The following is a 142,864-nucleotide window of genomic DNA, read 5'->3' on the forward strand; positions in this document are numbered from 1 at the left end:
TAAAATCATGTGGATACTGAACATCTGAAACAAAGTGAAAATTCTGGAATGACTCAACAGGTCAGGCAGGTCAGAGAGAAACAGAGTTCATGTTTCAGCTCTCTGACAATTGGCTTGCATTAAAACACGTACTGATGTCTGTGAATGGCAGCAGCCATTAATTCCCACATGAGGAATTAATGGTGTTGTGGTATTGTCACTGGACCATGATCCAGAGTAATGCAATGGGACCTGAATATCACCACAACAGAGTGACATTTGAGCTCAATAAACAACTGGAAATAAAGGTCTAATGATGGCCATGTCGTAAAAACTCACTGGATTCACTGACAGGATGCAAAGTTGGGCCGAGAGGTGGCGGATGGAGTTTAATGCGGAGAAGTGTGAGGTAATTCACTTTGGTAGGAATAACAGATGTGTTGAGTATAGGGCTAACGGGAGGACTTTGAATAGTGTGGAGGAGCAGAGGGATCTAGGTGTATGTGTGCATAGATCCCTGAAAGTTGGGAATCAAGTAGATAAGGTTGTTAAGAAGGCATATGGTGTCTTGGCGTTTATTGGTAGGGGGATTGAATTTAGGAGTCGTAGCGTTATGTTGCAACTGTACACAACTCTGGTGCGGCCGCACTTGGAGTACTGTGTGCAGTTCTGGTCCCCACATTACAGGAAGGATGTGGAGGCTTTGGAGAGGGTGCAGAGGAGGTTTACCAGGATGTTGCCTGGTATGGAGGGGAGATCCTATGAGGAGAGGCTGAGGGATTTGGGATTGTTTTCGCTGGAAAGGCGGTGGCTAAGAGGGGATCTTATTGAAACATATAAGATGATTAGAGGTTTAGATAGGGTGGATAGTGATAGCCTTTTTCCTCTGATGGAGAAATCCAGCACGAGGGGGCATGGCTTTAAATTGAGGGGGGGTAGTTATAGAACCGATGTCAGGGGTAGGTTCTTTACCCAGAGGGTGGTGAGGGATTGGAATGCCCTGCCAGCATCAGTAGTAAATGCGCCTAGTTTGGGGGCGTTTAAGAGATCCGTAGATAGGTTCATGGACGAAAAGAAATTGGTTTAGGTTGGAGGGTCACAGTTTTTTTTTTAACTGGTCGGTGCAACATCGTGGGCCGAAGGGCCTGTTCTGCGCTGTAATGTTCTATGTTCTATGTTCTATGTCCCTTTCGGCAAGCAAATCTGCCCACATGACCTCTTCTGGCCTACATGTGACTCCAACCACACAGCAATGTGTTTGACTCTTAAATGCCCTCTGAAATGGCCTAACAAGCCACTCAGTTCAAAGGTAATTAGTGCAATGAATGCTGGCCAAGTCAGTGACGCACACATTACATGAATGAATAAAAATAATTATCTGCACCCAGAAAGCGCTCTATCCAACACACTGACTTGCCCAGGCACTGAGCGTGGGTATGCTCCCCAGGGGCAGCTGCAGGACAATCGGTGCTGGAACTTTCCTCACTGCCACTTGTCTCCCATTCCACCAAGCTGCCTGTGTCCTTTTGAAGTTTCCCACTTTCCTCCTCACAGTTGCCAATGCCTCCAAGTTTGGTGGCATGTGGAAATGTTGAGCTTGTGTCCTGTACACCAAGGTGTGTGTCATTAATATATTAAGAAGTTTTACAACACCAGGTTAAAGTCCAACAGGTTTATTTGGTAGCAAAAGCCACACAAGCATTCGAAGCTCTAAGCCCCTTCTTCAGGTGAGTGGGAATTCTGTTCACAAACAGAGTTTATAAAGACACAGACTCAATTTACATGAATAATGGTTGGAATGCGAATACTTACAACTAATCAAGTCTTTAAGAAACAAAACAATGGGAGTGGAGAGAGCATCAAGACAGGCTAAAAAGATGTGTATTGTCTCCAGACAAGACAGCCAGTGAAACTCTGCAGGTCCAGGCAACTGTGGGAGTTACAAATAGTGTGACATGAACCCAATATCCCGGTTGAGGCCGTCCGCGTGTGTGCGGAACTTGGCTATCAGTTTCTGCTCAGCGACTCTGCGCTGTCGTGTGTCGCGAAGGCCGCCTTGGAGAACGCTTACCCGAATATCAGAGGCCGAATGTCCGTGACCGCTGAAGTGCTCCCCAACAGGAAGAGAACAGTCTTGCCTGGTGATTGTCGAGCGGTGTTCATTCATCCGTTGTCGCAGCGTCTGCATAGTTTCCCCAATGTACCATGCCTTGGGACATGTCCCGAGGCATGGTACATTGGGGAAACTTTGCAGACGCTGCTATTACGTTTTGAGCAACAGCAAAAATAATTCCTCAGCGGCTCCTTCAAAATGATTTGACATTTCCGCCCAGGATGCTGTAATTTTCTTCCGCTTCTCGCTCCTAGTTAACATTTGAATGAGCAACAGATCGCTGAAATGCCATTTACTCACACACGGACACAAGCTGTAAATGTTGCAAAGATATACAAGCCAAGGTTTTTCCCTTTCAGCCCGTTTCTCCCAAACAGCTGACACAGGCGTGATGATCCGAATGATCTTGAATTATTCACCATCACTCTATGATTGTCCGAATAGAAAAAAAGCTATTTTCTTCAATGAAAACAATCTAGTGAAGTTTAGACATATTAGCTGCACTATTTCTGATCTACAGGGCGCCCTGCAGTAAGCCACCATGCTTATATGGGCAGCAGCGTCCTCCCTGTGACATGTACTATTGAGAAGGACAAGAATATCAGCACAGCGGACACAGCATCACGTTAAAAACAGAGTTAATCCTTATTTGGACAGAAATCACTATTTTTTTCTTAATTACTGGTTTAAAACATGAAATTCAGTTCCCAAAATCACCATAAACTGAGAAAGTGAAGTTTCCTTTCTTCAGGTTTGCACATTGCATACACATTGTATGAAATACTTTTTTCAGTCTCTCTGATTGTTCCCTTGATTCGCCTCTTCATAGCTGGACGGATTTTAACGTGTTCAGTTTACAACATATTTCACCCTTCTCGGCCTTACTTCAGGTCAAAACTGTGACCTGCGTGTGTCCTTTCTCCACGCACTGAATGTCTGCCTCTAACATATTGTGGTCACTCAGTGTTTGATGTTTATTTACTGTCAGATTATTAATTAATCCTGCTCCTGCCTCATTACTGAAATTCGTGGAACCTTTTGTCTTGTGCTTTCCAAAGCAAGGTGGAGGGCAGGAGTGATTAAGTAATAAAATAATTGGTGCTGCAAGGCTAAAGGGAGTGTGAAAGGAACAAGTAACAGCAAACAGAGATGTGTCTGAAGGAGGTGTGAATTGAAGAATGATGAACAACTGCCAGCTGAAAGCAAAATCAAGAGAAAATATAGATGAAAACCAAAAATCAAAATAAAATGGAATCAATTATGACGGTTACTATCATATTAGAAATACGGGCAGGAGTCAGGCCATTCAGCCCCTCAGTCCTGCACCATCATTCAAGAAGGGGAGGCGATGGTCTCGTGGTATCATCGCTAGACTATTAATCTGGAAACTCAGCTAATGTTCTGGGCACCCAGGTTCGAAACCCTCCACAGCAAATGGTAGAATTTGATTTCAATAAAAAGTAATTTGAAAATAAGAATCTAGTGATGGCGATGGAACCATTGTTGGAAAAATCCATCTAGTTCACTAATGTGCTTTAGGGCAGGAAATCTGATGAAATTACCTTGTGTGGCCTACATGTGACTTCAGAGCGACAGCAATGTGGTTGACTCGATACGTTGATGGGTAATAAATGCTGGCCAGTGATGCACACATCCTATGAATGGACCAAGGAAAAAGATCATAACTAAAATAATTGTGGCTGCAATTCGACTTTTCGAACTTTTGCAGCAACCATTCACTCCCTTGTATAATCTGTCTAATTTAGCCTAGAACATATTCAATGATCCAATCTCAACTGTTGTCTGGGGAAGGGAATTCCACTGACTAACTATCCTCTGAGATGAGATGAGAGTGACTGCCCTTGACATCAAAACAGGATTTGACCGAGTTCAGCATCAAGGATCCTCAGCGAAAGCAAAGTCGATGGGAATCATGGAAACCTCTCCACTGGTTAGAACTTCATCCAGCATAAAGCCAGATGGTTGTGGTGGTCAGTCATTTCATCGTCAGGAGACCATTTCCCGAGTTGGTCAAGTTACTGTCCCAGACCCTTCCACCATAAGGTCAGAATTGGAGATGCTCGCTGATGACTGTGCAATGTTTAGCACCATTCAGGACTCTTCAGTTACCAAAGCAGCCCATTCCCAAATGCAGCAAGAACTGGACAGTATCCAAGCTTGGGCTGAGATGTGGCAAATAACAATCACACCACACATGTACCAGACAAAGACCATTTCCAGCAAGAGAGAATCTAACCATTGTCCCTTGACCTTAAATGAAATTATATCAATATCTTTGTGATTACCTTCAATTGGACAAGCAATGTAATACAAGGGCTACAAGGCAGGTCAGAGACACAGAATCCCATGGTGAGTAACAAAGATCCTGACTGCCAAACACTGTTCACCATCTACCAGGCACAAATCAGGAGTATGATGGATTAATCTCCACTTGCCTGGGTTAATGCAGCACCAGCAACACTCAAGAGGTTTGACACCATCCCGGACAAAGCATCCCTCATGATTGACATCCCATCTGTAAACACACATGCCCTTGACCACTGACACACAGTGGCAGCAGTACTTACTACCTCCAAGATGAGCTACTGGAACTCACAAATGTTCCTTCCGTCGCATCTTTCAAACCAAAGAGCACTACCGTCTAGAGAAGGACAAGAACAGTTGACTCATGGAAACACCATTAAATGGACCTTCCCCTCCAAGTCACTTACCATTCTCACTTGGGAATATATCGCTGTTCCTTCATTGTGGCTGGATTCATTCTGTATCTGTCATTCTCTGGTGCAATATATCTGTACCATATGCCATATGTATCTTGCATTTTTTGCTGCAGGATGCATGTTGCATCATTATTTGAACCTGTGTTTGGAACAGTAGTTGAGCAAGGGATTTTGTGCATCAGTTACTTTCTGATACTCCAAGTGAATTTGGGACTCATTCTGAATCTCTTAAGAATAGCATGTGTGAACATTCAAAATCTGAGCAGGAATAGACCACTCGAGTCTGCTCCTCCATTCTATAACATCATGGCTGATCTGATTTGAACATCGACTCCACACTCCTGCCTAACCTTAATACCTTTTACCTCTTTGCTTATCAACAATCTATCTACCTTTGGCTTAAAGACTCCATTTCAGTTAGTGTGTGTGTGTTTGTGTGTGTGACCATCAGTCAGCGCTATTGTATATGAATTTAAACACAATTCTGAATAGGAATCTTTCTGGTACCACACGAGTGCAGTATTCAGTATTTTCTGAAATTGTATGAGTTTGGCAGGCATTCTGATCTGCCACAAAGATGGAATATTAGGGTAGGATTTATGTTTCTCTCTCTGGTACCATACGTGATTTGGGGTTCATTCAGCATCTGAGTATATCTGCTGCTGTTTCTAAAGGGTGCAAATCATGTGTATTGGTCAGACTGTCATAATGTGTGTGAGTGTGGGATCATTCTGAATCTGTCACTGGTACTCAGTGTCTGGGATACTGCTATGTAAGTGTGATAATCAGATGTAACTTTCAGTCCCTGGTGCTGTGTGTGCAGCATGAGATTCATTCATCTAACACTGAGCACATGTTTGAGAATTATCGTGTGTATGTCAGAGTCTATGACTCAATGTGAGCATGGGATTCATCATGTAATCTTCAATCTATTTATAAGTTTGGATTCATTCTATATAAATTTCCAGCAAAACAACAGGCCACTGATGTGGTAGGTTTGAAGCAAACAATGTATGTGAATTTCGGCCCAACATTAAATCTGTGTCACTCTGAACACAATTGTAAAAGATAATGTATCCTTCAATCTGATACTGGATTGCTATGCAAGCTTCACTCAGGTTGTTCACACTGATTTGATCTGTGACACTCAGCCTGATTCTGAGGAAGAATTTTGACATGAATGTAAAAGGAAACTCAGTCTGGAATTCATGTAGTATCGTCCATCTGGCTCAGTGTGAGTGGGGAGTTAGGATTAGTTAATAAGCTATAGTTCAATTCAAAGTAATCAAATTGATGTTGTAACTTTAAGTTTCATAATCTGGGTGAGTTTTCAACTGGAATCTGAATTTGTATCTCAGGTTATACGAGCTCTCAGAATATCTCAATCTGAGAATGTATTTGAGATTAGGCTTTGTATCGAATGTATTTGTGAGGATACAAACTATGGGCCACTTTTAAACCCCTGATGTGGGTGGTATTTAACTCGAATCTCAGTGTACATTATTAAGGTGCATTGTGTAACTTTTAACCGAAAACCATTTGTCAGTTTGATCAGATATTGAATTTGGAGCTGTGGCTGCTCTATTGTGGGATTGACACAGTGATGATCCAATATTAGGTGAGAATTTGGACTGGGATTTATGGATCCCCCTATCAATGGCACTGAGTTTGATTTGATGTATTGGTATACAGTGAAAGGTATTGCTTCTTGCGTAAAACGGACGAATCATACCGTTCATAGAGTAGAGGGGAGAAGGAAAGGAGAGGGTGCAGACTGTAGTGTTAAAAATTCATTTACCAGGAGTGGGGTTCGAACCCACGCAGACATATGGCCATTGGATCTTAAGCCTTAACCACTCGGCCATTCTGGTACGAGAACTGGCTGTCAAATAGGCACATCATCTGTCTCTCCTGCTGTTTGGGTCTGTGGAATTGATCAGCTGTCTGTGTCTCTGAGCTGTCAGTGACAATGTACGGACTGTGTGTGAGAAGGAGTTGGCGACAATTTCCCCTGTAACTTGTGTGGAGGAAATATCACGTTTGTTTTGGATCTGTCAAATATTTGTCTGGGAAACAAAGTACATTTAATATCTCAAATCCAGATTCCGTCAGTTTAATCTCTATGAATAATCATTGTGAGCGGTTTGTGAGGCTGCAGCCAGACTCTAGCTCTGATTGGTCACTCACATTTCAATCACATTCCTAACCAATCGGGGTGACAGGTCGAAGAAATGGGAGGGTTTGATTGGTTCACATTTTCAAACTGGAAAAACCCGCCAATTTCAGTGCAGAAAAAAATAAAAAATAACGGAACGCCTGAATGTTCAGGAAACTATTTCAATCTCACACTTTATAATCTGTTTATTGTATTTTCCCTCACAGAATCCTGGCGCTATTGTAGGAACAGTTTGAATTTCTCAATCTCTTATCTATAACCCGCGGTAATCAGACCCCGTTCAGCAATTTAAAACGGAGCAAATCTTAGCTCAGTGAAAAAAGCAGAACCAAAGAGATCACCAACCAACCCCTTCACACAGGCTTCACAGGGACAGAGGGAAACGGCTGATTTCTGATCCTATCCCCTGAAAGCGGCCGAGAATGTTACAATGGGAAGTGCGGAGAGAATCCCTGACTCTATCCCGCCGGTGGAACAAGGCAGCTTTGTCACCGGAGAAGGAGGAGGGCCTGGGGGAGACAGATCTGAAAAGCGCTGCAATGGACTCAGGTCCTGTGTGTGCAGAAATCTCAGTGATTCCGTCCTCTGGGAAAGCTGCGGAATAAACAGATCAGCCCGAGAATAACCTCTTCATTCCCGCCTTTACTCTGTTCCGGGAGCGGCTCCCAGATCGCCCGAGAAAAAAATAATAATTTAATTCAGAGTCGTGAAACTCTGAATATAGTTATAATCAAATTTAAATAATTACCTCCTGATATTTTTTCTGCCCATTGTCCGTGACGATCACCAGACTGGGATTTAAAATCTGCTCTCAGTTCAGTTTGATTGTCCCTTCAATGTGAAAGTGTGTGTGAGGGGTGGATATGAATTCCCATTCACAGCATTCCGGAAAGGGACAAATCTCTACCCTCCAGAAAGACATTTCTCATTCACTCAATAAGGGAAAAGATGGCGCAGCTTTTTCACAGAGATTGTGGGTGGCTCTTAAAAGAGCCGTTGTGTTTGGGGTGTTTTTCAGTCCATGGGGGAGTTTTACTTGGAGCTGGTGTACTTGGTCACCGCCTTTGTCCCTTCCGACACGGCGTGCTTAGCCAGTTCTCCGGGCAGCAGCAGGCGCACGGCGGTCTGGATCTCCCGGGAGCTGATGGTGCTGCGCTTGTTGTAATGGGCCAGGCGGGAAGCCTCACCCGCGATGCGCTCGAAAATATCGTTCACGAACGAGTTCATGATGCTCATGGCTTTGGAGGAGATGCCGGTGTCGGGGTGAACCTGCTTCATCACTTTGTAGATGTAGATGGAGTAACTCTCCTTCCTCGACTTTCGTCGCTTCTTGCCGCCCTTTGTTCCCGGTTTCTTAATCACTTTCTTCGCTCCCTTCTTGGGAGCTGGTTTCGATGTTGGTTTCTTCTCATCAGCCATCTTCAATTTCACGCAGAAATAAAGCAAACCCCTTCCGAGCGCTGATTAAATAGACAGTCCCACAGAACTATGCTAATGAGGAATTGGGAAAGCAATGATTGTGATTGGACATTTTGAAAGTTATTACAGTCACTTATCAGGGATTCATTTGAGTGAATATGAAAACAGACCAATCTGATTGAGGTGGTTCCCCCAATCACAAGCCTCCTTACTAAATCAGGAAATACATTTTACAAAGAATCTCCAGCGCCAGTTTGTCAGTGTGTAAAGATCCACCGGGAAATGTCCCCTGACTGTGGGTGTGAGGGACCGTTCTCCACAGAGGGACTGTGCGGGAGTGTGGGATTCCTTCAGGAACTGTGAATCTCTGGTAAAGTGTGTGAGTGTGGGATTTACTCACTCTCTAACACAGTGTGTGTGTGGAATTTACTCACTCTCTGATACAGTGTGTGTGTGGGGGATTTACTCACTCTCTAACACTGTGTGTGTGTGGGATTTACTCACTCTCTGATACAGTGTGTGTGTGGGGGATTTACTCACTCTCTAACACTGTGTGTGTGGGATTTACTCACTCTCTGATACAGTGTGAGTGTGGGATTTACTCACTCTCTGATGCAGTGTGTGAATGTGGGATTTACTCACTCTCGGATACAGCGTGAGTGTGGGATTTACTCACTCTCTGATACAGTGTGAGTGTGGGATTTACTCACTCTCGGATACAGTGTGAGTGTGGGATTTACTCACTCTCTGACACAGTGTGAGAGTGTGGGATTTACTCACTCTGATACAGTGTGTGAGTGTGGGATCTACTCACTCTCTGATACAGTGTGTGTGTGGGGGATTTACTCACTCTCTGATACAGTGTGTGTGTGTGTGTGGGATTTACTCACTCTCTGACACAGTGTGAGAGTGTGGGATTTACTCACTCTGATACAGTGTGTGAGTGTGGGATCTACTCACTCTCTGATACAGTGTGTGTGTGGGGGATTTACTCACTCTCTGATACAGTGTGTGTGTGTGTGTGGGATTTACTCACTCTCTGATACAGTGTGTGTGTGGGGGATTTACTCACTCTCTGATACAGTGTGTGTGTGTGTGGGATTTACTCACTCTGATACAGCGTGTGAGACCATAAGTTATCAGAGCAGAATTAGGCCACTCGAACCATCGAGTCTGGTCCGCCAATCATGACTGATATTTTTCTCTTTCCCATTCTCCTGCCTTTTCCCCATAATCCCTGGTCCCCTTATTAATCAAGTCTATCTATCTCTGTCTTAAAAACACTCAATGACTTGGCCTCCACAGCCTTCTGCGACAAAGAGTTCCACAGATTCACCAGTCTCTGGCTGAAGAAATTACTCCACATCTCTGTTTTAAAGGATCATCCCTTTAGCCTGAGATTGTGCCCTCTGGTTCTAGTTTTTCCTGATTTTGGAAATAACCTCTCCATGTCCACTCTATCCAGGCCTCACAGTATCCTATAAGTTTCAACAAGGTCCCCCCTCATCCTTGTGAACTCAAATGAGTGCAGACCCAGAGTCCTCATATGACAAGCTTTTCATTCCAGGGATCATTCTTGTGAACCTCCTCTGGGCCCTTTCCAAGGCCAGCACATCCTTCCTTAGATACGGGGCCCAAAGCTGCTCACAATACTGCAAATGGGGTGTGACTGGAGCCTTGTACAGCCTCAGAAGTACATCACTGCTCTTGTATTGTATCCCTCTCGCAATGAATGCTAACATTGCATTTGCCTTCCGAACTGCCAACTGACCCTGCCAGTTAACCTTAAGAGAATCTTGAACAATGACTCCCAAGTCCCTTTGCGCTTCTGATTTCGTCAGCATTTCCCCATTTAGAAAATAGTCTATGCCTCCATTCCTCCCTCCAAAGTGCATAACCTCACACTTTTCCACATTGTATTCCATCTGCCACTTCTTTGCCCACTCTCCTAGCCTGTCCAAGTCCTTCTGCAGCCTCCCTGCTTCCTCAATACTACCTGTCCCTCTCCATATCTTTGTATCATCTGCAAACCTAGCAACAGAGCTTTCACTTCCTGCTTCCAAATTGTTAATGTATATGGTGAAAAGTTGTGGTCCCAGCACTGATCCCTGAGGCACACCACTCAACATCGGCTGCCATCCTGAAACAGACCTCTTTATCCCCACTCTCTGCCTTCTGCCAGTCAGTCAATCCTCTATCCATGCCTGGATCTTACCCTTAACACCATGGACTCTTAACTTATTTAGCAGTCTCCGACTCAGCACCGTGTCAGAGGGCCTTCTGGAAATCTAAATAAATCACGTACACTGGTTCTCCTTTATCGAACTTCCTTTTACCCCCTCAAAGAACTTTAAAACTTAGTGTGGGATTTACTCACTGATAGAGCATGTGAGTGTGGGATTTGTATCTGTGAATGGATGAGAACATTTCTAAGTTTATGATTCATTCTGTATCTGGGTCTCATTGTGTGTCTGTCCAAAAGTGGTGCATGTGATTGCATGTAGTAATAATTCTCTTCTTGGTGGTATTAGTTTTATTTTTGTATGTATCCCTCTCCTCCACAATATCAGTGTGTTCATTTTATTCTGCATCTGTCAGTCTCTAGCTGTATTTAAGTGCATGTGCTGCAGAATGGCAGTGGAATCACATACTGACTCTGTTTGACTGTTCTTCCTTTGCGCTTGATAAGCAATTGCTAAAATACTCAATGTATAGCGTATTTTCTACCTATCCTCTTAAATTTAAAACATTTTTCCTTCTGACAGGCAAAGAGTTGAAACCAGCAGAATAAATGAAGAGATTCTTTCACACAAGGAGAATTACAGCCAGCTCCTCACATACAGTAAGTGTCACTCACACACAGCAGAGATGGCCAAGAGGTTCACTTGCTGGAGTTCTGATCCATTGTGCTCTGCAAGCACAGGCCCCAAGCACAATATTGTTGTTGGTTTATGGTTCAGTTGTCTGGTTGGTGAGGGTTTCAACTAAATTGGCAGCGGGTTCGACACCAGCATATAGAAGTAGCAGAAAGGAATAAGGGCAGAAAGGAGGGAGAGTGATGGATAATACTGGAGAAGGAGCAGTCTATGAAGCATTGAAGTTAGTCCTCTTCGAATTTAGAATGTCTACTTTAGATTGTTCCTTGCTAATGTCAAGCTTGTGATACAATGATCACTCGATAAAAACACAGACACTTGATTCATGTGGCCAACCGTGGCCCACCCCATTCCCCAGCACCAGATCCAGCAATGCTTTGTTCATAGTTTCTTGAGAATACTCTGGTCCAAGAAATTCTCTTGAACATATTTCAAAAATTCCCAGACAGATGAATGTATGAATTAGGAGCAGGCATAGGTCACTTGGCCCCTTGAGCCTGCTCCACCATTCAGTATGATCATGACTGGTCTGATTGTAACTTCAAACCCACATCCTTACCTATCCCCGATAATCTTTCACCTCCTTGCTTCCTCGAAGCACCAGGGAGCCGGGTTCAATTCCAACCTTGGGTGACTGTCTGGAATTTGCACATTCTCCCTGTGTCAACATTTGTTCCTCTGGGTGCTTTTTCTGAGTGGCAGTCAGTGACTAGTGGGGTTCTGCAGGGATCAGTGCTAGGACCCCAACTGTTCACATTATATATTAATGATTTAGAAGAGGGAACTGAATGTATTATCTCCAAATTTGCAGATGATACAAAGTTGGGTGGGAGGGTAAGCTGTGAGGAGGATGCAGAGTTACTTCAGTGTGATTTGGACAAGCTGAGTGCATGGGCATCGCATGTCAGATGCAGTATAATGTGGATAAATGTGAGGTTATCCACTTTGGTAGAAGGAATCGGAAAAAAGATTATTATTCATGAATGGCTGTAAATTTAGAGAGGTGGATATTCAATGAGAGCTTGGAGTCCTCATGCATCAGTTCCTGAAAGTAAGAGCGCAGGTACAGCAGGCAGTAAAGAAGGCAAATAGCATGTTGGCCTTAATAGCAAGAGGATTTGAGTACAGAGATAGGGATGTTTTGCTGCAATTGTGTAGGGCGTTGGTGAGGCCACACCTGGAGTATTGTGTGCACTTTTGGTGTCCTTATCTGAGGAAGGATGTCCTTGCTGTAGAGAGAGTACAATGAAGGTTTACTTGGCTGATTCCTGGGCTGGCAGGTCTGTCATATGATGAGAGACTAACTCGCTTAGAATTCAGAGAGACTAAGTCGGTTAGAAAGAATGTTCCAAATGGTGGGGGAGTCCAGAACTAGGGGTCTTGGTTGAGGATAAGGGGTAAAGTTTTCAGAACTTAGGTGAGGAGAAATTTCTTCACCCAGAGGGTGGTGAATGTACGGAATTCACTACCACAGAATGTAGTTGAGGCCAAAACGTTGTCTGGTTTCAAGAAGAAATTAGATATAGCTCTTGGGTTCAAAGGGATCAAGGGATATGGGGGGAGGGGGGGGATCAGGATATTGAATTCAATGATCAGAATGAATTGTGGAGCAGGCTCGATGGGCCGGATGGCCTCCTCCTGCTTCTGGTTTCTATGTTTCTACGCTCCGGTTTCCTCTCACATTCCAAAGATGTGCAGGTTAGGTGGATTGACATGCCAATTTGCTTCTTTGTGTCCCAAGATGTGTAGGTTGGGGGGATTAGCAGGGTAAATGCATGGGGTTACAGGGATGTGGCAAGGAGTTGCCCTCAGAAAGATGCTCTGTTGGAAAATCAGTGCAAACCCGAGGGGCCAAATGGCCTCCATCTGCACTGTAGAGATTCTATGATTTTCTATCCACCTCTGCAATCAAAATATTGAAAGACTTTGCTTGCTTTGCCTTTTGAGGAAGGGAGTTCCATCGACGCACAACCCTCTGAGAGAAAATAATCTCGCCTCATCTGTGCCTTAAATGAATGACCCTTTATTTTGAAACAGTGACCCCTCATTCTAGATTCTCCCACAAGAGGAAATGTTCTCTCCACATCCATCCTGTCAAGACCACTCAGATCTGTAAAATTTCAATCAAGTCGATACTTACTCTTCTAAACTCTCATGCATGCAAACTTATCCCCTCCAACAATTCCTCATGAGAACCTGCTCCTTCCTGGTATTAATCCCGTAAACCTTCTCTGAACTCTGAACTTCTCTGTAGGGCGGCATGGTAGCACAGTTGTTAGCACTGCTGCTTCACAGCTCCAGGGACCTGGGTTCGATTCCTGGCTTGGGTCACTGTCTGTGTGGAGTTTGCACATTCTCCCTGTGTCTGCGTGGGTTTCCTCCGGGTGCTCCGGTTTCCTCCCACAGTCCAAAAATGTGCAGGTTAGGTTGATTGGCCATGCTAAAATTGCCCTTCGTGTCCTGACATGCGTAGGTTCGAGGGAATAGTGGGTAAATATATGGGAGTAGGGCCTGGGTGGGATTGTGGTCGGTGCAGACTCGATGGGCTGAATGGCCTCTTTCTGTGCTGTAGGGTTTCTATGATTTCTATGAATTGTGGGAGCTTGGAGTGGCCCAGGGTGCGGCCCCAAGTTTGGAGTAATGATGTTTCTTTATTAAACCCGTCCTTTGATTTATAAGATGGAGAAAGTTTTGTTGTATTTTCATGAGCTGCATTTTGAAGAGTTCCTTCTGAAGAAACACTCCTTCCTCAGGTGAGTGGAGAGTTGGATTCACAAACAGGGCATATATAGAAACATATAGAAACATGAGAAGCGCTCTGAAAGCTTGTGCTACCAAATAAACCTGTTCGACTTTAACCTGGTGTTGTGAGACTTCTTACTGTGCCCCCCCCCCCCCCCCCCGCCCCCCAGTCCAATGCCGGCATCACGACATCTGATTTGTTCTAGTATAAGGTGTAAATTTTACATTGAAGACACGTCAGGTGAAGACAGCTGAGTAGAATGTGCGGTTTGTCTCATGTGGGGAGTCTTGGATGCTGCCAGTGTCTTGAATGACCACATGTGCAGGAAGTGTTCCCAGCTGCAGAAACTGGAGCTCCAGGTTTCGGACCTTGAGGAGCAGCTGGAGAGACTGTGATGCATTTGAGAGGCTGAGAGTTATGTGGACAGCACATTTAGAGAGATGGTCACAGCACAGCTCAAGGGACTAGAGGAAAGAAGGAAATGGGTGACCACTGAGCAGTCCAAGAAGAACAGGCATGTAGAATCATAGAATAGAATCATAGAATCCCTACAGTGCAGAAGGGGGCCATTCAGCCCACCGAGCCTGCACCAACAACAATCCTGCCCAGCCCCTATCCCCATAACCCCAGGTATTTACCCTGCCAATCTCTCTAACCTACACATCTTGGGGCACTAAAGGGCAATTTAGCATGGTCAATCCACCTAACCTGCACATTTTTGGACTGTGGGGGGAAACCAGAGCACCCGGAGGAAACCCATGCATAAATGGGGAGAATGTGCAAACTCCACACAAACAGCCACCCAAGGCGGGAATTGAACCCGGGTCCCTCGTGCTGTGAGGCAGCAATGCGAACCACTTTGTCACCGTGCCACCCAAACAGGTACTGCAGGAGTCCCGTGGGGTCCTCGTCACTAACACATCTTCCATTTTGGATGCAGATGAGGGTGCGGTAGGCACCCCAGAGGAGTGCAGTCAGAGCCAAGATTCTGGCAAAACAAGCATCTTGCTTGTACAGGTGGGGAGGAAGAAGACAGGAAGAGCAATAGTGATAGGGGATTCATCAGTCAGTAGAGCAGACAGGCATTTCTGTGGCCAAGGATTTGACTTCAGGATGGTGTGTTATCTCCCTGGCCAGTGTCAGGGATGTCACTGAATCGCTGCAGGACATCCTGAAAGAGGAGGGTGATAGGATAGAGGTTGTGATACATATAAAAGTAGCAGAAAGGAAGAAGGGCAGAAAGGAGGGAGAGTGATGGATAATACAGGAGAAGGAAGTAATACCATGTTGGATAGAAGGAGACTAACAAGTACTGTGAAGAATGTCAAGACAGGTTTCCAATGTATGTAAACACACAGAGTGTGATAAATAAGGTTGATGAGCTTGAAGGACAAAGAGAAATGTGGGAATCTGGTGCAGAGGCAATGACAATAAGAGGGATTGACGAAGGATGTCGAAGGATTGCCGTGGATATCGTCTATATGGATTTCAGTAAGGCATTTGACAAAGTCCCTCATGGCAGGTTGGTTAAGGAGGTTAAGGCTCATGGGATACAAGGAGAGGTGGCTAGATGGATAGAAAACTGGCTTGGCCACAGGAGATAGAGGGTAGCAGTCGAAGGGTCTTTTTCCGGCTGGATGTCTGTGACCAGTGGTGTTCCGCAGGGCTTTGTACTGTGACCTCTGCTATTTGTGATATATATAAATGATTTGGAAGAAAGTGTAACTGGTGTTATCAGCAAGTTTGTGGATGACACGAAGATGGCTGGACTTGCGGATAGCGATGAACGTTGTCGGACAATACAGCAGGATATAGATAGGCTGGAAAATTTGTTCGGAGAAATGGCAGATGGAATTTAATCCAGATAAATATGAAGTGATGCATTTTGGAAGAACTAATGTAGGGGGGAGTTATACAATAAATGGCAGAGCCATCAAGAGTATAGACACACACAGAGGGACCGAGGTGTGCAAGTCCGCAAATCCTTGAAGGTGGCAGCACAGGTGGAGAAGGTGGTGAAGAAGGCATATGGTATGCTTGCCTTTATAGGACGGGGTATAGAGTATAAAAGCTGGAGTCTGATGTACAGAACGCTGGTTAGGCCACATTTGGAGTACTGCGTCCAGGTCTGGTCGCCGCACTATCAGAAGGACGTGGAGGCTTCAGAGAGAGTGCAGAGAAGGTTTCCCAGGATGTTGCCTGGTATGGAGGGTCTCAGCTATGAGGAGAGATTGGGTAGACTGGGCTTGTTCTCCCTGGAAAGACGGAGAATGAGGGGAGACCTAATAGAGGTGTACAAAATTATGAAGGGTATAGATAGGGTGAACAGTGGGAAGCTTTTTCCCAGGTTGGGGGTGACGATCACGAGGGGTCATGGGCTCAAGGTGAGAGGGGCGAGGTATAACTCAGATATCAGAGGGACGTTTTTTACACAGAGTGGTGGGGGCCTGGAATGCGCTGCCAAGTAGGGTGGTGGAGGCAGACATGCTGGCATCGTTTAAGACTTGCCTGGATAGTCACATGAGCAGTCTGGGATTGGAGGGATACAAATGAATGGTCTAGCTGGCCCAATGAGCGGCACAGGCTTGGAGGGCCGAATGGCCTGTTTCTTGTGCTGTACTGTTCTTTGTTCTTTGACAGAAATGTGCCTTAAAAAGAGTGAGGACTGGGTGCTGAATATTCAGGAATTGTGTTCAGAAAGAGATAGATAAGAGAAAAAGAGAGGTGGGATGACAATACTGACTAGGGAAGACATTGTAGTGTTGGAGAGTGGAGATGCCCTTGAGGTGACAAGGACACAATCCAGTTGTTTAAAATCTGTAATCAGTGTAAGGGGAACTATTGAGACAAATTGTGAGGGTTAAAATTAATCTCCATTTTCAGAGGCAAGGATTAATCAAGGATAGTCAGCATTGCTTTGTTAGGGAAAGATCATGTCTAACAAATTAGATTGAATGTTTTGGGGAGGTGTCGATCCTTGTAGATCAGGGCAGTGAGTTGATGTCATCCACATGGACTTCAGTAAGGTATTTGACAATGGGAGACTGGTCAAGAAGATATCAGCACATGGGATCCAGTATGATTTGGAAAATTGCATCAACAACTTTCGTAGTGACATAAAGCAGAGGGTGATGGTCACAGGTTGCATGTTCCTTTGTGTTCCAGCTTGTGTAGATTCAATGGTTTGTGGGTTATTTGGATAGTGTGGGAGGGGGTTGTGTGGGCAAATGTAAGATGCTGAGTCAGTGCAGACGAGATGGGATAAATATCCTCCTTCTCTACTATAGGGATGCAAAGAACAACACAGAACAGAAACTGACCCTTTAGCCCACCAAGTTTGTACAGACTCAGACGCCTCTCTGATCTTTGGAACAAGTTTGGTGAACCTTTGTTACTCTTTCTATAACAAAATTATTATCCTTCCTAAGGTAAGGGGACCAAAACTGCACACAGTTCTCCAGGTGCAGTCTAACTAAGCTGCCAGACAATTAAAGTAAGACTTCACTTCTGCTGCACTCAGAACCTTTTACAATAATGTCCAACATATCATTTGCCTTCATAATTGCCAACTGGACCTGCATGTTAACATCTAGAGTCCTTTTGTACATCTACATTTTCCTATCTTTTGTCTTGACAGGTATATATCACAGGAATAAAACAAATTCATTCACTCACAGATATAAAACACGGTGTCACCTTGATCACACATTAAGTAACAATTCTTCGCTCAGACAGACAAAAGATAATTGTACAATACTGAATAAATTACAATTAATTTCCTGATACTATATACAGGGATAAATATGTAAATGAATCCAAAAATGCTCAATCTGAGTAAGACAGAAAGAGGTAACAGCAATTCCTTTGCTACAAACTGCAGGAATTACTTACCAGGTTATGTATCCAACTGTTGCCATTCACAGAATTACAAATTGAATACTCACACACAGCTGCTGAATATAAACAGGGACAGTCAAATGTACTGGAAATCTACATGAAAAAATAAATTGAAAGATGAACAAATATCAATACATTATGTATTTAGCATGTAGTGTTTATCACAATGTCTGAGATACATGTAAAGTTAAAGTACAGAAGTATCCCACACTTCAACGCAAGAGATAAATGGATAAAGATTGATTCCTACACCCACATGGATAACCAGAGAATCACAGATGTAAAATTAATCCTACTTTCTCAAACTCTCTCGAGACAGATGGAAGAACAAGGAATTCCAAAACATACTAGAGAATGACAACTACAGAATATGATACCTACATTTGTTTTGAGAAACAGTGAAGCAAAATGATGTCCACTCTCACACAGTATCACAAGTAGCATCCATGGAATGAACCCTGCATTCACACACAGCACCACAGACAGACAGAAAAGCACACTCAGATGTACCAGAGACCGATGCATACAGTATGATTCAGACACTTATACAGTTACTCAATGACACATGCCTGCTGAACCGAAATCAAACTCACATTCACTTCAAGACACAGGTGTGAGCAGAATTTACCCCATATTAACATACACAGTGGAGACTGATATAGTGCATGAGTCTCAAAATTATGTTCAGCCAATCTCACACATGCAAGCTGGCAATCAACAGACAAATACACATTTTGTTTCACATACTGTACCCAATACTTACAGGCACATAATTAATCGCATTCTGTACATGAAATAGAGAGATGCCATTTCAGTCCCAAACTCAGCCTCACTGATTTAGAATAGAATCCCTCCAGTGCAGAAGGATGTCATTTGACCCATCAAGTCTACACTGACTCAGCATTTTACCCAGGCCCTATCCCCATAACCCCACAAATTTACCATGGCTACATCCTCTAACGACACATCTTGGGATACCAAGGGGCAATTAACATGGCCAAGCCGAATAACCTGCACAACTTTGAATTGTGGGAGGAAACCAGTGCACTTGGAGAAAACCCATGCAGATAAGAACATAGAACATAGAACAGTACAGCACAGAACAGGCCCTTCGGCCCACGATGTTGTGCCGAGCTTTATCTGAAACCAAGATCAAGCTATCCCGCTCCCTATCATCCTGGTGTGCTCCATGTGCCTATCCAATAACCGCTTAAATGTTCCTAAAGTGTCTGACTCCACTATCACTGCAGGCAGTCCATTCCACACCCCAACCACTCTCTGCGTAAAGAACCTACCTCTGATATCCTTCCTGTATCTCCCACCACGAACCCTATAGTTATGCCCCCTTGTAATAGCTCCATCCACCCGAGGAAATAGTCTTTGAACGTTCACTCTATCTATCCCCTTCATCATTTTATAAACCTCTATTAAGTCTCCCCTCAGCCTCCTCCGCTCCAGAGAGAACAGCCCTAGCTCCCTCAACCTTTCCTCATATGACCTACCCTCCAAACCAGGCAGCATCCTGGTAAATCTCCTCTGCACTCTTTCCAACGCTTCCACATCCTTCTTATAGTGAGGTGACCAGAACTGCACACAATATTCCAAATGTGGTCTCACCAAGGTCCTGTACAGTTGCAGCATAACCCCACGGCTCTTAAACTCCAACCCCCTGTTAATAAAAGCTAACACACTATAGGCCTTCTTCACAGCTCTATCCACTTGAGTGGCAACCTTTAGAGATCTGTGGATATGGACCCCAAGATCTCTCTGCTCCTCCACAGTCTTCAGAACCCTACCTTTGACCCTGTAATCCACATTTAAATTAGTCCTACCAAAATGAATCACCTCACATTTATCAGGGTTAAATTCCCTTTGCCATTTTCAGCCCAGCTTTGCATCCTATCTATGTCTCTTTGCAGCCTACAACAACCCCCCACCTCATCCACTACTCCACCAATCTTGGTGTCATCAGCAAATTCACTGATCCACCCTTCAGCCCCCTCCTCGAAGTCATTAATAAAAATCACAAAGAGCAGAGGACCAAGCACTGATCCCTGCGGCACTCCGCTAGCAACCTGCCTCCAATCCAAAAATTTTCCATCCACCACCACCCTCTGTCTTCGATCAGACAGCCAGTTACCTATCCAATCGGCCAACTTTCCCTCTATCCCACACCTCCTCACTTTCATCATAAGCCGACCATGGGGGACCTTATCAAACGCCTTACTAAAATCCATGTATATGACGTCAACTGCCCTACCTTCATCAACACGCTTAGTTACCTCCTCACAAAATTCTATCAAATTTGTGAGGCACGACTTGCCATTCACGAATCCGTGCTGACTATCCCGGATTAATCCGCATCTTTCTAAATGGTCGTAAATCCCATCCCTAAGGACCTTTTCCATCAATTTACCAACCACCGAAGGAAGACTAACCGGTCTATAATTACCAGGGTCATTTCTATTCCCTTTCTTAAACAGAGGAACAACATTCGCCATTCTCCAGTCCTCTGGCCCCATCCCCGTGGACAGCGAGGACCCAAAGATCAAAGCCAAAGGCTCTGCAATCTCATCCCTTGCCTCCCAAAGAATCCTAGGATACATTTAATCAGGCCCAGGGGACTTAACGACCTTCAGTTTATTCAAAACTGCCAGGACATCCTCCCTCCGAACATCTCAGGGGAGAATATGCAAACTCCACAAAGACAGGCGTCCGAGGCCGGAAACGAACCTGGGTCCATGGCATTGTGAGGCAGCTGTCTAACCATTGTGTTGCCTGTTCTTGCAGTGTACTTCACAAATGGTGCACACTGTGTGTGAATGGTTGAGGGAGTAAATGCTGAAGCTGATGAATGGTTTGCAAGTGAAACCACAAACTAGATTTGTTTCTGAGATTCTTTGGTGTTGTTGGAGGTGCACTGACCCGTGAGTGGAGAGTATTCCATCCCTTACCTAAATGTGGAATTCAATTGTGGAATGCCTTTTGGAAAATAGGAGGTCAGTCACTAGCTATGGACATGCTCTGTTCTATTTTTAAAGCCACAGTCATATTGTGACAGGGTACAAGAAATACCTTGTACCCATTTATCGTTAATGACAGTCACAGAATGATGACCATGCTAAAGCATAATTAGAAGATAAGAAATTGGAGCAAGAGTAGGCCATTCAGCTCTTCGAGTCCACATTGCCATACAGTGAGATCATGACTGATTTTCCACTTCAACACCATTTTCCTGAACTATCCCCGTAACCCTTGGTGTTTTTGACATGTCGAAATCTATCAATCTCACTCTTGAACATATTTAATGATTAAATCTCCTCATATCTCTGCGCATTGCATTCAATCTACAAAATTGTTGCCCATTCGCTCAGCCTCTTCAAATACACACAAAGAGTCTTTGCCTCCTTTTCACAACTCACACATCCACCTTGTTTGTGACAGCTACCAATTTGGAAATATTACCTTTAATCCCAAATCATTGATACATAGATTGGAAATAGCAGTGGCCCAAACACTGATCCTTGTGGTAGCCCACTTGTCATAGCCTGCTAACTTGAAAATGACCCATTTGTTCCTACTCTCAGTTCTCTGTCCATCAGCTCGTTCTCAGTCTATTCCAGGATATTCTCTCCCCCAGCCCCCTCCTCCCCAGCCCCCTCCAACCCCCCCCCCCCCCAGCCCCCTCCACCCCCCCAGCCCCCTCCTCCCCCAAGCCCCCAGCCACCCCCCCCCCCCCCCCCCCCCATTCCACGTGCTCTCATTTTCTTTATTTGCCTCTGGTGTGGAACCGTATCAAGGCTTGTAGCCAGTAATATCCAATTCTAATTCCACTTCTTCTTGCAGTCAGCTTTTTGTTTTAGCAACAATGTCAATGTGGCTGTTGCTCATCAAACTTATTCCCCTTCCACACGCCCAGATATTGTACACTGCCAGCTCCCGGTGATGGACGGAAGTAAAGCAGAGGAAGGGGAAATGTATGAACAGTATCAGCAGTCTGATAGAGTGATGTGGGATTAGCAGCAGAGAGAATGCGCTGGTGCGGCAGAGGGAGTGAGAGAGTCAGGGGGTTGGGTGGATCGGGGCGGACAAGGGGAAAGGACGGATTGACAACAGACTGGTTACTGCCCAAATCCACAAACTATGTGTTTGTGTCTCTGAACTAACCAATCAGAGAGAGAGCGTTACGAATTGACATCACTGTGAATGGGCCAATGGGGAACGGGGCTTTCAGCCATCCTTCATTAGCATAGGCCTCTGCTTTGGTCTATAAAAGAGGAGTTCCGAGCGCGACTTAGTGATTCTGTGTCTGAAATTAACTGTGAGGATGGTTGATGAGAAGAAAGCAGCTCCGAAGAAGGGGGCGAAGAAAGTGATTAAGAAACCGGTAGTAAAGGGCGGCAAGAAGCGGCGAAAGTCGAGGAAGGAGAGTTACTCCATCTACATCTACAAAGTGATGAAGCAGGTTCACCCCGACACCGGCATCTCCTCCAAGGCCATGAGCATCATGAACTCGTTCGTGAACGATATTTTCGAGCGCATCGCGGGTGAGGCTTCCCGCCTGGCCCATTACAACAAGCGCAGCACCATCAGCTCCCGGGAGATCCAGACCGCCGTGCGCCTGCTGCTGCCCGGGGAACTGGCCAAGCACGCCGTGTCGGAAGGGACAAAGGCGGTGACCAAGTACACCAGCTCCAAGTAAAACCCCCCATGGACTGAATAACATCCCAAACACAACGGCTCTTTTAAGAGCCACTCACAATCTCCCTGAAAAAGCTGTATCATCCATTTAGTTTCAATTAATCTTTCACTCTGACGCGTCTCGAACAATCTAATTGTTGTTTTTACTGTTGATCAATGATAGGTACTGAGTAATGCAAGTTGATCGCCCAGCGTCTGATTAATAATGTTTCATTAATTAATTAATTGGTTTCCGACCGCCTCTGCACTTAGATCTCAGAGGCCCGTTTCCCCGACTTTAGAGAGGGAGAGAGAGAGAGAGAGCTAATGGAGCAAATGTGTCAGCTTCCAATTCTGTTCCAGTTTGGTCTTAATAATCGATCAGTTTATTCCCTATCAGCCCCGGTTGTGCAGGAACCTCAGTCTCGGCACTGGTCAATTTACACCGAAAATGTTCACTCCCCTCTTGATTCTCACGAATATGGAGAACATCCCGTCCGTTTACAGAACGATGTCAATGAGACTTTCTGGCGGCGAGTTCGAGTTTTAAAAAGGGCCGAGATTAACGCCGAATGGATCCAGGATTCTAAAAGCAAATCTGCAACTTGGGATAAAATGTGAAATGGTGCAAACACAGACTGATGTTTTAAACACTTTGTTGTTCGACAGTTAATTATTGAGAGATTTTATTTGAAATGTATTTCTTGTTTTATAAATACATCTGCGAACTTTTCAAAAATGAATCGTGAAAATTTTGTTATTTTCGACTTATTTTCCGAAAAACCCAGGCTGAAAATCAGAAACTGCCAGATACAGGTTAACTATAGACTGGGGACGGAGAGAAAGGGAGATTCTTACATTACTCAAAATTAATTAACCATTACCTATTCGTATAATTTTCGAAACTCTTGTTCTTTCCGCTTTGGCGGCTTTTACAGTTTGAAATGAAATCGGTTGGAATCTGAGATTTTGGCGCCGTTATTTTCCGCCCTCACTCCGTGGGCTCTCCGGATTGGTGAGTTAAGCAGATTTCTGATTGGTCATATGAACAAGATGCTGAGAGGCAGCAACAAAGTGACCAATCAGCAATGTCCGCACCTCCATTCCTCCCGGAGCTATAAGAGAAGCGAAAAGGAGTGGATTTCAGCATTCTTTGTGAAAGTGTTTGTGAGATTGCGCAGATGTCTGGAAGAGGAAAGAGCGGCGGGAAAGCTCGGGCCAAGGCCAAGTCTCGCTCCTCCCGGGCTGGATTGCAGTTCCCCGTGGGCCGTGTTCACAGGCACCTGAGAAAGGGCAACTATGCTGAGCGTGTGGGTGCCGGAGCCCCGGTCTATCTGGCTGCTGTGCTCGAGTATCTGACCGCTGAAATCCTGGAGCTGGCCGGGAACGCGGCCCGGGACAACAAGAAGACCCGCATCATCCCCAGACACCTGCAGCTGGCCGTCCGCAACGACGAGGAGCTCAACAAGCTGCTGGGAGGAGTGACCATCGCTCAGGGCGGGGTGCTGCCCAATATCCAGGCCGTGCTGCTGCCCAAGAAAACTTCTGCGGCCTCGTCCAAGAGCAAGTGAAGCGACCATTCTTTAATCTGATGAACCCAAAGGCTCTTTTCAGAGCCACTCACTTTTTCTGGAAAAGGGCGATCTATTGTTTGCCCCTCAGATGCTGCGCTGCTATTCACAGTCCAGCTGTTTCCCGCTTTGTTTTATCAATCCGGAGTTCCCCCTGTGTACGATAGTAAATAGACCCCATCAGTCTCGCAGCAGATAGAGGAATTCATCAGGCGAATACACCATCCACATTACGATAGTATTGTCACAGGCAGTATTTTAATGCATGCAAGTTGCTGTTTTTTATTAGTAGTTGATATCTGGAACTCGGGTTCTGATTTCAGTTAATCAACAATTTCATCATTTGCGCCGTTTTTTGTGCAGCAAATAACCATCTGTGCAAACTAAGACTTTATTCCATTCTTACACAGATTGTTACAGGTACAGAGAGGATTTGAAGTCTATCTTCCTCCACTTAGTGCGTTAGACTCGATCTCTGTCCCTTTTCTCTCAAGCCCATTCAGATTTAACACATAAACTCACAGGTTCGGTGAAAGGGCTGCTTCCTGGCAGCAGGGAGTCAGAGATGGAGTTATTGTCACGGTGGATTGATCTGTTTCTGATGTGTTTACTGATGTTTTCAGTTCCCTCTCCATATTGAGCTCAAGTGAATAATTGAACGACATGGTGTCAGAATCAAGGTTTTTATGAATCCTTCAGTTTGCTTCATACCGAGTCTATCCCGGTGCATTATCGACAACAAGGAAGAATTTCGCAGTTGGAGAATGATATATTTTCCTCTGTCGGATGATCTGGGCGTCGCTCCCGGAACAGAGTAAAGGCGGGAATGAAGAGGTTATTCTCGGGCTGATCTGTTTCTTCCGCAGTTTTCCCAGAGGACGGAATCAGCGAGATTTCTGCACACACAGGACCTAAGTCCATTGCAGCGCTTTAAGATCTGCCTCCCCCCGGCCCTCCCTATTCTCCAGACACAAAGCTGCCTGTTCCACCGGCGGGATCGGGCCGGGGATTCTCTCCGCACTTCCCATTGTAACATTCCCGGCCGCTTTCAGGGGATAGGATCAGAAATCAGCCGTTTCCCTCTGTCCCTGTGAAGCCTGTGTGAAGGGGTTGGTTGGTGATCTCTCTGTTTCTGCTTTTCCACTGAGCTGAGATTTGCTCCGTTTTAAATTGCGGAACGGGGTCTGATTACCGCGGGTTCTCGATAAGAGATTGAGAAATTTAAACTGTTCCTAAAATAGCGCCAGGATTCTGTGGCGGAAAATACAATAAACAGATTATAAAGTGTGAGATTGAAATAGTTTCCTGAACATTAAGGCGTTCGGTTATTTTGTATTTTTCCTGCACTGAAATTGGCGGGCTTTTCCAATTTGAAAATGTGAACCAATCAAAACCTCCCATTTCTTCTCCCTGGCTCTCCGATTGGTTACGAATCTGATTGAAATGTGAGTGACCAATCAGAGCTCGAGTCTGGCTGCAGCCTCACAAACCGCTCACAATGATTATTAATAGAGATTAAACTGACGGAATCTGTATCTTCTCTCTCACCTGTACTTGAATTTTAAAATATACTTTGTTTCCACAGACAAATTATTGAAGGAACGTGAATAAATGTGATGTCTCCTCCACGCAAGTTACAGGGAAGTGAGTCGCCGGCTCCTTCTCACGTTGTCTCTGACGGAGCTCAGACAGTAAGAAGTCTCACAACACCAGGTTAAAGTCCAACAGGTTTATTTGGCAGCACAAGCTTTTGGAGTCTCAGGCTCCTTCAGGTGAGTGAGAAGCTGTGTTCACAAACAGGGCACATACAGGCACAAACTCAATTTACAAGATAATGGTAAGAATGCGAGTCTTTACAGGTAATCAAGTCTTAAAATTACAGACAGTGTAAGTGGAGAGAGGGCCAAGCATTGGTTAAAGAGGTGTGTATTGTCTCCAGCCAGGACAGTTATTCATATTTTGCCCAGGCAAGTTGTGGGGGTTACAGATAGTGTGACATGATCCCAAGGTCCCGGTTGAGGCCGTCCTCATGTGTGCGGAACTTGGCTATCAGTTTCTGCTCAGTGATTCTGCGTTGTCATGTGTCATGAAGGCCACCTTGGAGAACGCTTACTCGAAGATCAGAGGTTGAATGCCCATGACTGCTGAAGTGTACCCCGACAGGAAGGAAGCACTCCTGCCTGGCGATTGTTGAGCGGTGTTCATTCATCCGTTGTCATAGTGCCGGCATAGTCTCTCCAATGTGCCATGCCTTGGGACATCCTTTCCTGCAGCGTGTCAGGTAGACAACATTGGCCAACTCGCAAGAATATGTACCATGTACGTGGTGGATGGTGTTCTCATGTGAGATGATGGCATCAGTGTCAATGATCCGGCACATTTACCGAGGTTGCTGTGGCAGGGTTGTGTGGTGTCGTGGTCAATGTTCTCCTGAATGCTGGGTAATTTGCTGCAGACAATGGTCTGTTTGAGGTTATGCGATTGTTTGAAGGCGAGAAGTGAGGGTGTGGGGATGGCCTTGGCGAGACGTTCGTCTTCATACTTGACATGTTGAAGGCTCCGGAGAAGATGTCGTAGCTTCTCCGCTCTGGGGAAGGATTGGACAATGAAGGGTACTCTGTCTATCGTGTCCTGTGTTTGTCTTCTGTGGCACATCGGAACTGTCGATCAATGAGTCGAGCACCATATCCTGTTGTTATGAGGCATCTTTCAGCGTCTGTAGGTGTCTGTTGCAATACTCCTCATCTGAGCAGATCCTGTGTCTGCAGAGGGCTTGTCCACAGAGGACGGCTTCTTTAACATGTATAGGATGGAAGCTGGAGAAGTGGAGCATCATGAGGTTATCCATGTGCTTGCGGTACAGTGAAGTGCTGAGGTGACCGTCCTTGATGGAGATGCGTATGTCCAAGAATGCAACCAATTCCAGACACACAGACATCTTATTAGTTCAACGGTCTCAGAGAGCAGAAATAGTTGCAGACACATTTTCAATCCATCAATCAAACAGAGCAGGAGAGACAGACATTTTTGTCCATGTGACTCTAAATATCCTACCAGGATGGCCGAGTGGTTAAGCGGTTGGACTTAAGATCCAATGGACTTATGTCCATGTGCATTTGAACCGCACTCCAATTAAATGGACTTTTAACACTACATTCTGCACCCTCTCCTTTTCTTCTGCTCTATGTGCTGTATGAACTGTCTGCTTTGTCTGTATAGCACGCAAGTAAACAATACTTTTCACTGTAAACCAATACATGTGACAATAATAAATCAAATCAAACCCAGTACCATTGATAGTGGGATCCATAAATCCAAGTCCAAATTGACTCCTGCCATCAGATCATCACAGTGTCAATCCCACAATAGAGCAGCCTTAGCTCCAAATTAAATATATGATAAAACTGACACATGGAATCTAATTAAAAGTTACACAATGAACATTAATAATGTACTCTGAGATTCGACTTAAATACATCACGCAAATCAGGGGTTTTGAATTGACTGTACTAATGGCCACAGTGAATATTCGCAAATACATTTGATACAAATCCAAATCTGAAACACATTCTCAGATTGAGGTATGATTTGATTTATTATCGTCACATGTATTAGTAAATAGTGAAAAGTATTGTTTCTTGCGTGCTATACAGACAAAACATACCATTCACAGAGAAGGATAGGAGAGAGTGCAGAATGCAGTGTTACAGTCATAGCTAGGGTGCTGAGGCCATCTTCACCGCCCCATATGGAACAGTGTGAGTGAGAGGAAACAGAGAGTAGTGGTTAATGGTTGTGTTTCAGACTGGAGGAAGGTTTCTAGTGGAGTTCCCCAGGGCTCGGTTTTAGGAGCCCTGCTCTTCCTGATATATATTAATGACACACACCTTGGTGTACAGGACTCAAGCTCAACATTTCCATACGCCACCAATCTTGGAGGCATTGGCAACTGTGAGGAGGAAAGTGGGAAACTTCAATAAGACACGGGCAGCTTGGTTGAATGGGAGTGGTACAGTGGTTAGCACTGCTGCCTCACTGCGCCAGGGACCCGGGTTCGATTCCTGGCTTAGGTCACTGTCGATGCGAAGTCTACACAATCTCCCCATGTCTGCATAGGTTTCCTCTGGTCATTGGTCATGCTAAATGCTCTCTGTGTACCCAAACAGGCGCCAGAGTGCAGTGACTAGAGAGTTTTCAGAGTAACTTCATGCAGTGTTAATGTAAGCCCTACTTGTGACACAAATAAATAAACTTTACAAGTGGCACTGGGGAATGTTCCAGCACAGATTGCCCTGTGGCTGTGCCTGGGCAAGTCAGTGTCCTGGATAGAGCACTTTCCGGGGCACAGAGCATTGTTTTTATTAATTCATGTGATGTGGGCATCACTGGCTTGTTAGGCCATTTCAGAGGGCACTTAAGAGTCAACCACATTGCTGTGTGTCTGGAGTCGATAGAACCAATGCTCACTTTAACTCTTTTATTGTCTAAATACCTACGTCTGTAGTAGGGATTGTACTATTGTTTAAATACCTACAGAAACTCTGACTATCCACCTTCATGTTACTGGCTGCTTGTCATCTTCAGCTTGTTAATTTCCTGATAAACTCAGCATTAAAAATTGTTTGTGGACAATTCAACATTCCCACCATCCTCTATCAAGAAGCTTTTCCTGAAATTAAATAAGGGGATCAGGGATTATGGGGAAAAGGCAGAACAGTGGGGATGAGAAAAATATCAGCTATGCTTCATTGGCAGAGCAGACTCAAGTGGCCGAGTGGCCTAATTCTTATGTCTTATATTCTTATATCTTATGGTCTAAATTATCCCTGAAATATCTCACTCTCATTTTACGGTGAGGTTCCCCCATTCAGAGCGAACATAGAACATAGAACAGTGCAGCACAGAACAGGCCCTTCAGCCCACGATGTTGTGCCGAGCTTTATCTGAAACCAAGATCAAGCTATCCCACTCCCTATCATCCTGGTGTGCTCCATGTGCCTATCCAATAACCGCTTAAATGTTCCAAAAGTGTCTGACTCCACTATCACTGCAGGCAGTCCATTCCACACCCCAACCACTCTCTGCGTAAAGAACCTACCTCTGATATCCTTCCTGTATCTCCCACCACGAACCCTATAGTTATGCCCCCTTGTAATAGCTCCATCCACCCGAGGAAATAGTCTTTGAACGTTCACTCTATCTATCCCCTTCATCATTTTGTAAACCTCTATTAAGTCTCCCCTCAGCCTCCTCCGCTCCAGAGAGAACAGCCCTAGCTCCCACAACCTTTCCTCATAAGACCTACCCTCCAAACCAGGCAGCATCCTGGTAAATCTCCTCTGCATTCTTTCCAGCGCTTCCACATCCTTCCTAGAGTGAGGTGACCAGAACTGCACACAATACTCCAAATGTGGTCTCACCAAGGTCCTGTACAGTTGCAGCATAACCCCACGGCTCTTAAACTCCAACCCCCTGTTAATAAAAGCTAACACACGATAGGCCTTCTTCACAGCTCTATCCACTTGAGTGGCAACATTTAGAGATCTGTGGATATGAACCCCAAGATCTCTCTGTTCCTCCACAGTCTTCAGAACCCTACCTTTGACTCTGTAATCCACATTTAAATTAGTCCTACCAAAATGAATCACCTCACATTTATCAGTCCAAAGATGTGCGGGTTAGGTTGATTGGCCAGGTTAAAAATTGCCCCTTAGAGTCCTGGGATGCGTAGGTTAGAGAGATTAGCGGGTAAATATGTGGGGGTAGGGCCTGGGTGGGATTGTGGTCGGTGCAGTCTCGATGGGCCGAATGGCCTCCTTCTGCACTGTAGGGTTTCTATGGTTTCAACTCCATTTGCCATTTTTCAGCCCAGCTTTGCATCCTATCTATGTCTCTTTGCAGCCTACAACAGCCCTCCACCTCAACCACTACTCCACCAATCTTGGTGTCATCAGCAAATTTACTGATCCACCCTTCAGCCCCCTCCTCTAAGTCATTTGTAAAAATTTACAAAGAGCAGTGGACCAAGCACTGATCCCTGCGGCACTCCGCTAGCAACCTGCCTCCAGTCCGAAAATTTTCCATCGACCACCACCCTCTGTCTTCGATCAGACAGCCAGTTACCTATCCAATCGGCCAACTTTCCCTCTATCCCACACCTCCTCACTTTCATCATAAGCCGACCATGGGGGACCTTATCAAACGCCTTACTAAAATCCATGTATATGACATCAACTGCCCTACCTTCATCAACACACTTAGTTACCTCCTCAAAAAATTCTATCAAATTTGTGAGGCACGACTTGCCCTTCACGAATCCATGCTGACTATCCCGGATTAATCCGCATCTTTCTAAATGCTCATAAATCCCATCTCTAAGGACCTTTTCCATCAATTTACCAACCACCGAAGTAAGACTAACCGGTCTATAATTACCAGGGTCATTTCTATTCCCTTTCTTAAACAGAGGAACAACATTCGCCATTCTCCAGTCCTCTGGCCCCATCCCCGTGGACAGCGAGGACCCAAAGATCAAAGACAAAGGCTCTGCAATCTCATCCCTTGCCTCCCAAAGAATCCTCGGATACATTTCATCAGGCCCAGGGGACTTATCGACCTTCAGTTTATTCAAAACTGCCAGGACATCCTCCCATCAAACATCTATTTCCTCCAGCCTATTCGCCTGTAACACCTTCTCTTCCTCAAAAACATGGCCCCTCTCCTTGGTCAACACTGAAGAAAAGTATTCATTCATCACCTCGCCTATCTCTACTGACTCCATACACAAGTTCCTACTACTGTCCTTGACCGGCCCTAACCTCACCCTGGCCATTCTTTTATTCCTCACATCAGAGTAAAAAGCCTTGGGGTTTTCCTTGATCCGACCCGCCAAGGACTTCTTGTGTCCCCTCCTAGCTCTCCTCAGCCCCTTTTTCAGCTCATTCCTTGCTAACTTGTAACCCTTAATCGAGCCATCTGAACCTTGTTTCCTCATCCCTACATAAGCTTCCCTCTTCCTTTTCACAAGACATTCCACCTCTTTCGTGAACCATGGTTCCCTCACTCGGCCATTTCCTCCCTGCCTGACAGGGACATACCTATCAAGGACATCCAGTATTTGTTCCTTGAAAAAGTTCCACTTTTCATTAGTTCCTTTCCCTGACAGTTTCTGTTCCCATCTTATGCCCCCTAATTCTTGCCTAATCGCATCATAATTACCTCTCCCCCAATTGTAAACTTTGCCCTGCCGTACGGCCCTATCCCTCGCCATTGCAATAACAAAAGACACCGAATTGTGGTCACTATCTCCAAAGTGCTCTCCCACAACCAAATCTAACACTTTGCCCGGTTCATTTCCCAGTACCAAATCCAATGTGGCCTCACCTCTTGTCGGCCTATCCACATATTGTGTCAGGAAACCCTCCTGTACACACTGCACAAAAACTGCCCCATCCGAACTATTTGACCTACAAAGGTTCCAATCAATATTTGGAAAGTTAAAGTCCCCCATGACAACTACCCTGTGACCCCCACACATATCCATAATCTGCTTAGCAATTTCTTCCTCCACATCTCTATTACTATTTGGGGGCCTATAGTAAACTCCTAACAACGTGACCGCTCCTTTCCTATTTCTACCCTCAGCCCATATTACCTCAGTGAGCAGATCCCCCTCGAAGTGCCTTTCCGCAGCCGTTAAACTATCCTTGATTAACAATGCCACTCCTCCACCTCTTTTACCAGCTTCCCTACACTTAGTGAAACATCTATACCCCGGAACATCCAGCAACCATTCCTGTCCTTGTTCTACCCACGTCTCCATAATGGCCACAACATCGTAGTCCCAAGTACCAATCCACGCCCCAAGTTCATCTACCTTGTTCCGGATGCTCCTTGCATTGAAGTAGACACACTTCAACCCACCTTCCTGTCTACCGGTACCCACCCTTGACCCTGATACCTTCCCCAATACCTCACCACCCTCACTGACTTTTGGACTACAACTCCTTTTCCCACTCCCCTGACAAATTAGTTTAAACCCCCCTGAAGAGCCGTAACAAATTTCCCTCCCAGGACCTTGGTGCCCCTCTGGTTCAGGTGCACCCTGTCCTGTTTGTACAGGTCCCACCTTCCCCAGAATGTGTTCCAATTATCCACGTATCTGAAACCCTCCCTCCTACACCATCCCTGCAACCACATGTTTAACTGCACTCTCTCCCTGTTCCTCAACTCGCTATCACGTGGCAACGTACCAGAGATGACCACATGTTTTGTCTTGGTTCTCAGCTTCCAGCCCAGCTCCAGAAATTCCTGCTTTAAATCCCCGTCCCTTCTCTTACCTATGTCATTGGTACCAATGTGTACCACGACTTGTGACTGTTTCCCCTCCCCCTTCAGAATCCGGAAAACACGGTCTGAGACGTCACGGACCTTGGCATCCGGTAGGCAACATACCATCCGTGAGTCTCTTTTGCTGCCACAGAACCTCCTATCTATCCCTCTAACTAACGAGTCCCCAATTACTATTGCCCTCCCGCTCTGCCCCTTACCCTCCCGAGCCACAGAGACGGACACAGTGCTGGAGATCCTCTCACTGCGGCTCACCACTGGTATGTCATCCCCCTCAACCGTATCCAAAGCGGAATACTTGTTGCTAAGGGGAACGACCACCGGGGATCCCTGCACGGACTGCTTTCTCCCAGCCCCTCTCACCGTCACCCATCTGTCTTCATTCTAACAGTTTATCTCTCTGCACCCTATCAAATCATTCACTGTAAACATCTCACTCACATCACCACTTAATCTTCCATGTTCAGGTTATTACAGGACTAGTCTTTGCAATCTGTCCTCATCATTTGAGTCTGGCATCACTGGTGAAATTCTGCTGCTCCCACTCCAAGGCCAATCTAATCTTCCTGGGATGAACACAGTGATCTAAATGGGGTCTGAACAGAGTTTTCTGCAACTGTAACACAAATTCCAATCCTTCATAGACTATTAGCTTTATTACTTCACCTACCAGTTAATGATGTCTGGACACTGGGAGAGGTGATGGCCGAGTGGTATTATCACTGTGCTATTAATTCAGAAACTCAGCTCATGTTCTGGGGACCCGGGTTCGAATCCTGCCACGGCAGTTGATGGAATTTAAATTTGATCAAAAAATATCTGGAATTAAGAATCTACTGCTAACCGTGAAGCTATTGTCGATTGTCAGAAAATCCTATCTGGTTCACTTCCTTTCGGGAGAAAATCTGCCGTCCTTACCCGGTATGGCCGTCATGTGACTCCAGAGCCACAGCACTGTGGTTGACTCTCAACTGTCCTCTGAACAAGGGCAACTCAGGATGTGCATTAAATGCTGGCCAGTCAGCGATGCCCATGTCCCACAAATGAATTTTAAAAAAACACGGCCCTCTGTTCGTCTGCAGTTTCCTGCATCTCGCCACAAACATAACCACTCTGCTCTACGACATCACAAGGACGTTTCAAACTAAATGTGTTCCCAAGGATAATCTGTTTCTGTCACTATGAACTTTTCTCGTTGTTCTTTCAGCCGGTGTAAATCCAGAGAATGGAAGGGATGGAGGGAAAAATCTTTCCCGAATCCTATTTGATCATCATTCCAATAACATTTGGGTGAGGAAATCTAATCGTCAGTCTCTGTGAAAAGCTGTATCCGGCACCTTCCTATTCGATGGTTAGAATGTAAAATGGAATAACTTCGACTGCTGTTTGTGTCTCCTGTCCTGTAAACCAAACACTGACCCAGAATTCACTCACTGCCTTCGCTTTGTGCTGAAAACTGTTATTATTCTGTTATTTTCACAGCTCCTAAATGACCTCATTAGCGGCTATTTTTCGCGGTAACGGTCCCTTCCCTCAATTCCTGAAATGTTCATTGATTCATCATTTTATTCACAGTAATTCTCCGCAGGGTAACATTCCGGAGTGGGATTATTACAGAGCGGAATAAGGACAGTGTGCGGACTCGATCCGGCTCCCTGTTTTCTGTGAAGGAGAGTGGGTTCTGATTGAAGACGAAACGGAGTGTTTTCCTTCTGGGAATGCTGTGAACAGGGATTGATTCCCGCCCGGGACAGTTAGAAAGCGATAGGAGAATGAAGCACATTGAAAGAAAATGTTAAAGCCGCGCCTGCGATTGGTGACGGGAAGAGCTGAATAAAAGCAAATCAATAGAAGGGATTTGAAATCTCTGACTGAGGGCGACATTGATTTGAATTCGCTCCTTTCCCACAATGAAATTGGCGGGCTTTTGGAAATGGACAAATTCTCTGCTTCTGCCGGTTGTTGTGGGGAAATCCCGCCCTCTTCTGTTTCCAGTGAGCTGATTGGTGAAGAATATAGGCAAATGAGGTGAATAGAGCAGCGGCCAATCAGAGGAGCTGTCAGTTTATAAGAACAGTCAATGCTGGAGAAATTGCTGATTCTTTGTGAAAGTGTTTGTGAGATTGTGCAAATGTCTGGAAGAGGAAAGGGCGGCGGGAAAGCTCGGGCCAAGGCCAAATCTCGCTCCTCCCGGGCTGGACTGCAGTTCCCGGTGGGCCGTGTTCACAGGCTCCTGAGAAAGGGCAACTATGCTGAGCGTGTGGGTGCCGGAGCCCCGGTCTATCTGGCTGCTGTGCTCGAGTATCTGACCGCTGAAATCCTGGAGCTGGCTGGGAACGCGGCCCGGGACAACAAGAAGACTCGCATCATCCCCAGACACCTGCAGCTGGCCGTCCGCAACGACGAGGAGCTCAACAAGCTGCTGGGAGGAGTGACCATCGCTCAGGGCGGGGTGCTGCCTAATATCCAGGCCGTGCTGCTGCCCAAGAAAAGCAGCGCTGGGACCGCGAAGAGCAAGTGAAGCGACCATTCTTTAATCTGATAACCCAAAGGCTCTTTTCAGAGCCACTCACTTTATCTGAAAAAGGGCGACCTGGTGTCTATCGGTCAGTTTCTGCACTGCTATTCATAGCACAGCTGTTTCCCGCTTTGTTCTATCAATCCGTACTATTGACACATACAGTATTTTAATGCAAGTCGCTGCTGTTTATTGGGGAAACTATCCCAGTGAACATAAATGATCCTATTTCAAATATAATTGCTTTAAAATGTGATAATCTGCGAGGACATTCATCTGCAGCCCATCGGTTTTCAAAGTCAGTCACTATCTGGAAAAGTGTTAATGTCTATGCGAATGTGCAAGCGTTTCTGCAATGGCTATATCGGTGTGAGTGGGTTACTGTTTGAGATATGCTTCATATTCTGAACCTAATTGACGCAATTTTCAACACTCGCTGCGACTCGAAACATGTGCGAAGAAAGTGGATTTGCGGAATTATTGCTCGGAAACTGAAATGATCGCAGGTTTAATAAAACCACTTTAAAATTGAATTGCGGTAGAACTGTTAACGGCATCGCTTTTACTCTAACCATCAAAGGATTGGAGATATGAGTGACCTCAATGCAACGGAGAGTTAATTGTTAGCATGGAGAGGTTTCGGTACTGGAGTCCTGGGAATATTCTGTCCTGGGAATTCAAACACTAGAATCGTTAACAGGAGATCGCAGCTCTTTCATTTGCCGATTTGGTGGCTCTTAAAAGAGCCGTTGTTGGACTTGATGCTGAAGTCGGGGTTTAGGCGCGTTCCCCGCGGATGCGGCGGGCCAGCTGGATGTCTTTGGGCATGATGGTGACTCGCTTGGCGTGGATGGCGCACAGGTTGGTGTCCTCAAAGAGCCCCACCAGGTAAGCCTCGCTGGCCTCCTGCAGGGCCATGACGGCCGAGCTCTGGAAGCGCAGGTCTGTCTTGAAGTCCTGAGCGATCTCTCGCACCAGGCGCTGGAAGGGCAGTTTGCGGATCAGCAGCTCGGTGGATTTCTGGTAGCGGCGGATCTCCCTCAGAGCCACAGTGCCGGGTCTGTAACGATGAGGCTTCTTCACTCCGCCCGTGGCTGGAGCGCTCTTCCGGGCCGCTTTAGTAGCCAGCTGTTTGCGAGGAGCTTTCCCTCCGGTCGATTTGCGCGCTGTCTGCTTGGTCCTGGCCATTTTCTGAACGGATTCAGCACAATCTCTGAGACACAAACTATTAATACAGAGTCTGTCCTGCTGCCGCCTTTTTAAACTCTGTGAGGAACCGCCCCCAGCGGGAATTGGCCCAGGAAGTTTCAATCAAACTCTGACCGGGGAATTAATGTCTGTACCTCAGGTTCTGATTAGTTCAGTTGTTTTGTGAACCGCGCCTTTCAGAAATTGGGCCGTTTTCGATGCAGGAAATAGCCGTCTGTATAAAAGACTTTATCCCGTCCTTATTAAAACAAACATTACTCGAAATATTGAAGATTTGAAGTCTATCTCCCTGCACTTAGTGCTTTAGACCCTTTTCCCGCTCTCTGGGCTGTTCATTCCCAGAATCTCCCGCTGTTCCACTCGATCCCTGTCCCTTTCCTCACCAGCCCATTCAGATTTCCCCTCTCCTGCCGCTTGTAACATTCGCCGCCGTTTCCGGGGGACAGGATCAGAAATCCTTCTCTGTGTCTCCCTGACGCCGGTGTGAAAGGGGTTGAGTCTGTTGTTTGTTACAGAGAGTGACTTCATATTTGTCCCGTTTGACATTACTGAATAGAGCCGTTTGCCGCCCGTGGCGGACAAATGTTCAGAAATGAAACCTCTTTGTAAAATAATCTTACAGCAGAATATTAATTGAGAATCTATTTTTAATAAGTTAAGAATTTGTCTCAATTCCCTTTCCCGCGCTGAAATTGGCGGCATTTCCCCAATTCAAAATTTCTGCTGGTTGACAGTTGAAGCCAATGATTGGCTCAATGTTCACATTCGATGCTCTGCGATTGGTTCAGAGCTGCGAATGCGGAGAGGATGGCCAATCAGAAGCAGGCTGGGGTTGGAGCGGCTCAAACTGCGGGAATTGCGGTTTTGTGAATGACTGAGCGGAAACTGATCAGTTTCACAAAGCCTGTCAGTTTCAGTGCAGGAAACAACCGTCTGGGGTCAAATAGCATCACAACTGGGACTGGTCCCAGTGAACGATTCACCGGCTGCTGCTACTAAACTCCGCTATTCCAGAGAAAGCTTTTATAAACTCGATCCAAACACTGAGTGATTAAACAGGAGTGATGTGGCGTTTCACTGAGGGCACATGTCAACTGGGGACTGCTCAGACAATCCACTTAAAAATTTCAAAAACAATTCCCATCGCCGCTCCAAATGAAATGTTAAATTCGGTGATTCCCGCACTGTAACCTAAACAAAACAAACATGCATCTCAAACACTGAACAGCCTGTCCCAGCTGCCGTTCCCAGGTCACTGCTCTCTCTGTGAAGCGGTGAGTGGCTCTTAAAAGAGCCTTTGTTGTGTGTTCGGGAGGAAGGTTGCAGTTGTTCAGCCGCCGAATCCATAGAGAGTGCGGCCCTGGCGTTTCAGAGCGTACACCACATCCATGGCAGTGACCGTCTTGCGCTTGGCGTGTTCAGTGTAGGTGACCGCATCCCTGATCACATTCTCCAGGAAAACCTTCAGCACACCGCGAGTCTCCTCATAGATCAAACCCGAGATCCGCTTGACACCGCCACGGCGAGCCAGGCGGCGGATTGCTGGCTTGGTGATGCCCTGGATATTATCACGGAGCACTTTGCGGTGCCGCTTTGCGCCGCCTTTACCCAGTCCTTTGCCCCCTTTCCCTCTGCCAGACATGATGATTCTTCACTCAGATCACTGCACAATATGAGAGAGGAACTCTTTCAGGCTCCTTTCATACAGCCCGCACCGACCTGACTGAGAAAGGCGGAGTGAGAGCAGAGAGGGGAGGAGACAGAGTGAAGATTAAACACAGAGCGGGAGGGAGGAGAGAGCCGGACTGACACACACACACAGAACGGCCCCTGATCTTTCAGCTCCACCTCCAGTTTCTGCAACCGCCAATTTCAACCCGTTTAATAACAATGGAAGCGAAACACAGCTCCCCACACAAACCCTTCCAGAGCCGCCCTTCACAGTCAAGAGTTTCCACAAACCTGGAGCTTTGAAATATGGAATCAAAACAGAAAATGCTGCAAATAATCAGCAGCTCCCGCAGCTTTTGTGAAGAGGGAGTTAATGAGTCGGTTCGTGACTTTTTGCTTTTGTGTTTAAAACCTGGCCCCGTTATGATTCCCAGTCAGTAATATTCCGACTTAAACACAGCAAGAATCGAGGAAGAATCTCCCTCAGGAACATCCTCACCCACATCCGCTTCCAGCTGTTTACAAATACCTTATTGCAGCTGTTTGGGGAAATCTCCTGTGTTAAAATTGAAGTTGGAAAGCGGTATTTAGCCGCCAGTGTTACTGTCTCACACTGAATCTACCAGACATCTTTATTATGAGAGAAAGTGGCGATTGAACAAATGTGAAATTCAAATGAAATTCAGCCTCTGCTGTGTTTTGCTTTAGTCTGAATTTGAAATGATCTCTATTGAGAATGAGCCGAGCCGCGGGACAGGAATCATTTTCTTGCGGGATCAGCTCTTTCCTGAGAGATGTGGGTGGCTCTGAGAAGAGCCTTTGGGTTCAGAGGTTTACAATTTGCTCGGGTTGTTTCACTTCTTTCCTGGCGCTTTCTTCGCTTTTGCTGCTTTCACTTTGGGTTTGGCCTTGGATTTAGTCACTTTTTTGACAGACTTTCCGCCCGTCACCTTCTTCACAGGAGACTTTTTCTTCAGGGCTGCTTTCTTCACCGCCTTTTTTGGAGTTGCCGCCTTCTTGCTGCTTGTTTTCTTCACTGTTGATTTCTTCACTGGAGTTTTCTTTGCTGCGGGTTTCTTGGCTGCTGCCTTCTTTGTTGTCAGCTTCTTGGCCGCTGTTTTCTTTACTAAAGATTTCTTGGCTGTTGGTGTCTTCACCTTCTTTCCCATTTTCCCCGGGCTTTCCTTCTTAGCGAGTTTGAAGGAGCCGGAGGCGCCCTGTCCCTTTATCTGCACCAGAGACCCTGTCTCCACCTTCCTCTTGATCGTTAACCTGATCTGGGAGACGCGCTTCCCCACATCCACTCCGCTGCCAGCCAAAGCTTTCTTTATCGCGGCCAGGGACATCCCCTTGCGATCGCTGCATCCCGCCACAACATTGAGGATCTGCTCGCCTAACTTGGGACCGGCTGCCGCAGGTCGGGGAGCCGCCTTCTTCTTCCTGGGAGACTTCACTTGAGCGGGAGCGGCTGGAGGAGCCGTTTCGGCGGCTGCAGTTTCAGTCATATCCGAGAGTGTGTGGAAAATCTGTGTGAGAGTCAGAACTGGATCCGAAATGAACCCAGTGGTGGCGGCACAGAGCAACTTAAAGGCAGAGAGCGGACGGAGCAGAGACAAGCTGCTGTCAGCTCCCGGCTCCTCCAGCCTCTCTGTGTTTCTCTCTCCTCACAAACTCTCCCATTGCAATGAAATTCCGCCTCTCCAGAGATCCAGCTCACATCCTTCATGTCTCTGACACACGAATGTTTGCTGTTGAAAAGGTTTCACTCGAACTGAGGACTCCATTTTCCACTGAAACCCGTTTTACTGCTGCACTGATCGCGCTCTCACACGCGATAGCTGACATGTTCTCTACTTTTCCACTGAATTCTTCAATTTAGCGAAACAATTGCCTTGAAATCTAACTTTGGGGCTCAGCAGGGGGATTGGGGGGAATCTTTGATTGAAAATCGTTTTATTTTACACAAGAGAGACTCGGAGATCTCATGATCAGAACAGACACACAAACACAGTTGGATTAGTCTGACCCGCCCGCTCCTTTCATACACTCTCTCTTACACAATATTCACATCTACACATTCACAGGACAAAACTTTCACCAACTGTAAGGTCCCAGGACGGAATTTCTCCTCCTTCCGGCCTTTGCTCCGGATTCCAGGGGGTTAGTTATAGTTTTTCATCTCAGTAACTGTTAAACACTCTGAAGCCCGCTCCCTGCAGATTGCCTTTGAATTCATTCATGGAATGTGAGTGTCGCTGTCTGGGTCAGCATTTATTGCCCATCCCTAATTGCCCTTGGGAAGGTGGTGATGAGCTGCCTTCTGGAACCGCTGCAGTTCATGTGGTGTGGGACCACATCTGTTTACCAGATTCCGTGGCCAGAGCTAATAATATCTGGGGGGGGTTTCAGTTATTATAGTGATTGCAGACATCATTGTGTCTTTCGGGTGAAAATACAAATTATTTGCTCTCGGAGTCTCTAGATTTCCTGTTTTATTTGTTTCTTCTGCACTGACAGGTAACAGTAAATCACAACCTCAACAACCAGTGACAGCCAGTTAAATAATCATCCCCCACTCGCTGAAAGTGAAGTTTCTGATAGTGATGGACAGTTTCCGACCATCCTCCGATTGGGCCTGAGGAAACCAGATTCACTGTCAAAGCTGAACTTTGTTACAGAAGGGGTGGAAGTGCCAGGTGAGCGATGGTGGTGGAGTAGTGACTGTGCGAGCATTTGACCAAGAGTCAGTTCCTGACCATCACAGTGGTGATTTATTTAATTAACTATCGCAGGTCACAACAGCAGGTGGGCATTCCTAAAATAAAATTCACTAAAGATTCTCACCATCACTGTGGTTCTAATGGAAAATCCAGCTTCAATTTACTTTGTGGAAACTTTGTTAAAATGAAAGAACAGGCCTCAAAACTAATCAATGAGTTCTCAGTCAGAAACAATAGTAAAAAGGTGGCTGAAACTGTCCAGAAAAACGAGAAAAGCCAAGTTCAGTTTACAAACTGTGCCATGGACACACCAAATGTCTGATGAAATCAGCAGCGAAGGTAGTTCCTAATTATAACTATTGAAAAGAAGGGCTGTTTGAGCAGATTGAGTGATGGTGGTATAGTGGTGAGCACAGCTACCTTCCAAACAATTGACCCGAGTTCGATTCCCGGCTATCACATTGATAGTTTATGTAGAACCTTGTCCACGGTTTCTTGTGTTTTAAACCGAGTGGACAAAAACAGTACGAACGCAACATTTGACAGGAATGAAATAAAATAATAAAAAGTTTCATTTTTTTCTTCGGACGTAATTCGTTTCAAATGAAAAATTATTGAAATAGAAAACCAAATCTCTGACCTAATAAATGAGTTCTCCATCAGAGACAAAGATAAAATTACAGCTCACACACTGTGCTCTGCACAATCCTGGTACCTGATGAAGTTAATATGAACGTTATTGGGGTGGTTCAATCATTCTGACACATGTGCAGCTGCAATGACTGAGTGGTTAAGGCTTTGGACATCGGCAATGCTGTCCAGAGCACACATTCAAACTGTGGTAATTATACAATACATGGCAGCATTGTGAACAGTGAGGGGGTACTGCTGAAGCTCAAAGTTCCTGATACAGCTTGTGGATTGGTCAAACAAGACCAATTTAAAGCAGAGAAGTGTGAAATGATTTATTTCATTGGGAAGAAAAGGTTGAGACAATATAAAAGTAATGATACAATTGTAAAAGCATGCAGGAACAAGGGGCCTGCAGTTAAATGTGACACTAATAATTGCTGTTTGAGTGGCAGGTTGAGAGCATGGTTAATAAAGTATTTGGTTTTGTGAGCTTTATACGTAGGGACATAGAGTACAAGAGCAAGCAGGTTATGGGAAACCTGTATAAAACACTGGTTTGGCCTCAGTTGGAGTATTTGACTCTGATCTGGACAGCAGTCGTTGGAAAGGATGTGAAGGCATTGGAGAGGGTGCAATAAATCTCTGGGCATGGGTCCAGGGATGAGGAAGTTCAGTTACATCGGTAGATTGAGAATTTGGGTCTGTTCTCTTTGACGAAGAGAAGGTTGAGAGGAGATTTGATAGAAGTGTTCAGAATTGTGAAAGGAGTAAAACATTCTGTGCTGGGACCTTACAGTTGGTAAAAGTTTTGTCCTGTGAATGTGTAGGTGTGAATATTGTGGAAAAGAGAGTGTATGAAAGGAGCGGGCGGGTCAGACTAATCCAACTGTGTTTGTGTGTCTGTTCTGATCATGTGGAGGGAATTGGAAGGAGCTGATAGGGAGAAGCTGTCATGTCCCAATCTTCCTCTGTCAGGAAGTGTTCCCCAAACTGAATGGACAGGGCACTTTCCCGGTTACACTTCTCCGGCAATGCTAAATATTCTGAGTATTTGTTTTAATGTGAAACATTTAAGATAATTATACAAACACAATAAATTGTTGAGAGTAAAGAAGAAACATTTAAAATGAAAATTCATGTTGACGTCTCTCTGCTGAACTTTTAGTCTTTCCAGTCTGGGCCAGTGGTCTGATTAATCCGATGGTGCTTTTCCCAGTCGCCTGTGTAACGTGGCTTGAATCCCGGCCTTCCAGGTTTTGAACTGCATAGCGGAGCATTTGAGAAAGTATTGGGGCTGAATGGCCTCATCTAGCTCTAGTCTTCCTTCCGTCTGGTGAGCTAATCTGACATCCAACCCAGAGTGGAAATGCTGCATAGATTGTCTTAAAAATGGTCTCTAAGCTGAGGGAGTGACTGTAAATCTCGTCACCACTTCCATCCTGACTAATTTCCTCCACTTCAAACCGTCCATCAATGTCAGAAGGAGTCAGAACTGGAGTAGGAGACTCCACCAATGATTGAGGTCCCATCTTTGACCACTCGAGCATCCTGCCTTGCCTCACACCTTCTCTGTTCTCCAGCAGCGGTGATGTACCAGGGTCTTGGCTGCTCTGAATGGCCTGTTTGAGGGTCTCCTTGCTCCAAAGCAGATGACTTTTGATGTCTGCCAGCAAGTTGTTGAGATTTGGCTCCTCCTCATCTCCATCTCCAACTAGGACAGCACGGTAGCACAGTGGTTAGCACTGCTGCTTCACAGCTCCAGGGTCCCAGGTTCGATTCCCGGCTCGGGTCACTGTCTGTGTGGAGTTTGCACATTCTCTGCGTGGATTTTCTCCGGGTGCTCCGCTTTCCTCCCACAGTCCAAAGATGTGCAGGTTAGGTTGATTGGCCAGGTTAAAAATTGCCCCTTAGTGTCCTGAGATGCGTAGGTTAGAGGGATTAGCGGGTAAATATGTGGGGGTAGGGCCTGGGTGGGATTGTGGTCGGTGCAGACTCGATGGGCCGAATAGCCTCCTTCTGCACTGTAGGGTTTCTATGAACTTCAGACCAGTCGGGAACTTCCATCTTCCAAGCTTCTCGGGGCTGGTTGAACAGAAACAACAATAATTAAGGATTTTGCGGAGTTGTTACATTCGAGCAGATTTCCCCCTGGGGCATTTCATTAAACACCGGCTTTTTCACTTCATTATTAACTGCAGGAATGGCAATGGAATGTATTGGTCCATTTATCCTCACATAGGAGTTGGGACGTCATGTTGAAGTTGTACAAGACATTGGTAAGGCCCCGCTAGGAATACTGTGTACAGTTCTGGTCACACTGTTATAGAAAGGATATTATTAAATGAGAAAGACTGCAGAAAAGATTTACTATGATGCTACCGGGACTTGACGGTTTGAGTTATAAGGAGAGGATGAATAGTCTGGGACTTTTTGTCTGGAGCGTAGGAGTCTTAGGGATGATCTTATAGAGGTTATAAAATAATGAGGACCACAGATGAGGAAGATAGTCAACATCTTTTCCCAAAGTTAGGGGAGTCTAAAAGTGGGGGACACAGGTTTAAGGTGAGAGGGGAGAAACACAAAAGGGTCCAGAGGGGCAATTTTTTCACACAGAGGGTGGTGAGTGTCTGTAACGAGCTGCCAGAGGTAGTAGTAGAAGCGGTTACAATTTTGTCTTTTAAAAAGCATTTCGATAGTTGCATGGGTAAGATTGGTATAGAGGGATATGGGCCAAACGCAGGCAATTGGGAATAGCTTATTGGTAAAAACTGGACGACACGGATTAGTTGGGCTGAAGGGCCTGTTTCCAGCTGTGAATGTCTGTGACTGTACGACTATGACTCTAGCCCTAACTGGAAATGATGCAGATTGTCACTGTCATTGCTGTAAGTGGGATGGGGACAATGCTCACTCACAGCATCTGTATTCCATCTGAACAGCTGGCAGGTAGAACACAAAATCAATGGTAAACATTCTGTCAGCATCCAGTGAAACTGGGTAACTGTGGTAACGGGTCGGTACATTGACAACACAGGACTCTGTGACAATACCTTCATCCCCAACAGGGTGATGTCACCAGGATCCACAATTCCCCCAGTTTGGAGATTCCACTCAGGAAGCAAGGAGCAAAGTGTAAGACACCAGAGAAAAGACAAAAGATTTTCATTTCTATCGAACCAATCATCATCTCTGGAGTTCCCAAAGGACAGTCAATGAATGACTTCTTTAAGAAGTCATAGAGTCAGAGAATTTTACAGCACAGAAAGAGGCCATTCGGCCCCTCGTGTATGCACCGGCCATCAGCACCTATCTATTCTAATCCCATCCCGATCTGGATGAGGGAACCAAACGTAACATTTCCACGTTTGCTGACAACACAAAACTGGGCGGAATTGTGAGTTGTGAGGAGGATGTAAGGAGGCTTCAAGGTGATTTAGACAAGTTGAGTGAGTGAACAAGCACATGGTAGATGCAGCACAATGCGGCTAAATATGAAGTTATACACTTTGGTGTGAAAAACAGAAAGGACAGGATGAGAGGAGATCTGATTGAAAAATATACAATTCTAACAGGGCTGGACAGACTAGCTGCAGGAAGGATGTTTTCCTTGGTTGGGGAATGTAGAACAAGGGGACACAGTCTTAGGATATGGAGTACACCATTTAGAAATGAGATGAGGAGAGATTTCTTCACTTAGAGGGTGGTGAACCTGTGGAATTCTCTACCTCAGAAGCTGTGGCGACCAAGTCACTGCATATATTCAAGAAGGAGAGAGAGAAATTTTTAGATTTTAATGGCATCAAGGGGTATTGGGAAAAGCTGAGAATATGGAATTGCGATATAGGATCAGACATGATCACATTGAATGATGGAACAGGCTCAAAGGGCTGAATGGCCGACTCCTGTTCCGAGTTTCAATGTTTCCAAGTTCTGATGAAAGGTCACATACCTGAAAAACTAACTCTGTTTCTCTCTGTAGACAGATGCTGCACAATCTGCTGAGCTTTCTTTTCTGTTTCATTTCAGATTTCCAGCGTCTGAACTGAACCCAGCCAGAGTCAGCACCTTCAGGAGAGAGAGAGAGAGGAATCAGTGAGTGTAGAACTGAACACAGCCAGAGTCAGCACCTTCAGGAGAGAGAGAGAGGAACCAGTGAGTGTAGAACTGAACCCAGCCAGAGTCAGCACCTTCAATAGAAAGAGAGGAACCAGTGAGTGTGGAACTGAACACAGCCAGAGTCAGCACCTTCAGGAGAGAGAGAGCAACCAGTGAGTGTGGAACTGAACCCAGCCAGAGTCAGCACCTTCAGGGGATAGAGAGAGGAACCAGTGAGTGTGGAACTGAACACAGCCAGAGTCAGCACCTTCAATAGAGAGAGAGAGAGGAACCAGTGAGTGTAGAACTGAACCAGCTAGAGTCAGCACCTTCAATAGAGAGAGAGAGAGGAATCAGTGAGTGTAGAATTGAACCCAGCCAGAGTCAGCACCTTCAGGAGAAAGAGAGAGAGGAACCAGTGAGTGTAGAATTGAACCCAGCCAGAGTCAGCACCTTCAGGAGAGAGAGAGGAACCAGTGAGTGTAGAACTGAACCCAGCCAGAGTCAGCACCTTTAGGAGAGAGTGAGAGGAATCAGTGAGTGTAGAACTGAACCCAGCCAGAGTCAGCACCTTCAGGAGAGAGCGAGGAACGAGTGAGTGTAGAATTGAACCCAGCCAGAGTCAGCAGCTTCAGCGGAGAGAGAGGAACCAGTGAGTGTAGAACTGAACCCAGCCAGAGTCAGCACCTTCAGGGGATAGAGAGGTAATTAATTTAAGCCCTGTATTCAAAATCAGAAGAAGAGAGGATTTGATTTGATTTGATTTATTATTGTCACATGTATTAACATATTGTTTCTTGCGCGCTATCCAGACAAAACATACCGTTCATAGAGAAGGAAATGAGAGAGTTCAGAATGTAGTGTTACAGGAAAGAGGGAACCAATGACCAGTGAGCTGAACGTCGGTCGTAGGGCAGTTGCTGGAGTCCATTATCAAGCGTTTGAAAAGCAGTGTTCTAATCAGATAAAGTCAGCATGGATTTACAAAAGGGAAATCATGCTTGACAAAACTACTAGAATTCTTTGAGGATGTAACTAGTAGAGTTGACCAGGGAGAACCGGTGGATGTGATTTATTTCGACTTTCAGAAGGCTTTGGACAAGGTCTTACGTAACGGTTTTAAGTTATAAAGTTTAAAGTTTGTTTATTAGTGTCACAAGTAGGTTTACATTAACACTGCAATGAAGTTATTGTGAAAATCCCCCAGTCGCCATACTCTGCCGCCTGTTTGGGTAGATTGAGAGAATTTAGCATGGCCAATGCAACTAACCAGCATGCCTTTCAGACTGTGGGAGGAAACCAGAGCATCCAGAGGAAACGCACGCAGACACAGAGGGAACATGCAAACTCCACAAGTGACCCAAGCCAGGAATCGAACCCGGCTCCCTGGCGCTGTGAGACAGCAGTGCCAACCACTGTGCCGCCGTGCCACTCTGCTACTATGTAAAGTTAAAGTGGAGGCTTTGGAGAGAGTACAGAGGAGGTTTACCAGGATGTTGCCTGGTATGGAGGGGCTTGGTTATGAGGAGAGATTGGGGAAACTGGGGTTGTTCTCCTTGGAAAGATGGAGGATGAGGGGAGACTTAATAGCGGTGTATAAAATTATGAAAGGCATAGATAGGGTGAACGGTGGGAAGCTTTTCCCTGGGTCGGTGGTGACGTTCACGAGGGGTCATAGGTTCAAGGTGAAGGGGGGGAGGTTTAACACAGATATCAGAAGGACATATTTTACACAGAGGGTCGTGGGGGCCTGCAATGTGTTGCCGGGCAAGGTGGTGGAGGCGGACACACTGGGAACGTTTAAGACTTATCTAGACAGCTATATGAACGGAGTGGGAATGGAGGGATACAAAAGAGTGGTCTAGTTTGGACCAGGGAGCGGCGCGGGCTAATTGTTCTTTGTTTCTCGTTTCAAGTCTTCATTCTATGATCATCTTGCTGTTGCCAGTACAGAGCGAGACTGCGGATAGTTGGGAACCTGTCTCGGGGGCAGGGAATTCAGATGGTGTTCGTAAAGCAGAAGTGGAAATTAATAGGGTTGGGAAGCATTTTCTGATCAGGGCCAGTGTGATCTCCTGGACTTGTTTCGATCGCCTCAGGGGGTCGGAGAGGAAATTCCCAGATTTTTTTTTCCCCATATTGGCCCTGGGGTTTTTACTCTGGGTTTTCGCCTCTCCCTGGAGATCACATGGTCTGGAATGGGGGGGTGGGGGTGAGTTAATAGGTTGTGATGAACAAAGCATCGTAGCTGTGAGGGACAGCTCGGTGGATAGGATATTAGGATGTAGATAGGCTGGAAAATTGGGCGGGGATCCTGGATTCAGGATTCAATCCTGGACCGGGGAGCGGCGCGGGCTTGGAGGGCCGAAGGGCCTGTTCCTGTGCTGTATTGTTCTACATGGGATTGTGGGTAGCGTCTTGAGATGGATAGAAAGCTGGTTAGCAGACAGGAAGCAAAGAGATGGCATAAATGGGTCTTTTTCCAATTGGAAGGCAGTGATTAGTGGGGTACCGCAGGGATCTGTGCTTGGACCCCAACTGTTCATACTATATATTAATGATTTGGACACAGGAACTAAATGTATTATCTCCAAACATGTAGATGATACAATATTGGGTTGGAGGGTGAGCTGTGAGGAGCATGCAGAGATCCTCCAGCGTGATTTGGACAGGCTGAGTGTGTGGGCATCTGCATGGCAGATATGGTATAATGTGGATAAATATGCAGCGACCACTATGGGAATGTGGAAAATATGTAAGAAAATGTGGGTCCGTAACTCCCTTTCTTTAATATGGGGTGTGTCGTCTGGCACATTCATCAGTCTGTGTGGGTTTGTGATGATTTCTGGACTCTATTAGTACTACCATATCTGTGTGTCAGACTGATTAGTGTCATTCAGGATCAGGCTCAGGTGTTGTCAGTGAGTTCAGTAACAGTCTGTATCTGTCAGTGTCTGGTAATGGACATGTGCTGGAGAATGTTTCTGAATCTGTCAGTCACTGTTACTCTGACAGTGTGGGATTCATTACATAACCGAAGGCTCTGGGACAGTTTAACAGTCTGGATTCATTCCACATTGAAATTTCAGTGCAGAAACAGGCCATTGATGCTGTAGGTATTTTCAAAAAAAATTCTAATTTTTGCCTTGTATTAAATCACTTTGTGTGAGCACAATTGTGGAGGATCATGCATCTTTTCATCTAACACGCCATTGTTAAGTAAAGGTAAGTGTAATTCACATTTTAATAATCAAATTGATTCCTTTATCATTCACTGTGTTTGGGAGAACTTTATACTTGAATGTTGAGCTCAGTTTGACTGTGAGAATTATTACAATTTCTGCCCTACACGTCTGAGGCTTTAAGTCAGGTATGTGATCTGTATCTCAGTTTGTACCAATTTATATGTATCCTTATTACAATAATCAGTGTGTGTCTCAGATTATACAATCATTCAGTTCTATCTGGTATTTAATTGAATTGCAACTAATGCGACAATATTGCAGGCATGACACACTGACAATCTGATAGCGGGTGAGAATTTGGACTGGGATTTATGTATCTACCTGTCAGTGGTACTGACTTGGGATGACATGGAAACAATGTCTGTCTCTCCTGCTCTGATTGATTGTTGGATTGAAAATGTGTCTCTGCAACCGGTTCTGCTGCCTGAGACTGTGGAACTGATGCACTCTGAGAGAGAACAGACATACTGTGTGTGAGGAGCTCGCTGCACTGTTCACTGCAACTCAGGTGAGGAAACTTCAAACTCACATTGATTGGTTCAATGATTTGCCTGTCAGGAATAATTTACTCACTTACAGGTGAGGGAATAATACACAGCCCTTGTTCAATTTGATTTATTGTTGTCACATGTATTGGCAGACTGTGAAAAGTATTTTTTCTTGTGCGCTATACAAGCAAAGCATACCATTCATAGAGTACATGGGGAGAAAGAAATGACAGAGTGCAGAATGTAGTGTTACATTCAGAACTAGTCTGCAGCAAAAGATCAATATAAGATAGGTCCATTCAAAAGTCTGATGGCAGCAGGGAAGATGCGGTTCTTGAGTTGGTTGGTACATGATCTCAGATGTTTGTATCTTTTTCCTGTTGAAAGAAGATGGAAGAGAGAATGTCCGGGGTGCATGGGGGTCTTTGATTATGCTGGCTGCTTTTCTGACGTGATGGGAAGTGCAGACGGAGTCAATGGATGGGAGGCTGATTTGTGTGATGGACTGCGCTACTATAAGAACTGTTCGTAGTTTAAGGCGGTCTTGGTAAGAGCAGGAGCCATACCAAGCTGTGATACATCTGGAAAGGGTATTTTCTTTGGTGCATCTGAAAAACTTGGTGAGAGTCATAGCGGAAATCATAGAAATTATAGAAACCCGACAGTGCAGAAAGAGGCCATCTGGCCCATCGAGTCTGCACCGACCACAATCCCACCCAGGCCCTACCCATATCCCTACACATTTACCCACAATTCCCTCTAACCTACACATCTCAGGACACTAAGGGGCAATTTTAGCATGGCCAATCAACCTAACCCGCACATCTTTGGACTGTGGGAGGAAACCGGAGCACCCGGAGGAAACCCACGCAGACACGAGGAGAATGTGCAAACTCCACACAGGCAATGCTGAATTTCCTTAGCCTCCTGAGAAATTAGAGGTCTTACTTAACTATAGTGTCAGCGTGGTAGGACCAAGACAAGTTATTGATGATCTCGACACCCAGAAATCTGAAGCTCTCGACAATTTCCATTTCACCCCCATTGATGTAGACAGGGGCATGTCCTCCACGATGCTTCCTGAAGTTAATGACAATCCCCTTTGTTTGGTTGACATTGAGGGAGAGATTATTGTCGTTGCACTAATTTACCAGATTCTCTATCTCATTCCTATAGTCCGTCTCATCATTGTTTGAGATCCGACCCGCTATGGTGGTATCATCAGCAAACTTGAAAATAGATTTGAAGCGGAATTTGGCCACACGGTCATAAGTGTATAAGGAGCATCGTGAGGGGTTGAGGATACAGCCTTGTGGGGCACTGGTGTTGAGAATAATCATGGAGGAGGTGTCGTTGCTTATCTTTACTAATTGCGGTCTGTGGGTTAAGAAGTCGAGGATGCAGTCGCAGAGGGAGGAACCAAGCCCTAGCCATGGTGTTTGAAGATGGGTTTTGTAGGAATAATGGTGTTGAAGGCTGAGCTGTAATCAATAAATGGAAATCTGACATGTGTCTTTGTTATCCAGGTGTTCCAGGGTTGAGTGTACGGTCAGGGAGATGGCATCTACTGTGGACCTGTTGCAGCAGTAGGTAAACTGTCGTGGATCCAGGCAATCTGGGAGACTGGAGCTGATCCGTGCCATGACTAACCTTTCGAAGCAGTTCATAATGATGGATGTCAGAGCTACCAGGCAATAGTCATGAAGGCACGATGCCTGGCTTTTCTTTGGTACAGGGATGATGTCATCTTCTTGAAGCAGATAGGGACCTCAGATTGGTGAAAGGAGAGGTTAAAGATGTCAGCGAATACCCCTGCCAGCTGGTCCTCGCTGGATCTAAGTGCCTGTCCCCATACCCCATCCAGGCCAGTCGCTTTCCGCGGGTTAACTTTCAAGGCGGCTGATCTGAAGTCTGTGATGGTGACCTCGGATACAGGTTCGGCCAAGGCTTTCAGAGTGGAGGGCATCCTCTCTCTTCCTCAAAACAGACATAGAATGCATTGAGCCCATCAGGGAGAGGGGCATTGTCGCTGGCAATTCGACATGCCTTCATCTGGTAGCCTGTTATGCCTTTCAGACCTTACCATAAACGGTGGGAGTCCATGTGGCGAGCCTCGGACTCTAGCCTGGTCCGGTACTGGCACTTGGCATCTTTGATGGTTCCCTGTAGGTCACATCTGGATTTCTTTACAGTTCAGGGTCCCCTGACTGGAACCCCTCGGACCTGGACTTCAGGAAGCAGTGGATATCCCTGTTCATCCATGCTTTCCGGTTGGGAAAAACATGGATTTGCTTCTTTGGTCAGTCTTCTATGCAATGACTAAGGAAGTCAGTTACTGTAGTGACGTACTCATTCAGGGTGCTTATCTGAGGCCGCTGTACGGTCCATTCGGTGGATGGAGAAGCCCTGAGGTTGTAGGGCACTGTCCGGTGAAGCAGGTGTGGTCTGTGTCTCCGTGAAACAGAGCACACAGCAGTCTCTCAGTTCCCTTTGAAAAGTGAGTCTGGTTTTAAGTTCATCTAGATTGTGTTCCAGAGATGGAACATTTGCCAGGAGTAAGCTGGGGAGGGGGGCCTTGGAACCACATTGTTTCAGTCTCACCTGCAAGCCTGCGCGTTTCCCACGCTTCCTGGGGTGGCTGCTTCCTGTCGTGCCTGTGAGACGGTGTTTAGTCTGTGGGATCAAGGGTGTAGCTGTATCCTGTTTCCGCTTTGGTTGGTGTGTGGGTGGAGGATTTGTTGCCATGGTCACGGTTCCTGTGTCGGCAGTCGGGTCTGAGCGGTCGGGAGTTCCGGGTCGCTGTCGGGCTGCGGTTTGAGTTTGGAGGGTGTTCACACCACACTCCGGCATGGACGGGTTGAAGGCCGGTTAGTGGATGGGGTCACGGCTGGGTCCACGTGTTCGGGTTCTCCGGGTCACTGCCAGGTCGGGGTCTCCCTTCCGAGGTCAGAGGATCTCTTGTCTTGCAAATAAATTTAAAAGAGCAGTTTTAGTAATTTATAAATCTCAGTACATAATCATAATGAACATCCACAAAGGAACCCCAGTGATACAAACATTGTCAATGTGTGACTGCAGGCCTCAGTGTCTGTGTAAGAGATGCATGATCAGTGGCGGTAGGTGCTATGACAATTCAATGACATTCAGATAGAACTGAAACCCTGCACTGCTCCATGAATGGGATAACCGGATGGAGCAGGGACATTTGTAATGTTCATATTTCCATTCATTGCTCCCGTGTGATTAACCAGATCGTAATCAAAACCAAACAGTCTCTGTTTAAAATGTGTCCATCCTCGTTCTCACCTGGTGCCTGCAAGAGCTGCTCTTTGTCTAACTCCCCACATCCTGACTGTCTGCCTCTGCTTCCAATCTTCACTGTCCAATCACAGCAAACCAGGGGAGACTGGAATTAGAGTCATTACCGTATGGAAGGAGGCCATTCGCCACATCCAGTCCATGCTGGTTCTCCATGGAGCAATCCAGTCAGTCCCATTCTCCTGCTCTATCCCCATAGCCCGACAAGTTTATTTCCCTCAAATGTCCCTCCAAATTCCTCTTTGAAATAATTCATCATCTCGGCTTCCAACCTCAGAGACAGCAACTTCCAGGTTGTCACTCACTGCATGAGAAGTTCTTCCACACATCCCCCCAGTATGTCTTCCAAAACCTTCAACTTGTGCCCCCTCGTCCTTAAACTATCAGTGATTGGGATTAGCTTTTCTTTGTCTACCTGAACCACACCAGCCATAATCCTGTCCACCTCTATCAGATCTCTCTCTCAATCTGCTTTGCTCCAAAAAGATCAACCCCAGCTTCTGCAACCTAACTTTGTGGCTAAAACCCCTCATTGCTGAAACCATTCTGGTCAATCTCCTCTGCACCCGCTGAACCACCGTCACATGTTTCCTCAAGTGTGCTGAGCAGAACTGGACTCAATGCTTCAGCTGTGATCCAATCAGAGTTTTCTAAAGGCTCAGCATAACTTGCATGATTCTGTACTCAATGCCTGTGTCCTCATGGAGAGGGTCACTCATGTGGACGAGGAGGGTTTGAACTAAACTGGCAGGGGGATGGGCACCATTATATAGAAGTGGAAAAGAGGAATATCTAGAGGAAGAACAAAAATCACCGGCTCCAACGCACGCCTCCCTGATGAGCTCAATGCATTCTGTGCCCGCTCTGAGCAAGAGGTCAGCGAGAGCACGCGCTCCACCCTGGAAGCCTGAGATGAATCTGTATCTGAGGTCACCATTGCAAATGTCAGAGCAGCTTTCTCAGAGGTCAACCCAAGGAAAGTGACTGCCTCGGATGGGGTACCCGGACAAGCACTCAGATCCTGCATGGATCAGCTGGCGGGCGCATTCGCAGACATCTTCAACCTCTTGTTACAACAATCTGAGGTCCCTACCTGTTTCAAGACGACGACCATCATCCCAGTACCAAAGAAAAGCTAAGCAGCGTGCCTCAATGACCATTATCCAGTGGCTCAGACATCCATCATTAAGAAGTGCATTGAAAGATCATGGCACAAATCAATTCCAGCCTCCCAGACTATCTGGATGCACGACAGTTCGCCTACCAGCGCAACAGGACACAGCAGACGCCATCTCCCTGCCCCTGCACTCAGCCCTGGAACACCTCGATAACAAAGACACTTACAGCAGACTTCTATTTATTGACTACAGCTCAGCCTTCAACACCAATATTCCTACAAAACTCATCTCCAAACTCCGTGGCCTGGACCTCGGCTCCTCTCTCTGCGACTGGATACTGAACTTCCTAACCCACAGGCCACAATCAGAAAGGAGAAGCAACAACACCTCCTCCACGATCATCCCCAACACTGGTGCCCCACAAGGCTATGTTCTCAGCCCCCTACTATACTCCTGTGACTGTGTGGCCAAATTCCCCTCCAATTCGATTTTCAAGTTTGCTGACGACACCACCGCAGTGGGCCGGATCGCAAACAATGATGAGAGAGTTCAGGAACGAGATAGAGAATCTGGTGAACTGGTGCAGTGACAATAATCTGTCCCCCAATGTCAACAAAATGAAGGAGATTGTCATCTACTTCAGGAAGCATAAGAGAGAACATGCCCCTGTCTACATTAACGGGGACGAAGTAGAAATGGTCGATAGCTTCATGTTTTTAGGTGTCCAGATCACCAACAACCTGTCCTGGTCCGGCTCATGCCGACACTATAGTTAAGAAAGCACCACCAACGTCTATACTTTCTCAGCAGACTAAAGAAATTTAGCACATCAGCTACGACTCTCACCAACTGTTAGAGATGCACCATAGAAAGCATTATTTCTGGTTGTATCACAACTTGGTTTGGCTCCTGCTCTGCCCAAGACTGCAAGAAACTACAAAATGTTGTGAATGTAGCCCAATCCATCACGCAAACCAGCCTCCCATCCATTGACTCTGTATACACTTCCTGCTGCCAGCCAGCAGAATTCAGGACCCCACTCACCCCGGACATCATCTCTTCCACCTTCTTCCGTTGGGAAAAAGATAGAAAAGTCTGAGGTCACGTACCAACCGACTCAAGAACAGTTTCTTCCCTGCTGCTGCCAGACTTTTGAATGGACCTACCTTGCATTAAGTTGATCTTTCTCTACACCCTAGCTATGACTACATTCTGCACTCTCTCCTTTACTTCTCTATGAAAGGTATGCTTTGTCTATATAGCGCGCAAGAAACAGTAATTTTCACTGCATACTCATACACGTGAAAATAATAAATCAAATCATATAAGGTAGGAGTAGATGAAGAAGGAATCGCAGTGGAATACAAGGATAGGTTTGGAAAGCATGTGTGTAATCACACAAAGTGTCATCGAGTCAGAGGTTTACAGCATGGAAACAGGCCCTTTGGCCCAACTGGTCCATACCACCCCGTTTTTTAACCCCCTAATCTAGTCCCAATTGCCTGCATTTGGCCCATATCCCTCTGTACCTATCTTACCCATGTAACTGTCTCAACGCTTCTTAACAGACAAAATTGTACCCACCTCTACTACAACTGTGGCAGCTTGTTCCAGACACTTATCACCTTCTGGGTGAAAAAATTGCACCTCTGGACTCTTTTATATCTCTCCCCTCTCACCTTAAACCTATGCCCTCTCGTTTTAGACTCCCCTACCTTTGGGAAAAGATATCGACTATCTAGCTGCCCGATGCTCCTCATTATTTTATATTAATTAGGAACAAAATGTGGAATCATTATGGGTAGAGATGAGGAATAGTAGAGGGAGAAAGACACTAGTAGGTGTGGTATATAGGCCCCCAAATAATAATGTTGAGGTAGGGAGGGCTATAAACAAGCAGATAAGGGATGCGTGTAAAAACGGAACGGCAATAATCATGGGGGACTTCAACATGCACATTGACTGGCAGACTTAAGTCAGTAAGGGTGGAATGGAGGAAGAGTTCTTAGAATACTGTCGGGATAGTTTCCTTGAACAGCATGTTACGGAACCGACGAGGGAACGAGCTATTTTGGATCTGGTATTGTGTAACGAGGTAGGTAGAATTAAGGATCTTATTGTGAAGGACCCTCTTGGGTCTAGTGACCACAATATGGTCGAGGTCGAATTTCTGATTCAGATGGAAGAGGAGAAAGTTTGGTCCCAAACCAGTGTCCTCTGTTTGAACAGAGGGAAATATGATAGGAAGAGGGATGAATTGGCTAAGGTAGACTGGGAGAGCAGGCTGGCAGGTAGGATAGCTGAGGAACAGTGGAGGATTTTTAAGGAGATCCTTTTCAGTTCTCAGCAAAAATATATTCCAGCAAAAAACAAGGATTGTAAGAAAAGGGAGAACCAGCCGTGGATAACGAAGGAAATAAAGGAGAGTATTAAAATAAAAACAGCTGCGTACAGAGTGGCCAAAAAAAGTGGAGAAACAAGTGATTGGGAAAAATTTAAGAAACAACAAAGAGAGACTAAGAAAGCGATAAAGAAAGGAAGGATAGACTATGAAGCTAGGCTAGCAATTAATATAAAAAATGATAGTAAAAGTTTTTATAAATATATAAAAAGGAATAGAGTGGCTAGAGTGAATGTTGGACCCTTGGAGGACGAGAGGGGGGAGTTAATAGTGGGAAATGAGGATATGGCTGAGTCTTTAAATAAGTTTTTTGTGTCGGTCTTCACGGTGGAGGACACAAATAGTTTGCCAAACATTAACGATAGAGGGTTAGCAGCAGGAGAAATACTTAATACAATTAATGTTACCAGAGAGGCAGTGCTGGGTAGACTAATGGGACTGAAGGTGGACAAGTCCCCGGGTCCGGATGGAATGCATCCCAGGGTATTGAAAGAAATATCAGAGGTAATAGTGGATGCGTTAGTGATTATTTATCAAAACTCGTTGCATTCTGGGGTAGTGCCGGTTGATTGGAAAACGGCTAATGTTACGCCGCTGTTTAAAAAAGGAAGGAGACAAAAGGCGGGTAACTATAGGCCGGTCAGCTTAACGTCTGTAGTAGGGGAAATGCTGGAATCCATTATTAAAGAGGAGATAGCAGGGCATCTGGATAGAAATGGCTCGATCAATCAGACGCAGCATGGATTCATGAGGGGAAAGTCGTGCTTGACGAACATGTTGGATTTTTATGAAGATGTGACTAGGGCGGTTGATGGAGGAGAACCGGTGGATGTGGTGTTTTTGAATTTCCAAAAGGCGTTTGATAAGGTGCCCCATAAAAGGCTGCTGAAGAGGATTAGGGCACACGGAGTTGGGGGTAGCGTGTTAAAGTGGATTGGGGACTGGCTATCCGACAGGAAGCAAAGAGTCGGAATAAATGGGTGTTTTTCCGGTTGGAGGAAGGTAACTAGTGGCGTGCCGCAGGGATCGGTACTCGGGCCGCAACTGTTTACCATTTATATAGATGATCTGGAGGAGGGGACGGAGTGTAGGGTAACGAAGTTTGCAGACGACACAAAGATAAGTGGAAAAGTGAATCGTGTGGAGGACGGAGAAGATCTGCAGAGAGATTTGGACAGGCTGAGTGAGTGGGCGAGGATATGGCAAATGGAGTATAACGTTGATAAATGCGAGGTTATACACTTTGGAGGAAATAATAACAAATGGGATTACTATCTCAATGGAAACAAATTAAAACATGCTACCGTGCAAAGGGACCTGGGGGTCCTTGTGCATGAGACGCAAAAGCCCAGTCTGCAGGTACAACAGGTGATCAAGAAGGCAAATGGGATGTTGGCCTATATCGCGAGGGGGATAGAATATAAAAGCAGGGATGTCTTGATGCACCTGTACAAGGCATTGGTGAGGCCGCAGCTGGAATACTGTGTGCAGTATTGGTCCCCTTATATGAGGAAGGATATATTGGCATTGGAGGGAGTGCAGAGAAGGTTCACCAGGTTGATACCGGAGATGAGGGGTTTGGATTATGAGGAGAGGCTGAGGAGATTGGGTTTGTACTCGTTGGAGTTTAGAAGGATGAGGGGGGATCTTATGGAGACTTATAAGATAATGCGGGGGCTGGATAGGGTGGAGGCGGAGAGATTCTTTCCACTTAGTAAGGAAGTTAAAACTAGAGGACACAGCCTCAAAATAAAGGGGGGTCGGTTTAAGACAGAGTTGAGGAGGAACTTCTTCTCCCAGAGGGTGGTGAATCTCTGGAATTCTTTGCCCACTGAGGTGGTGGAGGCTACCTCGCTGAATATGTTTAAAGCACGGATGGATGGATTCCTGATCGGTAAGGGAATTAAGGGTTATGGGGATCAGGCGGGTAGGTGGTACTGATCCACGTCAGATCAGCCATGATCTTATTGAATGGCGGGGCAGGCTCGAGGGGCTAGATGGCCTACTCCTGCTCCTATTTCTTATGTTCTTATGTTCTTATAACACTCTATAACATCACCCCTCAGCCTTGTATGCTTCAGAGAAAAACGTCCCAGTCTATCCAGCCTCTCCTTATAATTCAAACCATCAAGTCTCGGTAGCATCCTATAAATCTTTTCTGCACTCTTTCTTATTTAATAATATCCTTTCTATAATGTGACCAGAACTGTACACAGTATTCCAAGTGTGGCCTGATCAATAGAACCATAGAAAATTACAGCTCAGAAACAGGCCTTTTGGCCCTTCTTGTCTGTGCCGAACCATTTTTTGCCTCGTCCCATTGACCTGCACTTGGACCATATCCCTACACACCCCTCTCATCCATGAACCCGTCCAAGTTTTTCTTAAATGTTAAAAGTGACCCCGCATTTACCACTTTATCCGGCAGCTCATTCCACACTCCCACCACTCTCTGCGTGAAGAATCCCCCCCTAATATTCCCTTTAAACTTTTCTCCTTTCACCCTTAACCCATGCCCTCTTGTACAACTTCGACAAGACGTCCCAATGTCTTGTACAATTTCAAATACCCAATGTCTTGTACAACTTCAACAAGACGTCCCAACTCCTGTATTCAATATTCTGTAAGAAGTTTAACAACACCAGGTTAAAGTCCAACAGGTTTATTTGGTAGCAAAAGCCACACAAGCTTTCGGAGCTCTTAGCCCCTTCTTCAGGTGAGTGGGAATTCTGTTCACAAACAGAGTTTATAAAGACACAGACTCAATTTACATGAATAATGGTTGGAATGCGAATACTTACAACTAATCAAGTCTTTAAGAAACAAAACAATGTGAGTGGAGAGAGCATCAAGACAGGCTAAAAAGATGTGTATTGTTTCCAGACAAGACAGCCAGTGAAACTCTGCAGGTCCACGCAACTGTGGGAGTTACAAATAGTGTGACATGAACCCAGTATCCCGGTTGAGGCCGTCCTCGTGTGTGCGGAACTTGGCTATCAGTTTCTGCTCAGCGACTCTGCGCTGTCGTGTGTCGCGAAGGCCGCCTTGGAGAACGCTTACCCGAATATCAGAGGCCGAAAGCCCGTGACCGCTGAAGTGCTCCCCAACAGGAAGAGAACAGTCTTGCCTGGTGATTGTCGAGCGGTGTTCATTCATCCGTTGTCGCAGCATCAACGGATGAATGAACACCGCTCGACAATCACCAGGCAAGACTGTTCTCTTCCTGTTGGGGAGCACTTCAGCGGTCACGGGCATTCGGCCTCTGATATTCGGGTAAGCGTCCTCCAAGGCGGCCTTCGCGACACACGACAGCGCAGTCGCTGAGCAGAAACTGATAGCCAAGTTCCGCACACACGCGGACGGCCTCAACCGGGATATTGGGTTCATGTCGCACTATTTGTAACTCCGACAGTTGCGTGGACCTGCAGAGTTTCACTGGTTGTCTTGTCTGGAGACAATACACATCTTTTTAGCCTGTCTTGATGCTCTCTCCACTCACATTGTTTCGTTTCTTAAAGACTTGATTAGTTGTAAGTATTCGCATTCCAACCATTATTCATGTAAATTGAGTCTGTGTCTTTATAAGCTCTGTTTGTGAACAGAATTCCCACTCACCTGAAGAAGGGGCTAAGAGCTCCGAAAGCTTGTGTGGCTTTTGCTACCAAATAAACCTGTTGGACTTTAACCTGGTGTTGTTAAACTTCTTACTGTGTTTACCCCAGTCCAACGCCGGCATCTCCACATCTTCAATATTCTGACCAGTGAAACGAAGCATGCTGAATGTCTTCTTCACCATTCTGTCCACCTGTGTCTTCACTTTCAAGGAGCTATGAACCTGTACCCCGAGATCTCTTTGTTCTATAACGCTCCCCAACTCCCTGCTATTAACTGACTAAGTCCTGCCCTGGTTCGATCTACCAAAATGCATCACCTTGCATTTGTCGAAATTAAACTACATCTGCCATTCGTCAGCCCACTGGCCCAATTGATCACAATACTGTTGCAATCCTAGATAACCTTCTTCACTGTCCACTATGCCAGCAATCTTGGTAACATAGTGGACAGTGTGGTGAATAAGGTTGGTGAGTTAGAAGCACAAATAGCCACATAGGAACACAAGAGAGTGTCAATGTTGAAAATGCGGTCTGGAAATGGAGAGAACCGGGCGATTACTATTCAATACAATGTGAACAGAAAAGAGAGAAGGGTAAAAGGTAGGTGTGGTGAGAAGGAAATAGAGCAGCAAATCTACAGGCAGATCATGCATTGTAGATACAGAATTAATTCCATTCTCACACAGACTGACAGGAAGGTTGACCACATGATCCAAGTGTCTGGAGGTGGTCACTTGAGTAACAGTGATCATTGTGTCACAAGCTTGATATTAGCGAGGAACAATCTAAAGTAGCACTTCTGAACGGGAAGAGGACTAACCTCAATGGGAGGAGCTGGAATTGAGCCAGAGTAAACTGGAGCCAAAATCTGACAGGAAAAGCTGTCACAGAACAATGGGTGATCTTTCAGGAGATGTTTCAGGTACAGACTCGGTACATTCTAATCAGGGTGAAAGGGAGGGGAACCAAAGCCAGGGCTCCTTGGAGGATGAAGAAGATAGAAAGTATAATGAAACAATGAAGAGGCCATTTGATTGAGTTTTTTGAAGGGGTAACCAAGAAGGTAGATGAGGGCAGTGCAGTTGATGTTGTCTACATGGACTTTAGCAAGGCCTTTGACAAGGTACCGCATGGTAGGTTGTTGCATAAGGTTAAATCTCACGGGATCCAGGGTGAGGTATCTAATTGGATACAAAATTGACTTCTTGACAGAAGCCAGATGGTGGTTGTAGAGAGTTGTTTTTCAAACTGGAGGCCTGTGACCAGGGATGTGCCTCAGGGATCTGTGCTAGGTCCACTGTTATTTGTCATTTATATTCATAATTTGATGAGAATATATGAGGAATGGTTAGTAAGTTTGCAGATGACACTACGATTGGTGGCAGAGTGGACAGTGAAGAAAGTGATCTCCAATTGCAAGGGGATCTTGATCAATTGGGCCAGTGGGCTGACGAATGGCAGATGGAGTTTAAATGCGAGGTGATGCATTTTGGTAGATTGAACCAGGGCAGGACTGACTCAGTTAATAGTAGGGCATTGGGGAAAGTTACAGAACAAAGAGATCTAGGGGTACATGTTCATAGCTCCTTGAAAGTGGAGTCACAGGTGGACAGAGTGGTGAAGAAGGCATTCGGCATGCTTGGTTTCATTGGTCAGAACACTGAATACAGGACTTGGAATGTCTTGTTGAAGTTGTACAAAACATTGGTAAAGCCACACTTGGAATACTGTGTGCAATTCTGGTCACCCTATTTTAGAAAGGATATTATTAAACTAGAAAGAGTGTAGAAAATATTTACTAGGATGCTACCGGGACTTGATGGATTGAGTTATAAGGAGATGCTGGATAAACTGGGACTTTTTCTTCTGGAGCGTAGGTGGTGATCTTATAGAGGTCTATAAAATAATGAGGTGCCCAGATCAGCTGGATAGTCTATATCTTTTCCCAAAGGTAGGGGAGTCCAAAACTAGAGGGGAGAGATACAAAAGTGTCCAGAGGGGCAATTTTTTCACAGAGGATGGTGAGTGTCTGGAACAAGCTGCCAGAGGTAGTAGTAGAGGCGGGTACAATTTTGTCTTTTAAAAAGCATTTGGATAGTTACATGGGTACAATGGGTATAGAGGGATATGGGCCAAATGCGGGCAATTGGGATTACCTTGACTTTGTTTTTTAAAAAAAGGGCGGCATGGACAAGTTTGGCCGAAGGGCCTGTTTCCATGTTGTAAACATCTATGACTCTATGCATATCAGAAGAATTCTTCAAGTGAGAACCATTAGAGTGTGGAATTCACACTCTATCTGTCCATCTCTGTTACTGTATGAGAATGTGGAGTTAACTCATTCCCGCTATCTGTCAATCTGTACATGAGAGCACGATTCACTCTGTCAGTCTCTGTTACTGTATCTCAGGGTGGAACGACAGTGAATTTCTTCCTGTCAGTTTATTTGAGGATGGATTAATTCTCTGATGTGTCAGCCTGTATTCGTGCAAGTGAGTGTGGAATTAAATTGATTCGCCAGTCTCAGTTCCTGTGTTTCAGTTTGCAATTACCTCTCTTGGGGCATCTTGACAAGTACATGAATGAGATGGGAATAGAGGGATATGGTCCCCAGAAGCGTTGGGGGTTTTAGTTAAATCAGGCAGCATGGTTGGTGCAGGCTTGGAGGGCCGAAGGGCCTGTTCCTGTGCTATAATTTTCTTTGTTCTCTGTCCTACCCTGGGGGTTGATTTGCTCAGTTGGCTGGACAGCGGGACCGTGATGCAGAGTAACCCCAACAGCGTGAGTTCATATTCCTGTACCAGCTGAGGATATTCATGAAAGGAGAGAGCAGCCTATGATCATCTGGGACTGTGCTGAATTTAGCCATTACCTTTCTGTCCATCTTTGTTAGCGTATGTGAATATAGAATTAATTCTGTATCTGTTATTCTGCATTACTGTATGTGAATGGGGCATTAACACTGTTCATCTCTGATTTGCACATGAAGCTGGAATTAACTCTTCTCTATTCTTTATCCTTTACTGCAGTGTGGCATTAACACTCTGTCAATCTCTATTACTGTGTGTAGATGTGGAATTGACTCAATCAATTGATAATAATGTCTGTGTCAGTGTCTGATAGTGTATGGAAGTGGGTCACTGTCAGCTTAGCAAACTGCAGCGAGTGGAGGCTGATTCCTGAGATGAAGGAGCTCTCTTATGAGGAAAAATTAAACAAGTCTGGCCAATTTTCAGTGGAGAAGAATGAGTGAGGATCGTACTAAAACATATAAGATTCTCAAGGGCTTGACAGTGTAGATGCTGACTGGGATGTTGCAATGTGTAGGGGGAAACTGGAACTAGAGGCACAGTTTAAAGATAAAGCATCTCCAATTTAAGATGGAGATTAGGAGGAATTACTTATTTTAAGGGAACCTTAATTTTTGTCATTGAATAGATTCAATCTTGAGTTAGACAGATTTTTGAGCTACAAGAGAATCAAGGGTTATGGGGACAGGTACTGAAGTGGGGTGGAGGCCACAATCAGATCAGCCATGATCTTACTGAATGGCAGAACAGGCCTGATGGGCTGAATGGCCTTCTCCTGCTCCTTTTTCTTATGTTCTGGTAGTGTGTGTGTGGGACTAACTCTTTTTCTCAGTCTCTGTTACAGTTTTCAGTGTGGAATTAACTCAGTCTGATACTGCATATCAATGTGGAATTGATTCTCTGTCCAACACTTATTGTATGTGAGTGTGCAATGTTTCTTTAACTGTACAAGACACAGTTAATGATCTTTGATCAGAAGTGTTTTGACCCTACTGCTCTCAAATTTACTCAGAATTAAACCCATCACTTTCTCCTGCTTCTACAGACCAAAGTCACCCAAAGAAAAACATACCTTCACAGAAACTGAGGGGTCAAATTCCAAAACCAACATCCAGCTTGATTCAAAATCGCTCTTAATTTGTCTATTTCAGGCCTCAGTTTTCTGAGCAACAGCTGCAATAATTCACAGGTGAAATCATGTGGACGCTGGACATCTGAAACAAGGTGAAAATTCTGGAATACACAACAGGTCAGGCAGCATCTGTGGAGAGAGAAACAGAGTTCATGTTTCAGCTCACTGACAATCAGCCTACATAAACTACTTGCTGATATCTGCTCATGGCGGCCGCAGTTCCCACATGAGGAGGTAATGGTGTAGTGGTATTGTCACTGGACTTGTGACCCAGAGGTCCAGTGCAATTCAATGGGACCTGATTATCACCTCAGCACAGTGTGCAATTTGAGCTCAATTAAAATCTGGAATTAAAGGTCTAATGATGGCCATGTTGTAAAAACCCATTTGGTTCACTGATACCCCTTTAGGAAAGGAAACCCACCCACATTACCTGTTCTGGCCGACCTGTGACTCCAGACCCACAGTATGTTTTTGACTCTTTAATGCCCTCTGAAATGGCCTAACAAGCCACTCAGTTCAAGGGAAATTAGTGCAATAAATGCTGGCCAAGCCAGTTATGAACACATCACATGAATGAAAACAATTATCTGCGCCCCAGAAAGCGCTCTATCCAACACACTGACTTGCCCAGGCACTGAGAATGGGCACGCTCCCCAGGGGCAGCTGCAGGACAATCGGTGCAGGAACTTTCCTCACTGCCACTTGTCTCCCATTCCACCAAGCTGCCTGTGTCCTTTTGAAGTTTCCCACTTTCCTCCTCACAGTTGCCAATGCCTCCAAGTTTGGTGGCGTGTGGAAATGTTGAGCTTGTGTCCTGTACACCAAGGTGTTTGTTTGTTTGTTTGTTCTTTGTGTGTGTCATTAATATATATCAGGAAGAGCAGGGCTCCTAACACCGAGCCCTGGGGAACTCCACTGGAAACCTTCCTCCAGTCTGAGAAACAACCATTAACCACTGCTCTCTGTTTCCTCTCACTCACACTGTTCCATATGGGGCGGTGAGGGTGGCCTCGCTGCACCATCCGCTTCATGGTGCCGCTCCCTCGCCGCACATCCGCCGGACCCGGGCGCCTCGGCTCCGACCTCTGACTCGGTATTACTGCCGCTGCGCGCGACCCCGCTGAACTTCCGGGAACAGCACCGCGCATGCTCCGCGCAGACATTCGGTTTCCGAGGACGCGGCCGAACGGCAGCTGCGCCGTGCGGACCATTCTGAATGAGATCGACCATATTCACCCGCGCGCTGCATCCTGGGTTAGTTATGGTGTTGAAATGCCGGCGTTGGACTGGGGTAAATACAGTAAGAGTTTTAGCAACACCAGGTTAAAGTCCAACAGGTTTATTTGGTAGCAAATGCCATTAGCTTTCGGAGCGCTGAAAGCTAATGGCATTTGCTGCCAAATAAACCTGTTGAACTCTAACCTGGTTTTAATTAAACTCTTCCTGGGTTAGTTACACAGGCCACCATTACATTGAATAAAACAGCACAAGGAATTAAATTTAAACCCATCAGCATTCCGAAAGAGATTTCCTCTCCCTTTAGTGTAATACTTCCTCTTATCTAAAGTACAGCCTCAAAATGTATTCCTATCCTTATTTGTCCAATGACATTTTGAATTTACTTTTCATTCTAATTGGCTTCGATTACAGGCATCATATTCAAGATCACAGCAATTTGCTGCCCAATAGAACGACAAATGTGTTCCCTGACGGTTTTCTTTGTTCTTTTATATCATTCACAACGAACCCGTGCCATTGTTTCACAGAAACATTTTCTTTCAATTTACTCCATTGAAACTGATCACGATTTTACTCACCTCTCTGAAAACTCCTCTCAACCTTAGTACTGACTTCAAACGGTATGAATGCAGGCAGTATGAATTTAGTTTCGAAGTTCTGTAATTACATAACAAGTGAGCTGCTGCAGAGACAAACAGTTAATAGCAAATATTTCAGATCAACATCTGCCCATCAGAACTGGTTGAAGTTAGAAATGTAATACATTACAGGCAAATGGAGAGGAGAGGGGCTCATGTGAAAAAGAACGAAATGGAATATCTGTGACATGCACACATGCATTAAATAATAAGAATTAGTTACACAATGAAAGGGATAATCACCAGATACATAAAGTAAGAAAAATCTGAATGGAGGAGAGGTGCTCTGAACACCAGGAAAGACCCAGGACAGAATGATCCACGTGAGAGTGAGATGCAGAATGAAAATGGCAGGTGACTAGAAACTGTTATCAGAAATTCAATCATCATTGTGAACTAATTGGAAATGTTCCAAGTGTGGGACATGGGAGCGACACACTTGAGAACCCTGCCAGCCACAGAGCAGTGAGAGGATTGGTTGAGGAAAGGGAAGAAATATCAGAAGTTCCCGAATGGAAGGCCGCATTACCTTTCCTCACAGTTCAGTGTCTATATGCAGGAGAATTAGCTTTTGCAACATTATATTTTTTCTAAAATTTCACTGCTAATGATGTGCTCTGCATTGGTAGATTGAATGACTGCTTTGTGGAACATCTCCCATCAGTCCAGAAGCATGACTCAGATCCAATCCTGAACGAGAATCCCAAACCTAAATAAAGTAAACTAGGAAGTTATGAGAGGTGAGTTTGCTAAAATAGATTACAGATCAATAGATTCATAAAATGGCATAACGGTCGATAGGCAATGGCTAATATTTAATGTTTAATATTTAAGGCATAGTTGTATGTAATGAAAGAGTTATACATTCCTTTCCGGCACGTAAACATAACTGGAAAGTGCCCCAATCATGGCTAACAAAATAAATTAAGTAGTATTGGATCCAAAGAAGAATATGAGATTATAAAAGCGTGGAGCATCAGTAGGCCATTTGTCAGCTCGAGCCTGCACCGCCATTCAATAAGATCATGGCTGATCTTTTCATGAACACTACACAAATGATCAGTCGGTCCATTCTCCTTTGCCTGTGCCTCCTGTCAGTCTCTTGCTGCTTTTATGTGTGTTCCATTCTTGGTGTATTAAACATGGAATTGTGCCGCCAGGCGGAGCTGCCTCATTTTCTGACATTAAACAGCAATGCAACAGTGACATTTTGTCCTACTACAGCTCAACAATAATAAGCAGGAAGCTGTTAGGTAATAGCAGAGTGGCGCAGCGGAAGCGTGCTGCGCCCATAACCCAGAGGTCGATGGATCAAAACCATTTTCTGCTATTCACCTTTTCAGGAGCAGTTTGAAAGAAAAACATTTTGCAGTTCCCCACAAGTGTCTCTTCTATTTCTTTGCAGGAAACAGTTATTTTCATCAATTCTCGCTTGCAATAAACAATTTGATCTGCAACAAGCTCACTGCTGTAAATGCTACAAACAGCTTTCCCACTTTCCTCAGGGCAGTTCTGACAGTCAAATGACCTTTAAATCACAGAATCCCTACAGTGCTGAAGGAGACTATTTGGCCCATTGAAACTGCACTGACTCTCCGACAGAGCATCCCATCCATGTCCTATTGCCAGAATCCCACGCACCCACCCCGCTAATCTACCTGACCTTCACTTTTTGCCACACAAAGGGCAATCTAGAATGACCAATCCACCCAACCTGCACATCTTTGGACTGTGGAAGGAAGCCGGAGTACCCGGTTTCCAGATGTAACTTGCCTGGGTGAATGCAGCTCCAACAACACTAGAAGTTTGACACTATCCAGTACAAAGCATCTGACTTAATTCGTTTCCCATCCACAAAGAGTCACTCCCTGCACCAAAAGTTAAAGTTAAAGTGTATTTATTAGTCACAATAAGGCTTATGTTACCATTGACAGACAGGGTCAGCAGTGCACACCATCTACAAGATGCATTGCCAGAATTCACAAAGGTTTATTTGACAGAACCTTCCAAACCCACCATGACTATAGCCGAGAAGGAAAAGGAAAAGCAGATGCATCAGAACAACATCACCTGGAAATCTCCCTCCAAGCCACTCATCATCAGGGCTTGGAAATATATCGCCGTTCCTTCAGTGTCAGTAGGTCAGAGTCCAGGAACTTCCCACTCCCCAACATCCCCCCCCCAAAAAAAAACGCACTATGGGTGTACCTCTATGGCATTGTCAGCAGCAGTTGAAGATTGCAGCTCAGCACCGCCTACCCCAGGGCAATTATGAGTGGCAATAAATCCTGGCCGAGCCAGTGATGCCCTCATCCCATGAATGGATAAAGTAAAAAAAAAACAACTGATCAAAAAGGTTCCTCCTCACCTCTGCCTTAAAGGGCAGGTCACATCTTTCAAAAAAAATTCTGCTCTTCTGGTCACATTTTCAGTGTAATTCTGAGCACAATCAGGATTATTTAGTATGTGTTGCCCCATTGCAGAATCACATTGTGCAGCAGCGACCAAAAGAGAAAATGCTGGAGAATCTCAGTAGGTCTGGCAGCATCTGTAAGGAGAGAAAAGAGCTGACGTTTCGAGTCCAGACGACCCTTTGTCGAAGACCTTTGTCATCTTACAGATGCTGCCAGACCTGCTGAGATTTTCCAGAATTTTCTCTTTTGATTGCAGATTCCAGCATCCACAGTAATTTGCTTTTATTTGTGCAATAGAGACCTGCCTGGTGATGTGTATGGTCGGAATTGTCATCATGATCCACCATATCCCCGTAGGTATGGGCTGCCCAAGACACACAATCAGTGTTGGAATCAATTCACATGTTTCAGTATCTGGTTCCATTCTGTATCTGAATTTGTCTGGTGTTATTTCTGAAGGTGCCAGTTATATATATCTGGCAGACACTTATAAAGTGTGTGAGTGTTGGATCATTCTAGACCTGTCAATGGCCTCTATATCTGTGAGCATTTTATATAAGTGTGGCAAACATCAGTAATTTTAAATCCCCTGCTGCTGCTTATGGAATATATGCTTTAATTCCCTGGTGCTGTTTGCAGAACATCAGCTTCATGCTGTTCCTGTCAGTGGAATTAATCATGTATGTAAATCTATGGTGCTGTTTAAAATTGTGTGTCTCATTTGGGATTTTTCACTCACGTCTCTCTCTGTCTAATCTTCCATTTGTTTCCGTTACTCTGTGTGAGCCTTTGGTTGTTTCCAAATCCCTCAGTGATACAATTGGTGTGTGTGTGATTTATTTCATATCACTCAGACTCAGCTCCTGTGAGTGAGTGCAGTAAACAGCCTGTACTTTTCAGCTGTTGATGCTGAACATGCGATTCAGAACTATTCTCGTATTTATCAGTCTTTGGTATTTTGTGTGAATATGGGATTAATTAAATAACCTTCAATCTCTGGGACAAGTTCTCTATTTGGATTAATTCCAAATAAATTTCCAACACAGAAATAGGCCACTGATGCAGTAGGTTTGAAGCAAATAATGTGTGAGTTTATGCCCAGCAATAAATCTGTTACTGTAAACACAATTGTGAAAGATAATGTATCCTTCAATCTGATACTAGATTGCTATGCAAGTTTCACTCAGGTTGTTCACATTGATTTGATCTGTGACAGTCTGATTCTGAGTAAGAATTTTGACATGTGTAAAATGGAGCTCAGTCTGGAATTGGTACAGTGTCTTCCATCTGGCTCAGTCTGAGTGAGGATTAGTTTATAATTTATGGTTCAGTTCATAGTCATCAAACTGATATTGTAACTTTTAGTTTCATAATCTGGGTGAGTTTTCAACTGGAACCTGAGTTTGTATCTCAGGTTATACTCGCTTTCAGAATATCTCAATCTGAGATTGTCTTTCAGATTTGTATCTAATGTATTTGTGAGAACTCGCCATGGCGATTAGTACTGCCAGTTCCAAACCCCTGATGTGGGTGATGTGACTGGTATTTAACTAGAATCTCAAAGTACATTATTAAGGTTAATTGTGTAACATTTAACCAAAAAAGCATTTTACGGTTTTATCAGATACTGAATTTGGAGCTAAGGCTGCTCTATTGTGGGATTGACACAGTGATGATCTGATAATGGTTTGGACTGGGATTTATGGATCACCCTGTCAGCGGTATTGAGATTGATTTGATTTCTTATTGTGACAAGAAATAATTACTATGCTGTGAAAACTCTGGTTTCTTGCGCATTTTACAGACCGAGCATACCGTTCGCAGAGTATATAGGGGAGAAGGAAAGGAGAGGGTGCAGAATGTAGTGTTAAAAATCCTTCTACCAGGAGTGGGGTTCGAACCCACGCGGACATATGTCCGTTGGATCTTAAGTCCAACGCCTTTAGCACTCGGCCATCCTGGTACGAAAACTAGACGTGATAGGGACACAGCGTCTGCCATTCCTGCTGTTTGATTGCTGGATTAAAAACGTGCCTCTGGAATCATTTCTGTTCTCGGAGACTGTGGAATTGTGAGAAGAAGCTGGGACATTCTTCCCTGTAACTCCTGTGGAGGAAATATCTGGTTTCTTCAAATATTTATCTGTGGAAACAAAGTACATCTAATATCTCAAATACAGATTCCGTCAGTTTAATCTCTATTAATAATCATTGTGAGCGGTTTGCGAGGCTGCAGCCAGACTCGAGCTCTGATTGGACACTCCCATGTCAATCCAATTCTTCACCAATCGGAGAGCAAGGGAGAAGAAATGGGAGGTTTTGTTTGGTTCACATTTTCAAATTGGAATAACCCGCCAATTTCAGTGCAGGAAAAATACAAAATAACGGAACGCCTGAATGTTCAGGAAACTATTTCAATCTCACGCTTTATAATTTGTTTATTGTATTTTCCCTCACAGAATCTTGGCGTTATTTTAGGAACAGTTTGAACTTTTCAATCTCTTATCTGTAACCGGCGGTAATCAGACCCCGTTCAGCAATTTAAAACGGAGCAAATCTCAGCTCAGTGGAAAAGCAGAAACATAGAGATCACCAACCAACCCCTTCACACAGGCTTCACAGGGACAGAGGGAAACGGCTGATTTCTGATCCTCTCCCCTGAAAGCTGTCGGGAATGTTCCAATGGAAGGTGTGGAGAGAATTCCTGACTCAATCCCGCCGGTGGAACAGGCAGCTTTGTGCCCGGAGAATAGGGAGCGCCGGGGGGAGGCAGATCTTAAAGCGCTGCAATGAACTCAGGTCCTGTGTGTGCACAGATCTCGCTGATTCCGTCCTCTGGGAAAACTGCGGAATAAACAGATCAGCCCGAGAATAACCTCTTCATTCCCGCCTTTATTCTGTTCCGGGAGCGGTGCCCAGATAACTCGAGTGAAAAAAAAACCTTATTCTGAAACTGAATATAGTTATCATTAAATGTAAATAATTACATCCTGATATTGTGCTGGGCCTCATTGTCCGTCACAAATCCCAGACTGGGGTTTAAAATCTGCTCTCAGTTCAGTTTGATTGTTCCTTCAATCTGAGTGTGCGTGTGAGGGGCGGATATGACGTCCCATTCACAGCATTCCGGAACGGGACAAATCTCTATCCTTCAGAAAGAGATTTCTCATTAACTCAATAAGGGAAAAGATGGCGCAGATTTTTCAGAGATTGTGGCTGGCTCTTAAAAGAGCCGTTGAGTTTGAGGTGTTTTTCAGCCATCAATCTTTGATGCTGTTTCTCACTCTGGGGCAATTGTGTACCTGTATTTAAATAATTACCTCAGACATGGTGCTGGAAATGATATTTCTAACATATGTAAAATGTTCTCCAATAAATAGCATAAATTTACATGCATTAAAACACCTGGGTCAATAATGTGGTAAGAAGTCTCACAACACCAGGTTAAAGTGAGACTTCTTACTGTGTTCACCCCAGTCCAACGCCGGCATCTCCACATCATCAATAATGTGCACAGGGCGAACTACGGATTGATAAAGCAAAGCGAGAAACAGCTCTACTGTGAATAGCAGTGCAGTGTCTCTGACGGTTAAACAGATCACCCTTTTACAGATAAAATGAGTGGCTCTGAAAAGAGCCTTTGGGTTATCAGATTAAAGAATGGCCGCTTCACTTGCTCTTGGACGAGGCCGCAGAAGTTTTCTTGGGCAGCAGCACGGCCTGGATATTAGGCAGCACCCCGCCCTGAGCGATGGTCACTCCTCCCAGCAGCTTGTTGAGCTCCTCGTCGTTGCGGACGGCCAGCTGCAGGTGTCTGGGGATGATGCGGGTCTTCTTGTTGTCCCGGGCCGCGTTCCCGGCCAGCTCCAGGATTTCAGCGGTCAGATACTCGAGCACAGCAGCCAGATAGACCGGGGCTCCGGCACCCACACGCTCAGCATAGTTGCCCTTTCTCAGGTGCCTGTGAACACGGCCCACCGGGAACTGCAGTCCAGCCCGGGAGGAGCGAGACTTGGCCTTGGCCCGAGCTTTGCCGCCGCTCTTTCCTCTTCCAGACATCTGCACAATCTCACAAACACTTTCACAAAGAATGCTGAAATCCACTCCCTTTCGCTTATCTTATAGCTCCGGGAGGAATGGAGGTGTGGACATTGCTGATTGGTCACTTTGTTGCTGCCTCTCAGCATCTTGTTCATATGACCAATCAGAAATCTGCTTAACTCACCAATCCGGAGAGCCCACGGAGTGAGGGCGGAAAATAACGGCGCCAAAATCTCAGATTCCAACCGATTTCATTTCAAACTGTAAAAGCCGCCAAAGCGGAAAGAACAAGAGTTTCGGAAATTATTCTAATCGGTAATGGTGAATTCATTTTGAGTAATGTAAGAATCTCCCTTTCTCTCTTCCCCAGTCTATAGTTAACCTGTATCTGGCAGTCTCTGATTTTCAGTCTGGGTTTATCTGAAAACAAGCCGAAAATAAATTATTCAAATTTGGAAACTTCGCAGATATATTTCTCAAACAAGAAATACGGTTAATAACAAATCCCATCAATAATTAACTATCTATCAACAACGTTTTTAAAACATCAGTCTATGTTTGCACAATTTCACGTTTTATCCCAAGTTGCAGATTTGCTTTTCGAATGCGGGATACATTCGGGGTTAATCTCTTTCTTTTTCAAACTCTCGAACCAGCCGCCAGAAAGTTTCATTGACATCGTTCTGCAAACGGACGGGCTGTTCTCCATCTTCGTCGAGACTGAGGGTTCCTGCACAACCGGGGCTTATCGGGAATAAACTGATCGGTCATTGAGACCAAACTGGAAACTGAGGAGTTTGCACTTTTTCCCCCCGATTCCGCGTGGTTTTCCTGCGGGCACTCCGCTTTCTTCCCACAGCCCAAAGGTATGCGGGTTGGGTGGATTGGCTATGCTAAATTGCCCCAGTATGAGGGGGATTAACAGGGTAAATATTTAGGGTTACGAGGATGGGTGAGGGATTGTTGTCGGTGCAAACTCGATGGGCCAAATGGCCCCCTGTACTGCAGGGATTCGATGATTCTGACACATTTGCTCCATTACCTCGCTCTCTCTCTAAAGCCTGGAAAAGGGACCGAATATCAACGCGTCTGAGATCTAAACCCAGAGAGGGTGAGGAACCAGTTAATTAATTTTAAATATTACTCAGACCCAATGATCCACGGGGCGATTGACTCCGTGTCTATCATTGATAACCAGAAAAACAACAATTATCATTGTTCGAGACGCTGCGTCGTAAAATAATAATTGAAACTAAATGGATGATACAGCCTTTTCCCAGGGATTGTGGGTGGCTCTTAAAACAGCCGTTGTGTTTGGGTGCTTTTCAGTCCATTGGGGAGTTTTACTTGGAGCTGGTGTACTTGGTCACCGCCTTTGTCCCTTCCGACACGGCGTGCTTGGCCAGTTCCCCGGGCAGCAGCAGGCGCACGGCGGTCTGGATCTCCCGGGAGCTGATGGTGCTGCGCTTGTTGTAATGGGCCAGGCGGGAAGCCTCACGCGCGATGCGCTCGAAAATATCGTTCACGAACGAGTTCATGATGCTCATGGCCTTGGAGGAGATGCCGGTGTCAGGGTGAACCTGCTTCATCACTTTGTAGACGTAGATGGAGTAACTCTCCTTCCTGGATCTTTTCCTCTTCTTGCCGCCCTTTGCTGGCAGCTTTTTCTGCGTTTTTTTAGCGCCCTTCTTGGCAACCGGCGCTTTCTTCTCATCCACCATTGTCACAGTTAATTTCAGACACAGAATCACTGAGTCGCGCTCGGAACTCCTCTTTTAAAGCCTGGAAAAGGGACCGAATATCAACGCTTCTGAGATCTAAACCCAGAGAGGGTGAGGAACCAGTTAATTAATTTTAAATATTACTCAGACCCAATGATCCACGGGGCGGCACGGTAGCACAGTGGTTAGCACTGCTGCTTCACAGCTCCAGGGTCCCGGGTTCGATTCCCGGCTCGGGTCACTGTCTGTGTGGAGTTTGCACATTCTCCTCGTGTCTGCGTGGGTTTCCTCCGGGTGCTCCGGTTTCCTCCCACAGTCCAAAGATGTGCGGGTTAGGTTGATTGGCCAGGTTAAAAATTGCCCCTTAGAGTCCTGGGATGCATAGGTTAGAGGGATTAGCGGGTAAATATGTGGGGGTAGGGCCTGGGTGGGATTGTGGTCGGTGCAGACTCGATGGGCCGAATGGCCTCCTTCTGCACTGTAGGGTTTCTATGTTTCTATAGACCAAAGCAGAGGCCTATGCTAATGAAGCATGGCTGAAAGCCCTGTTCCTCATTGGCTCATTCACAGTGATGTCAATTCGTGATGCTGTCTCTGATTGGTTAGTTTAGACACCCAAACACATTGGTTGCTGCACAAATCCACAAACTGTCTGTTGTCAATCCGTCCTTTCCCCTTGTCCGCCCCGATCCACCCAACCCCCTGACCCTCTCACTCCCTCTCCCGCACCAGCGCATTCTCTCTGCTGCTAATCCCACATCACTCTATCAGACTGCTGATACTGTTCATACATTTCCCCTTCCTCACCAGCACCAACTGCTCTGCTTTACTTCCGCCCATCACCGGGAGCTGGCAGTGCAGAATATCTGGGCTCAGACAGGGGTTAATGCGAGCTCTGCTGTGCGTGTTAAAAGGGAATATGTTTGATAAGCAGCAGCCACAAGTCCCACATGTGACACTAACATTGTGGCTAAAACAGAAAAGTGACTGAAAGAAGGACTGGAATGAGAGTTGGACATTACTGGCTGCAAGGTGTTCAGGGACGATTAGTCAAACAATCCCGGAGGGTGATTTACTGTTCAAAGCAACTATTCGGCCTTTTGGCTAAGATCAAGTGTAGTATGGTCGGCAGCCCATGGTCGGCCGCACTTGGTCGAGGTCATTAGGTTACACTGAAGCTTCATATGTTTCATATGAAGCAATTTTTAAAAGCGGCATCTCGGCCTTTTGGCTAAGATGCAAATGAGCTCAAGTCTTGGCGGAGGAACCTCCCCCTCCTCCAATCAGCTTGGCTCATGTAGATCAGGCCCAGGACAGGGTGGTTTGGTCGCTCGCCCTGTCTTGTCAGCCTGGATCTGAAATGTCTCAACTTGTTGAGACTCTGAATTGGATTTGATTTGATTGAATTGGAAAAGTATAAAAAAAACTATTAGAGTGCTGGGGGGATGACATTGAGGGATCAAACAGAATCTATTTGGTACCAGTTATGGAACAATGCGAGAGCGATTCCACAACAGGATACACACATTCTATTTCAAACTGCTTGTCTGTCAGCCATGTCTGAGTGGGTTTCATGCTGTGTCGATTTGTATCTGATATTTCTATGTTGCTTCGATCTCTGTCAGTGGTCGGTGATGTTAAGATTTAATTCAGAAAATGCAATCTCTGATATATGTCCGTGTGTTTTATTTTCTCTATAACATTCAGTATTTAAGAGAGTGTGGGCTTTACAGTATGTTGGATCTGGGATGTTATTCTCTATTTCATTTGGCACCTGTTGGTTTCTGAAATGGAAAATCTTGCGATTTTTTTCTAGCTGCGCTTCTCAGTTTTGGATTTGTTTGTGTTATTTCACTGCACACTTTAATTTCTGCCATGTGAGTAAGTTTTTAATCTATGCATAACAGTCTTTGGTATAAGTGTGTTGGTATTTTCCCAAACATGCTGTTCTATTATTTGGAGTGTGTCTCTACCACTAATTCTCAAGGTCGCAGTTATGTGTGATGTTACAGTTCCCATTGAGGTTGATATTGCCCAGTGACCATCTGAAAGGGTCACATGACAAAGGTTCACAACTTGTACTGTAACAAATTAAAGTCAACACTAACCAACGAATCAACATTTGCCCCTTAGCGTCATGGGATTGAAGGATAAATACATAGGGTTCCGGGGAAAGGGCCTGGGTGGGACTGTGGTCAGTGCAGGCTCGATGGGCCGAATGGCCTCCTTCTGTACTGTATGGATTCTATGAAACGTCACTTAGTCGCTAATGCACTAAATAGAGATGAGACACCATCCTGCCTACCGTGACTATTAACTTATGCATGTTCTTTATTCAACATCTAGTACACTCTGCTAGCGATGTGTGGATTGTTTATAAGTTCCTGAAACATAAATATGGATTTCAGTCTGTGCCAGTCATTTTCTGCTTTATTACAACGGGCTTTATTCTGTCCCTCTCTGTTTCTGGCCTGGAAGGATTTCAAGTAGGTCCTGCTGTCGGTGTGTGGTAGGTCTGCGTGTCTTTACGCAGAATCTGTTAATTGTTGCAATGTGAGTATTATTTTTCCTGTCAGTGTGAGGAAGATGTGGGTTGTACTCTGTAGCTGCTGTATTTTATGAGTAGCAGTGTTTTATGCTGTTCTTGTCAATTTGCTGATTGCAAATACAGTATTCTGTTTCCTACCTCTAGTTTCTTTGCTTCTATGTTAGGTGACAACAAATCCAGGAAACATGACCTGAGGTGAGGAGAAAGGGGAGGAGAAATTTCTTCACCCAGATCTTGGTCAATCTGTGGAGTAAATTTGAGATAGCTCTTTGGACTCAAGGGATCAAGGGATATGGGGGGAAGGCGGGAACAGGATATTGATCTTGATGATCAGCCACAATCAAAACGAATGTTGGAGCAGGCTCCAAGGGCCAAATGACCTATTCTTGCTTGTATCTTCTATGTTTCTATTTTTAACAGTTCCTGATGGTCTGATGAAAGTGAAATCAGGTTCAGCAAACCTGTTGGAGATCTGAGGATGCAACTAACTGAATAGATCAGGAGTAACCAGCTGTTGTGGTATATTTACATTTTCAGAAATCCTTTGATAAGTTTCCACACAAGAGGTTAATAAACACAATCAGAACACATGGTGAATACTGCCCTGGATTGAGAACTGGTTAAAGGACAGAAAACAGAGGATAGATATAAATAGGTCATATCAAGTTAGCAGACAATGACAAGTAGGGTACAACAAGGATCAGTGCTTGGGCCCCAACATTCACAATCTATATCAATCTTTGGAGAATGCACAAAATAAGCTGGAAGTGTGAGTTGTGAAGAGGAGGCAAAAACTCCTCAAGGGGATTTGAAGTGGCTAAGAGAGTGGGCAACAATTTTGCAGATGGAATGCAATGTGCAGAGTATTCCTGAAATGATGAGGGGCTTGAAAGTGTTGAAATTCAAAAGCACTTGACTGTTCCTGTTCATGAGTCACAGAAAACTAATCTGCAGCTAGAACAAGCAATTAAGAAGGAAAATGGAATGTAAGCCTTTATTGCAAGATGTTTTGAATACGGGGTAAAGATGTTTTACTGCACTAAGAACAAAGAACAAAGAAAATTACAGCACAGGAACAGGCCCTTCGGCCCTCCAAGCCTGCACCAGCCATGCTGCCCGACTTAACTAAAACCCCCTACGCTTCCGGGGACCATATCCCTCGATTCCCATCTCATTCATGTACTTGTCAAAACGCCCTTCAAAAGTCACTACCGTATCTGCTTCCACTATCTCCCCCGGCAACGAGTTCCAGGCACCCACCACTCTCTGTGTATAAAATATGCCTCGTATATCTCTTAAAACTTGCCCCTCGCACCATAAACCTATGCCCCCTAGTAATTGACTCTTCCACCCTTGGAAAAAGCTTCTGACTATCCACTCTGTCCATGCCTCTCATAATCTTGTAGACTTCTATCAGGTCTACCCTCAACCTTCGTCGCTCCAGTGAGAACAAACCAAGTTTCTCCAACCTCTCCTCATAGCTAATGCCCTCCATTCCGGGCAACATCCGGGTAAATCTTTTCTGTGCCCTCTCCAAAGCCTCCACATCCTTCTGGTAGTGTGGCGACCAGAATTGAACACTATATTCCAAGTGTGGCCTCACTAAGGTTCTATAAAGCGTCAGCATGACTTGTCAATTTTTAAACTCAATACCCCGGCCGATGAAGGCAGGCATGCCGTATGCCTTCTTGACTACTTTCTCCACCTACATTGCCACTTTCAGTGACCTGTTTACCTGTACACCCAGATCCCTTTGCCTATCAATACTCCTAAGGGTTCTGCCATTTACAGTATATTTCCTATCTGTATTAGACCTTCCAAAATGCATTACCTCACATTTGTCCGGATTAAACACCATCTGCCATCTCTCTGCCCAAGTCTCCATCTGATGGTCCTCATCGCTATCCGCAAATCCACCAACCTTTGTGGCATCCGCAAACTTACTAATCAATCCAGTTACATTTTCCTCCAACTCATTTATATATATTACAAGCAGCAAAGGTCCCAGCACTGATCCCTAAGGAACACCACTTGTCACAGCCCTCCATTCAGAAATGCAGAGTATTCCATAATTATATAGTCTTGCTGAGACAGCAGCTAGACTATTGTGTGCAGTATTGTTCTCCTTACCAAAAGAAAGATATGATTGCCATAAAGGGAGTGGAATGAAGGTTTACGAAATGAATTTCTTGGTTGGAGGGATTGTTGGATGAGTAAAAACGAGAAACACCAGGTGTTTATTTTCTGGCATTTAAAAGAATGAGAGTTGCTGACATTCAAGCATACAACAATCTTACAGGGCTCAATAGGGTAGAAGCAGGAAGTATGCTTTCCCTGGCTGGTGTGTTTGGAACCAAAGGATACAGCTCATTTAGGACTGAGATGTAGAAATCATAGAAACCCTACAGTGCAGAAGGAGGCCATTTGGCCCATCGAGTCTGCACCGACCACAATCCCACCCAGGCCCTACCCCCACATATTTACCCGCTAATCCCTCTAACCTATGCATCCCAAGACTCTAAGGGGCAATTTTTAACCTGGCCAATCAACCTAACCCGCACATCTTTGGACTGTGGGAGGAAACCGGAGCACCCGGAGGAAACCCACGCAGACACGAGGAGAATGTGCAAACTCCACACAGACAGTGACCCGAGCCGGGAATCGAACCCGGGACCCTGGAGCTGTGAAGCAGCAGTGCTAACCACTGTGCTACCGTGCCGCCCCTAATGTGGTGGAATTATTTCCCTGAGTGGGTGATTCTTTGGAATTATCAGTCCAATGGGCTGTGGAGTCTTACTTGTTGATTAAGTTCATGAGTGAGATGGATAAATTTCTACGTATTAGTAACATCAAGGGATATGGCGATACAGCAGGGAAATGGTGTTGAAGTGGAAAATCAGCCATGACCTCATTGTGTGACAATATGGGCTCAAAGAGCTGAATGGCCTACTCTTCCTCACAATTTACATCTTTAATTATGTTTCAGCATGGTCATCATTTTGTGACTGTAATTAATGAGAAATGACTCCAAGGTTCTTTTCGTATCCTGTCACAATGTGACTGTGGCTTTAAATATAGAGCTCGCAGCGCCAAATTTGCCGTGGTTCCCCGTGGACGGCAAGAAGAATTCATCAATCAGAATAGAGAGTCTGAGTCTTGATCTTCCAGGCAGCAAGGCTTTATTAGCTAGTACATTTCAATAAAGCCGGGATTCCCAGATGAAATCCAAAAAACCAGTGCTCTCACAGTCCTTTTTATCCACATTTAGCTTCATATTTCATCATTCTTATCTTACAGTCAAGGTTTTTTTGTTGCAGACCCCAAGGCCACTTTTCGTTAGCCACCATGATTTACTAGACCTACGTTATCTGCCTTCTTTCTGTTTTTTCACGAATGAATGTGCTATGATATCACTGTGGTTACATCCTGCCTTCTTATCTGAAGTTTATTGTCTAATCAGCCAAGGTTGTTGCTTGTTCAACCATTGTAGGGCATCCTGCTATGCCAAGTCTTTTTTCCCGTTGTCTGACTTTCTCACGTTTATTTAAGAAATTACTTTCAGCTTCTATGTTCATTTATGCGAGTATCCATGTGTATGCTTAATAAGATATGTGATATATATGAGAACTTCTTAAGTAGTGATTATCTCTTCTATGTTAATTATTATCTCCTACTTGTCCTAATAATTATTCCTTCCAATATATGTTGTCTTAATGATTATTCCTTACATATCCCCTCTTTGAGACATCATTGTCTCACTAAACTATTTCTTGATATATTTTCCCAATATATGTCTTAGTTATGTTTGGTTTCACGAAATGTGGAGGAGCTTAAGTGTAGGATCAATATCCCTTTTTGTTTATTAATAGCCTAATTGCGAACTGCTCCTCCAGATTTCCTTTACCTGATAGTTCATTAAAATACATTTTTGCATTAATACATTTCATACACTTTGTACTAACACATCTCTCCCTCCTTGATTTTGCTTGATCATTTAAGTATTTCCCTCTATGCGTATGGTATCTAGGGTCATATTATCTCCTCTTATTTTCAAACTATTGATAATGGTACATGCTGTCCATTGCCCTGTTAATTACACATCGACATAAGCATCCTGCTTACGCTATCTCTACTATTATAAGCAGCAGTAACATAAATGATTTAAAAATCCAATCAAACATCCCATTTCCCACCCATCCTAACCATCCAGGTGGGTTATAATCATGGAATTCGTGACCTATCTTTTGGAGTTGGTCTGCTTGTGCCTTGATATGCTTTGCAAGGTTAGTTATATTCTCAGATTTATCTGGTATGTAAGTACAGCATTCTTGTTAAATTATGGCACATGTTCCTCCCTGCGAGGCCAATAGATAGTCCAAAGCCAGTCTATTTTGCAGGGCTACTGTGCGGACTGCCATCAGTTCTGCTGATACTTCTGTCAAGGCTTGCCCTGTTTATCGAGCTTCAGCTGCAGTGATATTAGCCAGTTGTTCCAGGGCTGTGGCCATCAGAATTAACTCGTTTGCCGTTCTTCCTGTCCCATGTAATGGAAAGGCCATCATAAAGAACCAGTCAATCTTACTGATTGTTCGTTTTGCTCGCGAAGGGTAGCTTCGTAGGGAAGGCATGTGGTGCATATAGGGCACTACATATCCCAGATAACAGGAGCCTGTCCAGTTCGCAGGAAGCCAGGGATATGCCTTTGTACCGCATATAAAGTAAGTTCCATTGTAGGCCGTAAAGTTATCAGCCAACGTCATCTAAGGTTGTACAGCTTTTCCTTCCCACACGTTGCTTGATGTGATGTTGCATATTTCAGTCCAGTCTATTTTGAACATACCAGCTGTACTTAAATCTTTCACAGGTGGTTGCCATTCTACAGTTTGCTGACATTTACTTTCTCCAACTCTTGCTCCATCCACATTTTTCTTTAAACAGAAGGATCCTGGTCCATTTGATTTTAGGACCGTCGGTACAGGTGGGAACTGGGAATGGTTGTAAGTTGGTTGGTACCATGTAGCAAACCTGGTCATTCTATACCCAGCTGACTCCCACATTGTCATGTTTCCTCCTTCCCCTGTCTTATTTTGTCTCAATATCCATTCTATAGTTTCTGAAATCTGAAAGGGGAGAGACTGGAGTGGTAGGCCTTCTTGGGAATGGCTTGGGACATGAGTGCAGACCCAACATTTGCTTATGTTCAATCTTTCTGCATACATATATGACATATATAGGTAAGTATTTATATGCGATCTGTCTTCTTCCTGTTCATTTTTACTCTTGCCACCCCCCATACTAAGTACTAGTATTATCCCCATCCATCCTACCCCTACTTTTCCCATGCTATCACAAGGAGGGAGAGTACAATTTATCACAGTTTACACAATTCTTTTCCCGCGCTTAGTCGCCGCTACTACTATTTAGTTTATACAGTCTTTCAGCTTCAATTTCAGTGATTTCTCTTGTTTTGTCAGTTCAGTTGATAGCTCAGTTTCCTGGGTCGAATTCGATGAACCATGAACTTGAGCGGTAGAGTTTGTGTCAACAGTCCTTGTTCCTGAGGAAGGAACATACTGATCACTGGTATACAAATCAAATTTCCATCTTCTTTTAACGCATTGAAACAGATCTTCCCCTCTTTTGCAGTCTTTAGTGCTACATTGCAAAACAAGGAGCGTCAGTCTCAATCAAAGTTATCATGAGTCTATTCGGTGGGGGTAATTCAACTTGACCCCATTCCTGGACTTCTTGTTCGGGGATTTGTTCATTCTCCATTCGCACTACCATTTGTCGCATCATTAGTCTGGTAATAAAAGATCTCAAAGCAGGCAGTAAACAACAAAAGATTAGTCCAATTATGATTATTACTACTACCATTATAACCCCGCCTTTGCAAACCATGCTCCCCATTGTCCGAATACATTATCAAGCCAATTCCAAATATTATGGCCAATTCTTTTGGGCCCATCATAGCTTGTATTAAGGCTTTTATTTGACTTTCATGCTGTATTGGTCCCCCACTACTTTTCATAAAGCCTCTCTGTTTCCAGATTGATCCAAACAGATGACACACTCCATGTGCATAAGCCGAATCTGTATACACTTCTACTGCCTCCCCTTTTGCTAATTCACATGCTCTGGTTAGTGCCTTAAGTTCTGCTAGTTGGGCCGAACAGGGCTGTTCACATTTTTCTGCTTCTATAACTTCAAGTCCTCCTGGTCTTTGTTCAACTATGGCATAGCCTGCGTGGTTTCCCAAGTGATCCCTGTAGCATGAGCCATCTACATACAGTGTCCTCTTCTCTTCTGTCACTAGTCCCTCTGCTCTTAAGTCTTCTCTCAGTTTCATAAATGTTTTTGCTTCTCTTAAGCATTCATGTTCTTTTCCTTCATGAGGTAATGGCATGTAATCAGCTGGATTTACTCTGTTGCACTTTATTATCGTGATATCTGGGAATGTGGTTAGCATTCGATAATGATGGATCCTAGCAGGTGTCAGCACAAATTTTCCTTGCTCAATCAATTCAGCTACTTTGTGGTGTACATGTATGTTTATTAAATATCCCATTGTGATGGTAGCTGCTTTTTCGTAAGCCCACCAAGCAGCTGCCAAATCCTGATAACATGGAGGGTACCCCAGGGCCACATCATCTAACTTGGTGCTATAATAAGCTATTGCTTGTTTCTTTCTTCCTTTACAGCTGTCCTGCATTAACACAGCAGTTGCGAATCCTGTTTCCCTGTTGCTAACAAAAAGGTCAAAGGGTTTATCATACGAAGGCAGCATCAGTGCTGGTGCTTGCACCATCTCTTGTTTCACGTTATCAAATGCTTCTGAGGCCTCCCTGTCCCATATCAAGATCGCTTTTAACTCCTCACATCCGGCCTCTTTCATTATTTTCCTTAACGCTTGTGTTTTTTCTGCATAGTTTTCTATCCATTCTGAACTAAATCCTGTCATTCCTAAGAATGTCATCATCTGTCTCACTGTCTGTGGTTTTGGGATTTTCAATACTGCTTCTATCTGCTGGTGAGCTATTCTTTTTTGTCCAACAGTTATTTCCCTTCCAAGGTATTCTACTTTTCTTTGACAGAACTGTAATTTATTTCTTGACACTTTATGTCCTCCTTTCGCCAGCTTTCCCAGCAGTTTTAAACTTTCTTCCCGACACTGTTCCTTTGTTTCTGTACACAACAACAAGTCATCCACATATTGTATCAGTGTTCCTTCTAGTTGTATCCCTGCCAAATCTGCTCTCAACACTTGGTTGAATACATGTGGGGAGTGTTTGAATCCTTGTGGCATTCTATTGTACTTTCCCTTGTACTTGAAAGCAAATAAGTACTGACTCGCTTGTGCCAAGGGCACACTGAAAAATGCTGAGCATAAGTCTATTACTGTAAGCCATCTGCTTTCAGACGGTATGTTAGTCAATAAGGTGTAGGGGTTAGGGACTTCTACTGGCATATTTTCAACTACTTCATTAACTGCTCTCAGGTCGTGTACTAACCTCCACTTTTCCCCATCTGCCTTTTTAACTGGTAATAAGGGTGTGTTACATTTACTTCGGGTTTCTTTTAACACCCCTGCGTCTACTAATCCTCTGATTGTTTCTCTTATGCCTTTTACTGCTTCTGCCTTGATTGGATATTGTGGTTTATAAGGTCCTTGACATCCTGGCTTCAATTTTACTTCGACTGGGGTAGCTGTTTTAACTTTGCCTACATCTGTGTCGTTCATTGACCACAATTCCTCAGGGAGAGAATCTAAATCTTTTTCTAACTTTGCTCTCCATTCTTGCTCTACTTCTTTATCTTTTAACTCTATTTTTACCTCTTTTGGTCTTCCAGTCATCCTTGCATTAACAGATATTTTCATCATTTGTCCGTCAGTCGACATCCAAATATTCTCATTGTTTGCTTTAATAAATTCCAGTTCCTGTGCCCTAAACGTCATAAGTCCCAAATCCTTTGGTCTGTAATCAGGATTCACCTTTAGCGTAACATGTGGTTCTGTCTCAGGCACTGAGAACCATTTTCTGACCCATTCATTCTTTCTAATTGTGAAGGCTGTTCCCTCTGGTCCGATTAAAATGCTGTCTGAATTTATTTCCTGTTCTTGTCCTGCCTCTTTATTCCACTTCTCCTGTATCTCTGACTGTTGTATTTTATCAAAAATCATTGTGCTATGTAGTTCAGTTTTTGGCCATTCGGCGTCTGGAATCTGTGCCTCTACAAATGTCCCCCAAATTTCCCATACCTGCTTTTTAATTTGTTCTTCTATGTCCCCTAGCCAATATACATTGGCCCACTCTTCTCCCCTTACCCTAATTACGTACATGCCCGTCAGATTAATTCCTTGAGTTGTACACTCTAATTTTAACCCTAACCCTAAGATTGCATCTTAACAAATTCAGTGGTGTTTTATTGCATACTAACACAGGCACATGAGTGGTTTTGTTTCCAACGGTGATAGGCACCGGCATCGTCATTTGAGTCAATACTGCTTTCCACGAGAACCCCATAGTTTTTACAAACTGACCTGACAATGGTAGGTGTCCTGCATATTTTTCTTGTATGCACGTACAAGTAGCTCCTGTATCTATCATCATGGGGATCTCAACCCCCCCTATTCTAACATTGATTACAGGTTCTTGATTTGCTGTGTCCGTTATTTGTACATACTGGCCTACCATTTCGGGGTTCTCTGGGCCTCCCTATAGGAAACTCTGGTGATTTACTGGCCCCTGACTCATTGGGCAGTCACTGGTTGGCACTTGCATCATTTGCTGACTCATTTGTTGTTGACCTCCTTGTCTATAGCTGTTTTGGGGACAATTCCTTTTTATGTGTCCTGTTTCCCCACATCCCCAGCATACCCCTGGAGGGCCAGGTGGTCCTCCCTGCCTGGGGCCTTGATTATATCCTTGGTTTTGTCCCCTCTGGTTCTGATAGGGTGCTTTTCCCTGTCCCTGTCCTTTTCCTCCTGCACTTCCCTTGCTATATTTACATTTTTCATCCCATTCTTCCTTACCCTCCTCCTCTTCACACCTTGCCTGACTGTCCACTGCCTCCTCACCTTTCTTACTCTGTTCTTCCTCCATTTTTCTATTTGCCCATTTTAACACCCTTACCCGAACCAACTCTTCCTCTAACTCTTGCCTCATATGGCGTATGTTATCCAGTTCTCCTTCCACTTTAGCACCTTCTTCTTCCCTTTTTACCTTTCTTTCCACCTCCTGCTTTGCCCATTGTTCGCGGGTCATGTCCCTTTCTTCATATTCCCCCTCAAAATTCACTGTCCCCTTTATTACTGGATACAGCCCAGCAAAATCTTGGTTTTCCTTATAAGGGGGCGGGGCTATATGTGGGTCTTTCAATTTTTCCTTTTCCTGAATCTGAACTGGCATTTGCATTTTCCATATGCGCTTTTTCTCTTTTCCTTCCTTTTCAAATAATGTTAGTATCTCCAATTCTTTTTTTCTTTTCTGATTTCTCTTTTGTGATTTACCCCTTAATTTATAGTTCTTTACCAGTCCTTTCTGATCCTCACATCTTTCTGTACACCAGGTGCCTCCCTCTGGCCACTGTGTGTTTAATTTACTTGTTCTTTTGGTCCATTTTTGGGAGATATGGGCTATGTCTCCTTTCAGGGCTGGGTACTTTTCTCCCAGAATTTCCACCGGTGTCTTAGTTTGATATGGCATGTTCTGTTTCTTTGCACTGCCTTGCGGCTTAATATTTTCTGATATGTTGGTATTTGGCACTATTGTTATTTTTATGCGATATACTGTTTTCCCTTTTTCTGTCCTTGGACTATCTTCCCACTGCACTTCCCTGACTGACACCTGTATTTCCAACCGAGGTCTCAGTATTTGCTTCCCTGTTCTTCCCTCTCCTGGTGATAATCCTTTTTCTTCTGCTAGTGGATAATATGCCTCCACTTGCTCACTGATTTCCAACAGAGCCTTACTTGGTCTGATTTCTTCTATTAATTCTGTCAATGTTTCTTCTACTGCTTCACTCGTCCAATTTTTGTATATTATTTCGTCCCAATTTACGTATGGCCACTCCTTATTCACTTCCTCCAAATTAACTACTTCAGTTATTCTTCTTAGCAGGGCATTTCTCTCACCCTCATACCACTCCCTAAAACCTCCTCCAACTATTTTTACTAGATCTTCTCTAAAAAAATGTGTGTTAACACCACTACTTAAGAAATCTATTACTGCAATATTCCTACGTGATTCATCACTGTCGTGATCCTGCTTTGCACTCCACATTTACCAACAGCTGCTTACACCGCTATTCCAGATCAACCTTTTCAGGCTTCTCCTTGTAGCCCCTTTACTTTATTTCACTACCTATCCCCTCTCTTCTTCCGGCGATCAACGTAGGTCCTTAATTACTATGTCAGGTAGGAGAGCAATCTCTCCTAGATCTCTCCTTCCTCTCGGCTGACGTCACTCTCTCCGAGGTCCTGGGTAGGTTTGGACTGGCAGGCTTGCCTACACTTACTCTCCTTGGGCAAGTCGTAACCTGGAAGCCCGCTCCTAACCGCTCGACTAACCTAATTGCATCAATTAGCGTTCGGTTTTTGTAGCGTCTCACTTTTTACCCATTCGTGGACAATACAGTACATAAAACTAAAGCGTGCTTTTTACATGCAAAATTTGCCCTTCCGATCAGACTCAGTCTCTCAATATTTTACACAATTTTAACTTTACCAATGCAGGTTATCTTTTGGGCAGGTGAGATCCAGGACCAGTGGAGAACCGGGTGCGCCAGGCCTCGAAAACCCCTTTCTGACAACAAGGATTTACATGCATGCAAGTCTGCTTACCTTGTTGACAGAAGGCCGGCTGGGGACTTCTCGGTTCCGGTCGGACCACCGTCTCCCTCGATCCCTCCGGGGTTGAGTCACCGGACGACCTCAACTCTGCCCTGCTCGCAACCGCCAAATTTGCCGTGGTTCCCCGTGGACGGCAAGAAGAATTCATCAATCAGAATAGAGAGTCTGAGTCTTGATCTTCCAGGCAGCAAGGCTTTATTAGCTAGTACATTTCAATAAAGCCGGGATTCCCAGATGAAATCCAAAAAACCAGTGCTCTCACAGTCCTTTTTATCCACATTTAGCTTCATATTTCATCATTCTTATCTTACAGTCAAGGTTTTTTTGTTGCAGACCCCAAGGCCACTTTTTGTTAGCCACCATGATTTACTAGACCTACGTTATCTGCCTTCTTTCTGTTTTTTCACGAATGAATGTGCTATGATATCACTGTGGTTACATCCTGCCTTCTTATCTGAAGTTTATTGTCTAATCAGCCAAGGTTGTTGCTTGTTCAACCATTGTAGGGCATCCTGCTATGCCAAGTCTTTTTTCCCGTTGTCTGACTTTCTCACGTTTATTTAAGAAATTACTTTCAGCTTCTATGTTCATTTATGCGAGTATCCATGTGTATGCTTAATAAGATATGTGATATATATGAGAACTTCTTAAGTAGTGATTATCTCTTCTATGTTAATTATTATCTCCTACTTGTCCTAATAATTATTCCTTCCAATATATGTTGTCTTAATGATTATTCCTTACAAGAGCAGAGCATGTCCACAGCTAGTGACTGACCCTTTATTTCCCCAAAGACTTTCCACAATTGAAAAGTCGCATGTCAGGTCAGAGATGGAATACTCTCCACTCACTGGGTAAGTGCATCTCCAACAACATGAAAGAATCTCAAAAACAAAATAATATTTTGGGTTTCACTTGCACACCAGCTTCAGCATTTAATTCCTCAGCCACTGGTGCACAATGTGTACCATCCGTGAGATACACTGCAACAACTCAGTGAGGCTGAGTGTGGGACTCAATCTGCATCTCTCCATCTCTTATAAAGAATGAGATTAATTTTGTGCCTATAAGTATTGGACACTGTTGTCCGTCTGCATGTGTGAGATGAGATGAACATGATTTTGTGACTCTGGCACTATGTCAGTCTCCGCTGTTGTATGTTAATATGGGGTTAATTCTGTTCCTCAGTTTGCCATGAAGTCAACATGAGTTTGATTTCAGTTTTGCAGTCTTCAGATTTTGAGTAAGAACATGAGTGTGTGATTCATACTGTTTGTATCCATCCCTGGTACAGCAGCTCGAAGTTATTTTCCTTCTGTATCTCTGTTCCTGTGGTGCTGTGTACGACTACAGGATTCATTCTGTAAATGTTACTTTGCTGATACCGTGTGAGTGTGGAGTTCATTTTGTTTCACTTTTCCTCTGATGAACGTTTGGGTGTAAGAATCATTCTGTCGTTGTCATTCATGAGTATGTTATGGAATTCCTTGTTCTTCCATCTGTCTCTTGGGATTTTGTGAATGTAGGATTAAATTTACATCTGTGATTCTCTCGTTATCTTTGCAAGTGTAGGAATCAATCCTTCTACAGTTGTTCCTTGTGATGTATTGAAATGTGGGATACTTTTGCACTTTAACTTTACATGCATTTCAGGCACTGTGTTAGAAACTATTTATTTAAAACATAATGCATTGATATTTGTTTGTCATTTGATTCAATTTATCACATGGATTTGGGTACATTTTACAGTCATGGGTTATATTCAGTAGCTGTTTTTAAGTTGTGCAAATGGTATTCAATTTATAGCTCTGTGAATGGTAACATTTGGATACATCACCTGGTAATTAATTACTGCAGTTTGTAGTAACAGAATTGTCATTGCATCTTTCAGTTTGACTCATTGAGATTTTTGGATTGGTTTACAAAATGTATCAAAACCTATATTCTGAGGTCATTAATTGCAATTTTTTTTAGTATCACAACATCATTTTTTTGTCTATTCTGGCTATGAATTCTTATTCAATTTGTGACCAACATGACACAATGTTTTATATCTGTGAGTGGTGTGTTTTGTTAAAATCCTGTGATTGATGTATCTACCTGTCAGCCAAATATAATATTGAGGAGTTTGCACTTGATACAAAGCTCAACGCGAATGTGTGTTGGGAGAAAGATACAAAGCAGCTTCAGGAGGATTTGGACAGAAGTAATGAGAGGTTCAGAACATTGCAGATGGAATATCATGTGGAATGTGTGAGATTTTTCATTTTCGCAGAAGGAACAGATGTTCAGAGTATTTCTTCAATGCTAAGAGGTTAGAAAGTGTCGATGTACAAAGGGACATGTGTATCCTCATTAATAAGTCACTGGAGGTAACAAGGAAATGAAGCAGGTAATTTGGAAGGTTAATGGTGCGTTGGTCTTTATTGCAAGAGGATCTGAGTACAGGAGGAGTAGTGAAGCCTTGGTTTAATTGTATAGCAGTGTTATTAGATTGCATCTAGAATACTGTGTGCAGTTTCGGTCCCCTCACCTTACGAATAATATTATTGCCTCAGAGGGAGTGTAATGACTGTTCAGCAGATTTGTTCCAGGAATGGTGGGACTGTCTGATGAAGAAATCCTGGGGAAACAGGGCCTGTAGTTCACTGAAAACAACAAAGTATTTAAAAGGGTATACATGGTAGATGCAGGTGAGATGTTTCCCCTGGTTGGGAGTCTAGGCACAATTTTAAAATAAGGGCAAATCCTCTTTGGACCGAGATCTGCATTTTTCTTTACTCAGCGTTGTGCTCCTTTGGAATTCTGTAGCTCAGAGGGCTGTGGAAGTTCACACACAGAGTAAACATTCATGGACATTGACAGATTTCTAAATCTCAATGTCAAAAAGGGAAATTGGGGATAGAGAGGGGAAAGGGCATTGAAGGAGATGGTCAGCCATAATCAGATTGAATGGTGGTGCAGGCTCAATGGGCTGAATGGTCAACTCCTGATCCTATGTCCCACATTTGTGGGGAAGGAAATAAAAAAAGCCTCTTTTCCTGTTCAACTCTTGGATTGAAAAGTTGTCTCTTACCTTGCAAACAGTATGGGGCTGAATACTTCTCTTTGTGACAGTGAACCCAATGAGTTGGCAGTATCACTGTGCTCTGTGAATGATACTGGAACTGCTTTGTGTTGGAACTGGCTTGATGAAATTGTGCTTGTGCCAAGGAATCATCTGAGACCAACAAATATCTGCCTGTAAAAAGAAAAATAACTAACTTAACTGAGGAACAGATGAAATAAAAGGTACAAAAGTTTCGAGAGAACTTCACAAATAACAATTATTTAGGAACCTGGGTAAAAGGAAAACCATGAGCACAAACAATATTTGAGATCACTTCACTAATACACCAAACTGCTTTTGCTCACTGGGTGTTTGGGGCGAGTTTCAAACAGTTTTGTGACATTCAGAAACAGCCCAATCCATGCACTGCTGATTGAGTTGAGCTGTGCGAAGCAGCAGTAACTTTTGCACAGGTCAGATATCTATTTCCTGCTCCCACTTTAAACAAATATCGAAAAATAAACAAGCAGCCACTTTGTAAACCCTCTCCTTCCCACTCCAAACCTGCTGCCGACAGTAGAACTTGTTTGTACGGCTGCTCTCGTGGTTATTGTGCAGTTACATTTCCGCTGTTCATTGTACAATAATAATAACAAACATTGGGAGATGGGAACTAAATGAGGCACCTTCCGGTGGTTTGGGAGTGAAAACAGCAACAATGTTGAATAATGAGTTCTTGCCATTGTGTCCCCCTGGCCTTGTTCAGAACCTGTCTATGAATTGCCTCCCCCGTTAAGAACATGGCTTTGACATTGCCTCCCCCTTCTCTCCACCTCCCCCAATTCTCTCCACCCCCCACTTCTCTCCATTCCCCCACTTCCAATGGCTGGACTTGCAGATAGTGAGGAACATTGTCAGAGGCTACAGAAGGATATAGATAGGCTGGAAATTTGGGCAAAGAAATGGCAGATGGAGTTCAATCCAGATGAATGCGAAGTGTTGCATTTTGGTAGAACGAACGTAGGGGGGAGCTATACGATAAATGGCAGAACCATAAAGGGTGTAGATATGCAGAGGGACCTGGGTGTGCAAGTCCACAGATCCTTGAAGGTGACGTCACAGGTGGAGAAGGTAGTGAATAAGGCATATGGCATGCTTGCCTTTATAGGACGGGGCATAGAGTATAAAAGTTGGGGTCTGATGTTGCAGTTGTATAGAACGTTGGTTCTGGTCGCCACACTACCAGAAGGACATGGAGGCTTTAGAGAGAGTGCAGAGGAGGTTTACCAGGATGTTGCCTGGTATGGAAGGGCTTAGTTATGAGGAGAGATTGGGTAAACTGGGGTTGTTCTCTCTGGAAAGACAGAGGATGAAGGGTGACCTAATAGAGGTGTATAAAATTATGAAAGGCATAGATAGGGTGAATGGTGGGAAGCTTTTTCCCAGGTCGGTGATGACGTTCACGAGGGGTCATAGGTTCAAGGTGAGGCGGGGGTGGTGGGGAGGTTTAACACGGATATCAGAAGGACGTATTTTACACAGAGGGTGGTGGGGGCCTGGAATGCGCTGCCAGGCAAGGTGGTGGAGGCAGACACACTGGGAACGTTTAAGACTTATCTAGATAGCCACATGAACGGAGTGGGAATGGAGGGATACAAAAGAATGGTCTAGTTAGGACGAGGGAGCGGCGTGGGCTTGGAGGGCCGAAGGGCCTGTTCCTGTGCTGTATTGTTCTTTGTTCTTGCCCCCCGCGCCGCCCGCCCCCCCCCCCCCCCGCCCCTTCTCTCCGGGTCAAAGGTTTGACAAACGGTCATCTGGACTCGAAACATCAGTTCTTTTCTCTATTTACAGATGCTGCCAGACCTGCTGAGATTTTCCGCATATTTTCTTTTGGGACCAAAGACTGACAGATACAGAATGAACTCCACACACCCATTCAGCACCAGAGACTGACGGATACAGATTGAGATCCGTGCACCCTTACAGCAGCAGATGTTAACAGGTACAGAGTTAAACTCACATTCCCACACAGTACCAGGCACTGACAGTGGATGAGAAGTTCACACTCAGACAAAGAAACCCAGACTGAATCAATTTCACACTGACGTACAGTGTTAGAGAATGACAGTGACAGGGTGAATCTCTTTTACATACAGTTCCAGAAAGTGACAAGTACAGAATAAGTCCAGCATGGTGAATGTGACACATGCACAGTTAATTCAGCACTGCCTTTTATCCCCAGGGAGAGAATCAATACACTCACTCACATGCCTCACTATCGAACAGATACACAATGAATCCCCAGAAACAAATGAGTCCAATACTCAAATATAGAATAAATCCAACACTCAAACATGGTCAGAGCAAGTCAGATACATGATTTCCAAACTCACATAATGTACTCCATACTTACAAACAGTGAATTAATCCCACACAGACACACAGTGTATCAGAGAGTAACTCCCACACTCTCACACTGTGTCAGAGAGTGAGTAAATCCCACACTCACACACTGGATCAGAGAGAGTGAGTAAATCCCACACTCACACACATTACCAGAGATTCACAGTTCCGGAAGGAATCCCACACTCCCGCACAGTCCCTCTGTGGAGAAGGGTCCCTCACACCGACAGCCAGGCGACATTTCCCGGTGGATCTTTACACACTGAGAAACTGGCGCTGGAGATTCTTTGTGAAATGTATTTCCTGATTGTGGTAAGGGGGCTTGTGATTGGCGGAAACTCCTCAATCTGATTGGTCTGTTTTCATATCCACTCAAATGAATCCCTGATAAGTGACTGTAATAACTTTCAAAATGTCCAATCACAATCATTGCTTTTCCAATTCCTCATTAGCATAGTTCTGTGGGACTGTCTATTTAATCAGCGCTCGGAAGGGGTTTGCTTTATTTCTGCGTGGAATTGAAGATGGCTGATGAGAAGAAACAAACATCGAAACCAGCTCCCAAGAAGGGAGCGAAAAAAGTGATTAAGAAACCGGGAACAAAGGGCGGTAAGAAGCGGCGAAAGTCGAGGAAGGAGAGTTACTCCATCTACATCTACAAAGTGATGAAGCAGGTTCACCCCGACACCGGCATCTCCTCCAAAGCCATGAGCATCATGAACTCGTTCGTGAACGATATTTTCGAGCGCATCGCGCGTGAGGCTTCCCGCCTGGCCCATTACAACAAGCGCAGCACCATCAGCTCCCGGGAGATCCAGACCGCCGTGCGCCTGCTGCTGCCCGGAGAACTGGCCAAGCACGCCGTGTCGGAAGGGACAAAGGCGGTGACCAAGTACACCAGCTCCAAGTAAAACTCCCCCATGGACTGAAAAACACTCCAAACACAACGGCTCTTTTAAGAGCCACCCACAATCTCTGTGAAAAAGCTGCGCCATCTTTTCCCTTATTGAGTGAATGAGAAATGTCTTTCTGGAGGATAGAGATTTGTCCCGGTGCTGAATGCTGTGAATGGGACTTCATACCCGCCCCTTACACACACTTTCACATTGAAGGGACAATCAAGCTGAACTGAGAGCGGATGGTAAATTCTAGTCTGGGATTTATGATGGACAATGAGGAGAAACACCACATCGGAAGGTAGTTCTTTAGATTTAATGATAACTATATTCACAGTTTCGCAGCAGCAGAATTAAATTCATAATACGATTATTTATTCGTTATTTCGGGTGATCTGGGAGTCGCTCCCGCAACAGAGTACAGACGGAAATGAAAAGGTTATTTTCGGGCTGATCTGTTTATTCCGCAGCTTTCCCAGAGGACGGACTCAGCCAGATTTGTGCACACACAGGACCTGAGTTCATTGCAGCGCTTTAAGATCTGCCTCCCCCCGGCGCTCCCTATTCTCCGGACACAAAGCTGCCTGTTCCACCGGCGGGATCGGGCCGGGGATTCTCTCCGCACTTCCCATTGTAACATTCCCGGCCGATTTCAGGGGAGAGGATCAGAAATCAGCCGTTTCCCTCTGTCCCTGTGAAGCCTGTGTGAAGGGGTTGGTTGGTGATCTCTATGTTTCTGCTTTTCCACTGAGCTGAGATTTGCTCCGTTTTAAATTGCTGAACGGGGTCTGATTACCGCGGGTTATAGATAAGAGATTGAGAAATTCAAACTGTTCCTAAAATAGCGCCAGGATTCTGAGGGAAAATACAATAAACAGATTATAAAGTGTGAGATTGAAATAGTTCCGTTATTTTGTATTTTTCCTGCACTGAAATTGGCGGGCTTTTCCAGTTTCAAAATGTGAACCAATCAAAGCCTCCCATTTCTTCTCCCTGGCTCTCTGATTGGTTAAGAATGTGATTGAAATGTGAGTGACCAATCAGAGCTCGAGTCTGGCTGCAGCCTCACAAACCGCTCACAATGATTATTAATAGAGATTAAACTGACGGAATCTGTATTTGAGATATTAAATGTACTTTGTTTCCACAGACAAATATTTGAATGAACCATAATAAATGTGATATTTCCTCCGCACTAGTTACAGAGAAGAGACCTTCTCACACACAGTCCGCACATTGTCACTGACGGAGCTCAGTCTCAGGACAGCAGAAATAATTCCAGAGACGCCTTTTCAAGTCACTGCTCAAACAGCAGCAGAGACAGGTGTTGTGTCCATATCATGCCCAGCTCTCGTACCAGGATGGTCGAGTGGTTAAGGCGTTGGATTTATAGATCCAATGGGTTTGAACCCCACTCTTGGCAAATGGATTTTTAACACTACATTCTGCACCCTCTCCTTTCGTTCTCCCCTATCTACTCCATGAACGGTATGCTTTGTCTGTATAGCGCGCAAGAAACAAGATTTTCACTGCATACCAATTCATGAAACAAGAAGTAATCAAATCAAACTCTGTACCATCGAGTCATAGAGGTTTACAGCATGGAAATAGGCCCTTCGGCCCAACTTGTCCATGACACCCTTTTTTAACGGCTAAACTAGTCCCAATTGCCCGCACTTGGCTCATATCCCTCGATAGCCACTTACTCATGTAACTGTCTAAACGCTTTTTAAAAGACAAAATTTTATACTCCTCCATTACTACCTCTGGCAGCTCGTTCCAGACACTCACCACCCTCTGTGTGAAAAAATTGCCCCTCACTTCCCTTTTGTACCGCTGCCCTCTCACCTTAAACCTATGTCCTCTAGTTTTAGACTCCCCTACTTTTGGAAAAATATATTGACTGTCGAACTGACCTGTGCCCCTCATTATTTTATGGACCTCTAAGATCACCCCGAAGCCGACTATACTCCAGAGAAAGAAATCCCAGTCTATCCAGCCTCTCCTTATAACTCAAACCATCAAGTTCTGGTAGGATCCGAGTCAATCTTTTCTGTGCTTTCTATATTAGGGTGACCAGAACTATACACAGTATTCCAAATGTGGCCTTACCAATGTCTTATACAACTTCAAAAGACGTCCCAACTCCTGTATTCAATGTTCTGACCAATGAAACCAAGCATGCCAAATGCCTTCTTCACCATTCTGTCCACCTGTGACTCCACTTTCAATGAGCTGTGAACATGTACCCCGAGATCTCTTTGTTCTATACTCTCCCCAACGCCCTACCATTAACTTAGTCGGTCCTGCCCTGATTCGATCTATGAAAATGCATCACCTTGCATTTATCTAAATTAAACTCCACTGTACCACTGATAGGGGAATCCATAAAACCCAATCCAAATTGTCATCCACAATCAGATCATCACTGTGTCAATCCCACAATAGTGCAGCCTTAGCTCCAAATTAAATATCAGATAAAACTGACAGATGGTTTCGGTTAAAAATTAGACAATTAACCTTAATAATGCACTCTGAGATTCGAGTTCAATACCAGTCATATCACCCACATCAGGGGTTTGGAAGTTACTGTACTAATCCTCATAGTGAGTCCTCACAAATATATTCGATACAAATCCAAATCTGAAGTACAGATTCTCAGATTGGGATATTCTGAAAGCTCGTCTAACCTGGGATACAACTCAGATTCCATTGAAAACTCACCCAGATTATGAAACTAAAAGTTGCAAGATCAATTTGATGACTATGAACTGAAATATAAATTATGAACTCATCCTAAATCCTCACTCACGTTGGGCCAGATGGAAGACACTGTCCAATTCCAGGTTGGATTCCATTTTGTATTCATGTCAAAATTCTTATTTGGAATCCGACTGAGTGTCACAGATCAAATCAAGGTGAACAACCTGAGTGAAACTTGCATAGCAATCCAGTATCAGATTGAAGGATACATTATCTTTCACAATTGTATTCACACTGACAGAGATTTAATGCTGGACCGAAACTCACTCACATTGTCTGTTTAAAACCTACTGCATCAGTGGCCTGTTTCTGTGCTGGAAAGTTATTTGGAATTAATCCAAACTTATAAATAGTCCCAGGGACTGAATGTGATTTAATTCATCCCAAACTAACACGAAATAGCAAAGACTGATAGATAAGAGAATCGTTCTCAATCACGTGTTCAGTGTCAGGAGCTGAAATATACAGGCTGTTCACTGCACTCACTCACTGGAGCTGTCATGAGTGATACGAAAAACATTACACACAACAATTGTATCACTGAGAGATTTGGAAAGAATCCCAGTCTCACATTGAGTCATGAATACAAATGGACGATCAGAGAGAGAGAGAGACGTGACTGAAAAATCTCAACTGAAACCATCAGTTTAAACAGCAGTATAGACTTGCAAACATAATTAGTTCCGCTGATAGGTACAGCATTAAGCTGATGTTCTACAAACAGTACCAGGGAACATAAAGCATATGTTTCACAAACAGCACCAGGGGACTTAAAGGTATTGATGATTCCAACATTTATACAAAATTATCACAGACATAGAGAGGCATTGACAGATCTAGAATGATCCCACACTCACACACTTCATGAGTGTGAGACACCCTCAGAAACAACGCCAGACAAATTCAGATACAGAATGGTACCAGATACTGAAACATGTGAATTAATTCTAACACTGATTGTGTGACTTGGGCAGCCCATATCTACGGGGATGCAGTGAATCATAGGGACAAATCGTACCGTATACACCACCAGGCAGGTCACTACTGCACAATATGATTCTGCAATGGGACAACGTTGACTAAACAATCCCGATTGTGCTCAGAATTACACTGACAATGGGACCAGAAAAGCAGAGTTTGTTTTTTAAATGATCTCCCAGTTAAGACGGAGATGAGGAGGAACCTTTTTGATCAGTTGTTTTTATTTCATTTTGTGCATTCTTCAGACTCGGGCATTGCTGGTTTGGTCAGGATTTATTGCTCATCTGAACTGCATGCTTCGACTGCTGGCATCAATGTCATGCAGGTACACCCACGGTGCTGTTTGGGGGGAGGGGGTGGGGTGGGTGGAATGCAAACTCCCTGGATTCTTATCTGCTGACGCTGAAGGAATGACAATATATTTCCAAGTCCGGATAGTGAGTTGTATGGAGGGAGAATTCCAGGTGGTGTTGTTCTGATATGTCTGCTGCCCTTTTCCTTTCAGACCATAGTCAAGGTGGGTTTGGAAGGTGCTGTCAAATGAGCCTTTGTGAATTCCTGCAGTGCATCTTTTGGATAGTGCGCTCTTCTGTCCCTTTTTGTCGGTGTTGGAGGGATTGAATGTTTGTGGATGGAAGCAAATTAAGTCAGATATTTTGGACTGGATGGTGTCAAACGGCCAGTGTTGTTGAAGCTGCATTTACCCAGGCAAGCTATGTCTGGAAACCAGATATTCTAGTTTCTTTCCACAGTCCAAAGATGTGCAGGCTGGGTGGACTGGCCATGCTAGATTGTGCCTGGTGTCGTAAGAAGTGCAGGTTAAGTAGATTAGCGGGGTAGATGCGTGGGGCTGTGGGTAAAGAGCCTAGGTGGGATGCTCTGTCGGAGAGTTGGTGCAGTCTCGATGGGCCCCATGGCCTTCTTCAGCGCTTTAGGGATTCTATGATTTTTGGGTCATTTCTCTGTCATAAATGCCCTGAGATAAAAAGAGAAAACCTGTGTTTGTGGCATTTACAACAGTGAGCATGTTGCAAACTAAATTGTTGATTGCAAGCGAGAGCTGATGAAAATAACTGTAGCCTGTAAAGAAATAGCAGTGATATTTGCGGGGAGCAGCAATTTTTTTTAAACTGATCCTGAAAACGTAAATAGCAGAGAATGGTTTCGGTCCATCGACCTCTGGGTTATGGGCCCAGCACGCTTCCGCTGCGCCACTCTGCTATCTACCAACAAGGTTCTGTTTATTATTGTTGCGCTATAGCAAAGCAAAAAAAATCACTTTCGTATTGCTGTTTAATGACAGCAAATGTGCCCAGCAGCTCCGCCTAGCGGCACAATTCAACTGTCTAAACACCAAGAATGGAACAATAACAGAAATACACACAAAAACAGCGAGAGACTGTCAGCATACACAAGATCACACACAGGCAAAGGAGAATGCACCGACTGATCATTTGTGTGAAGTTTTCCTGAAAAGATCAGCCATGATCTTATTGAATGGCGGAGCAGGCTCGAGGGGACAAATGGACCACTCCTGCTCCAAGTTCTTAAGTTCTTCTTTGAATCCAAGACTATTTAATTTATTTTGCTCGCCATGGTTGGACCACTTCACCAGTTATGTTTTCGTGCCAGAAAGGAATAGTGCAAGGAAAGAAGCAATTATTTATTAGTAAAAAGTAGGCTTACATTAACACCACAATGAAGTTACCGTGAAAATCCCCCAGTCACCACGCTCCAGCGCCTGTTCAGGTCCTGAGGTAGATTTTAGCATGGTCATTGCAGCTGACCAGCACGTCTTTTGGACTGTGGGAGGAAATTGGTGTATTTGTAGGAAACCTGCACAAACACAGAAAGAACATGCAAACTCTGCACAGACAAGGACACAAGACCGGAATTGAACCCAGGTCACTGGAGTTGCGAGTCAGCAGGGTAATCAGTGTGCCACCGTGCCGCCCTTAAATGTGAGTAAATCTTGTCCCTCAGAATTTTTTTTCCAATAATTTCCTGTTATGTTTACGTTCATTGCATACAACTATGACTTAAATACTAGCCATTGCCTATCCACCGTCATGCCATTTGATTAATCTATTCATCCATAACCTATTTTAGCAAATTCACCCCTCATACCTTCCGAGGTTACTTTGTTTAGATTTAGGATTCCAGTTCAGGATTGGACCCTCAGAAGCACTTTCCCAGGGTAGAAGAGTCAATTCCCAGGGGGCATAGATTTAAGGTGCAAGGGGCAACGTTTAAGAGAGATGTACAATGCAAGTGTTTTTACACAGAGTGTGGTGGGTGCCTGGAACTCGCTGCTGGGGGAGGTAGTGGAAGCAGATAAGATAGTGACTTTTAAGGGGCGTCTTGACAAATATATGCAGAAGATGGGAATAGAGGATTATGGTCTCCGGAATGGGAGGGGTTTTTAGTTCAGACGGGCAGCATGGTCGGTGATGGCTTGAAGGGCCGATGGGCCTGTTCCAGTGCTGTCATTTTCTTTGTTCTTTGTTGATGTTTATGGACTGATGGGAGGTGTTCCACAAAACAGTCACTCAATCTACCCAACGTAGAGCACATTGCAGTCACTCAATCGACCCATCATTAGCATTGAAAAATTGGACAAAAAAATGTTGAAAAAGCTATTTCTCCTGCATTGTATGTATCGAAACACTTAACTGTGACGAGAGGTAATGCGACCTTCCATTCAAGAACTTCTGATATTTCTTCCCTTTCCTCAATCAATCCTCTCACCCCTCTGTGGCTGGCAGGGCTTGTCAAGTGTGTCATTCCCATGTCCCACAGTTGGAACATTGCAAACCAGTCCATAAGGATGATTCAATTTCTGATCAGAGTTTCTGCCAGCCTGTCATTTTCATTGTGCGTCTTACTCTCACATGATCAATCTGTCCTTGGTCTTTGCTGGTGTTCCAAGGAAGAAGTTTAACAACACCAAGTTAAAGTGCAACAGGTTTATTTGGTGGCAAAAGCCACACAAGCTTTCGGAGCCCCAAGCCCCTTCCAAGGAAGTTCAGAGCACCCCTGCTCTATACAGATTCTTCCATGTTGATGTGTCTGGTGATTATCCCATTTGATTGTGTCACTAACTCTCCTTATTTAAAACATGTTTGGTCCAAACGGTCACAGACCTTCCATTTTGTTCCTTTACACATGAGTCTCTCTCCTCTCCATTTGCCTGTAATGTTTTACATTTCTAACATCCACCAGTTCTGATGAAAATACATTGATCTGAAATATTCGCCATTAACTTTGTTTGTCTCCGCAGCACTGACGTGTTATGTAATTCCAGAACTTCGAAATTTAATTCATACTTCCTGCATTCATACTATGTGGCGTCAGTGCTGAGATTCCGAGGAGTTTTGAGAGAGGTTATTAAAATCATGATCAGTTTCAATAGAGTAATTGGGAATAAATTATTTATGTGAACCAACGGCACAGATTCCTGGTGAATGGTACAAAATAAGAAAACCGTCAGGGAACATATTTGACGTTACATTGGGCAGCGAGACTTATGATCCTGAATAAGTTGCCTGTAATCCAAGCGAATCAGAATGAACAGTAAATTTAAAATGTCATTGGACAAATAAGATAGAAATACATTTTGAGGTTGAATTTTTAGACAAGAGGAAGTATTGCTCCAAAGCGATACCAAATCTCAGGTGGAATGCGGATGATTTGAAATATAATTCCATGTGCTGTTTTATTCAATGCAATGGTGGCCTGTGTCACCCAGGATACAGTGTGGGGGTGAATTTCGTCTATCTCATTCAGAATGGTCCGCACAGCGCAGGCTCTATTAGGCCGCGCCCACGGTAACCGTGTGGCTGCGCGGAGCAGGCGCGGAGCGGCTCCCGGAAGGTCGGCGTGGCCGCGCGCAGCCGCAGTAATACCAGTCAGAGGCCGGAGCAGAGGCGCCCGGCGGCGAGAGCACGGCACCATGAAGCGGATGGTGCAGCGAGGCCATCCTCACCGCCCCATATGGAACAGTGTGAGTGAGAGGAAACAGAGAGCAGTGGTTAATGGTTGTGTTTCAGACTGGAGGAAGGTTTCCAGTGGAGTTCCCAGGGCTCGGTGTTAGGAGCCCTGCTCTTCCTGATATATATGAATGACACACACCTTGGTGTACAGGACACAAGTTCAACATTTCCACACGCCACCAAACTTGGAGGCATTGGCAACTGTGAGGAGGAAAGTGGGAAACTTCAGAAGGACACAGGCAGCTTGGTGGAATGGGAGACAAGTGGCAGTGGGAAAAGTTCCACCACCGATTGCCCCGCAGCTGCCCCTGGGGAGCATGCCCACTCTCAGTGCCTGGGCAAGTCAGTGTTGGATAGAGCGCTGTCTGGGTGCAGATAATTGTTTTATTCATTCATGTGATGTGTGCGTCACTGGCTTGGCCAGCATTCATTGCACTAATTACCTTTGAACTGAGTGGCATCTTCGGCCATTTCAGGGGGCATTAAAGCATCAAAAACATACTGGGGGTCTGGAGTCACATGTGGGCAGATATGCTTCCCTCAAGGGGTATCAGTGAACCAAGTGCGTTTTTTACAACATGCCCTTCATTAGACCTTTAATTCCAGCTTTTTATTGAGTTCAAATGTCACTCTCTGCTGTGGTGATATTCAGGTCCCAATGCATTACAATGGATCTCTCGATCACTAGTCCAGCGATAATACCAGTACACCATTACCTCCCCATGTGGGAACTGTGGCTGCCATTAGCCGGTATCAATAATTGTTTTATTGCAGGCTGATTGTCAGAGAGCTGAAACGTGAACTCTGTTTCTTTCTCCACAAATGCTGCCTGATTTCTGTATTTGCAGAATTTTCATCTTGTTTCAGATTCCCAGTGTCCACCAGTGAAATATTGCAGCTGTTGCTCAGAAAACCGAGGCTTGAAGGAGCCAAATGAAGAGCTCTTGAATCAGGCAGAATGTTGTTTGCGGAACTCAGTCCCTCAGTTTCTGTGAAGGTATGTTCTTGTTAAAAGAGTGACTTTGGTGTGCAAAAGCAGGAGAAAGTGGCGGGTTTAACCGTAACCTTAACATCTGAGAGCAATAGGGTCCAAACACTTCTGATCAAAGGTCATTAACTGTGTCTTGTACAGTTATAGAGACATTGCACTCTGACATACAATAAGTGTTGGGCAGATTCACATGGGCACATTCATATGCAGTATCAGACTGAGTTAATTCCACACTGAAATACTGTAACAGAGACTGACAGAAAAAGAGTAATATCAGAACGTAAGAAAAAGGAGCAGGAGAAGGCCATTCAGCCCATCAGGCCTGCTCTGCCATTCTGTAAGATCATGGTTGATCTGATTGTTGCCTCAACTGCAGTGTCTGTCCCCATAACTCTTGATTCTCTTGTCGATCAAAACTGTGTAACTCAGGATTGAATCTATTCAATGCCAAAAAGTAAAGATCCATTAAAAGAAGTAATTCCTCCTAATCGCCATCTTAATTTGGATATGTTTTATCTTTAAACTGTGCCTTCAATTTTAGTTTCCCCAACACATTGCAATATCCCCCTCAGCATCTATCGTGTCAAGCCACTCAGAATCTTGTATGTTTTAGTACAATCATCTCTCATTCTTCTCCAATGAGAATTGGTCAAACTTGTTTAAATTTTTCTCTTAAGATAACGCCTTCATTTCAGGAATCAGCCCAGTGAATCCTCACTGAACTGCCTCCGATGCAAGTATATCCCTCCGATAGTAAGAAGATGAAAACTTTACACAGTACTCTAGATGTTGTCTCACCAATGCCCTGTAGTTGTAACAAGACTTTCCTACTTTTATACTCCAGCCCCATTGGAATAAAGATCAACATTCCATTTGCCTTCCTAATACTTGCTGAACCTGTTCATTAACTTATGATTCGTGTACACGGACAGCCAAATCCATCTGCACTGCAACATTCTGCCGTCTCTCTCTATTTGAATATTTTATACTTTTCTATTCTTCCCACTAAACTGGAAAACCTCACATTTTCCCAAGATGTGGAGATGTCGGCGTTGGACTGGAATGGGCACAGTAAGAAGTCTCACAACACCAGGTTAAAGTCCAAATGGTTCATTTGGTAGCACAAGCTTTCGGCGCACTGCTCATTCATCAGATGAGATTCACCTGAAGAAGGAGCAGCTCTCCGAAAGCTCATGATACCAAATAAACCTGTTGGACTTTAACCTGGTGTTGTGAGACTCCTTATTGTGCTCACATTTTTTCAGATTGTATAAAACATCTGCCAAATTTGTGTCCACTCACTTAACCTATAGAGATCCCTTTGCAGACTCTGTGTCCTCCTCAAAACCTGCTTTCCCACCTATCTATTGTCTGAAAATTTGGTGACGGTCTGTCCCTTCACCTGAGTCATTAATATAGATTGTAAATAGCTGAGAACCCAGCACTGATCCCTGTGTCTCTCCACTCGCTTCAGTTTGCGAAGCTGACAGTGACCCACTTCCATACAGTAACAGGGACTGGCAGATAAATTGTTATGAATTGATTTAGAGTCAATTCCACTCCTACGTACAGTAACAGAGATTGACAGTGTTAATGCCTCACTGCAGTGAAGGATAAAGAATAGTTACTTCCAGCCTCACATGCAAATCAGAGATGAACAGAGCGTTAATGCCCCATTCACATACAGTAATAGAGAGTAACAGATACAGAATTAATTCTATATTCACACATGCTAACAAAGATGGACAGAAAGGTTAAAACTAAATTCAGCACAGTCCCAGATGACCATAGGCTGCTCTCCCCTTTCATGAATAACCTCAGCTGGTACGGGAATTGAACCCACGCTGTTGGGGTTGGTCCGCAGCACAGCCCCGCTGTCCGGCCAACTGAGCAAATCAATCCTCAGGATAAGACAGAGGTAATTGCACACTGAAACACAGGAACAGAGACAGACTGATCGAGTTAATTCCACACTGACTTGCACTAATAGAGGCTGACACATCAGAGAATTGATTCCATTCTCAAATAAACTGACAGGAAGAAATTCACTGTAATTCCACCCTGAAATACAGTAACAGAGACTGACAGAGAGTGAATTGTGCTCTCATGTATACATTGACAGATAGCGGGAATGAGTTAATTCCACATTCACATACAGTAACAGAGATGGACAGATAGAGAGTGAATTCCACACTCTCACTCTATAGACTCCAGGATGGCAGTTTGCCTCCCTGGTGCCAGGGTCCTGGATGTCTCTGAGTGGATACAAAGCATCCCAAAACAGGAGGGAAATCAGACAGATGTCACACATGACAAAGGTAGAAAGAGTAACAGCAATTTAGGCAGTTAGGTAGAAGATTAAAAACAGGACCTCTCTGAGAGTAATCTCAGGATTACTCCCTGTGCCACGTGCGAGTGGGGCTAAGAACAGGGAGATAGTGCACCTGAACACGTGGCGAAAGAGCTGGTGCAGGAAGGAGGGCTTCAGATTTTTGGATCATTGGGATGTCTTCCAGGGAAGGTGGGGCCTGGCCAAGAAGGACGGGTCACACCTGAGCTGAAGGGGCACCAACATCCTGGCTGGGAGGTTTGCTGCTATGGTTCAGGTCGGTTTCAACTAATGTGGCAGGGAGTGGAAATCAGAACAGTACGGATGACCATGGGACTATGGCCAGGCGAGCTAAAAGGAACAGCAGGCTGGGGGAGGTCGAACTCAATGGACCTGGAGGTCAGGAGTTGAACTGCTTCAATGTAAGGAGTATAACGGGTGAGACAGATGAACTTAAAGCCCTGATTCATGAGCAGAACTTGGATGTAGTTGCAGCAACGGAGACTTGGTTAAAAAAGGGACAGGACTGATTGCTAAATATTCCAGAATATAAAGTGTTTTAGGCGAGTCAGAGGGGAAGGTTAAAGAGGTGTGGGAGTTGCAATACTGGTGAGGGAACATGTTACAGCTGTACAGAGGGAGGACAACTTGGAAGAATCATGTAATGAGACGCTGTGGGTAGAGCTCAGAAACAGGAAGGGGGAAGTCGCTATGATCGGGGTGTACTACAGGCCTCACAACAGCCCATGGAAGTTGAACGGATATAGAAACAGATTCTGGACAGATGTAGAAATAAAAGGTTTGTTGTAGTGGGAGACTTCAATTTTCCTCATATTGACTGGAAATCCCTTAGTGCTTGGGGTCGGATGGTGAGGAATTTAAGAGTGTCGAAGGTTTTTTGGAACAATATGTGACTAGTCCGACTAGAAAAGGGGCTATACTGGACCTAGTACTCGGGAATTTGCCCAGCCAGGTCATCCAAGTTGCAGTGAGGAAACATGCAACGGACAGTGATCACAATTCCGGAACCTTTCAGATACTCATGGAAAAGGGCGAGTGTTGTCCTCGGGTGAAAGGTGCTAAATTGGGGGAAGGCTAACTACAACCAGATTAGGTCGGATTTGGAGGCTGTTGTTTGGGAGAGGCTCTTTGAGGGTAAATCCACATCTGGCATGTGGGAGTCTTTTAAGGAGCGGTTGATCAGAGTGCAGGACTGGAATGTGCCTGTGAAAAGGAAGGACAGGAAAGGCAGAATTCGGGAACAGTGGATGACCAGGGAAATTGTGAATCTAATCAAAAAGGAAAAGGATACATACATGAGGCCGAGGCAACTAAAAACAGATGAAGCACTTGAAGAATATCGGGAAAGTAGAAAAGAACTCAAACAGGGAGCTAGGAGGGCAAAAAGGGGTCAAGAAATATCCTTGGCAGACAGAATTAAGGAGAATCCCAAGGCATTTTGTACAGATATTAGGAACAAGAGGGTAGCTAGAGAAAGAGTTGGTCCACTTAAGGACGAAGGAGGGAAATAATGCGTAGAACCAAAGGAAATGGGTGAGATCCTTCATGAGTACTTTGCATCGGTATTCACAATGGAGAGGGACATGTTGATTGGTGGTGTCTCAGAGGGATATGTAAGCCTTTTGGGACAAATTATGAGGCAGGAAGTGTTAGGTGAATTAAAAAGCATTAAGGTGGACAAACTCCTAGGGCCAGATGGCATTTATTCCAGATTTCTGAAGGAGACAAAATTTGAAATTGTTGGGTCTCTAACAGAAATCTTTGTTTCCTCGTTGGCCACAGGTGAGGTCCTACAGGATTGGAGGATAGCTAATGTTTTCCCATTATTTAAGAAGGTAGCAAGGATAACCCGGTTAATTATAGGCTGGTGAGCTTGACGTCAATGATAGTGAAATTGTTGGGGAAGATTTTTAATGAGAGGATTTGGAACTGAATGGTCTTATTAGTGACAGACGGCATGGTTTTGTAGGAGGGACGTCATGTCTCATTCATTTAATTTAGTTTTTTGAGGAGGTGACAAAAATGATTGACGACGGAAGTGCTGTGGATGTTGTCTACCTTGACTTTAGTTAAGCATTTGAAAAGGTCCCTCATAGCAGGCTGGTACAAAAGATTAAATCACATGGGATCAGTGTGAACTAGCCAGATGGATTCAGAACTGCCTTGACCACAGAAGACAGAGGGTAGTGATGGAAGGGTGTTTTTCTGAATGGAGGTCTGTAACTAGTGGTGTTCCGCAGGTTTTCTGTTGTTTGTAATATATATAAATGACTTGGAAGAAAACGTAGCTGAACTGATGAACAAGTTGGCCGATACTGAGATTGGAGTTGGGGATAGTGATGAAGAGGTCAGAGAATACAGCAGGGTATTGCTGGGCTGGAAAATTGGGCAGAGAAATGGCAGGTGGAATTTAATCCGGACAAATGCGAGGTGATTCATATTGGTAGGTCCAGTTCAGATGGGAGCTATAAAATAAATGGCAGAAGCATCAGGAGCAAGACACACAGAGAGATCTGGGCATGCAAGTCCACAGATCCTTAAACATGGCAGCACATGTGGAAAAGATGGTGAAGAAAGCATATGACTTGCTTGCCTTCATTGGACGGGGCATCGGGTATAAAAGTTGGCAAATTATGTTACAGTTACATAAAATGTTGGTTTGGCCACATTTGGAATACTGTGTTCAATTCTGGTCACCACACTACCAGAGGAATGTGGAGGCTTTGGAAAGAGTGCAGAAAGGTTTGCCAGGATGTTGCCTGGGATGGAAGGTATTAGCTATAAGGAGAGATTAAATAAAATGGGATTGTTCTCCCTGGAAAGACAGAGGCTGAGGGGAGACCTGATAGAACTTTATAAAATTATGAGGGATATAGATAGGGTGAACAGTTGGAAGCTTTTTGACAATGACAATTACAAGGGGGCACAAGTACAAGCTAAGGAGGGAAAGGTTAAGTGGAGATGTGCGGGGAAGTTTTTTTACACAGAGGGTGGTGGAGGCCTGGAATGCACTGCCAAGTGAGTTGGTTGAGGCAGATATGTTCGTGACATTTAAGACTTATCTGTATAGACATATGAACAGGCAGGGAATAGAGGGGTACAGGTGGATGGTCTCGATAGTACAACGTGTTCGGCGTAGGCTTGTGGGCTGAAGGGCCTGTTCCTGTGCTGTACTGTTATTTATTTTCTTGTTCTCTTTGTATAGTGGTTCTCATTTGAAGAATTCTTCTGACATGCATCATGCGGCTTCTTCATTGTTTCGTTATATTTTCTATCTTCCTCATCATCCAGCTCTGGCTTTGGTTCCCCTCCCTTTCAACCTGATTGGAATGTACCGAGTCTGTACCTGAAACATCTCCTGAAAAATCACCCATTGTCCTGTTACAGTTTTTCCTGTCTGATTTTGGCTCCATTTTACTCTCGCTCAATCCCAGCTCCTCCCGTTGAAGTTAGTCCTCTTCCCATTCAGAAGTGCTACTTTAGATTGTTCCTTGCTAATATCAAGCTTGTGATACAATGATCACTGTTACCCAAGTGACGACCCACAGACACTTGGATCATGCAGTCAACCTTCCTGTCAGTCTGTGTGAGAATGGAATTAATTCTGTATCTGCAATGCCTGATCTGCCTCCAGATTTGCTGCTCTATTTCTTTGTCACCACACCTACCTTTTTCCCTTCTCTGTCTTTTCTCTTCACATTGTATTGAATAGCAATCGCCCGGTTCACTCCATTTCTAAGCCACATTGTCATCATTGCCAGTGTATTGTATTCCCAAATGGCTATTTGTGCTTCTAACTCACCAACCTGATACACCACACTGTGTGATTACACACATGCATTCTAAACCTGTCCTTGTATTCCTCTTAGATTCCTTCTTCATCTACTCTGATCTTATATGGCCCTACTTCTTCCTCTAGATATTCCTCCTTTCTACTTCTATACACTGATGTCTATCCCCCTGCCAGGTTAGTTCAGACCCTCCCCATTCACACGAGTGACCTCCCCATGAGGACACAGGCATTGAGTACAGAATCATGCAAGTTATGCTGAGCCTTTAGAAAGTTTTGATTGTACCACGGCTGCAGTATTGAGTCCAGTTCTGCTCAGCACCCTTGAGGAAACACGTGAGGATCATTCAGCGGGTGCAGAGGAGATTAACCAGAATGGTTTCAGCAATGAGGCTTTTAGCCACAAGGTTTGGCTGGAGAAGCTGGGATTGATCTTTTTGGAGCAAAGCAGATTGAGGGGGAGATCTGATAGAGGTGGACAGGATTATGCCAGGTGTAGATCAAGTAGACAAAGAAATGCTGATCCCATTCGCTGAGAATGCAAGGACTAGGGTGCACAAGTTGAAGGTTTTGGGATGAGACAGAGAGGGGATGTGTGTGGAAGAACTTCTCATGCAGCGAGTAACAACCTGGAAGTCGCTGCCTCTGAGGGTGGAAGCAGAGATGATGAAGAATTTGAAAGATGAATTGCGATGGACATTTGAGGAAAATAAACTGATAGGGCTCTGGGGATAGAGCAGGGGAGTGAGACTGACTGGATTGTTGCATGGAGAACCAGCATGGACTGGATGTGGTTCCAGAGATATCTTTTTAATCCACAATCAGTCAGAGCAGGAGAGACAGACATTGTTTCCATGTCACCCCAACTCAGTACCACTGACAGAGAGATAGATAAATCCCAGTCCAAATTCTCACCCACTATCAGATTGTCAATGTGTCAGTCCTAAAATATTGCAGCATTGGCTGCAATTAAATTAAATGCCAGATACAACTGAATGATAGGATAACCTGAGACACCAACTGTGATCATTAAGATAAGAATACATATAAATTTGATGAGTACAGATTGAGATACAGATCACATACCCAACCTGATGCCTCATAGAGTGTACGGCAGATATTATATTCTAACAGTGAAAGCTAAGCTCAACATTCAAGTATAAAGTTCTTACAACCAGAGTGAATGATGAAAGCATCAATTTGATTAATAAAATTTGAATAACACTTTCTTTGACTTTGCAACGATTGTGAGATGAAAAGATCCATGGTCCTTCCCAATTGTGTTCAAATAGAAAGTGATTTAATACTCGGCCAAATTCTCAATAATTCCATTAAAACCCACAGCATTAATGGTCTGTTTCTGTGCTGAAATTTCAACGTGGAATGAACTCAGATTGTTAAACAGTCCCAGAGCCTGAGGTCATGTAATGAATCCTGCACTGTCAGAGTAGCTGACAGATTCAGAATCATTCTCGAGCACATGTTCATTACCAGACACTGACAGAGACAGACTGTTACTGAACTCACTGACAGAACCTGATCCTGAATGACACTAATCAATCTGACACACATATATGGTACCACTGACATGGTCAGAAATCATCACAAACCCACATAGACTGCCGAATGTGCACAAACAGCACATGTTTCTTCAGAAGGAACTCTTCAAAATGCAGCTAATGAAAATACAACAAAACTTACTCCAACTTATAAATCAAAGAAAGGGTTTGATAAAGAAGCATCATTACTCCAAACTCGGGGTCTCGCCTGGGCCAATCCAAGCTCTCCAAAATTCTGCACAGTTCCTTATTTATAGTGAATCAGCTGGTCAGCTGACTATTACATCACTCTAATTGGTTCCATGGTTCACTGGGTCAGCTGACCCTTACATCTTGTTCCCATTAGTCTCATTACATCCAATCAAAGTTGTCACCGGTTACATTCTAACAACACACACCCATTAAAGAGTGGGAGTTACAGACCCACATTTTCAAACCGGTTTACCACATTCCCACGGAGGATCACTGAATTATACTAAAATAATCCCACACTCACATCCAGCACCAGATGCTGACAGACACAGCATGAATTCCACATTCACATACAGCACCAGAATCTGATGTGCGTAATCAACATAGTCAAACTCACAGAGAGACACACTTGTTACACGACTGAAAGAGGATTTTTGGCCTGTCAAGTTCTGGCTCTCCAAGTGAGTAACACACCTCGGGCCATTCATCCACCTTCTCCCCACATCTTTGCACATTCTTCATTTTCAGGCAATAATCCAATTCTTTCTTGAAGGCCTCGATTGAAGCTGCCTCTCATGCACTGTCAGGCCCCACATCCCAGACCATAACCACTCGCTGTAGGAAGAAGTTTCTCCTCATGTATCCATTCCTCCCTTTCCCAATTCCCTTAAATCTGTTCCCTCTGCTTCTCAACCCATCCAACAATGGGGACAGTTGTTCTCTGTCAACTCTGTCCAGACTCCTCATGATTCTGTTATCAAATCTCCTCTCAACCTTCTCTGCTCCAAGGAACGTGGTCCCAACTTCACCAGTTTATCTCAATAACTGAAGTTCCTCATATTTCACAATGTGTCTCACTTACACAGGCCAGAGGCAGCATATAATTATATGCAGGGCCCTGACAATTGATCCCAATCTCACAGACAGTACCACCGACTGACAGAATTAATCCCACTCTCACAAACAGCACTGAAGTTAAACAGATGCAGAATTGGTGTCAAAGATTCCCAGATTTTGAGAATGATTCCCACATTCCCATTCAATGCGAGTAGCTGACAGATACAGACTGAATTCCACTATCACATTGAGCAGCGGAGCACACTCAATGCCACAGACTGAAAGATATTCAATCAATATCACACTGATTCACACTGCCAGAGACTGACAAATACAGGATGAATCTCACAGATGGTTACAAAGATTGATAGGTACCGAATAAACCCAGCCCCCTCAAAGTGGCCGAGAAGGACAGCTACAACATTAATCCCAAACTGGCATATCATCCCAGAGAGTGAATGAATCCCGCGCTCACTCTTAGCCCCCACCAACTGGCAAATACACAATGAGTCTCCAACACTACCACAGACAGAATGACTCCATCAGTCGCATAGTCCCCGAGACTAAAAGATACAGAATGATCCTCACCTTCACACCCGAACAGAGAGTAAATCCCAAACTCTCGCACTGTATCAGCGAGTGAGTAAATCCCACACTTCACACACTATCAGACAGAGAGTAAATCCCACACTCTCACACTGCATCATCCAGTGAGGAAATCCCTCACTCTCGCACTGTACCAGAGTGAGTAAATCCCACACTCGGATACTGTTTCAAAGTTCCAGGGACCCAGGTTCAATTCCACCTTGGGTGATTGTCTGTGTAAAGTTTGCACATCCTCCCCTTGTTTGCGTTTCCTCCCATGCTCCAAATGTTAAGTGGATTGACCATGCTAAATTGTCCCTTAGTGTCCCAAATATATTGGTTAGGGGGATTAGCAGGATAAATATGTGGGGTTACCAGGATAGGTTCTGGGTGAGATGCTGTGTCAGAGTCTGTGTAGACTCGATGGGCCAAATGGCCTTCATCTGCACTGTAAGGATTCTATGACAGTTAAGGCTGAAATAGACAAACTTTGGTTTCTCAAAAAAATCAAGGAGTAAAATGGGGTTGAAGCTGAAGATCTGAAACACTATAAGCTGCTACTACGCCCACATCTGGAGCCTGAATCCACAGTTTGGAATCCACATTTTCAAAGAGAAATACAGCTCATAGATTGCAAAGACATGTTACCAGGAAAATGGAAGGAATGTGGGGAATATTTTATGAGGGATTAAGAGATTTTGGATTGCAATCTTTAGAGAAGGCTGATTTATGGTTCAGTTCAAGTTTATAAATTGATACATTTTAATTTGACATGGAAGTACTCGATGAAAGGTCTGGTACGGGGAAGTTCCGAACAACAAAGGGACCTTGGCGTGTTTGTTCATCGATCTCTGAAGGCAGAAAGGCAGGTTAATAGTGTGGTGAAAAAGGTGTATGGCACATTCACCTTTATCAATCGGGGTATAGATTACAAAAGCAGAGAGGTCATGATTGTGGTGAACCACTGTTACTACATGTATGTACCTGGACACACCCATGCTGCACCTGGCCCGAGACTCCTCCCTTTCCACCTGGGACCCCTCCCTTTCCACCCAGAGTGAGGTATAAAGGTGATGGTCCCTCCTTCTTGCCTCAGTTCAGACCAGGTCAGCTAAAAGGGTGTGCTCCTGTTCTCAGAGAATAAAAGCCTATTAGTTTTCCCTCACTCTCAGAAGTCTCCGCGTTGTAATTGATAGTGCATCAATGATGTATAGAGCTTCGGTGAGGCCACAGCTGGAATTGTGTGTGCAGTTCTGGTTGTCACATTATAGAAAGGATGTGACTGCGTTGGAGGGGGTGCAGAGGAGACTTACCAGGGTGCTGCCTGGGATGGAACATTTAAGTTATGAAGAGAGGTTGGATACGCTTGGGTTGTTTTTGTTGAAGCAGAGAAGACTGAGGGGGCGACTTGATTGAGGGGAATGGACAGGGTGGATAGGGAGCAGCTGTTCCCCTTAGTTGAGGGGTCAGTTACGAGGGGACACAAGTTCAAAGTGAGGGGTGTGAGGTTTAGGGGGGAGTTGAGGAAAAATGTTTCTACCCAGAGGGTGGTGACAGTCAGGAATGCACTGCCTGGGAAAGTGGTGGAGGCGGGGTGCCTCACATCCTTTAAAAAGTACCTGGATGAGTACTTTGCATGCCATAACATTCAAGGCTATGGGCCAAGTGCTGGCAAGTGGGATTAGGTGCCCAGGTCAGGGCATTTCATGCATCGGTGCAGACTTGATGAGCCGAAGGGCCTCTTCTGCACTGTAATATTCTGTGATACATAGCCTTACTACCCAAGCTTGAAAAGTTCTTTACTCTCAGTTACTGTATTTTGTGTGTCATAATAAACTACAGAAATTTGGTTCATGTCTCAATAGTCAATTTGTTTATCCCACATAGAATTGTTGATATTTCAAAAGCGTTGCCTGATTCTGTGGTGAATGCTGAAAACGCAGTGACTTTTGGAAAACCTGTCAGAAACATAGTGTGATTTCTATTTATGTATTGTTTGATGTTGTTGCCGTTCTTGTTTTTAATACTGTGACTGTGTGGCAATCAAGATAAATAAATGAGTCATGATCGAACTGAATGGTGGAAAAGAGTCAATGCGCCTTGTGGGGGGCCAAGGATAGATCCTTGGGGGATTCGGGAGGTAACAGCACAGGAGTGGGAAGAGAAACCATTGCGGGTGATGTTGTGCTTAAGACCAGAAAGAGAAGAATGGAACTGGGGAGTGCCATCTTACCCAGCTGAACAATCTCTCCACCTGTCCCCCACTATTGACAGAGTTGACTGCACCATCCTGCTCCAATACCTTCCCACTGTCAGGTCAGTGTTCACAGCAGATGAAGATGTTAATGTACCTGACAACCTGAGGAAACTAATGATGAATGAAGGGCTGGGCCTCAGGAAACGAGTGGAGCGAAAGCTGGAGTTCTCAATCATCTTCGTCTCGGTCGGCAGCTCCTCCATCTCAATGTGTGTGGTGAGATCAGGCCATTCTGCTCAGTCAGGAACACCCAGACTGACTGCAAGAGAGAGAGAGGCTGCAATTAGAACCAAACAATGAGGGAGACACACTGAGAGTAACCAAGCCCTGGCCCCAGACACAGGGCACCGGAAGATTCCAGTATCTCTCCCTGGCCTATGAAGAGTGAGGTTCTCTAACCCGGTGTGGCACTGCGCCCCACACAAGAACACAGGAAGATCCCAGTCTCTGTGCTGATTGGTGTGACGGGGTTTGCAGCGCCGAGACTGGGGAGCTGCAGCGTGACATGTTTACACAGGAAGCCGCCATTCGAAACCCTGAGCTGCGGATTGACAGCCGGGCGGGGCGGGATTCGCGCTGCCAAAACCCTTCCCCCATCCGAAGCCCCACCGCCGGCTCAGGATCTGGGCCCGGGGACTGAAGCCACTGGCCGGACATTTACCGCCGCCCGGTGTCTGATGGGACCAGTGTGTACCCCCGCCCTCTGTCCAATCACAGTCACCGACCTGTGACCGACAGCTGAGAAAACCAATCAGAAATTGAGCCATTTCTGTTATCCAATAGACGCTCTGCGTTGATTGAGTGATGGCTGCATCATCCAATCAGTGAGCTCAGTCTGTCTGAAATGTGCGCGAACAATGGAAATGACGTTTTAATCTTGACCAATAGAGCGACATGCTTCAAACAACACCCGCCCACATCACGATTGACATCGGCATGAACCAATCGAAGAACGCCGCTGTAACACATACACCAATCGGAATGCGGCGCTGATGTTCGGCTCCAGCAACGTCACTCCCAGCCCAGCGTCATTGCGTCATACAATTCGATCCGCGGCTAAAACCAATGAGAAATCAGACAGCTGGAGGCGGGTAAAGAATCCTTAAAGCGGAACCGCTATTAGAATTACCGTTGTACAACTCTAATTTACTTACGATAGTTAAAGCAACAACAGGATTGGTGAAAGTCAGAGCGTGAGAGAAGTAGAACTGGGGGAAAGGAAGGAGGAAATAAATGTAGGAAACGCGATAGAAATGAAAGGAGAGGAAAGGAAGATGGAAGCAGTGAGGTTTAGAGAGGGAATTCTGGAGCTGAGTCCCTGAGAATTGAAAGCATAGCCATCACTGGTGGAGTGAATCGATGATGTGGAGATGCTGTTTCTGGGGGTGTTTCCGAGTCGGGAATGGTGGAAATGATCTTTATTTTTCTGCATGTTGCAAACTAAAGTCTCATCTGCTTCTCAGAAGGAATGCTCAGTGAGCTGGGGCTAAGTTTCTGAGTTAGCACCCACACAAGCTTTACCTGCAGCCTGGAGCTCAATTACTGAAGCGGGATTTTGTCTTTCTCATCAGGACGGTGCAGGCTGAACAGGTGCAGTGTTGCAGTGAGGAAAATGAAAAAGAGAATTGGTGCAATGACACAACCTTATTTGGCTGCAGTTTTTACTGAACGGGGTTTGTGTTGGTTCACTGGGTTAGGATCACTGACTGCATGTATTTGTGGAGTGTTTTAGGTTCATTTATTAACATCGCAAGTAGGCTTACATTAAAACTGCAATGAAGTTACTGTGAAAATTCCCCAGTCGCCACACTCCAGCGCCTGTTCGGATACACTGAGGGAGAATTTAACATGGTCAATGCACCTAACAAGTGCATTTTTCGGACTGTGGGAGGAAAATGGAGCACCTGGAGAACACTCACGCAGACACAGGGAAACGTGCAGACACTGAACAGATAGTGATCCAAGCCGGGAAGCAAACCCGGGTCACTGGCACTGTGAGGCAGCAGTGCTAACCACTGTGCAACCATGAGGAGAGGGTGCTGACACATGTCCGTGAGAAGCCAAGTCTGACGATAATAGCGAGAGTCATACAGTACAGAAGAGGCGCTTTGACCCATCACGTCTGCACCAACAAACCTACATTAAATCTACAAGTATTCCTACCTTTCAGCACTTGGCTCGTAGCATTGAAAGTTATGACATTTCAAGTGTTCATCCACATACTTTGTAAAATTAGTGAGTTTTCCCACCTCTACTACCTCTCCAGGCATTGCAATCCAGACTCTGACCATGCTTTGGATGAAAAAATGTTTCTCTCAAATCCCCTCTAAACTTTCTGCCCCTCACCTTAAAATTCTGCTTCCTTGGTATCAACCCTGCAACTAGGAGGAACAGCTGCTTCCTATCCACCCTTTCCATAACCCTCATAATCTTATACACCTCAATCAGGTCTCCCCTCAGCCTTCTCTGCTGTAAAGAAAATGACGCGAGCCTATATAGTCTCTCTTCCTAGTTCAAATTCTCCATCCCATTTCTTTAGAATAGAGATGAGGAGAAATTTCTTCAGCCAGAGAGTGGTAGGTCTGTGGAATTCATTGCCACAGAGGGCTGTGGAGGCCGAGACGTTGAGCGTCTTCAAGACAGAAATTGATAAATTCTTGATTTCTCGAGGAATTAAGGGCTATGGGGAGAGAGCGGGTAAATGGAGTTGAAATCAACCATGATTGAATGGTGGAGTGGACTCGATGGGCCGAATGGCCTTACTTCCGCTCCTATGTCTTATGGTCTTATAGTCTTATCCCAGTCAACATCCTGGTGAATGGCCTCTGCACCCTCTCCAGTACAATCATATCCTTTCTCCAGTGATTTGACCAGAACTGCACTCAGTGCTCCAACTATGGCCTCACCAAAGTTTTGTATAGCTCCAACATTGTCTTGCTGCTCTTATAATCATACATTAATACTCCATTCCTCATGTTTCATGAATCTTCACAAGTCACAGAGTGAAAGGCTCTTTTATCATCAAAAAATACAATGTACGGCAGCTGGAGCTTTCCCTTGTATTTTCAGGGATCTAGGAATCAGTGGATCATCTAGAGATAGAACGAAAAGAATATTTCACAGTATTTATTCACATGGTACTAACATCAGGTTGCAGTAGTTATGAGCTGACTGTGTGGCCTTATGGATAAAGTGTCTGACTTTGGTGTTTGTAGTAATGATATCAGAAAATTGCAGGTTTGAGTTCTGTCACGGTCGTTTCTGGTGGAGCATCCTGGGAACCGATCTCCCACATCATATTAAATCCACATTTTCTTCCAAACATTGCAGGGTGCTTTCTCAGAATGTAGGTCCTTGTTATTTTATTAATTCAATTCTAAAATAATCTTAGCTCTGAACAATTCCACAATATCTGTTTGATCTGGATAAATTATTGATGTTCCCAACTAGAGCAAAATGCTTTGTATTGATTGGGTGATTGAAGTTCTGTGGAGGCAATTCTAATTTCCTCAGGACGAGGTTTAATAATGAGCTGAATGAAGTGTTTTTGTTTACAGGGATGAAAGGTTATGTCACTGGGCTGGTAAACCAGAGGCCCGCACTGATCTTTGGAGGCATGAAGTAAGTCCCACCATGGCAGCTGGTGAAATTTGAATTAACTGATTTGATACACAGAATTATTGATCAAAAACAGAAACAGGAGTAGGCCATTCAGCCGAAATAAGTCTGGACTTGAAACCAAGCCTCAGAAATGGCGGCCTTGAAATTCCTGTTGATTGGTTTCCCACAGGAAACATTTTCACTGAACAACAGAGAACATTTCACACAACAGGAAACACCTTTGCAGAACAGAAAATAAAAATTGTGCTCAAGATGGCTCATATTTACATAACCGGGAATCTGGTCAGACCCCATTTGGAATATTGTGAGCAGTTTTGGGCCCCATATCTAAGGAAGGATGTGCTGGCCTTGGAAAGGGTCCAGAGGAGGTTCACAAGAATGGTCCCTGGAATGAAGAGCTTGTCGTATAAGGAACAGTTGAGGACTCTGGATCTGTATTCCTTCGAGTTTAGAAGAATGAGGGGGCATCTTATTGAAACTTACAGGATACTGCGAGGCCCGGATAGAGTGGGCATGGAGAGGATGTTTCCACTCGTAGGAAAAATTAGAAACAGAGGGCACAACCTCAGGCAAAAGGGACGATTCTTTAAAACAGAGATGAGGATGAATTTATTCAGCCAGAGAGTGGTGAATCTGTGGAACTCTTTGCTGCAGAAGGCTGTGGAGGTCGGGTCATTGCGTGTCTTTAAGACAGAAATAGATAGATTCTTGATTAATAAGGGGATCATGGGTTATGGGGAAAAGGCAGGATAATGAGGATGAGGGAAATATATGATTGAATGGTGGAGCAGACTCAAAGGTCCAAGTGGCATAATTCTGCTCCCATGTCTTATGAATATATTTACACAACAGGGATGAATTTGACACAACCACAATAAAGATCTGTCAACGGCAGAGACACAGTTTCACAACAGAGAGAACAGTTACACAGCAGAGAGTGCAGTTACACCTACATGAAATTAATTTTAAAACAAGGTCTATCTTTATGTAACAGAAGATCCCTTTTCAAACATAATCAGTTGTTCCATCTCAGTATCTTGTTGGTTTGTTGGGTACCTTCTCTGTCTATCGCTCTGTGTGTGTCCTGATCATCTCTTACTGCTTCTCTGTGTGTCTTTCTCTGTCTGTTTGATTCGGGCTGATGTTAAGTGTTATTGTCCAGCCAGGGTGCGCTTCCCAACACGTGGGTCTTGTTTGAAATACAAATACAATGAATAGTTTCCTCTCACCCATGCAACAGGAATAGGCAGGAAGCGGCAACGTTTCGGGGCAGAGTGGTTGGACCCATAACCCAGAGGTTGATGGATCGAAGCCATCATCTGCTATCATGTTCTCACGAACATCAAATCGTAACATTCGGCTGCTGCCCAAAGGTAAATCTGGGTTTTCTCGACAGTAAATTTGTTTCATCATCTTGATTTTCATTAACTGGGAACACAGCGCATATGTCCCAGGTTCACAGGAAGTAGTCTCACAACACCAGGTGAAAGTCCAACAGGTTTATTTGGTAGCATGAGCTGTCGGAGAGTTGCCCTTTCATTAAATGGTTGGACAGCTTATTCAGCCAAAAGCACGGGATTAATTCCTGTATCGGTTGAGATTGTTCATGAAGGCCCGGCTTCGAAGCCTTGCTCCTCTCTTGACGTGTGAATCATCCTGTTAAATCGCCACAGTCAGCTGTCTCCTTTGATGACCCATAGGAACATCTGAGTCTGTGGACCTTGCTTTAATTTTGCAAGCAATGAACACCTCATAACTCTGACACATTGTTTCAGATATAAAACTGTGCAAAAACAAAACTGAGCATGCGAACCGGAAGCATCCCTAAAATATAATTTCTACCATCGTTTTGAAATTTGTCATTTCGGGAACAATCGCAAACAATCAACTTTACCAAGATACCAATTTTACCCAGACACAAAATCCGACGTAGAAAAGCTTCGTGAGCCTGACGTGATTTGAACACGCAACCTTCTGATTTGGAGTCAGGCGCGCTACCGTTGCGCCACAAGCTCAGACTGCTTGCTGCATTTTACATCCGGGTTATGTTCGGTGAATTCAAAATCAAACTGGGACCAGGGAATGGAACTGTCTCCCTCTTTACTTTCTGTGGTTACACACCGAATGGAAGAGTAGCAGCGAACCGGATTAACAAGAAAGCAGCAACACAGCATTATCCTGTGGGAGAAATATGTTCTTTGTTACGGGTGTTAAAACACCCTGGTTTGGTGAGAAGTCAAAAGAGAAAACGCTAGAAAATCTCAGCAGGTCTGGCAGCATCCGCAAGGAAAGAAAAAAGCTGACATTTCGAGCCCTTTGTCAAAGCTTGGTGAGAAGTTATTGCGTGACGAGGTGGCCGAGTGGTTAAGGCGATGGACTGCTAATCCATTGTGCTCTGCACGCGTGGGTTCGAATCCCATCCTCGTCGGTGATGGTTCGTTCAGTGTTTTGAGGTTCCAAGATGAAGTTTGAACACACAGGCTTGAGAGAATAGTCCAGAACAATTCGATATTCCCATAATTCTCATCCTCTGAGAAACTCGATCTGACAGTCAATTCAAATCAGGGCACCCGCTTTGGACACGAGTTTGCCACCATGTCAACATGTGGTTTCGGAAGCTCCAAAGCAGACGCCAGTGGCACATTTTGTCTTTCCGGAATCGGCAGGTCAGCCATGAAAATTAGTGCTATATTAGCTGGTTTGGCCATGCTAAATAGCCCCTTCGTGTCAGGGGGATTAGCATGGTAAACATATGGGATCACGGGGATTCATTCTGGGTGGGATTGTTGTCGGTGTAGGCTTGATGGGCCGAATGTCCTCCAAGTTCGAGGCGGCAGTTTCGCTTCTCTGAGAAGATTGACACACCAGTTCCTAATTTCTTCAAATTTTACCCAGAAAGCTGACTCCGATGAGATTCGGACCCACAACCTTTGAACATTTCACAAGACAATGACTAGCAGTCTAACATGCTGGTACCCACTGCCGCAAACAGGTCCACAGCAGACGCCATTTCCCTGGCCCTGCACTCAACCCTGGAACACCTAGATAACAAGGATACCTCTGTCAGACTCCTATTTATTGACTACAGCTCAGCCTTCAACACCATTATTCCCAGGAAACTCATCTCCAAACTCTGTGGCCTGGGCCTCGGCACCTCCCTCTGCGACTGGATCCTGAACTTCCGAACTCACAGACTTACCTCGAATGGACTTACTTTGCATGAAGTTGATCTTTCTCTCCACCCTAGCTATGACTGTAACACTACATTCTGCACTCTCTTGTTTCCTTCTCTATGAATGGTATGCCTTGTCTATATAGTGCACAAGAAACAATACTTTAACAATACTTTTTCACTGTATGTTAACACATGTGACAATAATAAATCAAATGAAATCAAATCAAAAATGCCATTCTTTGTGCCACAGAGACATTGCTGCAGCAACTATTCCCCGTTCCCATCTGGCAATTTCTGATGTCGTCGAACAGACAGTTGAAAAGTTCAGCAATTGGGCAGCGATTACATTTCAAAAATACTTTATCATCATTAAAATATTTTGGGACGTCCTATGGTTGTGAAAAGAGCTACAGATATTCCAGTCGAACTCCGAAAGGACACAGACAGGTTGGTGGAATGGGAGGACATGTGGCAGATGATGAATGAAGTGATTCATTTTGGTGGGAATAACACAAAGCGACAATATAAAATAAAGGAATTAATTCCAAAAGCTGGTGCAAGAACAGCAGGACATATTTGGACATGTGTATATGTCATTGAAGGTGGCAGGACAGTTTTTAAGAGCCGTTATTAAAACATACTGTATCCTCCAGTTTATAACTGAAAACAAGAAGTTCATACAAATTTACGGCAAAGAAAATGCAGATGTGCTGTTAGATATTTTCAGCCTTGCCCCTCGCCTGAGGTGTAGTAATCCTGAGGCTAAATCAACACCATTAAGCTCTCCCTGTTGAGATGGGGAACAGCGGATGGTCATTTGGGATTATGGTAACTTTACCTTTATATCTGTGCCATATTCAGAATATGTTTTGCATTATCTGCTGATTTTCGAGGATTGGGATCTTTCTGATTCTGTTGGTAGAACTGTGCGTGTACAAGCAATTTGTTCTGGCGGTCAGCTCCCGGAACAGTAAACTAGTTTGGAATCCATTCTGTATTTGCAAACTCTGGGATTGTAAACAAGTTGATGGATCTCCTCATTCTGAATCTTCAATGCATTTTTTCAGCGTCGCTGACTGGGCTTGCATTTTTTAAAAATTAATTCATGGGACATGGGTGCCACTGGCTGACCAGTATTTATTGCCCAACTCTAGTTGCCTGCGGGCAATTGAGAGTCAACCACATTGCTGTGGCTCTGGAATCACATGTCGGCCAGACTGTGTAAAGACGGCAGATTGTGGTCCCTGGAGGACCAGATAGATTAATACAACAATCGACAAAGGTTTCATAGTCATCAGGAGATCCTTAATTCCACATATTTTTTATTGAATTCAAATTCCACTGCCTTGTCAGGATTTGAACCCGGGTCCCCAGAATACGAGCTAAGTTTCAGATTTCAGCGATGATACCACAAGGCAAGGTCTCCAAATTTCCTTTGAACTGAGTGGCTTGGTAGGCCACCTCCGAGGGCCTACAACATTGTTGTGGGTCGGGAGTTGTATGTAAGCCAGTCCAGGTAAGAATTCCTTCCCTGAAGAGCATTAGTGCTTGAGTTGTCTTTTTTTACGAAAGTTGATTCAAGGCCATTAATTCCAGATTTTTTATTGATTTTGAATTTCGCCATCTGTCGTGGTGGGAGATGTGTGAGTGTTGGTCTGTGAGAGCTTGTGTGGGTGTGTGTGTGGGTGTGTGAGAGAGAGAGAGTGATGGAGATTCACTCATTTTCAGTGAATGTGAATTAACCCCTTATATTCATACACGGACACTGTGATCCCCTTGCCCTTGCGAATTCCTAAGAAGTAATTATACCACTGATATCCGTTGTCGTAGCGTCTGCATGGTTTCCCCAATGTACCATGCCTCGGGACATCCTTTCCTGCAGCGTATCAGGTACCTGCAGACGCTACGACAACGGATGAATGAACACCGCTCGACAATCACCAGGCAAGACTGTTCTCTTCCTGTGGGGGAGCACTTCAGCAGTCACGGGCATTCAGCCTTGGATCTTCAGGTAAGCGTTTTCCAAGGCGGCCTTCACGACACACGACAGCGCAGAGTCGCTGAGCAGAAACTGATAGCCAAGTTCCGCACACATGAGGACGGCCTAAACAGGGATGTTGGATTTATGTCACATTATCAGTAACCCCCACACCTTTCCCCCTGATCTTGCAGAATCTTACTAGCTGTTCTGTCTGGAGACAATACACATCTCTTTAGCCTGTGTTTAATGTTCCCTCCACCCACATTATCTGTACCTTTAAGACCTGGCTGGCTGTAGAGATTTGCATTCTCATCAGTATTCTGTAACTTGATTTCTGTGTCTCTGTGCACTGTTGGAGAACAGATTTTCACTCCATCTGACGAAGGGGCAGCGCTCCGAAAGGTTATGGTATTTGCTACCAAATAAACCTGTTGGAATTTAACCTGGTGTTGTGAGACTTCTTACTGTCCTTTCCCTCTGCCTGACATGATGATTCTTCACTCAGATCTCTGCACAATATGAGAGGAAATCTTTCAGGCTCCTTTTATACAGCCCGCCCCGACCTGACTGAGGAAGGAGTGAGAGAGCAGAGAGGGGAGGAGACAGAGTGAAGAATAAACACAGAGCGGGAGGGAGGAGAGAGCCGGACTGACACACACACACACAGAACGGCCCCTGATCTTTCAGCTCCACCTCCAGTTTCTGCAACCGCCAATTTCAACCCGTTTATTAACAATGGAAGCGAAACACAGCTCCCACATAAACCCGTCACAAACAAGTGTTTCCACAAACCTGCAACTTTGAAATATGGAATCAAAGAGAAAATGCTGCAAATAATCAGCAGCTCCGGCAGCTTTTGTGAAGAGAGAGAGAGACAGAGTTAACGTTTCGGGTCGTGACTTTGTTCTTTTGTGTTTTTAAACCTGGTCCGTAATAATTCCCAGTCAGTCATATTCCGACCTAAACACAGTCGATTCTATAGCAAGAATCTTCCTCCGCAACATCCTCACACACATCTGCTTCTCGCTGTTTGCAAACACTTTAATGAAGCTGCTTGGGGCAATCTCCTGTGTTAAAATTAAGGGAGTCAGGATGGCCGAGCGGTCTAAGGCCGCAGTCTCCTCTGGAGGCGTGGGTTCAAATCCCACTCCTCACATTGATGTTTGGCTAAGAATTGCCGTCTCACAGCGCCAGGCACCTGGGTTCGATTCCCGGCTGAGGTCACTGTCTGTGTGGAGTTTGCACATTCTCCCTCGGCTTTCTCCGGTTTCCTCCCGCACACCAAAGTGCGTGTTAGGTTGACTGGCCATGCTAAATTGCACCGGAGTGTCGGGGAGTAAATAGGGTCATGGGGATCCGGACTGGGTGGGATTGTGGTCGGTGCAGACTCGATGGGACGATTGGCCTCCTTCTGCACTGCAGGGATTCGGTTAAAAATGAGGCGCGAATGCGGTGTTTAGCCGCCAGTGTTACTGAATCTACCAGACATCTTTATTATGAGAGAAAGTGGCGATTGAGCAAATGAAATTCAGCCTCTACTCTGTTTCGCTTTAGTCTGAATTTGAAATGATCTCTATTGAGAATGAGCCGGGCCGCGGGACAGGAATCATTTTCTTGCGGGATCAGCTCTTTCCTGAGAGATGTGGGTGGCTCTGAGAAGAGCCTTTGGGTTCAGAGGTTTACAATTTGCTCGGGTTGTTTCACTGCTTTCCTGACGCTTTCTTCGCTTTTGCTGCTTTCACTTTGGGTTTGGCCTTGGATTTAGTCACTTTTTTGACAGACTTTCCGCCCGTCACCTTCTTCACAGGAGACTTTTTCTTCAGGGCTGCTTTCTTCACCGCCTTTTTTGGAGTTGCCGCCTTCTTGCTGCTTGTTTTCTTCACTGTTGATTTCTTCACTGGAGTTTTCTTTGCTGCGGGTTTCTTGGCTGCGGGTTTCTTGGCTGCTGCTTTCTTGTTGTCACCTTCTTGGCCGCTGTTTTCTTTACTAAAGATTTCTTGGCTGTTGGTTTCTTCACCTTCTTTCCCATTTTCCCCGGGCTTTCCTTCTTGCGAGTTTGAAGGAGCCAGAGGCGCCCTGTCCCTTTGTCTGCACCAGAGAGCCTTTCTCCACCTTCCTCTTGATAGTTAACCTGATCTGGGAGACGCGCTTCCCCACATCCACTCCACTGCCAGCCAAAGCTTTCTTTATCGCGGCCAGGGACATCCCCTTGCGATCGCTGCAACCCGCCACAACATTGAGGATCTGCTCGCCTAACTTGGGACCGGCTGCCGCAGGTCGGGGAGCCGCCTTCTTCTTCCTGGGAGACTTCACTTGAGCGGGAGCGGCTGGAGGAGCCGTTTCGGCGGCTGCAGTTTCAGTCATATCCGAGAGTGTGTGGAAAATCTGTGTGAGAGTCAGAACTGGATCCGAAATGAACCCAGTGGTGGCGGCACAGAGCAACTTAAAGGCAGAGAGCGGACGGAGCAGAGACAAGCTGCTGTCAGCTCCCGGCTCCTCCAGCCTCTCTGTTTCTTTCTCCTAACAAACTCTCCCATTGCAATGAAATTCCGCCTCTCCAGAGATCCAGCTCACATCCTTCATGTCTCTGACACACGAATGTTTGCTGTTGAAAAGGTTTCACTCGAACTGAGAACTCCATTTTCCACTGAAACCCGTTTTACTGCTGCACTGATCGCGCTCTCACACGCGATAGCTGACATGTTCTCGACTTTTCCACTGAAATCTTGAATTTAGCGAACCATTTGCCTTGAAATCTCACTTTGGGGCTCAGCAGGGGGATTAAGGGAATCTTTGATTGGAACATTGTTTTATTTTACACAAGAGAGACTCGGTGATCTCATGATCAGAACAGACACACAAACACAGTTGGATTAGTCTGACTCCCCCGTCCCTTTCATACACTCTCTCTTACACAATATTCACACCCACACATTCACAGGACAAACCCTTTACCAACTGTAAGGTCCCAGGACGGAATTTCTCCTCCTTTTAGCCTTTGCTCTGTATCCCGGGGGCGTCGTTATAGTTTTTCGCCTCAGTAACTGTTAAACACTCTGAAGCCCGCTCCCCGCAGATTGTCTTTGAATTCATTCATGGAATATGAGTGTCGCTGTCTGGGTCAGCATTAGTTGCCCATCCCTAATTGCCCTTGGGTAGGTGGTGATGAGCTGCCTTCTGGAACCGCTGCAGTCCATGGGGTGTATGGCCACATCTGTAAACCAGATTCCGCGGCAACAGACAGTTATATCTGTTTTTTCAGTTATTATAGCGGTTGCAGACATCATTGTGTTTCTTTAGGGTGAAGATACAAATTAACTGTTCTCGGAGTCTCTCAATTTTCCTGTTTTATTTGTTTTTCCTGCACTGACAGGTAACAGCAAGTCACAACCTCAACAACCAGTGACAGCCTGTTAAATATTCATCCCTCACTCGCTGATAATGGAGTTTCTGACAGTGGCAGACATGTTCTGACCACCCTCCGATTGGGCCCGAAGGTGACCAGATTCACTGTCAGAGCTGGGCTTTCAGACTGAGGGGGTGGCAGAGCCAGGTGAGTGATGATGGTGACTGTGCGAACATTTGACCAAGGGTCAGTTCCTGGCCATCACAGTGGTAATTCAATTAATTATCTATCGCAAGTCAGAACAGTAGGTGGGCACTCCTAAAATAAAATTGACTAAAAATTCTCATAATCGCTGTGTTTGTAATGTAAAATCCACATTCAATTTGCTTTCAGCTGAAATGTTGTTTAAATGAAATTAAAGACCTCAAAACTAATCAATGAGTTCTCAGTCAGAAACAATAGTAAAAAGAAAGGTGGCCTTAACTGTCCAGAACTATGAGACAAGCCAAGTTCAGTTTACAAACTGTGCTATGGACACATCTGGTATCTGATGAAATCAGCAACTCAGGAAGTTCAGTAATTATAACTAATGAAAATAACGGTTGTTTAAGCAGAGTGAGTGATGGTGGTATAGGGGTGAGCATAACTGCCTTCCAAGCAGATGACCCAGGTTTGATTCCTGGCCAATGCATTGGTCATTTATTTTAAACCTTATCCACGGCCTCTTATGTTTTAAACTGAGTGGACAAAAACAGGGCGAACGAAACATTTGACAGGAATGAAATAAAATGCAGATACCTTTTTCATTTTTTGTTCGGACATAATTCTTTTTTAATGAAAAATATTGGAAGAGAAAATCAAGTCTGACCGAATAAATGAATTTTTCAGCCAGACACAAAGACTCAAAGTAAAAGTAGAGGAACAAATTTCAGCTCCCACATTGTGTGTTGCGCAATCCTGGTGCCTGATGAAGTTAATATGAACTTTACTGAGGTGGTTACATTATTCTGACAAATAAGATCTGCCAAAAGATAAAATACTGGAAAATCTCAGCAGGTCTGACAGCATCTGTAAAGAAAGAAAAGAGCTGACGTTTCGAGTCCAGATGACTCTTTGTCAAAGCTTTGACAACGGGTCGTCTGGACTCGAAACGTCAGCTCTTTTCTCTCCTTACAGATGCTGCCAAACTTGCTGAGATTTTCCAGCATTTTCTCTTTTGGTTTCAGATTCCAGCATCCGCAGTGATTTGCTTTCATTTGTTAAATAAGCAGCTGCTGTGGCCGCGTGGTTAAGGCGTTGGATTTGAAACCCGATGGGGTTTCTCCGTGCAGATTCGAGCCCCGCTGCCAGCGAGTGTGATTGGAAATGTATGCTTTAGACAGCCACAGAGTTGCAAATCCTATTTTTTTGGAAAGAATTATTTGGATCTCCAGCATGCTTTCAGCTACATAACAAGAAGGTGAGCTTGGAAAGGACACCTGAGTGTCCTCAGTCTGGCAAGGACAAGATAGGCCGAATGGGTTCCTTCGGTGCTGTTACATTTCTCTGGTTCTTTCTAAGGTGACATGAGGAAAATCAAAGCATGAGCAGAATGACAAAGGCATCAACAGGGGCACAAGGACAAAACAAGATCTCACGTCAGAGGAAGATTTTTATTAATGACACACAGAACATAAGAAATACATTTATTTAATTGAGCTGGATCCTGGAAAATGAAACAAACTTCGAACCAATCAGTGCCTATCTGAGAACTGGCAAGGAATATGGCTGACATTGATACGGTTCATAGTGAATTTGTTCATAGAATAATAGAATCATGCAGTACAGAAGAGGCTCTTCGGCCCATCGAGTCTGCTCTGACATCGAAGAAGCATCTGATCTCCAATCAAATCGCATCCACCACCACTTGACCCATAGGCCTGAATGTTATGATATGCCAATTGCTGACCACATACTTTTAAAGGATGTGAGGCAACTTGCCTCCACCACCTTCCAAGGCAGCGCATTCCCGACCGTCACTACCCTTGGGTAAAAATGTTTTTCCGCACATCCACCCTAAACTTCCTGCCCCTCACATTGAACCTATGTCCTCTTTTTACTGACCCTTCAACCAAGGGGAACAGCTGCTTCCTATCCACTCTGTCGATGCCCTCATAATTTTGTACACCTCGATCAGGTCCCCCCTCAGTATTCTCTGCTCTCAAGAAAACAATCCAAGCCTACCCAATCTCCCTTCAGAACTTACATGTTCCATCCCAGACAGCATCATGGTGAATTTCCTCTGCATCCCCTCCAGTGCAATCACATCCTTCCTATCTTGTGGCGACCAAAACTGCACACAGTACTCTAGCTGTGGCCCCACCAAAGTTCTATGCAACTCCAACATGACATTTTATTGCAGTCGATGCCCCGATTGTTAAAGACAAGTGCCCCATATGTTTTTTTTTCACCATCCTACTAACATACCCTTCTACCATCAGAGATTATGGACAAACACGCCAATGTCCCTATATTCCACAGAACTTCCAAGTGCCATGCCCTTCATTGAATACTTCCTTGCCAAATTATTCCTTCCAAAGTGTGTTACCTCACATCTTTCGGGGTTAAATTCCATCTGCCACTTATCCGCCCGTTTGACTATCCTGTCTATATCTTCTTGCAGACTAAGAAACTCAGCCTCCCTTTCACCACCCAGCCAATCTTTATGCCATCTGCAAAGTCACTCATCCTACCCCGTCATTTATATTAATGATTTGGATGAGAATTTAGAAGGCATGGTTAGTACGTTGGCAAATTACACCAAGATTGGTGGCAGAGTGGACAATGAAGAAGGTTACCTCGGATTGCAGTGGGATCTTGATCAATTGAGTCAATGGGCCAATGAATGGCAGATGGAACTTGATTTAGATAAATGTAAGGTGATGTATTTTGGTGGATTAAACCACGACAAGACCTATTCAGTTCATGGTAAGACGTTGGGGTGAGTTATAAAACAAAGAGATCTCGGGGTACAGGTTCATAGCTCCTTGAAAGTGGAGTCACATGTGGACAGGGTGGTGAAGAAGACATTCGACATGCTTGGTTTCAGTGGTCAGAACATTGAACATGGGAGTTGGGTCATCTTGTTGAAATTGTACAAGACATTCGTAAAGCCACGTTTGGAATACTGTCACCCTATTATGGGAAGGAAGGATATTAAACTAGAAAGAGTGCAGAAAAGATTTATTAGGATGCTACCAGGATTTGATGGTTTGAGTTATAAGGAGGGGTTGGATAGACTGGAACTTTTTTTTTCCCTGGAGCACAGGAGACCTAGAGGTGATATAAAGAGGCCTATATCATAATGAGGAAATAGATAAGGTAGATAGCCAACAGCTTTTCCCCACAATAAGGGAGTCTAAAACTAGAGAACATAGGTTTACGATGAGAGGGGAGGGATACAAAAGGGTCCAGAAGGGCAATTTATTTCACACAGAGAGTGGTGTGTGGAACGAGTTGCCAGAGGTAGTAGAGGCGGGTACCATTTTGTCTTTTAAAAAGAATTTAGACAATTACATGGGTGAGCTGGATATAGAGGGATATGGACCAAACACGGGCAATAGGGACGAACTTAATGGCAAAAATTGGGCGGCATGGACATGTTGTGCCGAAGGGCCTTTTTCCATGCTGTGAACCTCCATGACTCGATTTATTGACACACACAGCAAATCCAAATTATTTTTCCCCGCTGCCATCTCCTGGCTGAACGCAAGTTGTGCAACAAGGTCACGATTCAATCAAACCTTCATAGATTGGAGTGAAATAACATCAACATGGTTCTGACCGATTAACATGATTGCAAAACATGATATTAATCAAATTCCATGTCCCAAGGACCTGCTTTCTGATTGGGCGACCCTGCTCACCCCGATCTATCGTAAAGTGTAAAACTCCCAGAACGGGAATGTCGGTTATATAATTCTCTAAGCTGTGATTTCTCTGCCACTTGATTGCTTGTGTATTCGTTCTATAAATACAGAGGGGGTGACAGAGCCAGGTGGTGTTGTGGTGACTGTGCGAGCATTTGACCAAGGGTCAGTTCCTGACCCAGAGTTTTGACTTATTTAATTGGCTATTTCTGGTCAGAACAGAAGGGGGACACTCCAAAAAAAAATCACCAAATATTCTCATCATCCATGTGTTTCTAACATAAAATCCAGCTTCAATTTCCGTTCAGTGGAAACTTTGTTTAAATGAACTGCAAATCTAATCAGAGTTATCAGTCAGAAACAACAGCAAAAAGGTGGCTCAAACTGTCCAGAGAAACGAGACAAGGGAAGTTCAGGTTAAAAAAATGGGCCAAGGACACACCTGGTGTCTGCTGAAATCAGCAACAAAGGTAGTTTGTAATTATAACTAATGAAAATAACAACTGCTTCCGCAGAGTGAGCGATGGTGGGAGAGTGGTGAGCATAGCTGCCTTGACCCGGGTTCGATTCCCGGCCATCGCATTGGTAATGTATATTGGACATTATCGGCGCCCTCTTGTGGTTTACACGCACCATTTGACTGAAATGAAGTGGACTTTATTTTTCGGATGCAGAATTCGGGTTCAATTTGATTTTAATGAAAGATTATTGAAAAAGAATAACAAGTCTCTGAACTAGTGAATGAGTTCTGGATCAGAGACAAAGATACAAATTAAAAGGAGACGAACAAAGTTCAACTCACACGCTGTGCTCTGCATCATTCCGGTGCCTGATAAAGGTCTGTGAATGTTGCTAAGGCGGTTACATCACAATAGCAAATAAGCAGCTGCGATGGCCGAGTGGTTAAGGCGTTGGACTTGAAATCCAATGGGGTTTCCCCGCGCAGGTTCGAACCCTGCTCGCAGTGGGTGCGATTTGAAATATTAACTCTACTGCTTCAGGGCAGCCACTGGCTCAAAGAAGGTTTGCAAAGTTTTGGCATTTAGTATTTGGATCTCCATCGTGCATTCAGCTGCATGGCTCCGGGCTGGGTGCAGGAAGATAGGCTTGGAAAGGACACCTGGATGTCCTTATTATTTTGTAAATTGAATTTGTGTCTTTATATGCCCTGTTGTGAATAGAACTCCCACTCACCTGATGAAGGAGCAGCAAGCTTTGTTACCAAATAAACCTGTTGGACTTTCACCTGGTGTTGTGAGATTTCTTGCTGTGTCCTTGGACTGGCATGGCAGGATAGGTTCAATGGCTTCCTTCTGTGCTGTTATTTTTCTCTAATTCTTCCTGTGGTTCGATGAGAAAATTCATAACATGAACATTTTCTTTTAAAAGCAGCATCAAGGCACAAAGGCAAAATATGGTCTCATGTCAGAGGAAGATTCTTATGCAATGGCATAAGAATGCACACAGAGCGTAAAAATACATTTCATCAGAATACATTGAATGAATATTTCAAAATGCTGCTTCGGTGATATCACATCATGTTCATTCAAACACATTGCAACAAGCTGGTCATTACTGGGCGTTCTGTATTCCTCGTTATAACAGTTTGGGAATGGAAGGAGCAGGTTCACATCTGCACATTGACAGGATCAAACTGTCTCAGATTGACAGCTCCCAGGACAGGCTTTCCTCTCCTCTCGCTCTGTGCTGTGGATTCTCAGGGATTAGTTGGAGTTTCCCAGCTCAGTAACTGTAAAAGCCTCTGAGGCTGGCAATGCTCACAGTGTCTGCTCCCCAGATTCAGGGGGCTGCAGCCAATCAGAGCTGTGCCTGATTTAACCCAGAACGAGTTGAAATGATGATATTGTTCACAAGCTGAATTCTATTTGATCAGATGAAGATACAGATTGTGTGCACTCAGTCACTAAACAACAATATCCCGCCTTCATATAGAGTGGATGAGAGTGGGTGGAGGGAGAGACAGAGACAGAGTGAGTTAGGGTGGTGAGAAACAGACGGCCAGACAATGTCTCAGTGACAGAAATCCTTGTAAATTCCAGCTTTAGCCAGAAAGATTCTCTTGGAGAAACAGAAGCTGCAGTATGTGGAAGAGACACGTTATTAATCCCACACTCAGGAACAATGCTGCCTTTTGACAGAAGAGATGGGGAGATGCAAAATAAACTGAATGGTCCAGTTCAAAACTGTGTGCAGGCTCAGAGGGAGTAGGTTCAGGAAGATATTTGAAAGTGAGACAGTTTAGGACTGTCGCTTGCAAAGTGGATGGGATCCTTGGTTTCACAAATGGAAGCACTGAGTATCCATTGGATCCCGCATAATCCACAGTGTAAAAGGAGGCCATTTGCCCATTGCATCTGCACTGACTCTCTGGAAGAACATCTTTCGCCCATGGCTAACCCTCTTACTCTACACATCTTGGGTCACTAAGGGGCAATATATCATGTCTAATCCATTTATTCTGCACATCTTTAGTCTATGGGAGGAAACTGGAGCACCTGGGGAAACCCATGCAGATACAGGGAGAATGTGCAAACTCCACACAGACAGTCAGCCATGGAGGAATTGAGCATGGGTCTCTGGCGCTGTGAAGCAGCAGCGCTAACCAGTGCCACTCTGCTGGTGTAACTTTAACAATCCAATTCCTTTCTGAATGCCTCACTTGAAGCTGCATCACCACATTGTCAGACAATGCACCCCAGAGCTGAACTACTCGCTGCAGGAAAGGGTTTTCTCATTATGCTTCAATCACTAATGAAGGGTCAGTAAATTGGTCCACAGGGGTGAAAGGGCTTCATATGATGTGACCCTCCGTAAACTGGGTCTGTATTCTCTGTGATTCACAAGCATGAGAGGCAAAACATTAAAACATACAAGATTCTGAAGGGGTTTGATTTTGTGGACATTGGGAGATTGCGGAAGCTGGCTCAGTGTAAGGATCAGATCATTTCGCACTGACATGAGAATAAATTTCTGCACTCATTGGGTTGTGATCCTTTGACATGCTCCATTGTTGAATACACTAGTGGTGGCACAGTGGTTAGCATTGCTGCCTCAAAGCACCAGGGAACCGGGTTCAATTCCACCTTGGGTGATTGCCTGTATGATGTTTGCACATCCTCCCCATGTTTGCGATTCATCCCATTCTCGAAAGTTTAGATGGATTGACCATGCTCAACTGCCTGTTAGTGTCCCAAATATATTGGTTAGGGGGATTAGCAGAATATGTGGGGTTACCGGGATAGGTTCTGGGTGGGATGCTCTGTCAGAGAGTCAGTGCAGATTCAATGGATCAAATGGCCTCCATCTACACTGCAGGTTATGACAGTCTATGACAATTAAGGCTGAGATAGACAAATTTTGGTTTCTCAGGGAATCAAGGGAGTGAGGAGTAAAGTGGAGTTCAATCCCAAGATCTGAAACTCCATAAGCAGCTGGTATGCCCACACCTGGAGTCTGCATCCACAGTTTGGAACCCACACTTTCAAAAAGATATACAGCTGATAGAAAGAGTGCAAAGCTGTGTAACCAGGAAAATGGAAGGCATGAGGGGAATACTTAGTGAGGGATTAAGAATTATTGGATTGCAACCTTTCAAGAGGTTGATTTATGGTTTAGTTCAAATTTATAAATTGATACATGACCTTATTACCCAAGCTTGAAAAGTTCTTTATTCAGAGTTACCATATTTTTGGTGATCGTCAGTATCAACTGCAGAAATTTGATTCACATCTTAATAGTCACAGTTTGTTTTCTCCCCAATAGAACTGCTGATATTTCAAATGATTTTGTTAGGAATGCTGAAAATGTAGTGACCTTTTAGAAAACTTGTCAGAAATATAGTGTGATTTCTATCTATGTATTGTCTGATGATGTTGCTGTTCTTGTTTTAATACTGTGCCTATGTGCTTTGCACTGTATGGCAATAAAGACACATAAACCATAATTGTTTTGAATGGTTTAACGTTATTGATGAGCCACATAGTAAATGTCTGCCCTTATTTCCTGTGTTCTTGTGACTGGACAAGACACAAGCATGGATACTGAGGGGAAAAAAAGGGTGGAAATTGCAGAGGCAATGGTTAAAAGTTTTCTATCTGAGCTAGTTATATGAGTGGTGCCAGAGGACTGGAGAATTGCAAATGATAAATACACTTCATCCAGTTCTGGTCGCCACACTACCAGAAGGACATGGAGGCTTTGGAGAGAGTACAGAGGAGGTTTACCAGGATGTTGCCTGGTATGGAGGGGCTTGGTTATGAGGAGAGATTGGGGAAACAGGGGTTGTTCTCCTTGGAAAGACGGAGGATGAGGGGAGACTTAATAGAGGTGTATAAAATTATGAAAGGCATAGATAGGGTGAACGGTGGGAAGCTTTTCCCCGGGTCGGTGGTGACGTTCACGAGGGGTCATAGGTTCAAGGTGAAGGGGGGGAGGTTTAACACAGATATCAGAAGGACATATTTCACACAGAGGGTCGTGGGGGCCTGGAATGTGTTGCCGGGCAAGGTGGTGGAGGCGGACACACTGGGAACGTTTAAGACTTACCTAGACAGCTATATGAACGGAGTGGGAATGGAGGGATACAAAAGAGTGGTCTAGTTTGGACCAGGGAGCGGCGCAGGCTAATTGTTCCTTGTTTCTCGTGGAAGTGGAAATGACTAGGGTTGGGAAGCATTTTCCGATCAGGGCCATTGTGATCTCCTGGACTCGTTTCGATCGCCTCAGGGGGTCGGAGAGGAATTTCCCAGATTTTTTTTTCCCCATATTGGCCCTGGGGTTTTTCACTCTGGGTTTTCGCCTCTCCCTGGAGATCACATGGTCTGGAATGGGGGGGTGGGGGTGAGTTAATAGGTTGTAATGAACAAAGCATCGTAGCTGTGGGGGACAGCTCGGTGGATAGGATATTGGTATGTAGATAGGCTGAAAAATTGGGCGGGGATCTTGGATTCAGGATTCAATCCTGGACCGGGGAGCGGCGTGGGCTTGGAGGGCCGAAGGGCCTGTTCCTGTGCTGTATTGTTCTTTGTTCTTTGTTCTTCAGAAAAGGCTGTGAGGAAAGTCCAATCAGTTTAACCTCAGCAACGTGAAATATTCTCCAAACACTGGAGATTAAATTAACACTCACTTGTGCTGATGTACATTAAGGAAAACACATACATAATGATTAAAGGGGAATCATATTTTACTTGCTTAAGATTTTAATGAGGGTAACAGAAAAGGTTGATGAGGGTAATGTGGTTAATGTGAACATGGACTGCCAAAAAGCATTTTATAAATAAAGGGGCACACAGCAAACTTGTGATAACATTTGGAGCTGATAGAATAAAAGGGACAGCAGCAACGTGGATAGGAATCTGACAGAGTGACAGGAAACACAGCAGTGGGAAATGTTTTTATTTGGAATGGAGGTCGGTTAAAGTGGGATTCCAGGGGGGTTGGTGTTAGGAATCCTGCTCTTCCTGATACATATTAGAGACATCGGCAATGCTGCACAGAGCACATATTCAAAATTGTGGTAATTACACAATACGTGACAGCATTGTGAACTGTGAGGGGGTAGTGTTGAAGCTCAAAGTTACTTTGACAGCTTGTGGATTAGTGAGACAAGACCAATTTAAAGCAGAGAAGTGTGAAATGATTTATTTCAGTGGGAAGTAAAGGGAGAGACAATATGAAAAAAATGATACAATTGTAAAGGCATGCAGGAACAAGGGACTTGTGATTAAATATGACACTAATAATTGCTGTTTGGGTGACAGCTTGAGAGTGTGGTTACTAAAGTATTTGGGATTGTGAGCTTTATACATAGGGGCACAGTTTACAAGACCAAGCAAGTTATGGGAAAGCTGTATAAAACACTGGTTTGGCCTCAGTTGGAGTATTGCATTATCTGCAGGACAGCACTGTTTAGAAAAGAGGGGAAGGCATAAAAAAGGTTGCAATAAATCTCTGGGCGAGGGTCCAGTGATGAAGAAGTTCAGTTGCATCGGGAGATTGGAGAATTTGGGTCTTTGGTGAAGAGAAGGTTGAGAGGAGATTTGATAGAGGTGTTCAGGATTGTGGAGGGAAGTGGAAGGAGCTGACAGGGAGAAGCTGTCATGTCCCAATCTTCCTCTGTCAGGAAGTGTTCCCCAAACTGAATGAACAGGGCACTGTTCCTGGTTACACTTCTCTGGCAATGCTAAATATTCCGAGTATTTGTTTTAATGTGTAATATTTAAGATAATTATACAAACACAACAAATTGTTTAGAGTAAAGAAGAGACATTAAAAGTGAAAATTCATGTTGACATCTCTCTGCTGGGCTTTGAGTCTTTCCAGTATGGGCCACTGATCTGATTAATCCAATGATGCTTTTCCCAGTCGCCTGCGTAACATGGCTTGAATCCTGGACTTCCAGTTTTTGAACTGCACAGCAGAGCGTTTAAGAAAGTATTGGGGCTGAATGGCCTCATCTGTGCTCCAGTCCTCCTTCCGTCTGGTGAGCTGATCTGACACCCACCCCAGAGTGGAGTTGCTGCACAGATTGCCTTAAAAATGGTCTCTCAGCTGAGGGAATAACTGTGAATCTCATCACCACTTCCATCCTGACTAATTTCCTCCACTTCAAACCGTCTATCAATGCCAGAAGGAGTCAGAACTGGAGTAGGAGTCTCCACCAATGATTCAGTCCCATCTTTGACCACTCGAGCATCCTGCCTTGCCTCACATCTTCTCTGTTCTCCAGCAGCGGTGATGTTCCAGGGTCTTGGCTACTCTGAGTGGCCTGTTCGAGGATCGCCTTGCTCCAAAGCAGCTGCCTTTTGATGTTTGTCAGCAAGTTGTTGAAACTTGGCTCCTCTTCACCTCCAACTTCAGACCAATCGGGGACTTCCATCTTCCAAGCTTCTGGGGCTGGTTGAGCAGAAACAACAATAATTGAGGATTTTGCAGCGTTGCCACATTCAAGCAGATTTCCACCTGGGGCATTTCATTAAACACTGGCTTTTTCACTTCATTAACAACTATAGGAATGGCAATGCAATGTATTGGCCCATTTATCCTCACATAGGATTTTGCACATCATGTTGAAGTTGCACAAGACATTGGGAAGGCCACACTAGGAATACCGTATGCAGTTCTGGTCACCCTATTATAGAAAGACCATTAGTAAATTTGAAAGAGTCCAGAAATGATTTACTAGGATGCGACCGGGACTTGATTGTTTGAGTTATAAGGAGAGGCTGAATAGACTGGGACTTTTTCCCTGGAGTGTAGGAGGCGTAGGGTGATGTTATAGAGGTCTATAAAATAATGAGGGCCACAGATCAGCAAGATAGTCAATATCTTTTCCCAAAGATAGGAGAGTCTAAAAGTGGAGAGCATAGGTTTAAAGTGAGAGGGGAGAAACACAGAGGGTGGAGTCTGGAACGAGCTGTCAGAGATAGCAGCAGAGGTGGTTACAATTTTGCCTGGGCGGCATTGATGAGTTGGGCTGAACGGCCTGTTTCCAGCTGTAAATCTCTGTGCCTGTATGACTATGACTCCAGCCCGATCCGGAAACGATGCAGGTTGTCACTATCATTGCTGTAAGTGGGAGGTGGACAATGCTCATTCACAACATCTGTATTCCGTTTGAACAGCTGGCAGGTAGAACACCAAATCAATGGTAAATATTCTGTCAGCATCCAGTGAAACTGGGGAACTATGTTAACGGGTCGGTATATTGACAACACAGGACTCTGTGACAATAGCTTCATCCCCAACAGGATGATGTCACCACATCCACAATTTCCCCAGTTTGGAGATTCCAGTCAGGAAGCAAGGAGCAAAGTGTAAGACACCAGAGAAAAGACAAGAGATCTTCATTTCTATCAAACAAATCATTATGTCAGGAGTTCCCAAAGGACAGCCAATGAATGACTTCTTTAAGAGGTCATAGTCATAGAATTTTACAGCACAGATAGAGGCCATTCAGCCCCTCGTGTATGTACTGGCCATCAGCATCTATCTATTCTAATCCCATTTTTCAGCGCGTATTCAAACATGTACGACCTGATGAGGGAACCAAACGTAACATTTCCAGATTTGCTGACAACACAAAACTGGCGGAATTGTGAGTTGAAGGAGAATGCATGGAGGCTTCAAGGTGATTTGGACAACTTGAGTGAGTGACCAAACACATGGCAGATGCAGTACAACGCGGCTAAACGTGAAGTTCTTCATTTTGGTGTGAAAAACAGAAAGGACAGGATGAGAGGAGATCTGATTAAAACATAAAATTCTAACAGGGCTGGACAGATTAGCTGCAGGAAGGATGTTTTCCTTGGTTGGGGAATGTAGAACAAGAGGACACAGTCTTAGGATACGGGGTTCACCATTTAGGAAGAAGAGGAGAGATTTCTTCACCCATAGGGTGGTGAACCTGTGGAATTCTCTACCTCAGAAGCTGTGGAGACCAAGTCACTGCATATATTCAAGAAGGAGAGAGAGGTTTTTTTTAGATTTTACTGGCATCAAGGGGTGTTGGGAAAAATGAGAACATGGAATTGAGATAGAGGATCAGCCATGATCACATTGAATGATGGAATAGACTCGAAGGGCTGAATGGCCGACTCCTCTTCCCAGTTTCTATGTTTTCAAGTTCTGATGAAAGGTCACAGACCTGAAACACTAACTCTGTTTCTCTCTCTGAACAGATGCTGCACAATTTGCTGAGCTTGCTTTTCTGCTTTCATTTCAGATTTCCAGCTTCCGAACAGAACCCAGCCAGAGTCAGCACCTTCAGGAGAGAGAGAGAGGAACCAGTGAGTGTAGAACTGAACCCAGCCAGAGTCAGCACCTTCAACAGAGAGAGAGAGAGAGAGAAAAACCAGTGAGTTAGAACTGAACGCAGCCAGAGTCAGCACCTTCAATAGAGAGAGAGAAACCAGTGAGTGTGGAACTGAACCCTGTCAGAATCAGCACCTTCAGTAGAGAGAGAGATAGAGAGAGGAACGAGTGAGTGTAGAACTGAACCCAGCCAGAGTCAGCACCTTCAACAGAGAGAGAGAAACCAGTGAGTTAGAACTGAACCCAGCCAGAGTCAGCACCTTCAGTAGAGAGAGAGAGAGGAATCAGTGAGTGTAGAAGTGAACCCAGCCAGAGTCAGCACCTTCAATAGAGAGAGAGAAACCAGTGAGTTAGAACTGAACGCAGCCAGAGTCAGCACCTTCAATAGAGAGAGAGAAACCAGTGAGTGTAGAACTGAACCCTGCCAGAATCAGCACCTTCAGTAGAGAGAGAGATAGAGAGAGGAACCAGTGAGTTAGAACTGAACCCAGACAGAGTCAGCACCTTCAAGAGAGAGAGAGAGAGAGAAACCAGTGAGTGCAGAACTGAACACAGCCAGAGTCAGCACCTTCAGTAGAGAGAGAGGAACCAGTGAGTGTAGAACTGAATCCAGCCAGAGTTAGCACCTTCAGTGGAGAGAGAGAAACCAGTGAGTGTAGAACTGAAGCCAGCCAGAGTCAGCACCTTCAGGAGAGAGGGAGGAACCAGTGAGTGTGGAACTGAACCCAGCCAAAGTCTGCACCTTCAAGAGAGAGAGAGAGAGAGAGAAACCAGTGAGTGCAGAACTGAACGCAGCCAGAGTCAGCATCTTCAGGGGAGAGGGAGGAACCAGTGAGTGTGGAACTGAACCCAGCCAGAGTCAGCACCTTCAGGGGAGAGAGAGGTAACTAATCTAAACCCTGTATTCAAGAACAGATGATGTGGAGATGCCGGTGTTGGACTGGGGTAAACACAGTTACAGCTTTAACAACACCAGGTTAAAGTCCAACAGGTTTATTTGGTAGCAAATGCCATTAGCTTTCAGAGCGCTGCTCCTTCGTCAGATGGAGTGGAAATCTGCTCTCAAACAGGGCACAGTTTGCTTCTGTGGATGAGAGGGGTGTGGAGGGATATGGTCTGACGAAGGAGCAGCGCTCCGAAAGCAAATGGTATTTGCTACCAAATAAACCTGTTGGACTTCAAGAACAGAGGCAGAAAAGAAAGAGGGAACCAATGAACAGTGAGCTGAACGCCGGTCAGCGGGCAGTTGCTGGAGTCCATCATCAAGCATTTGGAAAGCAGGGTTATAATCAGCATGGATTTAAGGGAGGGAAATCACGCTTGACAATACTACTGGAATTCTTTGAGGATGTAACTAGGAGAGTAGACCAGGAAGAACCTGTGGATGCGGTTTATTTAGACTTTCAGAAGGCTTTGGACAAGGTCTCACATGACGTTTTTAAGTTTTAAAGGTTAATTTGTTTTTTAGTGTCAGAAGCAGGTTTACATTAACACTGCAATGAAGTTATTGTGAAAATCCCCCACTCGCCAGACTCTGCTGCCTGTTCAGGGAGAATTTAGCATGACCAATATACCTAACTAGCACATCTTTCAGATTGTGGGAGGAAACTGGAGCACCCAGAGGAAACCCACATAGATGCAGACGTACATAGATGTACATGCAGACTTCACAGTGACAGTGACCCAAGCCAGGAGTCGAAGCCGCGTCCCTGGCGCTGTGAGACAGCAGTGCTCACCACTGTGCCACCTCTCTACTATATAAAATTAAAGTACATGGGATTGCAGGTAGTGCCTTGTGATGTATAGAAAGCTGGTGAACAGACAGGAAGCAAAGAGATGGCATAAATGGGTATTTTTCCAATTGGAAGGCAGTGATTAGTGGGGTACCGCAGGGATCTGCGCGAGGACCCCAACTGTTCATATTATATATTAATGATTTGGACACGGGAGCTAAATGTATTATCTCCAAATATGTAGATGATACAATTGTGTGGGAGGGTGAGCTTTGAGGGGCATGCAGAGATCCTCCAGCGTGATTTGGACAGGCTGAGTGTGTGGGCATCTACATGGCAGATGTAGTATTATGTGGATATTATGGCAGATGATGAAATTTGAATTCACTATGAATCTGCAATCAAAAATCTAATTGTCGCTTGTCATTGAACCCTATCTGGTTTACTAATGTCCTCAAAGCAAGGAATTCTGCTGGGCCCGAGTGTGTTTGAATTGTCACGTCTAAAGGTAACAAAAGCATGGATGAGGGTTTCAGGGATGGGTGAGTTGAGGTATTACAAACACTGTGTGATGTTACACAGCTGGAAATAGGTGATCTTGGTGAAGGAACAGATATGTGGTTGGAATCTTATTTCCGAGTCTGATGAGGTGCCAAGATTATGAGGGTTTGTTTCAAACTCGGACATTGACCAGTGGGAGATGGACTCAGTGACTGAGAACAGAATTTGTAGTGGAAACATTGGTCTTCCAAATATTTAATTGGGGGAATTCTCTGCTTAGCCAGTACTCGAGGTCGGAGAAGGAGTGTAATAACTTAATAACAGGGGATTGGTTGTGAGAGGTGATGGCGAGGTAGAGCTGGGTGTTATCAGCAGACATGTGAAAACTAACACTGTGCTTTCAGATAATATCACTGAGGGGTAAGGTGTAGATGAAAAATAGGAGGGAGCCAAGGATATATCCTTGGGTGATTTCGGTGGTAACAGAACGGGATGGGAAGAGAAACCATTGCAGGTGATACTCTGCATATGACCAGAAAGATAAGAATGGAACCGGCCGAGTGCAGTCTTACCCAGCTGAACAATCCCTCCTCATCTCCTCATCCTTCTCAACCGACCCACACCTTTGACATGGTTGACTGCCCCATTATGCTCCAATACCTTCCCACTGTCAGGTCAAGTGTGCACAGCAGGTGAAGATGTTAATGTACCTGATATCCTGGGAAAACTAATGATGGATGAAGGGCTGGGCCTCAGTAAACGAGTGGAGAGAAAGCTGGAGTTCTCAATCATCTTCATCTCGAGTGGCAGTTCCTCCCTCTCAATATGTGTGGTGAGATCAGGCCATTCTGCTCAGTCAGGAACACCCAGACTGACTGTAAGAGAGAGAGAGGCTGTAATTAGAACCAAACAATAAGGGAGATTCACTCAAAGTAACCAAGCCCCATCCCAAAACAGAGCACAGGAAGATCCCAGTATCTAACCGTGGCCTTTGCAAAGTGAGCTGCTCTAACCTGCTGTGACACTGAGCCCAACACACAAAGCACGGGAAGATCCCAATTTCTGTGCTGATTGGTCTGACTCCAGGGAGTTTGCAGTGCCGCTATTGCCCTCTTTTTAGGGCAGTGCCACTATTGCTGAGACGGGGGAACTGCAGCGTGACATGTTTACACAGGAAGCTGCCATTGGAAACACTAAGCTGCGGATTTATAGAATCCGACAGTGCAGGAGAAGGCCATTCTGCCCATCGAGTCTGCACCAACTACAATCCCACCCAGGTTCTACCCCCAGCACTGACCCGAGCTGGTCCCCATGAAACGAAGGAGCAGTTTAGCATGGCCAATCCACCTCACCCGCACATCTCTGGACTGTGGGAGGAAACCGGAGCACCCGGAGGAAACCCACGCTCCCCACGCTGAGGCAGCAGTGCTAACCACTGTGCCACCCCATTTACAGCCGGGCAGGATGAGATTCCCGCTACCAAAACCCTTCACCCATCCGGTGCCCCGCTGTGGATGGATCCGGACCCGGGGACTGAAGCCACTTGCGGTACATTTGCTGCCGCTCCGCGCGGTGTCTGATGGGCCCGGGGTAAATCCACGCCAACGGCCTGCGACCGACAGCTGGGAAAACCAATCGGAAATTGACGCATCGCGATTATCCAATGGCCGCTCTGCGCCCACTGAGTGACAGCTGCGTTATCCAATCAATGGGTTCCATAGTCAGAAGTTCGAGACCATTGAAAATGATGCTCCCAATTGTAACCAATCGCAGACCGCGTTGCTAACAACAACAGCCCCACAATGTGATTGACATCTTGTCTAGCCAATCGTAACGCAGTGTCCAATCGGACTGTGCCGCTCGTGCGCGACTGCCGGTCCGATGGTCGTGGGTTATCGTTGATATTTGCCCTCTTTTTTGGTCAAACCAAATAAACAAACTCGTGAGCGTCACTCCCAGCCCAGCGTCATTGCGTCATTCAATTCGATCCGGAGCTGAAACCAATGAGAAATCAAAGAGCTGGAGGCGGAAAGAATCCTTAAAGTTGGACCGCTCACACAATTATAGTTGTACAATTATAATTTGTTGATGGCAGTTAAAGCGGCAAAATGATTGCGGAAAGTCAGAGGATGCAAAAGCTGGAACCCGCGG

At 44.8% G+C, this 142,864-nt stretch overlaps 11 protein-coding genes, 2 long non-coding RNA genes and 4 other non-coding genes across 27 annotated transcripts; 6 read left to right on the forward strand and 11 right to left on the reverse strand.

Moving 5' to 3' along the window:
* Positions 1–8,041: 8,041 nt before the first annotated feature.
* Positions 8,042–17,592, reverse strand: LOC144486284 (histone H2B 5-like). The gene is made up of 2 exons (XM_078204341.1): positions 17,571–17,592; positions 8,042–8,394 (listed from the first exon to the last, which is right to left on the reverse strand). Exons 1-2 carry the CDS (start codon positions 17,590–17,592, stop codon positions 8,042–8,044), a joined length of 375 nt encoding a protein of 124 aa, XP_078060467.1.
* Positions 17,593–22,271: 4,679 nt separating this feature from the next.
* On the forward strand, positions 22,272–22,833 carry LOC144486286 (histone H2B 1/2). The gene has a single exon (XM_078204342.1). It carries the CDS (start codon positions 22,272–22,274, stop codon positions 22,644–22,646), a length of 375 nt encoding a protein of 124 aa, XP_078060468.1. The 3' UTR covers positions 22,647–22,833.
* Positions 22,834–23,805: 972 nt separating this feature from the next.
* LOC144486298 (histone H2A-like) lies at positions 23,806–24,195 on the forward strand. The gene has a single exon (XM_078204357.1). The coding sequence runs from the start codon at positions 23,806–23,808 to the stop codon at positions 24,193–24,195; it is 390 nt and encodes a 129-aa protein (XP_078060483.1).
* A 10,480-nt stretch (positions 24,196–34,675) lies between these two features.
* LOC144486280 (histone H2A-like) lies at positions 34,676–35,065 on the forward strand. The gene has a single exon (XM_078204335.1). The coding sequence runs from the start codon at positions 34,676–34,678 to the stop codon at positions 35,063–35,065; it is 390 nt and encodes a 129-aa protein (XP_078060461.1).
* Positions 35,066–35,839: 774 nt separating this feature from the next.
* Positions 35,840–36,250, reverse strand: LOC144486304 (histone H3). Its single transcript, XM_078204361.1, has one exon. It carries the CDS (start codon positions 36,248–36,250, stop codon positions 35,840–35,842), a length of 411 nt encoding a protein of 136 aa, XP_078060487.1.
* A 1,351-nt stretch (positions 36,251–37,601) lies between these two features.
* LOC144486282 (histone H4) lies at positions 37,602–37,913 on the reverse strand. Its single transcript, XM_078204337.1, has one exon. The coding sequence runs from the start codon at positions 37,911–37,913 to the stop codon at positions 37,602–37,604; it is 312 nt and encodes a 103-aa protein (XP_078060463.1).
* An 883-nt stretch (positions 37,914–38,796) lies between these two features.
* LOC144486293 (histone H1-like) lies at positions 38,797–39,447 on the reverse strand. The gene has a single exon (XM_078204352.1). The coding sequence runs from the start codon at positions 39,445–39,447 to the stop codon at positions 38,797–38,799; it is 651 nt and encodes a 216-aa protein (XP_078060478.1).
* Positions 39,448–49,234: 9,787 nt separating this feature from the next.
* On the reverse strand, positions 49,235–64,617 carry LOC144486302 (uncharacterized). The gene is made up of 3 exons (XR_013496249.1): positions 64,500–64,617; positions 63,457–63,645; positions 49,235–52,085 (listed from the first exon to the last, which is right to left on the reverse strand). It is a non-coding gene; the product is annotated as an uncharacterized LOC144486302 (long non-coding RNA).
* A 5,073-nt stretch (positions 64,618–69,690) lies between these two features.
* Positions 69,691–69,773, reverse strand: trnal-uaa (transfer RNA leucine (anticodon UAA)). Its single transcript has one exon. It is a non-coding gene; the product is annotated as a tRNA-Leu (tRNA).
* A 1,705-nt stretch (positions 69,774–71,478) lies between these two features.
* Positions 71,479–71,868, reverse strand: LOC144486300 (histone H2A-like). Its single transcript, XM_078204359.1, has one exon. It carries the CDS (start codon positions 71,866–71,868, stop codon positions 71,479–71,481), a length of 390 nt encoding a protein of 129 aa, XP_078060485.1.
* A 1,325-nt stretch (positions 71,869–73,193) lies between these two features.
* Positions 73,194–74,411, reverse strand: LOC144486295 (histone H2B type 1-L-like). The gene is made up of 2 exons (XM_078204353.1): positions 74,379–74,411; positions 73,194–73,622 (listed from the first exon to the last, which is right to left on the reverse strand). Exons 1-2 carry the CDS (start codon positions 74,409–74,411, stop codon positions 73,194–73,196), a joined length of 462 nt encoding a protein of 153 aa, XP_078060479.1.
* A 4,817-nt stretch (positions 74,412–79,228) lies between these two features.
* Positions 79,229–114,320, reverse strand: LOC144486288 (uncharacterized). Of its 11 annotated transcripts, none has more exons than XM_078204350.1 (4): positions 114,278–114,315; positions 113,711–113,875; positions 90,048–90,212; positions 79,229–81,774 (listed from the first exon to the last, which is right to left on the reverse strand). In XM_078204350.1, the coding sequence occupies exons 2-4, from the start codon at positions 113,817–113,819 to the stop codon at positions 81,590–81,592; spliced, it is 459 nt and encodes a 152-aa protein (XP_078060476.1). In that variant the 5' UTR covers positions 113,820–113,875; positions 114,278–114,315; the 3' UTR covers positions 79,229–81,589. The 11 variants fall into 11 exon arrangements, 7 of the variants coding, with proteins under 7 accessions (XP_078060476.1, XP_078060475.1, XP_078060472.1 ...); XM_078204349.1 differs by having other exon boundaries at positions 114,016–114,278; XR_013496242.1 differs by lacking the exons at positions 113,711–113,875; positions 114,278–114,315 and adding an exon at positions 92,577–92,703 and having other exon boundaries at positions 79,229–81,922.
* LOC144486281 (histone H2B 5-like) lies at positions 92,948–94,163 on the forward strand. The gene has a single exon (XM_078204336.1). It carries the CDS (start codon positions 92,948–92,950, stop codon positions 93,332–93,334), a length of 387 nt encoding a protein of 128 aa, XP_078060462.1. The 3' UTR covers positions 93,335–94,163.
* Positions 114,321–119,180: 4,860 nt separating the features above from the next.
* Positions 119,181–119,252, reverse strand: trnaw-cca (transfer RNA tryptophan (anticodon CCA)). Its single transcript has one exon. It is a non-coding gene; the product is annotated as a tRNA-Trp (tRNA).
* A 331-nt stretch (positions 119,253–119,583) lies between these two features.
* On the forward strand, positions 119,584–119,665 carry trnas-gcu (transfer RNA serine (anticodon GCU)). The gene has a single exon. It is a non-coding gene; the product is annotated as a tRNA-Ser (tRNA).
* A 10,867-nt stretch (positions 119,666–130,532) lies between these two features.
* Positions 130,533–130,614, forward strand: trnas-uga (transfer RNA serine (anticodon UGA)). Its single transcript has one exon. It is a non-coding gene; the product is annotated as a tRNA-Ser (tRNA).
* Positions 130,615–134,852: 4,238 nt separating this feature from the next.
* Positions 134,853–142,291, reverse strand: LOC144486290 (uncharacterized). The gene is made up of 3 exons (XR_013496247.1): positions 142,194–142,291; positions 141,424–141,588; positions 134,853–136,562 (listed from the first exon to the last, which is right to left on the reverse strand). It is a non-coding gene; the product is annotated as an uncharacterized LOC144486290 (long non-coding RNA).
* Between the last annotated feature and the right edge of the window lie 573 nt (positions 142,292–142,864).

The sequence above is a fragment of the Mustelus asterias genome, unplaced genomic scaffold, assembly GCF_964213995.1.
Source record: "Mustelus asterias unplaced genomic scaffold, sMusAst1.hap1.1 HAP1_SCAFFOLD_311, whole genome shotgun sequence".
Lineage (NCBI taxonomy): Eukaryota > Metazoa > Chordata > Chondrichthyes > Carcharhiniformes > Triakidae > Mustelus > Mustelus asterias.

Excerpts from the sequence above, each read along its gene's own strand:
- LOC144486284 (XM_078204341.1), bottom strand. The coding sequence starts at position 17,592 with ATGTTGGACATTATTGTAAAAG. Across the intron at positions 8,395-17,570 it reads GTTGGACATTATTGTAAAAG|CTCCCAAGAAGGGAGCGAAG; the intron begins GTTCTGAGTGCA and ends CATCGAAACCAG.
- LOC144486286 (XM_078204342.1), top strand. The coding sequence starts at position 22,272 with ATGGTTGATGAGAAGAAAGCAGCTCCGAAGAAGGGGGCGAAGAAAGTG.
- LOC144486298 (XM_078204357.1), top strand. The coding sequence starts at position 23,806 with ATGTCTGGAAGAGGAAAGAGCGGCGGGAAAGCTCGGGCCAAGGCCAAG.
- LOC144486280 (XM_078204335.1), top strand. The coding sequence starts at position 34,676 with ATGTCTGGAAGAGGAAAGGGCGGCGGGAAAGCTCGGGCCAAGGCCAAA.
- LOC144486304 (XM_078204361.1), bottom strand. The coding sequence starts at position 36,250 with ATGGCCAGGACCAAGCAGACAGCGCGCAAATCGACCGGAGGGAAAGCT.
- LOC144486282 (XM_078204337.1), bottom strand. The coding sequence starts at position 37,913 with ATGTCTGGCAGAGGGAAAGGGGGCAAAGGACTGGGTAAAGGCGGCGCA.
- LOC144486293 (XM_078204352.1), bottom strand. The coding sequence starts at position 39,447 with ATGACTGAAACTGCAGCCGCCGAAACGGCTCCTCCAGCCGCTCCCGCT.
- LOC144486300 (XM_078204359.1), bottom strand. The coding sequence starts at position 71,868 with ATGTCTGGAAGAGGAAAGAGCGGCGGCAAAGCTCGGGCCAAGGCCAAG.
- LOC144486295 (XM_078204353.1), bottom strand. The coding sequence starts at position 74,411 with ATGGGCGGAAGTAAAGCAGAGCAGTTGGTGCTG. Across the intron at positions 73,623-74,378 it reads AAGCAGAGCAGTTGGTGCTG|AGGAGTTCCGAGCGCGACTC; the intron begins GTGAGGAAGGGG and ends AGGCTTTAAAAG.
- LOC144486288 (XM_078204346.1), bottom strand. The coding sequence starts at position 84,460 with ATGTACGTAATTAGGGTAAGGGGAGAAGAGTGGGCCAATGTATATTGG.
- LOC144486281 (XM_078204336.1), top strand. The coding sequence starts at position 92,948 with ATGGCTGATGAGAAGAAACAAACATCGAAACCAGCTCCCAAGAAGGGA.